The sequence below is a fragment of the Catharus ustulatus genome, chromosome 1, assembly GCF_009819885.2.
Source record: "Catharus ustulatus isolate bCatUst1 chromosome 1, bCatUst1.pri.v2, whole genome shotgun sequence".
Classification (NCBI taxonomy): domain Eukaryota; kingdom Metazoa; phylum Chordata; class Aves; order Passeriformes; family Turdidae; genus Catharus; species Catharus ustulatus.
In genome coordinates this window covers 156,613,646-156,757,824 of record NC_046221.1, presented here as the reverse complement: position 1 = coordinate 156,757,824, position 144,179 = coordinate 156,613,646, and the positions used below count along the sequence as shown (strand labels likewise).

At 39.1% G+C, this 144,179-nt stretch overlaps 1 protein-coding gene across 2 annotated transcripts; it reads right to left on the bottom strand.

The window, feature by feature from the left end:
* Window positions 1–46,021: 46,021 nt before the first annotated feature.
* LOC117001603 (KH domain-containing, RNA-binding, signal transduction-associated protein 3-like) lies at window positions 46,022–142,025 on the bottom strand. Of its 2 annotated transcripts, none has more exons than XM_033070044.2 (11): window positions 141,554–142,025; window positions 115,617–115,735; window positions 105,258–105,374; window positions 103,084–103,230; window positions 96,772–96,911; window positions 87,021–87,213; window positions 75,091–75,173; window positions 53,696–53,754; window positions 49,266–50,379; window positions 48,792–48,848; window positions 46,022–46,788 (listed from the first exon to the last, which is right to left on the bottom strand). In XM_033070044.2, exons 1-9 carry the CDS (start codon window positions 141,639–141,641, stop codon window positions 50,288–50,290), a joined length of 1,038 nt encoding a protein of 345 aa, XP_032925935.1. In that variant the 5' UTR covers window positions 141,642–142,025; the 3' UTR covers window positions 46,022–46,788; window positions 48,792–48,848; window positions 49,266–50,287. The 2 variants fall into 2 exon arrangements, with proteins under 2 accessions (XP_032925935.1, XP_042635587.1); XM_042779653.1 differs by having other exon boundaries at window positions 50,230–50,379.
* Between the last annotated feature and the right edge of the window lie 2,154 nt (window positions 142,026–144,179).

Sequence of the window (144,179 nt, the reverse complement as noted above, 5' to 3'; positions counted from 1 at the left end):
TCAGTAATTTTTAAAAGTGATTTATAAAAAAGGCAGTCTAGGCAATTGAGATGATAGAGAAGCATGTGTATGGATAATGCATGCGTGTGCATACATAAGCAAAAAATAAACCTCAAGAAGTAGCACAGGAGATAAAAAATTGAACACTTCAAGAACAAAGCCTAAAACTATTGTGATGCTCAGATTTCCTTTTCCTATACCATATATATATTTCATATAACCTATATAAAAAAAATAAAACAAACTGAAAGCACAACAGATATAAAGAATCAAGATTCCAAATCAGAAATATAAGAAATTAAATTCTGACACAGCTTATCTTTAGTTTTAGAGAGTCAGTCACCTACGTGGAAAATGTGACATCCTTCCTAAAAACAATAAAGCAGGTGGAGGTGTGTGAACCAGTGCAGTGGTTGCTGGATACACAAGACTGGAAGATAAAATTTAACAATCAGCTGTCTTCCAGGACTGTCAGATCTTTGAGGATTTTTACAGTTGGATTTTTGTTTATGATTCTCCTAGTCCATAGTTCACCTTCACAGAAAATTATACATTACTTGGGGAAAGGGGGTAAGCAAACCCCAAGATACATGTATTAAAGAGGAACCACACTCCTAACCCCACTGTTGGGACAATTTTGATCTGTCATGATAAATATATAAGTAGGAGGCTCCTCTTTATGCTCAATGCTGCTGACCTAAGCTGAGGCATTCAAGCAACTTGAAATAATAAATGCTTAATGGTTCATTTTCTTTGTGACTCATTATTTTATCTTAATTTATAATTTTGCTGCCTCGCATGTCAGAAAAAAAATCCCAAACCTCACCTTCCAGTGTTAGATGTCAACTGTATTCTGTACTGTAAAAATTTACTTATCACAACAGGACAAAAGGTTAAGAAATAAGGGACAAAGGACATTTGAAACCTGAGAATTAAACTGAATCCCTCCTTTGAAGAGAACTGGAGGATGCTGCTGTTTCTGGATGCATCTTAGAAATACAACTTTATCTGATATTAACAAGATAGCTAAAAAAACCCCAGAGAAATATAGAAAACTGCATGCAAAACAGGCATTCAGGCAGCTCAAATTTGTTACCCAGGATAGTAACAGACTATATGCATGGCCTTAGTAACATGAAAACATCACAAATAATACACCAACACTGAACAGCATCCCAAGGAAACATTAGCCATCAATTTTTCCCTGTGAAGGAAGGGCTGCTTTCCCAAGCTAAAATCCTTCTGGCATAAAATTTAGATACACAAGGAAAGTCATAACACCTCAGGTTTGTGGCTGATCACCTGGAGCCCTGGATATTAATGCCAAACATTTTTTTTTCTAGTAATCTTCTCTATATTTCTGTTCTCTCCTCCAAAATACAGTGAGTGTTTCCTGTCTCCCTGAGAGCCAGAGGTGCCTGTGAGGTGCTTAGATATTGCAGAATGGGGATCATACAAAAATAAAGGGGCTAGATCTGCTCCCAGGCACCCTGAGGCTGGCTTTCAGGATCAGCACTTTCCACTAATTTTCACTCCAAGAGACCTCAGAATCCTTCACAAGTCCCTCATTACATCCAGTAGTGTCGGAAAAGTAATATTTTTTTCCCTGGGCATATTTAGAGATTTACATATTTTCAATCTGTCTTTGCTACATTATCTCTACATCCTAGAGGGTCTCAGCACACAATATACCTGTACTTGAATGGCTGTAAATCCATAAATTCCAGTAAATTCCTCAAATGCAAATCCACATTAAAGCTACTTGCAAATCTCAGACTTGGTTCTCCTTTCACTTCCAGTGGCTTCTCCACCCATTAGACTCACTCCTTTACTACTGTGACATAAGATGAGATTTTCTTTTTCAGACCAGATCCTCTAGGTGAGAAAATGGCTTTTTCCCTGAAGATTCATATTGCCTGCAGCCACGTGAAGCATCAGTGAGACATCCTTTCAGCACAGGAGGGGCAGTTACAGCAATTGATGACCAAGGCAATCAGTGTGGTTTTATCTGCCAAAACTGAGAAGAGAAAATTCCACTGATTTTTTTACCAAAGTCCTACAGACATGCAGAGCCTCTTTGGGCAGTTCATGTCTTGCCATTGAGGGTGGTTATTTCATGGATGCCCTGACAACCATCCAGGATGAAATCAGCAACAGCGTGGAGAGCGTTAGGTAGGAAAATGTGACAGTTTCAGCCCAATTGCTGACATGCAAATTTCATAACAAGAGCAATTCCAATAAACTAGGGGAAAAAAAGAAATGACAATTCTACTCAGATTAGATCTATGTAACTCTAGATGCTTCTCAACTACCTGAAGGTGAGCAGATAATAAACTGTGTATATGCCATGAAAAACACGAAGAGTTGGCCAGCTTTAAAAACTCAAGACTTTTTCATAGCAAGTGAAGCATGAAGTATCTTGTTCACTTGTATATACATACATATATATGAAGCTTGAACAAAATCTTCTGATTTTTTTCTTTACAGCTCCTACAAAACATCAGCTATTGCAGAATGTCACTGGTGAAAATATGAGCATATGTATGGAATTGATTTAATGCCAGCTAAAGGAACATTAATCTAGCTGCAAATTTTCACTGCAGGGACATGATGCAGTAAATTTCTGCTAGTCTAACACTGGAGTTGATATTCCATGATATATGACACTTTCGTTTGGAAAAGAAAAGAAAACTTTTCTTCAAAACCTTAATTGACTCTCATATATTTCTGACTACAAATTGTACTGGATAATAAAGGCAATAAGTATAGCAAGTAAACCCATATTTTTCAAACACTCTGAAAGATATACAATTAAGGTACACAGCTCACTGTATTCTCTTCATTCCCTTTATAATAACTGGGAGTTAACATTTTTAATTCACATTGATTTCCTTCATGGATTTTTTGGTTACTAACATAGAAGCAGAACAAAAAGAAAAAGCCTGTGCTTCCAAGAAATCAAGTGGAATCAATAACTGGGCTGCCTCATGGGATGATCTGTCCAGACTCCAGGTAAGGAAAGTCATGGGAATGCACCATCACTCTCTAGCAAGTGTCCAGTCTTGAGTGGTTTTCTTTTACTATGTTTTGTACAATTTACTATGAAATTGTGTAAAGGGAGTAACCACAGTGACTTCAGATGCTCCAGAGACTATGCAGGGACAAGCATTCTGTATAAAACTGTTCACAAAAAAAAGCATTGATCCCATCCTTATTTCACTACATCAAGGTCAGAGCTTTGGATCAGTGGATGGGGGCACAGTGCTGCTCTTTCAGAGTCAGCAATTCATCAGGCAGGCCTGGAAGGTGGCAACTCATAGTAGAGGTGGTTAAAAGCATCTTTTAAACCCTCTGTTAGATCTGCTTCACTGACTGGTATGTAAATTATTTGGCTGCTCACTTGTACAGGCTAAGACATCAAGGGTAAATACTTTTTCTGCCTGATTCAGACCAAGCATCACTGATCTGAATTTGAACATTATCTTGTGTCATTAGGCAATCTGAATGGCAACATGTCCCTATTTCTTTTGGCAGAGCTATTTTTCTTACTGCAGGAAAGAATTGTTCTTTACTGCATCATTTCCCTTTTCTGCAAAGATAGGAAGCCAGAAGCATCTGCAGCACCAGCCAGTTGTGTTAGAAGTACTTAACATCTTCAGAAACTGCACTGACCTTTTGGTCTGAGCTTGCTTTAGATTCCAGTGACAGTGTAGCTAACACCCCTTACACGCAGCACCTTTCTGATTTCTACCAGTGTTTCAGCTGTTCCATCAAGAATTCTCCTTTTGACTTTCTCTGCAGATGTGTCCACTTGCACACACCACCAGATGCCCAAACAAACAGGTGAGCCATGTTTACAGACAGCTGGGCTTGCAACTGGGCATGCTTTGTTCATAGAATCATAGGATGGTTTGGGTTGGAAGGGACTTTAAAGGTCTTCTACTTCATCATCCAAAGTAACATCAGAAAGCAAAACAGCTCTTGCAGCCTCAGTCCATGATTTGTGCAGCGTTTCATCAGATCTCCAGCTGATGCACCCTCAAGAAGGCGGGTCCTTCCTTTTAATGACTTACTGCGCCCCATGTAGAAAGGTTTTTTCCATCTCTTCTTTTATCAATTTCTGGTTGCAAGTCACTGGCAGGACTTGACTGGTTATAGGGGTGAGCACTTGGTCTGGCTCCAAAGACACTTTGAAGACTCCAAATGCAGGAGAGTTCCATTAAGCATTCCCAGACCCATGACTGTTTCCCAAGTTGGACATGTGCTCTACAGTCCTGAGATACTACTTACCTAGCTGCATGTCTTTTTTGTCCTGTTTCTCTAGATGGAACAGCTGGTATGGGATTTTAGGCATGCAGAGGCAGCCTTAAAGAGCTCCTGATTTCCCTGCACAGGAGGGGGACATGACCATCCTAACCATACCAAAAAGTTGGTGCAGTAGTGTTCTGTAATAAGCATTTTATTGCAACCTGTAAAAGTGATCCCATTTGCATCTTTTAACAAGGCAGGCCCATCTGCAGTCTGTGCTCAGCCATTACACAGTAACAGGTCCCAGGGATTAACTGAGGTCCTGCATATGCCACCTCACGAACAAGTGATGGATGCCACAAATAGCTGGACCCTGAGGGTTTTTTAGGACTCTTCTGGGAGCAGTCCATTCTGAAATCTAAGCTGCCCCAATTGCCATGCAGGGATCAGAAGTATATTTCAGCAAGGACTGAAAGGGAAAAGCTCAGAGGCAGCATAAATACAGTCATATTGTCCTCAACTTAATGGGGGAAGGACAATAAAATGTAAACAAAAAGTGTCCAGCTTTAACCTAAGAGTTATTCTATCAGCCATGGATGCAGATTAAATCAAAATGTTTGGATAAGAATAAATGGTGATGGGAGAAAGAGAAGACGGTCAAAAGGGATGCTGGTTTCTTATCTAATATGTTTTTAATTCAAAAAATATCTAGAATTGCTTTACAGGTGACCTTCTGGAGAGGATAAACCTGAAAAACTTCACTCTAAGGCTGGAGATTCAAAATGTAAAAATGGTTGCAATCAATATTGGAACAAAGAGGCAGCTTTACTGTTTGGCCATAGGGAAGGGCATGGCTCTACTGGGTTAGTGTGGTCTTGCTCTACTGGTTCACAAAGCACAACCCTAAAAATTTTTGGTGCTACTTGCTAAGAGATTCTGACAAACTCTCTGTAGTCACACAATTTGACTAAATGTGAAAAATTTTTTCTTCTATGTCTTAGTATATACAGGTTGTTTCTGCCATTGTATATTTGAAGCAGATGGAAAAATTGAACTGGAACCTTCTCTCTGAAACCTGAAAAACTGAATTCTAAGTAACGAGTTCACATTTTAAGTTGCCAAAAAATACCCAAACCAACAAACAAAAAAAACACCCCAAAAAATCCCAAAATCTACAACAACAGCAACATAAAACCTAGTCTGATGATTTTAGGAAAAATAGGTTTTTTTCCCTTTTGTTGTCCGTAGAGCACTTGTTTGTTAATGGTTTCCATTAACCGATCAGTAGCTTTAACCATTAAATCTTTCCAAGCCCTTTTTTTTTTCCTTTTTTAACTTTGTCCAAAAACATAAAACACATCAGTAGCAAGAATTTTTATTAGAACTCTGGAACAACAATTCCTCATGGTGGACAGAAGTACAGGATAATCGAGGCTGGAAATGAAATCTGAAGGCCACCTGGTTCAGGGTCTTTCTCAAAGAAAGGTCAACTAAAATCAGATTTCCCAGCACCTCATCTGTTTGATTTTAACAGACCAAGGTGAGATTTCACAGCTTCTCTGCACCCGCTCAGCCTTTGCTCACCAGGCAAGTGCTTCAGCCCCAGAGATCTCTGTGGGGCTTCCTGCACTTTGCAAAGTTCTTGGAAAGGGGAGTCCAGTGCTGGACACAGATGTGGGCTCAGAAGAAAAAAGCCAGACCAGCCCTTCTGCAGTCTGATCCTTTTCAACTTGCATCTTCCACAGGTGAAGGGACACAGAAGGCTCCCAGGTTCAGCTTCCACCCTGACTGCTCAGGAGCTGTGCCTGCATTTGCTGTGACAAGTGATCCTCAGATTTCTGGCAGCAGAAGTTGTCAGCTTTCCAGTATTGCAGTTCTTTAGGTATTAGGACTATCAGGCTGTGAATGCCATGGGCTGCTGACCTAACAGGATTGTCAGCAGATGTCCCCACTGAATCCCTCCACATCACTGTGACTTCCTAACACATTTTTCTTTGGCTTCAGGATGCTTAAAGGAGCTGCAGAACACTCCCCCAAGTAACAAGGGTAACAATGACAGCAACAATAGAAGCAGAAGGAAAGAAGACTCATGCAATCAGTCAGGGAGGAAATTAGGACACTGAGGCTGGGAACTAGGGGTTAGGGGGAATGCTGCAACTGACAGGAAAGTAGATTGAGTTTGAAAAGGTTTTTTTGGTCTGTATACAACAGGATTCACGAATATCCCACCTGAGGCTATCTGCGAGCTCACCTCCTGAGATGGCTTCATTGTCAGCACAAGAGACAATGCTTTTTGAAAACCAAGACAGCACATACACAGGAAATCCATAGTTACACAGCCAGGTGGAATCAGGCTTAGAGAAAAAGAAATGTGTATTTCTTAGACTATCCAAAAGGGTTCCTTCAACTTAGATGTAAGCCAGCCCAATGTAGGTAAAAAAAAAAAAAAAAAAAAGGTAAAACTGTAAAACTAACCTAGAATTGATTGGTTAACTATAAGCCAAATTTCAGTTTCTCCAGGAGACATATCTGTAATCTCCATGTGCCTCAGGTGGAAGTATGGGGATTTCTGAAAACATTATTTGGGGATTATTTCAAGCTTTTTTCTTTCCAGGTTGTAGTAGCTTAGCCCCTATCTGGACAAGAAAAGAAAAATGGTGTTTCCAGAGGCTTTTTTTTTTTACACTGAGATTTGATCTGCCTCTAACAGCATGCTACTGCATGCTATGAATAAAGTCAGCTAGCAACATGATCATCTAGAAACAGGAGATCACAATTATTTTTCCTACTCTGCAAGTGACTTGGGATTAGACCTTGAATAAATTATGGTATTCCTCTGAGCATGTTTCCAAGAGAGACTGTGAACTTCCCATTCCTGGAGAATTCCAAGGCCAGGCTGAAGGGGGCTCTGAGCAGCCTGGTCTAATGGAAGTTGTCCTTGCTCATGGAAGGGGATTGGAACAGGATGATCTGTAAGGTCCTTTCCAGCTCCAACCATTCTGTGATTGCACAATTACATTATTCTGTCTGCTTTAGTTTTCTGTTTTCTGCATGAGTAACAGAGTTGTGGTAGCTCCAAGGATTTGCAGCAGGTCTGGCTTTGATCTGAGATCCAGATTACAACACAGCTGGACCAGAGCATCTATCTGTGTTTGCTCCAGGTCTTGCATCTCCCTGTTCTGTTCTGCAGTGCTCTCATGATGGAAGGGTTTCAGACCACCCACAAGCACTGCACTTTTCTTTTTTACCCAATATATCCTTATCTTCTAAGAGAGTCTTTTCCTGGCAGTGAAGGTAAAAATTCTCCACGAGCTGAAAATGGATTTTAGTTTTTCATGGCTGATTAATGCACAAGGTGCCCAGTCAGTGCTCAGTAGGCTTCTTGATATTTTATTAGATGAAATTCAAATCATCTGATCCCCGTCTGTGCTTTTAATTCCCAATCTGTCCCTTTGGCTACATCCTGATTAATGAAATAAACAGGACCAGAACAGCACAGGACTGGGGCCCCAGAATTGTTTGAAACACAAACTTCTATTTTCCTGCATTCTTCACTTTCACAGAACATGGTCAGGCTGGTCCAGGGAACATTATGAGTCAAGAAGCAGTTTGGATGCAGACATGTGTTTTGGAGAAAGGAATTTGGCCCCACATGCACAATCTGCAGTGTGCAAGTTCTCTCCACAGCCAGTTTGTTAGCAGAGACATAGGCTTCTATATTTCACCTGGCTTGAATTTTGAATTGCGCCCTTAAAACATTCTAGGAATTCTGCTGACTAATTTTGACACCCATAAAAGATTTCCCCATGAGGGAGAGGCTTCTTGGAACTCACATTTGGGAGAAAAAAAATTTTCCAAAAATGATCTGCAATTCCTAATAGCACAAGAAATGAATGACCGGTGCACTTTCCATAGAAATTTTGCTCTCAGATCCTCTAAGCATATCTAAAAAAACCCCTTGGTGTTCTTATGAGACCTGTCATGAAATAAAGGCTGATACAGAAAGAACTTTAAGGCAAGCATGATGCAAATGCAAAATATAATTATTTCTGAACAGCTTTTAGATTTTGCGGAAAATATTTGCACTGGCTTTATACCTGTGCATCTCCACTGAGTTTTGCTGATCTACTTACAGAAGCAAGAAAGAGGATTCTGGCCTACAGAATCAAACATCAACAACAAAACTAGGGGGAAAATTTGCATTTTGTTTTTCACTTTCCCAACATTTTTCTTAATAAAGCTTCAGATTATAAAAGCACAATAAATACAGATAGAACATTAAAAATGCTTCTCCATATCAGGAAATTATGTTCTTAAAGCAATTTTGGATTCCCACCTGTCTTTACAATGGAGTGCTGAATAGCTTGTTTATGCTGAATCTATTGTGCAAAATATTAAAAAGTAATAAATCCAAATTACATATTAAAATATGAATTGAATTTAGGAACTAAAACCAGATTAAGAGGAAAAAAATTCTCTTTTTTTTCTGAAACTATCTTAAAGCCTTTACTGACATTCATTTTATTTTCTCTACTGATTTTATTGACAGACAATTTTGATAGATTCTCTTTTTTTCCAGGTTTCAATATTACATTACAGTTGGCAATCCAGTGTTGACATAGTGATAGGATTTGATATGACCCCCAATACTTAAAAGCCAACTTTATTTTAGAAGCAATAGTTTCAAACACTTTAAATAGACATGCAGTCCTGATATATTACACCTTTCTTGTGTGGGAGCAAAATATGATGTGAGGTGAGCCACCAAAATCTTTGCCTTGTTTTCCCTTGAATAAAAGTCCCCAAGGGAGTAGCTCTCTTTTTGTCTCTTTCCTTTGTGTTTATTTATGCATTTTATCTGTGCCACCATAGGAATACAGGCAGCAGGTGTTACAGCACAGAGGGTAAGGGTATCAGTGAGGTCACACAGGAAATTTTGGGGTGCTGCACCATAGCAGGGCCACTGACCAGACAAGGGAAGAACTTTATGTGAAGTGCAGTCTTCCAGTCCTCATGGTCTGCTGTCCTCATGGAACACAAAGAAAGTCTGTGACTGAACAGGGAACCAAAACAAAGATGTTCAAGACAATCCTTCACTGTTCCAAAAGCAAGAGGAAACAGCCTCAAAACGTTCTTATTGGTATTAGGAAATGTTCTGCACTGAAAAGGTTGTCAAGCATTGGAAGAGGCTGCCCAGAGCAGTGGTGGAGTCACCATTCCTGGGTATATCTAAAAGATCTGAAGATGTGTCACTGAGAGGCATGGTATAGTGCTGGGCTTGGCAGTGCTCTGCTGATGGTTGGATTTTAGGGGGCTTTTCCAACCAAATGATTCTATGATTCCATGACATGGGATCTTAAGGACTGACCCAATTCTAAGTCTTCCCCTTCACAGACTCTGTAGCAGAGAGGAATCCTATGAGGTAAGGAGACTTCTGAGGAAGTAACAAAGGCATTCCTGAATATCCCCGGATTATGCTATGTCAGTGGAGAAGTCCCCAAGTACAGTAATTTCACGATTATAAGCCGCACTGAGTATAAGCTGCATTTCCAGGTGTCAGTAACTTTTCGATCTTTGTCCATACATAAGCCGCACCTGATTATAAGCCGCACATCACAATACAGAGTGTGATAAAAGGTATCTATTCTATCACCATCTTTTGAGGGTGGGGGCAGTGATCCTTATCTCAATGGCAGATATTCTGCTAATGGGCTATCCATTGAAACCAGGCGGGGCATTGTTCTTTATCTTTTCACAACCCATCCTTCCTCCAGCCAGTCATTTTCTGCTCATGGCCATTGAGTCCCACTGTGGGACTGATAAAATTACTGCATCACACTGGAAGTTGCTCCAGCCAGGGGGAAGAGCCCAACATTTCTTACCAAGATAAAACAGAGGTTTTGGGACACTAAGGGAGCCCCTTTCTCCACTGGACTCCAGAGGGAAACTGGATTTCTCCACATCACCACTGGACCTCCAGAGGCAAACTGCACCTTGTACAGGAGCACTGCTTCAACTGAACCACATCTGTCACTGCAGGAGGATGCAGCCACCATGGAATGGGACTGCTGCCAACACCCTGCCTGACAGGGTGTCAGGTTGTACTCTGATTTTGTCAGGGCTTGGGGTTTGTTTCTTTGTAGCATTGTATTTCTATTTTAATTTCCCTAGTAAAGAACTGTTATTCCTAATTCCCATATCTTTGCCTGAAAGCCCCTTGATTTCAAAATTATAATAATTTGGAAGGAGGGGGTTTACATTCTCCATTTCAAAGAGAAGTTCCTGCCTTTCTCAGCAGACACCTGTCCTCCTAAAAAAGCAACTTTTTGTTCTTTGTCCATATATAAGCCACACCTGATTATAAGCCGCACTTTGGGTTTGGACCAAAATTTTAGTCAAAATGGTGCGGCTTATAATCGTGAATATTCCTAGGGGCAGCTGTTAGGACCGTTTTATGGTCTGACATACTCCAGCAGTTCTGTGCCATTCATTTCAATGATGTCAGCAGATAAACTGCTTCTCTAAATTTAACTTTAAATCTCTATAAGCACAACAATTAAAACCAACATCCTGATATCTAATTGTTCCCTTACGCTCACATGTGTGACATAAAGACCAAGTTTTTCCACATTCTTCCACTAGCCAGATCTGCATGAGGGTGTCTATTCCAAGAGCTGCTAACAAGTAGCTTATGCTACCTTTACAGAGGCCTTGGCATGCTCCTATCTTATTTTTAAGGTGCTTTAGCACATCAGCTCTGCCAAAACAAGATTTGCAACTTGGAAAACAAGGATATTTGGAGAAAACATTTAGGTCTTTTGTCTTTTAAGAAAGCAAAAAGCTTTTTCCAGAAAGCCATTATTTCCTTGTTCCTACTGAATGCAACATTAGGGAGCTGTCTGAATATCAGTTATAGTGTTATTCATAATAACTGGATTCCATTTAAGACCCTAACACAGCTGACCTGACAAAAACAGCTATTACTGCACATCAGCCCCATGTCTATGGCAATGCCTTCTATTTAGGTGTCAGAGCTTCTCCTCAGGTCACTTTTATAAAGCAGGGAAAATGCAGTTATGCCCATTTTGTGCAAAGGAGGTGAGCACAAAACCACTGCAATGACTTACATGCAAAGCCTGTGCCCCAGACATGAATCACACTCCAGAATCTAAATTGCAACACTACTGTAATTTCCTTCCCTATTCCATTAACCCTTCCATTAAAATTTACCTAAACTAATGTAGCAGCAGATGCTCTGTGCACAGGAGTAGTGCTGCATCAAAGGTTTTCCCTCTGCTAGTCACAGACTATGGAAGGGGAAGGAGTCACCTGAGCTGACTTGAGTGGCCTATACTATAGATATGCACTATGTCTGATCATGACAGGGCAGTTGAGATCTCCTAGAGTCCCACAATCTGACTTTCATCATCTGGTCTTGAAGACTGTCAGTCTGTGAAGTACTGTCTCACTTCAGACTTGTGCAGTTGTTCAGACACCTCAACCATCTCACATGTCACTAAAAACCTGTTTGTAGGCAAACAAATCAAGATCCAGATTGTATCCAGCCAGCCCCAGTGCCTTTAGTTGGTGCAGAGTCACACAAGGAAACAATGCCTCTCTTTCACACCTGGCTAGTCTTGTCCCTTTTAAAGCCATGTTCACTGCCCACTCTGCATGGTCAGCAATTTCCTACTCCAGCAATCTTCTAATGTTCCTCCTTGAATTGCTGCAAAGGTAATCCCCAACGAGTGAAAAACCTCATTTTTACGATTTTATGAGATGCCATTTGAAGGAGGTCAGGAGAAGGAGTTCTCATGTTTATTATTAGTAACTGGCAATTTAATTTTTCTGCTGCTTTATCTCCTCTAGCATCTCTTGCTTTAAGTTTAAGGCAGCTGCTCTGGGAGGTGCTCAGCTGTATGAATCATAACCTGACTTTGAGCAGGAGGTTTAAGTACACAAAGTGAGTCACTTGATTGATGGCTCGTTTGATCAGCTGTGCAGTCAGGGTCCTTGCTCTGCTGCAAACCTGAGTGCACAGTCAATACTGCAGCATCCCTGGCTGGCAGGAGGATTCAGGGTCAGTAGCTGTACTATAACAAAGCTCACAGCTGCATCACTGTGAGCTGGTGTCTTGTATCTCGCCTATCTTCTCTCCTCAGCTTCACTTCTTTGTTCATGTTCAAGTCCAGGTCTGGGGGCTTCCTTCTTGTCCTCCATTCTTCTGCTCAAGCGAGTCTGTCCCTTATGAGCAGCAAAAATTCCTGTGGCCTCCTGTCTCCAACTGGTTGACCAAGAACAAGGTCTTTGTTGCACTGCTACATTTTCACAGGACTGAATTTAACCTCAGAGAATGTCCTTGAGCTTGAGCATAATGGACAGTGAAAATATCACCAGTGAGAGATGGTCTGCTTCTATTGATTTGTTTGGTTTTTTATGATAGAAAACTGAAAAAGTTATGTCTTTTCTGTTTTTCAGATGATAAAATCTACTATTCAAAAAAAGTAACATGTGAATCACAGGACAGCTCAGCTATTGAGGGAACCATGGTGCCTCAAGGGAAAGAGAATACAGGTGAGGACACCAGCCTGAGGAAGAGTGAAAAGCTCTGGACTGTCTTTTTGGGATTCACCACAGCAGCTTAGATGGACAAATTCAATGGCAAACCTGAAAGGAGGTGATGCAGGTGTTGGTCTCTTTTCCCAGGTAACAAGTGACAGGGTGAGGGGAAATGGCCTCAAGTTTTCCCAGGGCAGATTTAGCTTAGATATCAGGAAAAAAATTTCTTCACGAAAAAGGTTGTTAAGGACTGTAATAAACTGTCCTGGGAAGGGATGGAGTTGCCAATCCTGGATGTGTTCAAATAACTTTTGGGTTTGGCACTTGAGGATGTGGTTTAGTGGTGAACATGGTGGTGGTGCTGGGTTGATGATTGAATTCAATGATCTTAGAGGTTTTTCCCAACCTTAAAGATTCTGTGATTCTATGAAATATCTTTGAACTGCAATAGTTTGAGGTTCGTCAGAATGAAATATTTGGATGTGAGATGGATGGACTTGAAAAGCCAAGTTTGATTTCTACTCTGCCAAATTCTCTCAAAAGCTCTGTTCTCTGGCCTCCAAGACCCCTGAACCCCCCAGCAGATTTTGTGGGAAGGCAGCAATGGCCTCTTCATAGGAAGATGTGGGTAGGAAGCACTTAACCCCACTGAACATGTTCAAATCCATGGGATCACAAGACATACAAATTAGGGTGTTGAGAGCTGGCTGATGCCATTGCCAAGACCCTTGTCACTGTTTTTGAAAGGCCCAGAGGAGTGGTGGAAAAACTGTTTATCTGGTACTTGGGGACAAGGTTTGGTGATGGATTTGGCAGTGCTGGGTTAATGGCTGGACTCAATGATCTTGAATGATTTGGAGTGATGGTGTTTGTCTTCCCAAGTAACTGATATGAGTGATGGAGAGCTCCTTCCCTGAGCCCCTGCGTGAACTTGGGAAGTGGGGAATTAATTCCTTGTTCTGCTTTGCTTGTGTACATGGCTTTTGCTTTACTTATTAATGTGTCCTCATCTCAACCCACGACTTTTCTCACTTTTACTCTTCTGTTTCTCTTTCCCATCCCACAGGGAGCAGGGGAGGACTGCAGCGAGTGGTTATGTGCTACCTAGTTGCCAACTGGGGTTACACCACAACAGTGTTATATAAAACACATAATTACATTGTATTAATATGGTTATTTTTGTACAATTGACATGTGTACCTCACATGTACTGTGTTCTATACATGTTACATGCAGTGCACAGCACTTCATATGCAGACACTACAGAAAAGGCTTTTTATAGATATCTACAAATGCGTTTATGGAGTTGCCTATTACATAAAACCATCAGCAACAGCTTCTTGGGAAACCCAGTTCTGTCACTGCATGTTAGGGGATATCTAAAAACTGCACAGAGCTCCTCAGGAGACACCAGCCTTGTGTTGCCTCCTTCCTGCTCCCTGATTGCATTTAGACAAGAGGTAGGGGCTCAGAGAGGGCTCTGCTGAGGATGAGGAAATTTGGAGAGGCTGGAGAGTTAAAATGTTAAAATGCCACCAGTCTTGAAAGACACCTAAAAACAAGTCATGGAAATGAGATTTCAGAGCCAGACACCTCAGTCTCACTTATTCCTTGTGCTAGCTGTCTGCACCCATGCCCAGACCAAGCCCCCAGGCTGGGAAGATGACAGATAGGTTCATTACTAAACCTTCCATGCCTATACTCTTCCCAGGACCAGCCCCATGATTTCCTTTCAGGCTGCACTTTTCCAGCCACTCAAACACTATTTACAGCCATGTTTTGAGTCAATTCCCAGTTAGCAGCTTCTTGTGGAGCTTGGTGATGTCATTGGATGAAGTATCTTCTCCACAAATAAAGTACTATCCATTTGTACCAAACCTCTTCATAATCACTGGAATCTGTCCCACTTGCTAATGCAGAACAGAGAGGTCTGAGTAACAGGAAAATATTCTTAATATCACACATTATTTCTCCATGGGGCAATTTGTCAGAAACTGTTGTGAATGTTGTGATCCACATTCACTTCTATAAAATCACAGCAAGGGAGGAGGGTACAAGAGAGTAATTTCTGGAAAAAGGAGCAGGTAAAGGGTGAAAAGAGCAGGATAAGCAATTCTCAGAAGCTCTTTGGAAAAATATAAACAATCTGGTAAGGGGGAGGAGGTGTGGGAGTTGAGCAGAAGAAAATTAAAAGGATAATTAGAAAAGGAAAAAAATTGCATTGCTGAGAACATTTTAGCTGGTGAAGCCAGGGATTTCAGATGAATTCACAGTATACAGATGGTAAAAAGGGGGAAAAAAACCACCAAGCAACAGCACACCCTATAATCAGTTTCTTAGCATGAATATTAGGGGGATTCAGTTAGGGATAGGGAATAAGGAGCTGGCATCCTTAACACACAATTATTTTGTTTTGTAACTTTGCAACAGAGGAATATGGATCAGAGCAACTAGAAACAAAAGCCAGAGCCCTAGTTTGTTGCGGGGTGTGAGTTGGAACAGTCAAATAATCCTCACCATCTACCTAGACTGATATTTTAGCTGCAGTTTTCATGTTTCCATGTGATTGTAGTTGGGATTCTCTTTTTTTCTTGGACACAAATATCTCTGGGCACCTGGAAAATTAATTGATGAACAAATGGGTAAATAGACAAGTCTTTTTGCCATATCAATAATCAATGTATCCTAAAGAAAAAGAGAAGTTGAATTCAAGAAAAATTATAACCAACTCAAACGTCAATTCTCTGATAACATCAAATAACAGAAGTTATAAGCAAAACAGGAAAGAAGGAAAATAATCTCCCCAGTGACTAAAAAAGCACAGATCTTCCCAAACAAATGGGTGAAGGACAGAGATTTGAAAGCTGCTCTGACAGCAATGCACCCCCATGGCATAGGGCAGAGACCAAGAAAGCAAAATTGCTTTGTCTCAACACCAAAAAGCTGTTGTCTTGCTCTGGATGCAGAAATGACCCATACAAACCAACTTGGAGGTCCCTTCACAGCATTCTCCAGAGCCCTGGATCTATGTCCCAGCCCTTTGGGGGCAGGTGGGGTGTCCCCATAGCATAATCTTTGGCAGAGATGTTTCCCTTTGGGCTGTTTAATTTTTTTTTCAGTAGCTAAACTGGCACACTCTGCACAGTACGAGCTTCCTTGAGGGATATGATTACAGAGGTGACTTGTTACTCCTGTCTAGTCTAAAGCTGGGCTCAACCTTTCCCAAGATAAAAAGAACTCTCCTACAGACTTGGAGAGGCCCTAAAAATATGAAACATTTCATTAGAAAAACCATTTCCCACCATAATTACCAGCAGAACTCCCATTGATTCAATTAAGGGAAGAACCACAGTGTTTGTGGCCCCCAAACCTGCTTATACACGAGGACATTTGAGTCATGAGGATAGTGACCTGAGGCAAGCTACTCACACACTTTATTTTTCATGGAACCACAATTCTGGACAGCACAGATGAGACCAAATTGATTTTAAATAGAGAAGCATTTTTATGTAAGGTCAAAGTATTCAGATAATTTTGCCGATTTCAATGATATTTCAAATTTATATTGTCACGTTAATTTGGGATGTTTTTAACAATGGTACTACTGAAAATAAAAGGAAATTACATGGGAATGAAAGAAAAAAATACCACAACCTTTGTGATTCTTCTAGTGGAGTCTCTTTCATGAAGATCATTTGATTTTGAAGCACTGCAATTTGCACATTATTGGTTCGTGCGTGGCTGGAAACAAGTTCTATTTGGTGTGGCTTGGTTTGGTTTCTTTTGTTACTGCTGAGGTACTAAAAATTGTATTAAAAAAGAGAAAAAGCATTTTCACAAGCACATGTGTCACAGAGAGTGGGAGATCAGGAGGGAGTTATCCATCCCATGTCCCGTATTTCCCCTCACTCCACGTGGTGCTGCCCATCAGCTGTGAATCTTTGGGCACAATCCTGGCTGCAAAGACACCAAGCCCACCAAGGACAGAGCTGCAGCCCCCAGCCCTGGCCAGGGGGGCAAGCAGAGACCTGGCAGGCTCTCCCAACAGCATCTTTCCAGAAAAAATCCCTGTTGTCCATAGGGTTCCCGAATCCATCAGAAGCTGCTTCCCAGCCTTCCCACTCCCCCAGGACTGCAGTTCCACCCATCCAATGGACTGCATTCAACATCAGCTGCTGTGGGAAGTTTTCTATAACATCTTTTGACCTAGATCATGTTCCCTCCCACCCTCTTCCTCTCCCAGCTCTTGGATGCTCCAAGACCCTTTTTGCATGGCCCAAAATTATGAATAAAATTACTTTGATGACCTGAAACTGAAGGAAATGTCAGATTATGGGGGCTAACACTGTTTAGTACTGAAGTACAACCCTCCTTTCAGAAGAATTTCTAAAGAATAAAAATCTGCATTTCACCCTGGCACCAGGCCTGGCTTTGCAGCAGCCATTTCCATATTTCAGTTGTTTCTTCTCAGAAGCTGTGATTCCTTGATAGATCAGAACTTGCATCACTTCATCTCCCACTTAACTGATTTGATGAGGAAAATGGAGCTGCTGTGGTGGCAATTTAAGCATATTAAAGGAAAAAGTTAATCCAAAATTTTGATTCACCAAATTTAAAGTCCATTTCCATTACATTTAATAACTTCAGCCTCTCTTAGTTCATCTGTACTTATCTTTAAGTCTGCATGGCTGGGTGGCATTAGAAATAAGGCGATTATTCATAGTAGGGTGCTCTGCCTATGAACTTTTTCTTAGCTCTCAGTAGAGATAAAGAATATTTTCTCAACTGTATATCATTTCATGATCACATGAGTGGTCGGCTCTTCTGTTCTTATAAAATCATATCTCACACCATCAGCCACAGACCTTTCAAAAAGTACCAAAAAGGCTATAATTAATTCAAACAGAGTAATCATTAAAGTATGAGGATAGAAAGAGACATGCTTTTTCATTTCCCTCCGAGCACACATGAATTATGAGATCCAAGCCACAGCTCTTGTAAGGCACTAGTTCATGCATTTGTGGAGAGAGAGGAGGGAACTTGCTGCATGAATTCTCACCTTTTCTCTGTAAATCTGTGCACAAAGCACTTGTGTCTGAAGGCCTGGATCGTGACGTGCTTCGCCACAGCAGGGAAAAGAAGGCGAGGAAGGGAGCCCGAGGGAAAACTCTGTAAGGACTGACACTGGCATGGCTGGGAGGAGCAGGCTGGGCAGCTCCTCTGGGGCTGGCAGCAGGTGCTTCAGCTCTGGAGGATTTAAGGAGTGGCTGGGGAGGGGGGAAAGTGAGAGGAAAACTTCCACAGCACCCTGCAGCATCTGGTGCTTCCCGGGCTGTGGAGCCAAGGAGAGGGAGCGGAGCCCTTGGAGCCGGCGTGGGAGCAGGTGGGGGAAGGTGCTGCTGTTATTTGCAGCAGACGTTCCTTAGCAACAACCTGGAGCAGATGGAAGGCTGGGTACCACTGCTCAGAGCCTCCACCAGCAGCCCCTCTGCCTCCTCAGCTCTCCCTGCACTCCGGGAGCTGAGGCAACGCAGCAAATTCTACCCGAGAGCTTTTCTCCAGACAAAAGGAGGGTAAGGAGATCACTTTGACTCATGCCAGTTTGAAGCTGAAGAGATGAGAGCAAATTTCATTAAACAAGTTTGATAAACACCAACAATGTTGTTGTAATTATATAGCAGTTGTTACACATGCAAACATATTCCATTACTATAACTCAGTAACTTGGATTTCTAGGAACACAGAGAAATCTCAGCATTAAATTTAAAGAACATAAATGTGATTAAAAATATCTTTAGGTAACACTGAATCAGACTTATTAAAAAAAATATATCAGGTCTTAATCTATATCTGAAGTAAAAGGAAGATATCGGGTCCTAATCTGCCTGAAGTAAAATACAAAGTGATTGATAATCCACAGTTAGAAAGGTTGTTTGAAAATGGACAGTTCACAGATGCAGAGGATTTCAGAGAAAGTCTGCATTGACAGATGGATGTACTACCAAATTAAAGAAAACAGGAACCCTCTGTGGGATTACTAATTAATCTTGTACATGGAGAATGTGGAGAATCATCAAAGTTGAACATAGCTAACAGCAGAGGTGGGGCCTCCTGCAGAGAGTGTCCATAAAACAATAAAAAATACCACCAACTTCTGCATGCATCCCTCTTTTCTTCAAAATCAGGTGTGAAGAATTGAGCACTCTGATACCCTCTATTATGATATTGCATATGTAAATATTGTCCTATCATTAAAGGAAGAGGAATTCTGTTTGTATTTGATCTGCCTACACACCCTTGAGGTTTGGCTGCAATCTGCATGCAAAAGCAAGGGGGAACAAGAGTAAAAAAGCCATAAAATTTCATGGTCAATAAAGTGCCATAATTGTCTCTAGGGGGAAGGACAAAACTTCTCTTTTCAGAGTTTGTACATAACAATAAATATTGGTATTTCTTGCCTCTTCTCAGGGGTAGAATGTTTGAAACACAACTCGTGCCTTCAATTCCTCTTTTCTGTTAATATCACCATTGACAAAAATCTGATAGATTAATTGATTTATCTTCCTTGATTACCTTGATTAATTAGGACCTAGGTGAACCTTTTAAAGACTTAGGAATAGCTCCATAGCCAGCAAAAGCAGATAAACACATGATTATGTATTCTGGTGAGTCAAGCTCACCCATATGGGATCTCATCTCCATTTCCCTTCTGCTAATCTACCTCTTAGCAACATTTTAGCAATTCCTGTGGGTGATACATCAGTGCACAGAAATTGGAAAACAGCAGATGAGTCCGAACTTGCTTCCATTAAAGACAATGGATGCTTTATTCCATTAACACCAAGGACACCAGTCTGAGCAATAATGGTATTTAATATTATTTCTTTGGCAATGGCTGGATAAAAGGAGAAGAATTCCATTTTTTTTTCACTTACTGTAAAAGTACAGATTAAAAAGAATGTAACCAAAGCAAGGCTGAAGTTTTCTGTTGTACCAGAATTTAGGAATTATCCCAAATTGTGCAATTTTGAAGAGCTTTTTAATTTCCCAGGTTTCTCCTAGGTACCCTACAGGTTTGCTTAATTCTAACCTTTCAGATCACTTCCTTGTCCACCATGCTACCAAATTTTCTGATAATTCCCGTTTTCCTGACAGCTCACCTGACAGACAGGACAAGATCTGAGCATGGAGCTGTGCCATGGATCCTCAAGAGCCAAAAGTCCCTTTCTGATAATTACCAGACCACCGTGCTCTCAGGCTTACCAGGGTTTCCACAGCTCCAGTCAGGGCTCAATACCATGTCACACATACAATTCTTATTTTTTCCCCTTGACAAGCAGTAAAACAAAATTTCAGATCTTAGGTGACCAACTTCCCTACTCAGACTGCTCAGAATTCCGAACCTGGAACCAGCTTTGGCACACAGGCATCACTTTGTTTTGTCGTTTCATGGTCTCATATGTGGTCATTTCCTAATTTCCAATTGCTGCCCTATCAGGTTCATTTCTATACAGTATAAAGCAGGTTGGAGTAGACCAGGGGTGTTGTGTCTGTGTGTGTGAAATTTATCTGCTTATTTATTCTGCCCTGTACCAGCTACAGAGATTTCCCAGACTGAATTACAGAACTCAGGTAAAATCTGTGTCCCACACCACTGAGGTGGGAGACCCTGCACAGATCTGGCAGCACCCATCACCTGATTGTGCTGAGTCTGTGCAACCTCCCATCGAGGTCTCTGTGCACTGCAAAACAGCAGCTTCAGCTTCAGCATCTCACTAGATACTATTCCTAGCTGCCTTAATGTGAAATAAGTCTGATTTAAACTGATGTAGGATTGTCCAGGTAGGGATTAGCAGTACTTTTTGTTATGTTGATGGATATCTCTCCTTTACTTAAACATTATTACTGTTGCTGTAATTTTAGCATATTTTTCAGTTGCAACCTTTCTCCAATCAGTAGCAGCAATTACAAGACACCATCTTTCAGCAATCTGCTCTAGTGGAAGGTCCTTACCCATGGCAAGGGGCTTGGAACTTGATGATATTTAAGGTCCCTTCCAACCTAAATCATCCTGTGATTCTATGAACTTCTTAGCCATTATAAGGCAATAGTTCTCAAAATGCAGTATGGGCAGGAACTGAGATTAGTAGGCAATCCCATACAGGACATCCTTGCTCACAGCTGATGCCAGCATGTCCATTTTCTTTATGTTTAATTAAGTAATTTAAAATAGTTTCTCCCACTCCTTTGCAAACACACAAAGCAAAAGACATTATTGATATTTCCAGCGTTGTATCCTTTATTACTTTATCCTCCATTCAGGGCTGATTCTTTTACCTGCTAGGAGAGACAACCTTTTTTTATGCAAAGCATTAGCAAGAATGACATTTCAGCACTCATCCTGAGAAAAGGACATTGCAGTGTCTTCATGGTGAGATAAATCCAGTGTAGCATGAATAAAAAAATTTCCAGTGCATTCACATTCTGATTGCATACCTAGTTGGAAATCTAGATAGCTTGTTTAAATCATCAGTCTGCTGGGTTCAATGCCATGGAAATTGGAAAGAAGTTATGCTTTTCAGGACCTCCTGTACTGTATCCTGTAGAACAAATTTGAATGTGCCTATGACCATAGCAGAGAAATTTGATTGTGACACTTGTTTTCGTGGATTGTGTCACTTTTTATACTACCCTGACTTTTCAACAGGTTATGTCACTTGACTGCAGAATAATTAATTTGAAATGCATTGGGTATTTTTCATTACTTCTGTTTGTGTTTGGGTTGTTTGGGGTTTTGGTGATTTTTGGGGTTATTTTTTTTGAAAAAGGTCCATATGAGCCTTTTTACAAAGGAGCCACATCTTGTATAATTTACCAGACTCACTGTTAATCTTATAAATAATACTGTTATTAATATTTTTATTATTGCTACTTCTATTTTCCACTCATGAAAGTAATAGCTTGGGAAATAATTCCTTACTTTGTCTTGTGAAGATTCATCCTATTATAGTAATTCCATTATTCTGGCTAATCTCTAAATACAAAGAGGAAATTTCCCTGGCAATAATGAAGATATTAAATAGCAAGTAGTGCATTTCTGGTGCAATCCTTGAAATTGTCACCAAGCACAATGATGGTGACCTGGGACATGAAATCCTTGATGCAAATTTCTCTAACCCACCCTTTAGTTTACTTTGATTTCAGTATTACACAATGACCCAGTCATTATAGGATACACAGATATAGTGCTGAGACTTAAAGGAACAATTGCAGAACTAACTTTTATATGTAACTGATTTAGAGGGAGGAAAGAATATAATCTCAAAAATGCTATTTAGAGAAGGCTTTCAAAGACAATAAAATCTAAGATGGAAAGGGTAATTCCTGATATTGCATAGTTATTTCATTTTATTTTGGTTCTGGCGCTGAAACATGCCATCATATAAAACTCACTGTCTTTCATACTCCTAAGGATATTTAAAAATAACTGTAATTTTGTGTATCTTCATGGCATTTCTTTCAATATACATTTTCTCTTATTTTTAATTTTAAAAGTTGTCTAGTATTAAATGTATTAGCTGTTCTGTCTCACTCTTATTTAAATTCTCCTGGCACTTCTGAAGAGCTCTTTCCTGCAGGAGTGAGAGGCAGCTTTCATGCCAGATTGCCTTACAATTCCCCAGTGACAGCTCCCCCTCTCCTTGTTTACCTTCCTGTAATTAATGTAATGCCACCTTCATGGTACGGGGGCAGATAGAAGCCTTCTCCTAAATTCTTGTGTATCAGCATCATCCCTTGTGCAAGGTAGAGAACAGGACCTTGGTGAAGGCAGCACACAGAGGCTGGGGTACAAATCACCTCAAACTCTCCAGTCAAATTGTGGTGTAGTCTGAAAGAACATTGCCCCTAAACAGAGGTTTCTCATCATTGGCTTGTCTGGATACCAGCACAGCTGTAGGTCCATTCTGAGCTCTGTTCTGGACAATTTACACATGTAAGTTGAGTCAATTCCCCATCTCTGTACCCTCACTCCCTTTCCTTAAAGCAAAACTCCAAGCCCTTGTCCAAGATTCCCACCACCAAGAACACAAAGCTGCCCTCATGAACATCATGCAGCCATCTCTCCTAACCCAATGCTTTCTCCATCTGCACTTGCATCACCAATTTGTGCCTTACCAACGTTGATGACCAAGCAGGTCCTTAGACAGAAGCACACATACCCTCAGCTCAGACACATCTCTAAATAAACCACCACGTGCAGCTGCCTTTCTTTCCCTTTTTGCATTTGCTTGAGCACTGTCACTGGCACGCTCAGCATGCTTGATAAACTCTGGAATAAACTATTCCAGTCTCCTCAACTGCCTGTCTGTCTGTCTCTTCAGCAGCAATAAGGTCATTCTTAAAAACAAAGAAATACAAATTCTTTTCACTAGAAGGAAATGACCTTTATTTTTTGCATGTCTGAGTAAGCTGCATTAAAACAGGATGAAAACTGTGACAGGAGATAACCAAAGATGGTAAATTTAGGCTGACACTTTGTGCTTAACTTGAACTAGAAAGTGTACAGTAAAAACAAAGATTTGGCCTTAAATCAGATTATTTTGGGATATGTCATTGTGCTATATGTTTCATATATTTTCAGGTACATCTTGAGCAGCCTTCTACAGGAGACAGAATCACTGGGAAGTCAGGAGTGCTGTAAGACCATCACTGGGGATCTGAGTCCCTTAGGACTGGATGCTATAAAGTTAAATCACAGCAACAGAGTCCCTGCCCAGACAACTCTGAAGTTAAATGCCAGAAGGGATACAACAGATGAGTCATTCAGGAAGACTAGGGAGGGATAAGAAGAAAGACACCGGCTGAATGGATCTGATAACAGGAAGAATGAAGGTCAAAAGAAAAAGGCTTGTGAATCTTGACAGGGCGGTTTCTCACAGAAGTGGGAGCTATGTGAAAGCACCAGTGAGCTTGAGGAAGAGTCTAAGAGAAACATGAATGTAGGGATGCTTCTGTTACACATCTAGAACAGTCTTTTGGGTGCCTGGGAAGTTTTATAGTCTATCCAGTTTGAAGCTAAGTGTTCTGAGATTAAAATCGTACAGCAAAACATTGTAAAACATAAAATGCAAAACTACATCAAGTTAGACTTGGGACACTTGGGGAAAAAATTCTCCCTCAGAGAAGTCAAGACTGCTTTCCAACCAGGCAACCAATGAAGGCTCAACCCCAAAAATTTCCAGTGAAGCTGAAACTGAACACCAGGGTAGAAGTGGAAAAGCCAAGAAAACAAAGACAAAAATCCAGGTTGCAGAGGGGTTGGCTGCATAATGTTAAATTCTTTGTAGGGCTCATGATGAGGATGGACTTTGAGGGTATTTAAGGAAGATGAGGCCATGAATTTTGCCATTTGTTATGGGAAACAAATGGCATTGAGGGAGAGGGCAACTCGTGGGAGCTGGCAGATCGTGGGTGGAGCCGAGGCAGGAGCTGACACTGTGATCCTGATTGAAAGAGGCTGGGGAGATAGTTCAGTTCAGTTCATTTGGTTCAGTTCAGGCAAATAGGTGCTTTGTTTTGGTGCACTTGTAATAAGAAAAGAGAATCCTGAGGGAAGCTCAGAAAGACGTCATGGTGGGATGATGTGCTCTCAGCAGCCTGGGAGATCACTCCTGACAGCAGTGATTACACAGAGAAGGGGAAGGTCAGCTTGTACATGACGGGCTGACAGGAAAGCTTCCTGCTTATGAAAACAAGAGCTGATCAAAATCTGGGCAGGAATGTCACAATGGCTACAAAAGCCTTTAGTTTGGGAAAGAGTGAAACCTAAATTTGCACACTGCTGAGGAACTGAAAGTTCCACAGAACTGTGGGATTATCTGTAGCAAAAAATTTCAGATTAAGATTTTAGGCAGCAACATTAATAGGAGTAGGAGATGGATAAGGAGCAGAAATTGAGAAGGAAAATAACTTTTTTTTTCTTTACCTTTTTTTCCTTTGAAGATATGTGAGATAAACGAGCAGATAGGTCAAAGGGTAAATACTGGGATGGGAGAGTCACTGGGGCAAAAAATGACAGAGTAGGGAAGTGGATTAATTTTTTCCACCTTCAGATCACTGGAAGGAACTTACATTTGAATTACCAAATTTCTTCATGCAGTTATGAAATACATACAGGAAGACCCAAGTTAGTGTAATCCCCAAGGAGCCTCAACTTCAGCTATAATTTAGGCACCAAATAATCCATATGGAAGGGGCATAGCATGGATTCTCCATCCATAGAAACACACTTAATAAGAGTAATTGTGTTGACATGAGAGCCAGAGCAGATGTTTCACCACATACATTTCATTGCTCACAGCAGCATTTACTAAACAAGTACTCAACAACTTAAAATATTCCTCAGTAAAATACTGAAATATTAAATATTTCATTGTTGTATTGGTGCCTTTGTGATGTATATTTTATTCCTTTTAAAGCAGAAAAGAGAGTTAACTGAAGCACACAAACTTCGCCCTGGAGCTGATGTTTTAAATCACAGTTTTCTGGGAAGATTGACCAGTAATCCTGGGTTATTCTGGGTTTTCATTATTCTTCATGACTTCAACACAGTGTCACTGTTGTCTTACTAACTTAATTGTGCTTGTTTGCTTATGCAGAATGCATCCTGACTGAAGAGTCAAATGCTCCTGGTAGAAATTCACAAAACACATCAGAATTTCCTCCCAGCATCAATAAGAAAAATAATACTGATTTGTCTTTAACAGTGACTGAGGGTCTTTCCAGTCCTATTTCAAACATGGTAGAAATGTTGCTATTCTGAGCAGATGGTTTGTTAAAGTTGGTAGGTAGCTTCTTACATTTACAGTTTAAAATTGTAACTGCAAACTACACTGCATTGTAGATAAATTCCATTACAAGAATTAACACATAAAGTCTTATTCAATACCTTATTTTCATTTATTTTGCCATTTTAACAAGAAAGTTTTCCCAATGGGGACTTTTTTCCATCCATATAGACCCAGTTCCAATTTCAAGGCAAGATGTTGGGAAATATTGCATCACTGTGTAAAAAATATCAACACAAAGCAGTAGTTCAGAATGACAGGACAACTTATTGCCCAGCTGGGATGCCAAGAGAAAAATCAGAGCAAGCACTGGTGTCTGTAGAGTCCTGCACAACATGACAAATGTACATAGTGATCTCAGGAGAAAGGAAGATTAGCTCAGGGAGGGTGTAATGAGCAGTGCTCTGTCTTTGGGAGTCAGCAGCACCAGGAGAAACTGTGGTTCCAGTAAAGCTCTGCTACCTAAAACATTTTATATTGAGCTGCAGCTAATCAATAGCAAGGAGAGCTCCTGTTGCTGTTTATTCCACAGGAAAGACACCACAAAAGCCTCCTGTGACAGGGTCATGGCTGACAGGGGCCTTGGACACCCCTCTGAGAGCAAGGAAGGGCAGGACTGCCAGGCTGGGACCATCCTGCCTCCCTCTCCTGCAGTCTCCCAGTGAACCACCCCATGTCCAGTGGAGGGATGAGGAGGTGGCTGGTGGGGGCATGGTCCCATCTAGGGTGACTCCTAAGGGATTGCTGAGGGTCTTGGTGCATGGGTGGGATGTGATTTCAGTTAAAAAGGGCAGCCAGAAGGAATGAAGAGGAGAGAGGGACAGGGATCAGTGCAGGTTGGTGTGGTTCACCTGTGCCCTTCTCCTGGGCTGTGCTGGTGCCTGAGGTGCCTGTCACAGCCTCACACTGCAAACAAGAGACAAGAACCATCATTATTCCCTGTAAAAGGTGTGCCTGATGCACTCACAGGAGAACATGTACCAAGTTTCTCAGCTGATCATCAAAAGGGAGGGGTACAGTGCTGACTGACCCTGGAAAAGGGCAGGGGAAGTGTGAAAAGAGGGTGTACCTGGTAGAGAGCTGAGTTTTTCATCCCAGCTATGTAGCAGGATGACATTAGCTCTTGTGATTGAATGGAGGTCTATACATACACATCAATAAATAAATCAAAACCACAAACATGAAAGCTGAGAGTGTTTAATTCAGGCTTGACTGTTACTTTCTTCTCTGCCCCAGGATTGGACCACTGTGAGATATAAAGAAGCATTGACTCTATTAGGTTTGAGCTATTTACCATATTAATCATAATCCAGCTCACCTTTCAAAAAGTAAATAACATATTTAAGATTATCAGACTCAGTTTTGAGCAACATTTTTCTTATTAAACAAGCACACAGGACTGGCAAAAATCAATAGGAGAGTTAGAGTGGCCTCCCCGTAGAGGGTGTTTGTTATCTCCCGTAAGTCACAGTAAAAGATGACAAAGCTGCCACATCATGAGGAAAAGTAATTTTACAGGATTCAGGTGGGTTCAAGTTTCCATCTTCTCTGTAATCCAGTGAATCATGTGTTTCCAGCAGCTAAATGAGCCTGCAAGCCTGTCAGACACAGGTGGCCACAGAGCTCAGTGTGCTGATTTCCATTTCCTAGGCCATCTTTCCTTAACTTCCCTCTTTAGCAATAAAAAATGGAGTTCTAATTCTTCATGGGCAGTGCAGACTAGTGTGGTTGGGTGGGTGTAACAGCCTCTAGCTGACCACATCCATATGGGGAGAGGAGGGGATTCTCATTTCAGCTGGCAAGAGGAAACCTGAATGATGTCCAACACAGTCATCACCCAGATGACACAGTTCCCTTCCCTCGCTGTCCCTGTCACCTCAAAGAGCTGGAAATGACCATGTAAAGTGAGTGAAATTGCTATACTTCAGATTAAAATTATCATGTATAAAAAAGTTCCCAGATAGTGTGATTTTTCTGTGCAGTTTCATAAGCGTGAAACTTTAAAAATTAAGAACTGACACTAAGATTTTTAGGGAAGGGATATTTTTTGTTGTTTATTTATTTGTTGTTTATTAAGGGAGTGGTTGTTTTCTACCAAAGTGGAAGTTAATCTTAAATTCTTAGTTGGTATGTAAAGGCTATTATTTATTTGTAAATCCTAAGATATTAAATTTTGCAGCTGCAATTGGAAGATCAGTTGGAATAAGATGAGGTAAGTAGCCATTACAGATAAATGTTTCTAATGCAAAGGAAAGGTGGTAAAAGCAGAGAAGGATTAATCAAATGTCCTGTGGTTTTAGAGCATTTTTGTTTTAGAGAAAGAACCCTTATATTTGCCCTCCAGATAGTAAAGTGCTTTTAGTGGAAGTTACTGTCCACTGCTGAAAACAAACCTATACATGTAGAGATGTTAAGGACACTGGGAACAATAACAACAGCATTAAAAAGTAAATATGTGGATTTGCAGTTGTACCTGTTGCAGTACCAATCTCAGAAGAAAGATACCACTTTTCCTTCTTCTCTTTAGTTACTACCTGAGTAGAATAAAACTTTTCCACCAGTGACTTTCGAACTTCGCAGTTTGCTTCTGTTATCCAGATTAATGGGCTATTATTTTCTGTGTTTGTCTTACTACCTTTGCTATTTCTGACTTGAAGTGTAGCTCCTGATGATCAATAGGGCTTCTAATATGCACATACTTGCACTATTAGCAGTATTAAGTCATGCCCAGGACTCACAGCTCAGAGTTCACTTTGTTAGCTCTGTTCTCCAGGCAGTTTCGTAACCTTTACCTGTCCTCTGCATATATTTTGATAACTGGTATTGAGTGACTCTCCAAAGTGAATACTGTACCCTGTATAATGAAATTAATCAATAATACCTGCTATCCTTGATATTACATTCTGGGGACATTGAACTGTACATCTCTGGAGTACAGGGTTGCTTTCACAATGTTTTAATATTAATAGTGGGTTGAAATGAAGAACTATTTTTGTTCCATTTTTAATGTTAGAAGAATTTCTCCTCATTTGATGTAAAAGAGAACTGCACATTCTATGAAAAGCAAATTATTTGCAGGATCTTTCTAATTCTGATGTGAAATTCTAGGCTTTGCTGCAAATTTCCTGTCAGGCCATTGAAACTGGGGTAGTTTGCAATCAGGTTAAGATCATTCCAAGCCAACACCAACTTTTGGTGTCAATGCCACAACATCTGTATAAATGTGTGGCTGATGCACACCACAGGAAGGCTTTCACTGCAAGAAATGCCCGTTCAAGGGGGAATGTGTTAATCTGAAAAAGCAATATGTGGTGCTGTAACCAAGGGAAGGGAGCTGCCTCAAAGTCTTCTGAGAGAAGGTAAGGTCCTGGCATGAAAACATCTGCCACATCATTATTCAGAAAAGCCCACAGGAGCAACTTGAACACCCCAAAAAATCAATCTAAATACAGCTATACATGATTGTTTCCCAAATTTGTCTACAACCAGCAGGTACAGACAATGATCACTTTTCTGAGGTGTCTTAAATAAAAGTTTCCTCCTTGGGCTAAACTACCTCAGTCTCTCATGGAGCATCCCTTGGGAGCTCTGCACTGGGTGGAGGGATGGTATCTAGTTCTTCAGTTCAGTATTCATGATAAGCAAGAAATCCTCACTCCCATGCCCATATTCTCCTTATCCATCATATAAAACCTAATTGCTGCAACAAGCCACGTTCCTGAGCAGTGGAGCCCTCTCAGTGCTTATTCCTGATTCATCCAAGGAGCAGGTCCCATTCACCCATGCAAGGTGTGCAGGTATTTGTACAATCAATGGCTGGAAGGTAAGAGATGTTTATGAACAGAACCAATTCAGCTGCCACAGAAAATTACAGTGATTGCTATACATATTTTAAAAACACATACATAGATTTTTTTTTTTTAAGTCAGTAATCGTGATTCTGTCCAGATAAAGAGGGAAAGGGAGAATCCAAACATGCTTTTGGGTTACAATATGGCTCGATAATTATGCTACATGTGTCTGGGATCATTCTTTGGCACAGATTTGCTTATATCTGTACTGTAAAACTCTCCCAGTCTCAGAAACAGGATGGGCATCCAAACTGGTCTCTGGGAATGGTCCTGGGTCTGTGCTGACTCCCCAACTGTGTCCAGGATGCATTTGGGAGAGTGCCAGCTGAATGGGGCCAAAATCATAGCAGGAACCATTTAACAGGGCAGTCTATCAAGTTCCCATTGCTGGGAACATTCCCTGGTGCCATTCAATTAAACAGGATAGATGTAGTCCAAAAGTCTAAACTAATTATCATGAAAAGAGACAGTAATTCAGTCATGGTGTTTCATGGCCATATGCTGGTATCTTTGGAGCCTGGGGAGGAAATGAAAACATCTTAAGGAGACCTTTGCCAAATGAACGCTCCAAATGACAATAGCAATAGGGGAAAAAAAAACATTGGGCATTGCATTGACAAATTGTGAGCAGAGTGAAAATCAACAAGAGAAGAAAAGATAAGCCCATAGGAATGGGACATGATAAAACTACCATTCTCTTGCTTCCAGAGTATTTCAATAGAAAGCAAACATGGTGAAGAACCAAAGAAGCAAAATATTTAATTATTTACAAAGTTGTGCTGTTTCACTTAAAAAAATACAATTTAAATGCTCTGTATGCTTTACTGGAGTGAAGAGTTAACCACAGCCTGTTCCACAGGGAGAGCCCAAATCAGCTTTCATTTAAACCAGATTTCAAACTCTGGTATCCTGGACTCAGTGATGTGAGGAACATTTACAAGAAACAGAAACACTTTGTCGAGAAGTCTTATCAGGATGAGCATGCTGGGGCCTTGTTAAATTCAAACAACGAAAATGCAATTGTAAATGACAAATTCCTCCTCGGGTTGAACTGAAGAGCTTGAGAAATTATATGTGTTTTAGAAATATCAACTAGTCTTCCCCAGGCATGGATTTAAAAATGGGGTAAATGAGATGAAGTAATCTAGTTGCACATGAGAGGAGACTGTGATACTTCATTTTACTACTGACCTCAGAATATTTTTTTCAGACCTCCAGGGCTAGCAAATATCTGGGTCATGGGAAGCTACTACATCAGCAAGGAGATAAACAACTTCTGCAAAGGCCATTTCTTGCACTGTGGCTCTGCATGGTATCAGCCACTGGACTTTGAATAAAGCCTCCAAAGGTGAATAAAGGTAAATTCCCTCCTTGTTTACTGGCCCACCAGCTGGGTATGATAAATTTCTCTTCCTACTCCTGCTAAATAGAAAATATTTATCTACTCAACACCTCCAACTAAGCATGACAGTGAAAAGAGGAAAGGAAAATGTACACACAAGGCACAAAAGTAGTCTGGTTGCATCTCAACAAGTTCTTCTTTATCTGGAAGAATACAAAATTTGCTTGGTATCACTGCATACAAGAACTACCTCACTCCCACTTGTAAGAAGACAGTGTCATTACATGATGTATCTACCCTGTTAGCTTTTACCAACTTCCATTCACTAAATAGTGGGAGATGGATAAAGGTCAATTGGTAGCTGAGATAATTGAGTTTAATCATGAGCCACCTAAGCGAGGGAAGACATTACCACCTGGCATTATATAGTAAGTGCATTAAACTGACTCTTCTCTGGCCTATAAAGGTCATTGTACATTGTATAGCAAAGGTTGTGCTGTGAAAATGCTAATTGATTTTTAATACTGGCTGCTGACTTTCCTGTAGAGGGTGTCAAGTGCCTCTTGGGAGTACTTACTGACACTCATTCCAAATTCAATCACCATTGTCATCCCATGCCGGCAAAAACAAATGGATTTTTGAGGTCCAGTTCAGCAAAGCTGGGAAAGGACTAAGTGAAAGACTAGACCACCTCTGTCCAACTTGGGTAATATGTTTGAATCTCTCATCCTGAAAGAAAGATATCCCTGTCCTCTTGCTATGGGATTCAGAGATGGAAAGGGCAGGTTATTACATTCACAGAACAGGCCTGAGCACTTGGGGTTTAAGTGATTAATTTGTATTTCAGCTGACTTAACTAAGAGTTAAATAGGTCAATACAGAAAATGCATCACCAGCCCAGAACAAGTTCTGTGGAGGACTCTGAGGTGATCAGGGCTGCCCCAGAGGAGAGGCTGAGGGATGGGCAGTGCTCAGCATGGAGGGGAGGTGGCACCTTGCAGCAGCACCCATGGAAAGGTCCTCAGGAAGATGGAGCCAGGCTTTTCCCAGTGGTGTGTGGTGGGGGGATAGCAGAGTCTCACACTGAATAAAAGAGCTTTATTCCCCTATGAGGAGGGCCAGGCAGTGGAGCAGATTGCCCAGCTGCATTGTGCCTTCTCCTCCTTAGAGCTTTTCAAGACCCCAATGGATCAAACTGAGCAGTTATAGGATCCCATAGCTGACCTTATTTAGAGAAGGAAATTTCAGTAGAGATCTCCTGGGGTTCCAATCAACCTGAAATGGGCACCTTGGTGCTGGACACTCCATTTGTACATTGAGCCATCTGGGACAATGGACAGGTGGGAATATCCATCATTCCCCACATTCAGCACACACAGCAACCAGCGAGAGCCAGATGTGCTTCCAGCACAAAGCTCAAACACCTCTGGAGGTATTCCCTGTATATACAGGTATATCCCCTCTGAGGAGGGATACTACATGGTGGTATTTTGCCTTCTGAAAAGAAGACAATTGATGATTTTGTCTGCATCTGTATAAATGTCCAGCAGCCTGCTCCTGATTCTCATCCTCAGTGGCAAGAAATGCATTTGAATTGTGCACACAGTTAAGAAATGAATGCAAAGTTCAAATCTTCCTGGTTAGAGTCAGATGCAATTCTAGGAAATCCTGAAAGGAAGACTAGTTTAAGATTTGGAAAAATGTGGTTGGGAGGGCTGTGGTGTGACAGGTTGCCTGGCTCACAGTGGTGGGTTGCAATGACAAAGAGAATCCCTGGCAAGGCATTGGCAAATTTCTGTGTCCATAATTCCCTCAATTCTAAAATGAATTCTGGAAGGCTGATCAACATTTATATTAGATCACTACTATGTAGGAGCAACAAAAATCTGTGACAGCAGGGAGACAGAAGTTAATGATGAAAGCACTTTAACAAAAAACCAAAACACAGAAACCAACAAACAAAATCCAACCAACCAACCAAACCCCCAAAAAACACCTCACTACAAAAAGCAAAACTTCCCTATTTCAGAACACTATATTTCTAGGAAAAAAAAAAAAAACAGCTCCAGAACCTCTTTCAATGGCACTTTCAGTAGTTTAGACAACATTATCATTTATGTAGAACTTGTCACAGCTTTGCACAGGTAAAAAAAACAACCTCAAAAAAACCCTCAAAAAAAACCAAACAAAAATTCCCCCCAAAAACCCCAAACAACAAAAGCAGATGAAAATGCACTACCAGGGCTTAAAAGGAACAGGTGAAAACAAAATGTATTCCCAGTGCAATCCAAGCTCCTTTTGTCAGATATAAAGAATTTCATCCAATTTCCCAATTAATCAGCTGATGAAGCAGACCCACATTCTGACATGAAGCATAAGATAATGTCAACATTATTTGCAAACTGCTACACTACGGTGACATCCTAATGTTTATAACTATCAAATTACTGTCATTTTATTAAAAGGACCAAAAGCTCTGGCTTTGCTAAGCAGAGCTCCCAGTCCCACCAGAGCAGTGGAGCTGCTCCCTCTTTCCCCATGCTGTTCTATGTGATGGAGCACAGCATTTGCATCCATCTGCCTGAGAATGGGCTGGCTAATGAACAGGGCAGGGAATTTTACACTCCAAGACATCTTTTATCTGAATATCACCCTTTGGCTTTTGATAGTTTTTTGTTGGGAGGTTTTGACTGGTTTGTTGTTTGTTTTTTTCCCCCCTGAAGCCTTCCTTTGTATTATCCCAACAGTTTATTCTCCTAATAGCTATTCTCCCTGTGGTGTTTGTGTTGTTGGGGACAGATTCTGCTTGACTTATTCAGACTTTCTCTGCTGTGTCAGTTCTGGCACTTGTGAAGTGACATGCTATGAAATTTTAGAAAAGATGTCACTGTGCCACCTTCTAGACTTGCATTTCCTAGCCAAACAGAATGTAATATTCTCGTCACCTATGCTTTTCTAGTGTAAAATAAAAATACTTGTTAGCAGGTCTGGGCTAATTCACTCCACAGGATTGCATGCAAACACCCTAATATTTATTTTGGTATTGTTAACAAGGGCTGGAAGTGAGAGCCTACAAAATTCAACCTTAAAATTAGTGGTGATATCCCAGAAATAACATTGTTAAGAGCTTGAACAAGCACAATACTCACACAAGGAAAGGAAGCGCAGGCATTGCCTGCCCTTATGTGGTCATTTAAACAAGGCTTGAGATCCTTTTATCCAGTTTTGGAAAGAATTATTGAATTTGTGTTTTTTGAGGGGGAGAAGATATTTGAACCAATTCTGCTGAATTAATACAAGCACCAGCAGCAGCACTGAGATTCCTTGTGCTGCACTCAGTGCAATCACAGCACAGGAATTTAATGAAGGCTTAATAATTTCTTGCAGTACAAGTTAATGTCATCAGATTAACACTTATAATTTCCAGAAGAATTTCATTATATTCATAAAATACAAAGAAAAAGGGCATCAGATTTAGGTTCTCTGTGCTCCACTTGGTGTGGCCCTTCCCTCCAGTTTGCTTCTTACAGCTGTTAATGAGTACAAATGTTACTGTTGGAGTTAGAACAACCTTTCAACTTTTGTTACAGAGGAAATAAATGAAGGATATGTCTCTCTGTAAATAGGTGAACACATTGCAGAAATACACATTCCATAGCATGTCCCATAGCAACATACTTAATGTGAGAGGTGGGAAATAGGATGGGAGTGCTGAGGGACAAAAGCAATTGGCTTTGGTTGTCACTGTTAAATCTTCCTAGCTAAAATACCTCAAGTCAAGCTCAGTGTCCAAACCAGGCACCACCCCACTGAGCTTTAGCAGCTGATTTCCAGATATTAAACTGAGGTTTGTAGAATCCACCACTGTGAACCAGAACCAAAATAAACCTTGTTTGATGCGTCCATGGGAAACTCCTGCCTCCTTCCACTGCTTCTCATAGCCTGTTCAGCCTTTTGCCCAGAGAAGGTGTGGATTCCCCATCCCTGGAAGTGTCCAAGGTCAGGGTGGATGAGGCTGAAAGCAACCTGATCCAGTGAAAGGTGTCCCTGCCCATGGTAGGGCTGTTGGAATGAGATGGTTTTTAAGGTACCTTCCACTCCAAACCATTTTTTCATTCTGTGAATCAGAGAATCTCATACAAAACTGAATGACTTTTAATTAACCTATTTAAATTTATGTCTTTGCTTCATTTGGATTCATTATCTGACATCCATCATTTAGGGAAGCACTCCAACTCATCATCCCACCCAGCTGTGACCATGACTTGTCCCGTTCATGAGACACAACCCTTCCATCATGTCAAACACTTATTCTACATTTTGGAAATTCTTTCAGCCCTCTACTTAAAAAAAAAAGTAAAGTTGCTGAAATGAAGGCAGCTATGGAGCTCGCACAGCAGGAAAGTGAATTTCGTGTATGCACAGAGAATCTTTGTGTGAAGATTTTTGATTGAGCTGTACACAAAGAGCAATCCTGAGGGTCTGGAAAAAATAGCATCCCTGAGTTTTGCAGGAGCCACTTCTAAGCTTGGCTTGGCAAATCCTGAAAACCAGGAACAGCCCATGACAAGAAGGAGCTTCCACACCACGCACGTCTAATCTGAACGAGCTGCAACAGGGTCACTTCATGGTCCTCATTCTGTGCTATGTCAAATTGCCAGCATGATACATCTTCCTTCTTGAAAGAAAAATAGATAGTTGGTGCATGGATGTGTTTTGGGTTTTTTGTGGGTTTTTTGTTTGTTTTGGGTTTTTTTTTGGTTTTTGGTTTTTTTTATTAACATCTTGTTTGCTTAATAGATTATTTACTTATTATCTAATTTTACCAAAACACTTATGTCAGATCTTCTAATATAAATGGAGGAAGTCAGCTGAAAAAACTACAGTAGGAATAAACACCAACTCAAACTAAATATAATTCATCCCAAAATCAGGCAGAAGGAGCACATCTGGTAGGATTTTAAGGTTATTTTTTCAGTTTCAAATACAAATGACCTCTAGTACACTGATATTTAATTACAACTATTTAGTCTGATTCAGTAAGCCTGAAAGTCTGCTCTGTTTCATCTAGAAGAGATCAGTAAAATATTTTTTCTCTGTGGGGGGAGGTGAAAATAAGTAGTCATCTGCAAGGATATAATAATTTAAGGATGCATCCCTACCAATATCCCAACACCAGATTTTAAACTTGCAGATGTTTGAAAAAGATTTTAAAGTCAAATAAGGCAGAAGATTAGGAGCTTTTTACTCCCAGGGAATTTCACATGCTTGAAGAACAGCAATTGCTTTGTCTTCTGCTGAAATGCTGCTCTCTCTGGGGTAAAGAGAAGCAGCTGTGTAATAACACATAGTGATGCCACACAGGAACTTGACAGGAAAGGAAAAATTGCACGTGAAAGCACAGCAGCACCAGGAACTTCTCTAGACAAACTGTGCAGTCATTACCCTTTCAGATTTTCGGGACAGGAATGGAAATTAGGCTTCCTGTAGCACAGGGCCTTTAAACACTCCTCTGTGGCAAAGTCTGGAGTCTGATATCTTATTTGAAGCCTGGCAACCACCAGCTCACAGGGCCCTTTGCTGCTGCTGCAAGTGCTGTTCTGATGTCACAACAGCACATACAAGTTCATTCACCAGCAATCTCTGGTTACAGACAGAGTTTGCTGGTGCAAATAACTTTGGCTGATTCAAAAAAGGGGATAGGGGAAAAAAAGAAAAGGAAAAAAAAACCAGGGAAAAAATCCTAGTGAAAAAAAGGAAAGGCAGCAATCCAAATCAAAAGCTGTACTACCTACTGAGTCAACAGGAAACTGAAATGAGATAATAAATACCTGGCTCTGGGTGAGTATTAGAAGCTCATCAATATGGTTTGCTCGCTTCTTAAAGGGGAAAATGCAGATTTAAAATTAACATTGGTGCTAGAAATCTAAGAGACAAATAAGCTTCACTAGGAGCTTAGGAGGTGGGGATGGATTTTCCATAAAGGAATTTTGCTACATCTAATTAAAGCATGGGTAAATCTAAAAGCACCCAGAGAAGGAACACTGAGGCAGTTCTTGTGGGGCTGACAAATCTCTGCTCTGACCAGGAGGAGAGGAGGTGACTGAGGTCACCAGAGCTGTTTGTTTTGCACAAATAGCTTTGCCTGAGCAGTCTGGGTGGATGAGTGTGGCACACTGTAACTCACCTACAGTCCTGGGCAGCAGAGTTAGAGTCATTGAACCATAAATGTTGGGAAATTGAGACTCAACATTAATCCAGCACTGCCAGGGCCAGAACTAAACCATGCTCCCCCAAGCACCACACCTACACATTTTCTGAACACTTCCAAGGACAGTGATTCCATCATTGCCCTGGGCAGACTGCTCCAATGTTTGATCACCAGCAAAGAAAATTTTCCTAATATCCAGTTAAGGTTTAGGTGAAGGATGGAGACAGAGCTGAACAGATGCTGCCAAGTCCCACTGAGGACTTGATCTATACCCAAAAACCCCCAACCATTTCCAGCAATTTGTGGGTGAGTTCTGCTCTTCCCATTCACTGTATATGGACACAGGGTCCAACAGCCCAAACAAATGAGGTATTCAAGCCATTGATGCAGAAATTTTCATGGTAAGCAATGCTTATCAACCCCAATTAACACTGTGATGGCAATTGCTGTGTGATTACTCCCTATCCACATCTCCACACACAAATGAGCCTTTCATGTTTTCTCCCCTGACCAGTTAGGAAGAAGACTAAGAGTAGCTTAGTGGGTAGGAAAGGAAATGAAATCTTGTGATTTCAAGGAAGATCAATTGGGCAAGGTTTGGGCCACTTCTGTGCATTTTGTGTCATCTCATTCACTTTTCTTGTTTTCTTTGTTTTTTTCAGAATTTTCTCTCGTCATTTGGTAGCATTTCATTTCTTCAATTTCTTTGCCTGTCTTTTTGTTTACCATTCTTGCCTGATTTTGGGAATTCGATGGGAATAACTTTGGCATGTTTCAGTCCTTTTAACTGCTCCTCATTTCAGCTCAGCCTATTTGGTTGTAGTCACTCCATTTACAGAGTTTTGGGCTTTTTTCTGATTGTATTTTATTTGATCATATCTGCTTTCCAGAGTGTTTGTTCTACTTTGTTCTCTGCTTTCAAGATTTAATTTCCTTTCCTGAAAAGAAGAATTTCCTTTCAGGAAAGGAAATGAAATCTTGTGATTTCAGTGAAGATCCATTAGATAAGGTTTGGGCCATTTCCATGCATTTTGTGTAATCTCATTCATTTTCCTTGTTTTCACTTGTTTTCAGAATTTTCTTTTGTCATTTTGGACCATTTCATTTCTTCAGTTACTACTCCTGTCTTTTTGTTTACCTTTCTTGCCTGATTTCAGGGTGTCAGTGGGAATGATTTTGGCAAGGCTCAATCCTTTTCACTGCTTCTCATTTTGTCTCAGTCCATTTGGTTGTAGTCACTCCATTTGTATATTTTTTTTTCAGTTGCTTTCATTTGATCATATCTCCTTTCCAGAGTATTTTTTCTACCTTTTTCTCTTTTTTCAAGATTCCTATTCCTTTCAGCCTTGATTTGCAAATGTCCCTAATTTCAAAATTTTGAAATTTGCCCATAGGTCAGTGACTTGTGCTTGGATGACTGGCTGTCTAAATCAAAGCTGTAAATCTTTGCAGCCTGTCTCCATTATAACTAAATATACTATGGCCAGGGAATTAAAATTCTGATTGTTCTTTTGAAAGATATTGATACATCACGAAGCATGTCCTAAACTACAGTTTTCTAATTTTGGGCTTTTAAAATTTTAATGCCTCTTACATGGAGCTAATGGCAAAAAGACATTCAGAGATACATGTACTAATGCAGAACTGTGTTTTGCTCACTAGAGCTGAAATCAGTAGGTGCTGAGAAGAAAATGAATAATATATTGCAGTCTGCTAGATTTTCTGATGCTTTAATACTGAGAAGCTCCTTGAAAAATAATTGCCTGCATATATTATGAGAATTCTGCCTTGTTTTCTAGAAATACCTGTGGTAGAACAAAAGATCTGCAGGGATAATTAATCTGTAGCACTGTTCCTCCAGCACCATCTGATTAAGAGTATTTCCACTCACACAGTCCTTCACTGGAATGAGCAGAACAAGGTTTCAGAAGTGAAGGACAATAACAGGACTGGTGGTGGAGCATCATCAGGAAATACTCTTTCCTGCTGGCATATGCTGTGAACTTATTTCTAATCAGATCACTTAAAGTCTGTGTTTGCACAGCACAGAAGACAGAGGATGGAATACCAGCTTCATATGAAGTGTATTCACTCATTATTAAATTAATTTTTAACTCTCTTAACAACTGCAATTATTTCAAAAGCCATTTCTGTGAGTCAGTAAGGAGGTGTGAGACAACCTGAGGCAACCAAAGGAGGCTCTTGGTCTAGGAGCAGTTCCTGATGTTTCCCAGGGTAACCAAATCTCACCTGGCACACTGCTCCCCACTCTCTTCAATGGTTTTTGACCACAACTGTCTATAAAGGAGCCAGAACAGCCACAGGCCAGATTTAGGTCACATTATCTGTGTCCAACACACCTGAAACACAGAAACCTCAACAGACACTGACGTTGTGCAGACACTTCCAAACTATTGAATAAAAGTTGTAATGGTCCTAAGGCCTGCTGGCTGAAGGAGAAATAAAGATATATAAACATCTTTCTTTTACTTTGATAGATTTGAGAAGAAAAAGTAACAGCAAGAGAGCATGCAGAGTATTTTTAACTTCCTTCTCATGCTTTTTTTACAGAAGCAGAAGGAAGGAGCTGTATTGGCTCTAGTTCCTTTCAAGTACCTTCATTTGGGTGTTGGCTAAATGCTGTCTAGTACACTATCCTGAAAAAAAGTCATCCCCTAAAAAGATACATTTTTTGAAAAGAAATTTTGAAATAAGTTACTTTAACTCTGTTCCAAATCCTTTTTTTTTTTTTTTTTCCTGCAAATCCATGTTTTTCTGGGAAAATTTCAGCTTCTGAGGAATATTTCACCAGTGCTAAGCTTCAGGCTTGCTTTAGCTCTTTTTCTGTATAGTGCAAAAATTATCTACCTGCATCACCACTCCCTTAACAGAACAGTGTTTGAAAGTTAGTGAATTCCTTAAGTGTTATGGGCCACAGAGGTATAAAGTCTTAGATTTTCATTAGCAGAAGTGCTGCATATTTTCTCTTTCCCAGTTAAAAGATGCCCTGCACATATTCCAAAGGATAGATAATGTTATTTAAACAGCTCTGGATAACTGGATAAGTACACTGGAGGTTTTTATTTTCCTTCTGTGTAACATCTAATGCTTATTAGTGGGGACTGGATACTAATATTTCAAACACTAGACTGAAAGAGGAAAACTCTTACTTCACATTGTTCTAAGCATTTATGCACAGAAATTCATCTGCTTTTTCTGGTCTCCAGGCTTTCATTCAGAATTTAAAGCTTTCTCTTAAACAGTGACTAACATTTACAGCATAACCATAAATTCCTAGAGTTACTGAATATCCAGAGCTGGAAGGGACTCACAAGGATCACCAAAGTCCAGCTCCTGTCCCTGCACAGGATAGCCCCAAGAATACAGATTCAGAGAATATCCTGAATTGGAAGGGAAATTTCCTCTTGCACAAGTCCTCTCAGCCAATGTTCTACCTAATCCTGAGATTTAAGATGCTCACAACCAAAAGCACGTGGCTTTGTTTAACAGAAGGCTCAGAAAACAAATACTCAGCATGAAAACCACCTGATCAATGCATATACTAAGAAGACTGATAGAGAAATATTTGGAGCAGAAACCATAAAAAAGTCTGCCTTTCTTTGTTCCCTGCTGTTGTTTTTAAGATACCAACAAAGGCGGTTTTGGAATGGAAACATGAGTGAGATTCATCATGTTTTACTTCTGACACCTAAGGTTTAAACATCCAAATAAGTTTAATCACGCACATGAGTCAAGGGGGAAGAGCCAGATGCTTTCAGAGTGTGAGCCAGTCCCCTGAGCTCAGTGCATTTCTCTCTCAAAAAGTTGATTTATCCTTTGAGATTGTTTCTCTTGGTCGATGATAAGGGGAGCCTGGGCAAATAGTCAAGAGTGTTTCATCTGAGTTGTAAGTCAGAACTAAAAAAATACAGCCTATTTCTTTAAAAAAATTAAGAGCCTTCTGTTAATTCAAAAAGTAGATGGTGTCTTTTAAGTGTAATTTGTGAGGTTACCACAGCAATACCCAGAATTTCTAGGTGCAGCCTGCATGGGGAAAAGGAGTTGTGCTTCTGTATCAGCACCAGTAAATACCCCTCCAGTTTGCAAAGACAGTAGGATGTGCAGAACACAGATAACACAGACAGAAATGGAGAATTCACCCCTGCAAATGAAAGGAATTGTGGTCATCTTAACTCTCACATATTACTAGTCTGAAAATCAGTTAAAGAAAGTAGCAGTGAGAATTATTATACAATGATCATTGATCCATGACTCTCAAGCTCAGACACAGTTATTAGATCATCCAATCTAGCTGCTGTGTAGGAAAACCAAGAGAAACCCATTCTTTTCATGTAGCTTGCTGCTGTGGTTAATCACTCTCATTTGAGCCTAATTTCTCATTTAAGACTGCAGGGTTTTTACTCAGCATTAGTTCTTATTTTTTTTCACTACCAGATTAGAGTAATTTAGTACTTATTATTTTCTCCCTGTGCGAGCAATTATAAAGCATAATCAAGCTTTTAAAGTCTCTCACAGTAAGATATCACCTTCTGTCCTTTGAATTATTCTTCTGAAGGGCCCTTACCAAAACCATTAAATTATGTACACATGCCTATAAATATTATTCAGTACACAAAGTGACCTTTCAAAGGAATATTGATTGTGGCATTTACAAAAGTTATCTTATCTTATGCTTATATCTTTGAAGTGTATCACCAAAAATTAGTGCTGCTGGTCCTACTATGTGAGGAATTTCAATGCCAGACCAGTTACATATAGGCAGAAAAAAACCAAAGTAAATTATCACAGACCATAACTGTGACCTGTGTTTATCTTGTGTTTATCGAGTTTTATCTTGCCCCTCTGGACCAGCATATATCACTTCACCTTCCTGACATCAAATATGTTTAAAGTGAGAGTGAACTTCAGGAGAAAAAAAAAAAAAATAAAAAAAATTAGCAGCTATTGCATGGCTCCCCAAGCTAGCTTGGGGAAGATATGTTCAGGAACATGGTGGCTTTCCTCTTCTATTCCAGATTTTGAAATGCAAATTGTCTTTTAGTATTTAGCCTTCTTTTGAACAACCACTTCTCAGTTTCCTGTTGTGTAATAGGCTTATATTAATTTTTACATTTTCATTTCCTCAAGCCCATAATTAGTCTAATAAGGTAAATGCACTTCATGGTCACCACCATCAAACACACCACAAAACTTTGCACAATCACTTATGCATTCATCCTGTAGCTCATTCAGAACTGCCTGAGGATCAGCTCTGCTTTCTTGTTTTATTAATTCTGTCCGTCTTAGAGTGATCCTACTTCTGATGTAAAAAAAAAAGAAACATAGTCTAAAAGTGAATAGCAAAAAAAATCCACACACACTTTTCTTATTAGTAAGCTGTATGAGAAAATCATCACTGGAGTATTTTAAATATCTAAGGGAATTTTCTATTCAAACTTCTATTTGAAGTTAGAGCCTCAACTGCAGTAAAATAATGAAACTGTGCATGGTATATGCTCTAATTTTAAATTTTGAAAGCAGGCTTGAGCAGTCTTATTAGTTGCTTATAATTGATATTGGCTCAGTTGGTCAGAGCATGGTGCTAGTAACACCAAGGTTGTGGGGTCAGTCCCTGGGTCAGGCCATTTATTTAACAGCAGGGCTAGATCCTTGTGGGTCCCTTCCAACTCTGTGAATCTGTAAACTTCTAATAAAAATATTAAGGTCAACTTTCACATGTGGATAATTCTGATAATCAACATTAGTCAGATGATTTCCAGTATGCATGTAGGCAGAAGTCTATACAGTCTTGCTTGATTTCAAACTGTAATTGACTATCTTGAAAGGTCTATTGAATTTTCTAAATAGTAAATATTTATATTGTAATATAAATGTGGCAAAATGATTTAGCAAAACCCCAAGAGTCCATGAATGCAGGTCTAGCAGTGTAAACTTGCAGCAGTCTCCCTATGTGAAGCAAAAGCATCTTCATCCACGGATTTCTGAACTGGTAATTACACTATCAGAAGAATTAAGGACGAACGTATTTTCCTTCTTATTATTATTTTTTTTTCCCCCTAAAATATCCTAGTTTTGAGATAGAATCTACATATCTTCTGTCAGTAAGAAAGACTAAAAAACAGCTACCTCCACACTAAGAAACTTCTACTCTTAACAGAGGAATGAAAACAACAAGGCAGGTATTCAGAAGAATAAAAAGTGTTTCATCCTCCTGAGATGTTTAGGACATCAGGATCTTTGTGCTGATCTTCATAACCAGATCAGCAGCAAGAGCACAAGTTACTACTGCCAGCAAAAAACTTGAGTTCCTGGGTTACTGCTTGAGTAAGCATTTGGAGGAGTTTACTGTGCTTTGTCTAAGGGAGAAAAGAAATCACTCTGTGGAGGTCAGTAAGAAACCTCACAGCTTCCCACTGTCTTCACAAAGGGGCCAGAATTTCACTGTAAGAATATAAAATTGTTTTTGCTGTTTCATGCCAAATAGTTCCAAGCATAAGGATGGGTTCAATATTTAGCTTTGCAAAAGCAGAAACTGTACTCCAAGGACTGATTTATGTTTGATTTTTCTCTGTGTAATAAGATCAGAATCTTGTTTAGTCAGGACTTCTGGCCCAGTGGCTATTGTGAAAAAGCATGAGGTTTTTGATTATTCAATATATAAATTAATGAAATTTTTTTTCCATAAGCCTTTACTAAATATAAATTATTTTTATTTCATATTTTTCAAGTACATCTTTGACCAAAACCTGAAAGTGTCCATTAAGTCTATTTCCTAATGTCCTGTCTTTAGGAGTGTTGACATCTCTCACTTTTTTAATACCTTCCCACTGAAAGGGAAAAAACAGCTAAAAAAGAACCATGCAGCAAAGCAGCTTTATTTCGGCCCTTGGCTACAGCTTAAATATCTTTAAAATCCAAGTTTGCCAGAGATGTTCTCTTGACTTGCAATCATGTGTAAAGCCTGCCTGAAGACAAGGGTAAATGCACAATGAAGTATCTGAGGCTGCACAAACATTTATCTTCACAATATCTGCTTTAAAATTAAATACCGTCAATAATTTCCATTACCAAAGGGGTTTTTCTCCCCATTAAACAAATGCAGCTGTCTCAGACAAAAATGCTGAGCTTGTGAAAGTAATTCTCAGTCGCTTCATCCAATTAGTCTTTTTCAAAAAGTTATAAAGTCAAAGATATTTGGACTCTTGGTGTGTATGTACTTCAGCTGCCTGCAATGCTGGTGTTCTTGGACATTGGCAACCTAGAAATTCTTCGACAAATTCAGCCTTTTAGCACATATTTGTTAACTTACTACAGGAATTCAATTATAACAGCTAAAATAGTTTTAAAATATTGCAAAATTCTATGTGTGGAAATTGGACCAGAACCACTCAAGAACAGATTTTATATTATTCATTCCAAATTATTATATATGTATTTTAAGTCGAGCTTTGCATTCGGATCCTTAAATTTTCGGTTCCTTCTTTACTAGAAGGATGAAGTTCCAACATGAAATGTACGTTCTTCAACATCACTTAGAAAGATGTCTGACCTCAAAGTTTGTTCTTATTCATAGTTATGGAACAAACATCATTTCATAGATTTATTATGTACCTCATTGTGGGGTCATCCCCCAAAGAGCAGACACAATGGGAAAGGCTGTGATGCAGACTGGACAACTCACTTGAAGCAGCAAGTTCATCTCAATGCTCAAAACCTTTGAAGCAAATTGATGTCACCTAGAACAGGCACCTGGGAACAGAGCATCAGGACTGTCCCACAGTGTAACACCACTGAGGCAGCACAAGGCTGCTCTTGGAGTGACAAATGAGACCCAGATTCCACTCAAAACACAATCACAAGAACTCGAATTTTTACCTAGTGACGATAATAAAACCAGCAGAAATGGAGCCACAGAATCAGAGAATGGTTTGTGCTGGAAAAAAAGTGAAAAAAAGCAAAGCACAAAGTAATCCCAACAGCTGGATGGCCACAGTCAGCCCACTTTGACCAGACCCCAGTGGTTCCTGTTGGGCCACTCAGCAATCAGACAAGGCCCCAGGAAAACCACAATTGCTCGGTAGCCTTGAGAGTCACACAAGTCACACCAGTGAAATGTTTTAGCACTGCCACTAAGCAGCTCTGTTGTTCATGACTCCAGACTGGAAGGTGATGCTTCACTCCTTGAGTAGCTCTTAGCACTCCTCAAATGAGCTTGTGCTCGTAGTCCTGGTGTCCAAATTACAGAAAGTGAAATTGCATTCTGCTTATCTAAATTCCCCACACAGTATCTATATACAGTTTTTATACTTGGCCTGCATTTAAAATGTCAGGCGCTGTTCCACACCAGAGGCTCCTGCCTGTCAGTCTGAAGGAATCATTATTATACATCTCTTGTGGTTATTTAAAGAAGGTTTTTCTTGATTATGCTTTTGCTTATTTAAATAATTACTGTTGCTGGCTGTAGAAAACCGTTTAGAAATGCAGTTTTAGCACAGAGAGAGATGAAGGCAGGGAAAACCTTTCCAGATGGTGAGATTAACTGACAATCACCTTAAATATTCAGAGGTTAAAAATACAGACTTTTTAATGGTCAGTTTTCTAAGTCTATTACAAACTGCCTTACTCAAGATAATTTCATTGGTGCCACTGTTAATAGGAAATCTTATTTTTATCCACATCCCCACAACTTCAAAGCTATTTTTCAGTAGTCAATATATGGAATTAGAAGTTATGAAACCTGTTGAAGAGGAAGCAGTTTGGTGCAAAACTGACAACTGGTATTGTTTATGTTCAAAGCAGCAACAACACAGAACCAAATTATGCTTTTGTTGGCAATAAATTGAGGTTCAGTGAAGAAAAATGCATCTGTGATGGAACCATAATTGATGGATGGGGCACACATGCTCTGCAAGCAGTATTTGTGAAAAAGAACACAAGAAAATAAATTATCAGAACTTTATTTCTGTTACAAATTATCACAATCACAATTAATATAAAACAGAAAGCACTGAGGAAACATGACTGTTGGATACAAGATTTATCAAGGTGTAAAAGCCTCATCCAAGACTCTACTACTAGAAAACCTGTGACTGTGTATTAGAGAAAAGATTCCTATGCATCAAACACCAAGTGAAAGAGAATAAGCAGCAGGGATTGCTCCTTATTGATATAATAATTGACAGGGATTAAACACCTTCCTGTTATACAAGTTTTTGAAGGAAATGGAAGTCGGAGCATTATTTCTACCCAAGAGTCTTTTCTGGAGCAGACTTGTTTACAATTAGCTATTAAGAAAAGCTTCAGCAGACAACACCAATCTTCATTTTAACTTATCCATGTTGTTCATACATTAGACAAGCTACTTCCAAAAGCATTTAAGTTCTAGTCATGAGACTTCACACACTCTCTTACACTTGCTGCATAAGGCTAAAAAGAGTCACTAAAGAATGGGAGGTTGCATTATTGCTTTGTAACAGGAACTTAGACGGAAATTCTTTATTGAGCTCCAAATAAAACATTGTTGCATCACTATACAGTTAAGAGTTTCAATATACAATTATTTTAAAAAGTGTATGTATGCTGTTATACACTTTAAGGCTTTCATACAAGAAACGCTGAGCAGGATTTTCATACTCGGTCTCGTCAGTGTCTGAGCACACAGGTAAGTACAGTGCTCTAAGCAGTCCATAATTAACATGGCAGAAGTTCCTGAAAAAGAGCAAAATACACTTTATTTGTATATATCTTGAGACTAGAGACCATGAGTTTTCTGAAGCCTGTCAGATTGTAAATAGAGGAATTACACAATTACACATATAATAAATATATGTAGATCTAGACAATCATTGCAGAAACTGCTATCATTGAAATTCAGTGGAAATTTTATAAAGATTAAATAAAGCAAATTGATGATATGAATAATTGTGCCAATTAACATTACTTTTTTGAACAGTAACATACAGTAACAGTCCAGTGTTAGAGTGCAGAACCCTACTAGAATGACACTTAAAAATTTGTCACAATGAAGAAAGGCTGCCTTCTACATTGGCTTTCTTTCATGTAGAGGCCTTTTTAGATTATTTTTCCCTCTGCTCAAAAGCAAATGGATTTAACTTAAGAGATTACTCCACAGAAAAAAAAAACACCCACAAGAGAAATACAATGCTATTGCATGTAATTTGAGGAAATGCCAAGAAAAGTTTTGCACAAAAATAAAGTTTTGAAGAATACCCAATACCATTTGTTTAAACTGATGTACTTTATTGTGCACACATAGGACATGAGAATTGATATAACAGTCTTCTTTTAAGTGGCATGAAAACACTTTTTCTTAGGAGAAATAAGATGTACCAATTTAGAGCATTGGAAAAAGGAAGACCTAATTCATGTGGAAATCATTAAATGGTGCACTGAGACCGTCTACTATCAGGGAGCCACGCTTTTCCACCCCAAAGGGAACCTAAAACAATTTAAGGTTCTCTAGGACTTCAGGGTAGAGTAGTAGAGAATCACACCTGCTGATCCTCACACATTCATCCTCCACACTGGAGGCAGTAAGAAAATATGGCATTAAATAAAAGAGTTGGATAAACAATTCAGAGCACTGAATCAACTTCTGATTCACTTATTTATCTACTAGCCACCCTTGCCACTAGGTATTTTAGTTTCAACCCCTGAAGCTTCATTCTGTCTATTTAATATAACACATGATGTTAGCAGATGAACACTTCCTATGTAGTTCATCATATTATGTGATTTAGGATGTGATCAGAAGGAGAGATTGTGCCAAATGTTATAAATATTTTTAAAAGATATTTATATATTCAGTTTTGCCATAGCAGTTCTAGTAGCTGGTATTAAATCTTTGCCCTCTGAGCCCCAAAGGGGAGAAATCTTCTTCAAGCTCTCCTACTCTTGGAGTCCTTTGATTTAAGCCTTTAAAACGGTCAAAACAGTTCTAAAGCCATTTTGTATGTACAAAAGGTTCCTTTAGCTTGTGACAACAGCCTCTTAAATTTACTGCAGTACACAGAGGCAGTGCAACTTATGCAGTATTTCACAGTCTAGAGCTCTATTTATCTGAGCCTTGTCAACTAAAAGCACTGAGATCATGAGGTTAGCAGGAAGAATTACCATTTCAAGTAGATAAAAAAATCTGTTTTATTTAAAATGTACGCCATCTGAGTATAAATACAGTTAAATTATTTCTTACTTTATATATTGAATTGACCAGAAACAGTAGAGCCAGCAGCTATTCTTTAGCTAATGTTTCTTAATGGATTTGCTCTCCTTCAATTAATGCCATAAATCAGTCTGCTACTTGTACAGAAATGCTTTACTTTGAAAATCAGTTTACAAAATGTATTTTTTATATTTTAGACAAGTTTGCTGACCAGATTAGAGCTTTAAATTCCTATTTGAAAACTACAAGCATCAAATTACATTTGGTTTCTTCAGCTTCCTCTGTCCAATCAAACCCTTAATTATTTGAGATGCTCTCAAAGCCATGCACACCCTTCAATAAACTGCCAGGGGAGTGTTCACACAGTGACAGGTGAATGTCCTGATTAATGAAAATTTAAAACTATTACTTTTCCAACCAAAATTGAACAAAGACAGTGACACCTAACAAAGTTTTGTGCAGAATTAAGGACCTGATCAAAAGTACCATTATCTATTTAATAATTTCACAGATGAGTAAATATACCTACCAAAGCATCAGAAGATTAGGGTTTTTGTTCTTTTGGCTGTCCAAGGAGGTGAGTTTCCTGACAAGAGAGAAAAAGAAAAAAGATTTTACTAAATTTCAAAGAATTTCAAATAAAAACTAAAGAAAACAACATAAATCAAACTATAAGTAATAGAAACAATGCTTAAAAAAAAGCTTTAGATAACATTTGCAACGTTTAAGTTACTAGAATTTATGGAAAAATAATATATTACAAACTACTGGTTATGAGGTTTTACAGTTGTTTAATAGGGAATAGTTTGTCCAAATTTAACTAGCTAATCTAAGGCTTTTTAGATGACTAACACAAATTAAACGTTTTAAAATGAGAATTTAGGTGTCCTCACAAGTCTCTCCTACATTCTAAAATGAAACTTTCTAAGTTGTAGCCTCCCTGTTTTTATTGGTTATATTAAGATAACTTAAGTGAGATTAAAATCTTATTTGATTTATTTACCTTTGCAAATGAAGACCGTTTTAAGGGTTACACATCCTCTGCCTCTGACGAAAGCGACCTCAATTAGTCAAGTCAGAAAGTCTTTAAAAGCTTTGTGTTTATTGCTTCCAGCACGGAGCGAGGTGGTCATTAACGTACCAAAATTCTCTTAAAAATTCCAAAGTTGCACTAGTGAAAAAACGCTCAACAAGGTGAAAACTAGTCACATCTTTTTCCAGAAAATTCATTTGCTATTTTAAACCATTTTTTTTTAACAAAAGGCTTTTGATTTAATGTGGCACTCAAGCAGATCCATACCATTTGGATATTTTAAACAGCATTTATATCTACTGTGAGTATATAGAGAGATACATTTAGGTTTAAACCATTTTGTTTTAAAAGAAGTTGCACAATATTTAATATGAGCCTTTTATGCTGATCACTGTTAAACATTTCTCCCTGTTTACTACTATTTATGAAGTTTTATTATAAGATAAAGCATAAAATTAATCTCACACACACTGATTTTCTTTCAAAAGTTTATTTAGTATCAAGCAAGGGTAAAACTTTGCTTAACACTACAGAACATTTCAAGACTTGAGTTACAAAATACCACATTATTCGCATTTGTAGTTTGCTTCCCTTTTTACGCATGTTTGCAAAGAGAAAATCTAGCAAATGGCTGAAAATAAAAGCTAAAAACTAAATTGTTGAAAACCTTTAAAATAAAAGGTTACGCTTATGTTAAAAAGAATGGACTAATGTATTTAGTAAACCTATTTTTTGTTTAACACTAGTTAATCAAAGGTTATTTTTTTGATCACCTATTCTTTCAAACACAGTTTGGAAATAACAAAGTTCCTTGTTTTACATATCTTTCTGTCCAGGTTGTTCTTTCAACAAAATGTTTTAAGTTCAGTCCATCCATTCAGATTTTTTATGCACTTTGAGTTAATAAAAAGGGATTGTTCATAGAAAAAATTACTTTGAACAGTATACAGGACTGGTGGAGATTGGATATTTCACAACATCAGACAGTACAATCAGTATCTGGCATATGGCTGGTCTCTGTAGACTCCTTTTGTTGTCCTTGCAGAAGGTGTCTTGTGTCGTGAGTTGGTCCATTCTTCTTGCCCTGCAAGAGAAGAAAATATGGTCAGAGCCCTTCCAATATTCTCAGACACTGAACGTAATTTTTCTTATCTGTGAATCAAACAGTCACATTCTGTTTACAGAAACCAAGCTGTACAAGTCTAACACTTGAAACAAGAAATCAGGGTACAGCACATCTATCTGAGTTATCCCACAGGGATTTCTCAGCACACAGGAACAGGGAACGTGGCAAGCTAATAGCAAAAATATTTACGACTGTCGAAATTTAACTGGAACCGGCTTGTTGCAAATGCACAGAAATGTCAGCTCCCACAGCAGACACACCAATAATTGCAATGGGATGAAATGAATGGGAGGTATGAATTATGTATAAGGAAATAAGCTGCCCTCAGAAATAAGTTTCTCTGCATCAGTGCCAATTTAGGCCTAATTCAAACACGCAAAGTAAGCCTCAAGTATCACTGTGGCTTTTAACATCCTAAGGCCAGGATTCTATTTCTCTGGAGGCAAACATACACCTCCTCTGAAATTCGAGAAATAGGAGAGAAGATTATTAAAAATATATTAAAAAGACAAGGAACATTGGTTGTTTGAATTTTGGTTATAAAATAAGTTTGTGAAAAAGCTTGTGCCATCTTTAATGGTTCATCATCGTACCACATTTAATGGCAATAAATATTTTTAAAAAGTAGCAAAAATTATCTTAAATGAGAGTCAGACCTACTATGCCAGGCAGTTGCAAAAGGGAAAACATAGGATTAAACACAGAATATAAGGAAACTGAGTACTTAGGTACACTTTAATGATGGAAATAAATCAGAGTACTATGTCACATCTAAGAGAACAAAAATTAAAAAAAGCAGCAAAAAAAAAAAAAAAAAAAAAAAAAACCCAAAGTAAACACACCTTAAAACAGTGGATGTGTTTCCATACTTATTTTTGGAGAACTGTCCTGCCCTAAACAGAAGACAGGTGCTCCAGTGAACCCAATGCAATCCAGAAACTAAAATTGAACTAAAATGTATGGTAGAATAGAACACAGACATTACTTTGTCTTTCTAGGCCATTAAAAAAAACCCCCAAAAAACCTCAAAAAGAACCTCTGCACTTTGAATGCTGAGGTAACTTGCTCTGACATGAGATATCTGAAATTAGATTACAAGGATTCATATGTCAAGGGTTCAGTTTCACAATCCCTTTGCAGAAGCCTCATCCTAACTATTTTTTAATAATATAGGTAATAGGTGGCTGCCTGCAGGGTGTAGGCTATAAATCATACCCAGGTGGTCAGGACATTTGCCTAGGAGGTAAGAGGAACAAGTTCAAATTTGGTGTAAGGCTGAAAGAATTAAACTTTCACCTCAGGCAATTTTCAGGGGTATCTGAGAACAACCTCTTGTGCTTCTTCACCACACAGAAAGCAAGACTTAAATTAAAAAAAGAAAAAGACCCTGAGCCTAATAGTATGGGCAGCTGAAGAGTAGGAATTAAAGTATCCTAGCTTTTAAACACTGCTGCAAGAACTGTTTAAATGAAAAGAGAAGTCTGAGTTACAGTTTAAGGGGAATACTTGCTCTTTTTCAAGCAGTTGATAAATTAGCAGGGTAAAGAGTTATCTTACTGTTTCTTAGTTTTCATTTTGGTGATGTCCAGGGCTCCAAATCCTAAAAACACTGATATTCTTCCTACATCCTCTCAATTGTCACCTGAGTTTCTCAGAGGAAACGTTTAAATACCTCCTGAGGATCTGAATCTCCTCCCAGCCAGCACTAGACAGCTACCTGCTCATGAGGCAGTGTTACTTATTTTGAGACATCTAATGTTCTTTACCTATAGTGAAGATGATTATTATCTCTAACTGTGCTTTTAAGGGATATACTTGATTTCTTAAGTGTCTAACTATTTATATGTGCAAAAACTACAGTGGCTGCAACCCATAATCATTCTTCAAGGTATTTATAGTCTTTCTCTCAACTTGAATAAATACATCACTTAATATTCTGAGTGGCTGTGCTTTGATAAATAGAAAACCAATTTTAAATGCAAAAGCAGTGAAAAATCCATATTTTCAACCTTAAATACTGCAATCAATATCTCTCCCTGTCAGTCTATCTACATTAAGCAGTTTCATATATTTTTTCCCCCATCAATTTTGCATTAATGAAATAGTCTTAGAAATATCACATTTATAATGGCAAACAGTTTATTTTAATGCTGAAATAAAGATTTAAGCTATATATCTATCAACACCAACTGAAAGTGCTGGGGGACAGAGGAATTACAAGTGACCTCTTCTTTTGATGAGCTGTCTTTTCTCCTTAAGCAAAATAGTGAGTTTAAGCAGATACACTGGGCAAACTACTGCATTAGGTGCATTTACCACAACTTAAGGTCATTTTAGTTTCAAGTAGAAAGCACTTCCACATGGAGTTAGAAATAGACCTCAGAAAAATTCAGTTAGAGCTCTAGTTATTGAAGCATTCAGTACTCAGAATCACAACTTTTACACAGGTTACTAAAAACCCTCACATGTTTGAGATTTGAGACACCTAGATTGTACTGCTCTGATCTCTATCCAGAGACTTAACATTTACCCCTTAAGAAAAGGTGCCTTTTAAAATGCTTTATGCTTCTAACCCGTAACAGATTTCTTTAATTAAATCTGTCACTACCAGACTGCTATAGCAAAAAAAAAAAAGAAAAGAAAAAAAGTTATCTTTACAACTGGCATATGTTTTTTGCTTCATTATGCAATGTTTTGTCTCTCTACAGAGTAACCTGCTGCCCTCATGTCTGTTAGCTACCTAAAGTACTTCCCTAACCTTTACATAATGACTCCCTGCTTGATTTCCCAAGACTGATGCATGAAAATGAACTAAAACAAAAGAACCATACAAAGCTAAAAAACACTCAATTAGGCCCTAATTCAACTGGGAGTTTCAGCAGATTCCTACCTTGTACCAAGTCTCAATACAAGCTGTGCCACACCAGAAGCATTTGCTTTTGGCAGCCAAAAGTTCCTGGAGAAAGGTCTTCCACCCACATTTTTTTTCTTAAATCTCATTGAATGTGACATGAAAAGGCTGAGTGCATCATGATTTAAGTTTTATTTTCTCTACTTCTTTGGTGTTAGTTTCCCATGACTGCGTTAGCTAACGGACCACAGAGGGCATTTTTCTCAATAAGCACACGAGGAGCTCTGTGACACCTCAGGAATCCCTGAGCAGCCATTACCTGCTGCAGGACTAAGCTTTGTTTCACAGAAATTATCCTTTCATTATGTTTTTTTTTTTTTTCCCAGAGTCTGCTGTGCAGGATTGAGCTCACAAACCACTCACCGTAGGAGTCGTAGGTGTCTTCACTCAGTCCGTGGCCATAGTCGTAGTAATCTGTTCCACTGCAGGGCAGGAGGGCCATGGAGAGAAGAAAGAAAACATGACAAGAAATACTTATTACACATTCTCAAGCTGAAAAGAAAGCTTGAAGGATATAATACATGCCCTAAGAAAGGTAAGTATCCATGTGACAGTGACAACTGAGGTCCTGCTTGTTTATTAATTGGAAACTGTATTTAATTTCGTTTAGGATTTTTTTTTAAACACTTGTGTTGTGGGTTGGCGAGGTTTAGAAATTTTTCCCATTATTATGTTAAGCTAGCCGGGATGGCTCTCCTATTAGCCGTTAAGAGCTGGAGATAAAGGACTGCTGAAGCAATGATGGCCCATTAGGGAAAGGTGGAGTCCTGCTTTTGTGTTCCGCAAGTAAGAGGACACTGGGGGTAGGAGCACACACAGCTCGCCGGCTGAACTGGAGGAGAGAGGTTCCGTTTCTCCTGTTGGGATCAGGCTTCTTGGATTTGGACTGCTAAAGCTTTCTGCTAGCTCTGAACAACTGGGAACTGGGACGCCCACGGTGAGCAGAGTTTCCTTCCTCTCACCCTTTTCTTCCACCTGGGGCGGGTGAGGTCACCTGGCCCCCTCCCCTGCCCCTGCAGCAGCCGCGACTGAGACGCCGCCCGCCCTGCTCCATCGGAGAGCCATCGGTGACTGACAAAGGGACTGGGACTGAATTCCATTCTGTTCTGTCACTGGTTTTCTTTTTTTTTCTTTCGTATAGCTGATGCTGTTTTTGTTTGTCTTGTAAATATTTCAGTAAAGAACTGTTATTCCCAACCTATACCTTTTTTTGTGCCTGCGAGTTCCTGAATTCCCTTTTCCTGGCAATACTGTCCCTTTAAACCGGGACAGATCTTGGCGCCCAACGTGGGGCAGAGGTTAAGGAATAACAGTTCTTCAGTTGCCTGAAATTGTTTTTTTTTTTTGTGTGTGCTAGCAACATGTGGTCCAGTTTAATCTGGTTTGGGCTGCACGTGTTCATACATGTATATCTCCCATTTGCAAACCCTTACATAAGCATGGGCCCTGTAACTAAGGCTACTGTGACTGTTATCGAACTTGCTTTATGGGTTGATAAGGTGAGGAATTCATGGATTTTTAACTTCCTTTGGACGGCGGGTACATGGATTCAGGGATACCACACACTAAATGCATGTTTTTGGGATTACTTTAATAATGGCACCTACTGTGAGGGAATAACACCAGGGGAAATTTTCTCCCAACCCCTCACCCAAATTTTTGGGTCTACCCCACCAGTTTTTGAGGGGTTCAGATTTCCTCTGAATGCTAATGATATCGTACAGTGGCTGGTGTTACTGATAGGCTTGTCCTATTTAACATTAAGAGATAACGGGGGATTGAGCTGGATAACAACTCTGATACCTACTCCAGGAAATAGGGATGGTGCTGCAGACATTGACCCTGCCCCAGAGACTAGGGATGCGGCCACAGAAACTGACCCTGCCCCAGAGACTAGAGATACTGCCACAGAGCCTGACCCTGCCCCAGAGACTAGGGATGCTGCCACAGAGCCTGACCCTGCTCCAGAGACTAGGGATGCTGCCCCAGAGCCTGACCCTGCCCCACAGCCCATCTCAGAAAGAAACCAGCCGGAGTGGGTGGGGCTTCTAGTGAAGGAGATACGTGAGATGGGCCAGATGATGAAGGAGTACCTCTCCCCAGCTGGTGACAAGCCCTGCCATAAAGGGGGAGAATCCAGTGATGCTGTAGTGGAACCCATAGGTGTTACATCTGCCCAGGGTCCAGCTGAATTGCAAGGGCTCTCACAGCCAGCAGCAGTCGCCCCTGTAGAAACTAGGAAGTCTAAAATGAAAACAAGGCACCTAGACAAAGAGGACCAGAGAGGAGGGCCCTCACAACCAGCAGGGGAGCCAGAGGTTGAAATCATCACTGAGTCCCTGTCTTATGAAAATCTCCGCAATCTGCGGAAAGATATTGCACGACGGGGCCGGGAGGCTTTGACAACTTGGTTACTTCGGGTCTGGGACCTTATGGGTACAGGTGTGCACTTGGATGGTACAGAGGCAAGGAATTTGGGATCCTTGTCCCAGGACTCAGGTGTGGACCAAATATTCGTAAGGGAGCCAGGCCCACTTCCCCTCTGGGAGCGGCTTTTAATGAGTGTAAGAGAGAGGTTTGTCAACAAAGAAAGAATGCAGGAGTACCATAATAGAACGCATTGGAAAACCGTTGAGGAAGGGATTCAACAGCTGAGAGAGGTGGCGGTACTGGAGGTACTCTTTGGGAGGGATGGACAGCATGACAATGACCCTGACAAGGTCAGGTGCACAGGTCACATGCTGTGGAACCTGGCAAACCGAGGGCCATCTCAATACACCACCTTCATTGCAATGATTAATGCTGATGAGCACCGGGAAACAGTGAGCTCTGTTGCTAACAAGCTTAGGGATTTTCACAGTATGATGAATGGCGTAGTGCAGGCCCAGGTTTCTTCCGTGGTCCAGGAGATGAGGGGGATGAGGGAGGAGATCAGGGAGGTGAGGGGGATGAGAGGTGACATAAGTGAGATGAGGGAGGAGATCAGGAAGATCAAAGCAGCACCAGTGCGAGCCTCATACCCCAAGGTTACAGCCCCACGCCCCTCAGCTAGTGGAAGAGGGTACACCCCACGAGCTGACCTATGGTTTTTTCCTGCGTGACCATGGGGAAGACATGGGAAAATGGGATGGGAAACCCACTTCTGTCTTGGCAGCACGGGTGCGTCAACTCAGGGAGGGAAATGCTAACCGAGGGAGCTACACTAAAGTGAAGGTAGCCTCAACCTCCCATGACCAAGGTGCTGGGCATTACAGAAGGGAGGATGATCTGTCAGACCCACTTGAAGGAACCTCCACTATGTATGTTCAGGAAAGGAGTAATAGCCAGGGCTAGAGGGGCCCTGCCTCTAGCCAGGGAGAGGCACGGGATAACAGAGTCTATTGGATGGTGTGGGTCCGATGGCCTGGCACATCAGAACCACAAGAATACAGGGTATTAGTTGATACTGGTTCACAATGCACTCTAATACCATCAGAACATGTGGGGGAAGAGCGTGTTTCCATTGTTGGGGTGACGGGGGGATCACAGGAATTGTCTTTGCTGGAAGCTGAGGTGAGCCTGACAGGAGAGGGGTGGCAGAAACATCCGATTGTAACTGGCCCAGAGGCACCGCCCATTCTAGGCATAGATTTTCTTAGGAGTGGCTACTACAAAGACCCAAAGGGATACAGATGGGCTTTTGGAATAGCTGCTGTAGCGGTAGAGGGCATTAAGCAGTTGAACACCTTGCCTGGACTGTCAGAAAACCCATCTGCAGTGGGACTCCTGAAGGTGGAAGAGCAGCGAGTGCCAATTGCCACCTCAACAGTGCACCGCCGGCAGTACCGGACGAATCGAGATGCTGTGATCCCCATCCACAAGATGATCCGTGAGCTGGAGAGCCAAGGGGTGGTCAGCAAAACCCACTCACCCTTCAACAGCCCCATCTGGCCCGTGCGCAAGTCTGATGGAGAATGGAGATTGACTGTGGACTATCGTGCGTTGAACGAAGTGACTCCACCACTGAGCGCTGCCGTGCCGGACATGCTGGAACTCCAGTACGAGCTGGAGTCCAAGGCAGCAAGGTGGTATGCCACCATTGACATTGCCAACGCATTTTTCTCCATTCCCCTGGCAGCAGAGTGCAGGCCTCAGTTTGCCTTTACATGGAGGGGCGTGCAGTACACCTGGAATCGTCTGCCCCAGGGGTGGAAACACAGTCCTACCATCTGTCATGGACTGATCCAGGCTGCACTGGAAAAGGGTGAGGCTCCAGAACACCTGCAATACATAGATGACATAATTGTGTGGGGGAACACGGCAGTGGAGGTATTTGAGAAAGGAGAAAAGATCATCCAGATTCTGCTGAGAGCCGGCTTTGCCATTAAAAAGAGCAAAGTCAAAGGACCTGCCCGAGAGATCCAGTTCCTGGGAGTAAAATGGCAAGATGGACGGCGCCAGATCCCCACTGAGGTCATCAATAAGATCACCGCAATGTCTCCACCAACCAGCAAGAAGGAAACACAAGCTTTCCTAGGTGCCATAGGCTTTTGGAGAATGCACATTCCTGAGTACAGCCAGATTGTGAGCCCTCTCTACCTGGTCACCCGTAAGAAGAACGATTTCCACTGGGGTGCTGAGCAGCAGCAAGCCTTTGCCCAGATCAAGCAGGAGATCGCTCATGCAGTGGCCCTTGGCCCAGTCAGGACGGGACCAGAGGTAAAGAATGTGCTTTATTCTGCAGCCGGGAACCATGGCTTGTCCTGGAGCCTTTGGCAGAAGGTGGCTGGGGAGACTCGAGGCCGACCTCTGGGATTCTGGAGCCGGAGCTACAGAGGGTCTGAAGCCAACTACACTCCCACAGAGAAGGAGATCTTGGCTGCCTATGAAGGAGTCCAAGCTGCCTCAGAGGTGATTGGGACGGAAGCACAACTCCTCCTGGCACCCCGACTACCAGTGCTGGGGTGGATGTTCAAAGGAAAGGTTCCCTCTACCCACCACGCCACCGACGCCACATGGAGCAAGTGGATTGCCCTCATCACGCAACGCGCCCGCATCGGAAACCCAAATCGCCCTGGGATTTTGGAGATAATTACGAACTGGCCAGAAGGTGAAAATTTTGGTCTCGCCGATGATGAGGAGCAAGAACAAGTGAGCCGCGCTGAGGAAGCCCCACCGTATAACCAACTGCCAGCAGATGAAACATGCTACGCTCTTTTCACCGACGGCTCCTGCCGCGTCGTGGGAATGAACCGGAAGTGGAAAGCAGCCGTATGGAGCCCCACACGACAGGTTGCACAAGCTACTGAAGGAGAAGGTGGATCAAGTCAATTTGCTGAACTCAAAGCTGTTCAGCTGGCCCTGGACATTGCTGAAAGAGAGAAGTGGCCAAAGCTCTACCTTTATACTGACTCGTGGATGGTAGCCAATGCTCTGTGGGGTTGGCTGGAAAGGTGGAAAAAGGCAAACTGGCAACGTAGGGGAAAACCAATCTGGGCTGCCGACGAGTGGAAAGACATTGCCACCCGGGTAGAGAAGCTACCTGTGAAAGTTCGTCACGTGGATGCCCATGTCCCCAAGAGTCGGGCTAATGAGGAACACCAACACAACGAGCAGGTTGATCAGGCCTCAAAGATAGAGGTGTCACAAATAGACCTGGATTGGCAACACAAGGGAGAATTGTTCCTGGCTCGATGGGCCCATGACGCCTCAGGTCATCAGGGCAGAGATGCCACGTATAAGTGGGCACGAGACCGAGGGGTGGATCTAACCATGGACAGTATCTCTCAAGTCATCCATGACTGTGATACGTGCGCTGCCATCAAACAGGCCAAGCGAGTGAAGCCCCTCTGGTATGGTGGGCGTTGGTCCAAATATAAGTATGGGGAGGCCTGGCAGATTGACTACATCACACTGCCTCAGACCCGCCAAGGCAAGCGCTACGTGCTGACCATGGTGGAAGCCACCACCGGATGGTTGGAGACCTACCCTGTGCCTCATGCCACTGCTCGGAACACCATCCTGGGCCTTGAGAAACAGGTCCTTTGGAGACATGGCACCCCTGAGAGAATTGAGTCAGACAACGGGACTCATTTCAAGAACAGCCTCATAAACAGCTGGGCTAGGGAACACGGCATTGAGTGGGTGTACCACATTCCCTACCATGCACCTGCAGCTGGGAAGGTCGAACGGTGCAATGGCCTGCTTAAAACCACCTTGAAGGCACTGGGTGGGGGGACTTTCAAGAACTGGGAAAGTAATCTACCAAAGGCCACATGGTTAGTGAATACCCGAGGTTCCACTAACCGAGCAGGCCCTGCCCAATCTGAGCTCTTGGGAACACCAGATGGGGATAAGGTTCCAGTGGTACACATGAGAGGTATGCTAGGGAAAACTGTTTGGGTGAACTCTGCCTCCAGCAAAGACAATCCTGTCCGTGGGGTGGTTTTTGCTCAAGGACCAGGTTGTACCTGGTGGGTGATGCAAAAGGATGGAGAAACCCGATGCATACCCCAAGGAGACCTTGTTCTGGGGTGAACTACCTATGATACTGTGTCTGTAACTGCATGTATGTATGTAATTTAAAGGTTCTAATTTAATGTAGTATGTTAGCATGGAAAAAATTTGGGGTGGATAATGTTGTGGGTTGGCGAGGTTTAGAAATTTTTCCCATTATTATGTTAAGCTAGCCGGGATGGCTCTCCTATTAGCCGTTAAGAGCTGGAGATAAAGGACTGCTGAAGCAATGATGGCCCATTAGGGAAAGGTGGAGTCCTGCTTTTGTGTTCCGCAAGTAAGAGGACACTGGGGGTAGGAGCACACACAGCTCGCCGGCTGAACTGGAGGAGAGAGGTTCCGTTTCTCCTGTTGGGATCAGGCTTCTTGGATTTGGACTGCTAAAGCTTTCTGCTAGCTCTGAACAACTGGGAACTGGGACGCCCACGGTGAGCAGAGTTTCCTTCCTCTCACCCTTTTCTTCCACCTGGGGCGGGTGAGGTCACCTGGCCCCCTCCCCTGCCCCTGCAGCAGCCGCGACTGAGACGCCGCCCGCCCTGCTCCATCGGAGAGCCATCGGTGACTGACAAAGGGACTGGGACTGAATTCCATTCTGTTCTGTCACTGGTTTTCTTTTTTTTTCTTTCGTATAGCTGATGCTGTTTTTGTTTGTCTTGTAAATATTTCAGTAAAGAACTGTTATTCCCAACCTATACCTTTTTTTGTGCCTGCGAGTTCCTGAATTCCCTTTTCCTGGCAATACTGTCCCTTTAAACCGGGACAACTTGTAAATGTGGATATGAGACTTTTCAATTTAAAATTATAGTTGGGGAGGTTAAAAGATCTTACAAGTGTTAATGAAAAAAATGGAGATATAGGCACTGAACCAATTAATTTGTCTTATAAATTCCTTTTCATTGCCTACTGTTACCTAGTATTTCACTTTTATATCTCCAAATTCACTGATAAGAATGCAATAAAGGGTAAACTATTTGATGATTGGAGTGTTATACAGCTGCTGTGTGTGCACAAGTTCCAGTGCCTTCAAAACCAGACAGAAGAACACAAATATAAAGGCTATCATTTTAACAGGAAGAAATGACAATAGGAGCTATGTTAAAAGATGAAATCTGTAGTTGGTAGGATCCAAAAGTGTGGATGAATACCACAATCATGGCCTAAAACAGTCCTCCATTTCATAATGGTTTTTATATTTGTATTAAGACCCCTGAATGAAAACTGAAAAATTAGACATAATTCCATTATGCTTCCTTATTTCATGCAACTCTAGCTACATGCAGTCTTTTACACAGGATATGAAAAGCAAGTGCCTAAATAGTTCTTTTCCTTTTCTTTCCAACCACAGCAAGACTCAGGGCTGACAATATTTGGAAAATACTCTACGAAATGATGCTACCAGAGCAGTAGACTCTTAAACTTTTTATTTCCCTTAATGGATTTATTCTACAAGGAAAGACCTTTTCATAGAATCACCTCCTGAGTGAGAAGGAAATCACTAATATATGATCACTAGCAAATAATTACTGATATTGACAAAATGTTCCTAACATCAGATTGATTGCTAACAAAATAAACAACAGAGTGAAAATAAACAATTTATAGCCTTAACATGAATTAGCAGGTAAAGCATTTATATAAAACAAACAACACATCTCAATTACTTCTGAACTGACAAAAGACTGTTGTGCTTGAGTTGTTTGTGTTTTGGTTTGGGTTTCCTTTTTTTTCCCTTAAACTAAAAATTTGAAACTACTCAAAATTACCAGGGCAGAAAAAAAAAATACAGTTTTGGTTTGTGCAAATGCATATCTAAAAAGCCTGCATGAGTATTTTTTATTGCTGGTATAATGCTTCCTAAACATAAACTTAACCAACAGCACTTTGAAACCCACAAAGAATTATCTCTTCAAAACCATTTCCCTAAGGTTTCTCTGGTGATGAGGACCCCAGAATAAGGGACAAGTTTGAATAAGAAGTATTTCCTCCCTGCAGCAGCCAGTAATAAAAGTCTTTATTCTGAAAACAAACTGAAAACTGACATTCACTATCCTTCCACATAGTATTTATTTTAAGACTGTGATCAAGTTTAGAAGTCTATAGCAGCTGAGCTCCAATTCTGTATCTGTCAATCCTGTCAGAATGACTTTGCGGGGTCTCATTTCATAGATCTAATATATCTGTTAAACAAAAAAAAAATCAAACTGCAAAACAAATAAACATCAGAAAGGAAGAAACCTTTCACTTATACTGAAAGTATATCCCAACACATCTTTATTAACAGAAAAACCCTTCAAAATTAATACTCTGTCTGAAAAGTGTAAGGTACAATTGGAAGTAAACTTGCCCAGTGAAATTCAGTACTCCCTGCTCTAATTCATTCATGTTCTATTAATAATGTCAACATTCTCCAGTCAATTCTGTGTTTAAAAAAAAACAAAGCTTCAGCTGAGAAAACTTCAAGACTCAAAGAAAAGGGGACATAAGGAGGCCTGGGTGAAAAAACGCTAAACATTTAAAGATGAATTTTTGTTTAATTTGTTAGAGTCTGAATATTCCATGGTGTCCACAACCAAGACCAATGCTAATGGGTTTTTTTAAGTTTCTTTAGAATTACAGAAAACTCTAGTACTGTATATGAACTTTCAGCTTATAGAATTGTATTTTGTTTCAAAGCAACTGCCTGCAAAAATCAAAATTATTCAAAACACCCTACAGCAATACTAGACTTCTAAACCATACATTTTAACTCATTAACTGAGATAACTGAGATAGTTGAGGCCATTTCTGCTACAAAGACTTACATATCTACAATAAATAAGTCTTCCTGTGGACAGAAGCTATGATATATATTTTTGCTTTAAAATCATCCTTTACATTTAGACTCTTTTATATATATCTATTCTCTGACATCTTAGCTGTCTGACTGAAGACTATTAAACTTTATTTCCTTTAATGGATTTACTCTGCAAGGAAAGGCCTTTTCAAAGAATGACAGAAAGGCTTGGGTTGGAAGGGACCATAAGCATCATCTAATTCCATGGGCAGGGGAGCCTTCCACTAACCAGGGAGCTCAGGTTGCTCCTCTTCATTTCACTTTGTCTCAGAGAGGAAAAAAAATCCACAAACTCAGTTCATTTTCTTCTTTATCTTATGTGACTCACTCCTTTCACAAATAAAGGAGAAAACATGACATGGATTCTTCCTGTTTTAACCCAACAAGACTGACATGGACTCTGCTTGGAGCTCTTTTGTTTTCAGATGTGAATTGTCTTCATGAAGCCACTTTCTTTATTTTTCCTCCTTTCCTATGCATCTACTTTTTAAGATAAATAATTGGATTACATGCTGTATCCAGCCGAGTTGTCAACCATCTTCTTAACCATTGAGTAAATGGTACAAGTGCAATTAACACTGGAGTATCAGGTGTGATTCAGATCTTTTGTACACACAGACCTTTTGCTTATATCCCCTCTTTTTAACTTCTTTTATATTCCCATTCCAGCATAATGACTTCGGGTTGACAAGAGAGAACGCAGAGATAGCAAAGAAAAATTGCTTTGATTTTTCATGTCAGCATAAAAACTTGAAACCACTTAATGCTATGGAAGGATAAGAAAACAACAATAAATTTAAATATGTTGTTTCTAATTGCTGAGGGCTGGGCAGTGATCCTACAATGTTCAGAGGAAGTGTGAAATGAGGCTTAAATAGTGTAAGGCCAGAGGAAGAGTCTGTTTTCTGTGTTCAGAGAAAAAGCTTCAGACAGAAAGGAGCAAGCTCAGATTTTAGCACAGCAGCGCTGATGAAGCAGAAATGCTTCTCTACAGCTTTATTTAGTAAACTAGAGCACTGGGAAGCTTCCTGCCATTTCTCTGGAATCACTATGAGAAGTATCTGAAAATACTTTAATTTAGAGGTATTCAACATCAGCTTTCAAAGGCCCTATGAAAAATGACCTCAGTTTTCTACTAAGCAGATTTGTTTCTGAAAATATCTTGATGAACCATAATAGAACAAATGTTTATAAAAACCAAACAGGAGTAACTGCTCTACATGATGGTTGTAAGGAACTTTACCTTTTATACTTTATTAACTATTAGGTTATTATGCTAGAGATACTGGAATGAACAGAAGAGTAGTTTCAACCCAACTCTCACAGGTCCCTCACTACAAGACAGACATTGAGGTGCCAGAGTGTGTCCAGAGAAGAGCAGCAGAGTTGGGAAGGGTCTGGAAAGTCAGTCCTAAGAGGGGCAGCTGAGGGAGGTGGGAGATGGGTGTGTTTGGGTATGAGCCTGGAGAAAAGGAGGCTCAGGGGATGCCTTAGTGCTCCCTGCAGTGCCCTGAAAGGAGATTGTTCCTGGGAGGGATTGGTCTCTTCTCCCAGGCAACTAGAGACAGGATGAGAGGAAACGGCCTCAAGAGGTACCAAGGAGATTTAGGTAGGACATCATTAGAATTTATTCACTGAAAGGGTGTTCAGGCACTGGAATGAACTGCTGAGAGAGGTGGTGGAGCCACCATCCCTGGAAGTGTTTTAGAAATGTCTGGATGTGGCACTGAGTGCTGTGGTTTAATTGACAGGGTCGTGTTTGGTCAAAGACTGGACTCAGGAGGTCTGTTCCAACCTTAATGATCCTGTGATTCCATATCAGTAGAGGTCATTAGGCTATTTTTGGGACAATCTTAAAACAGGCAGATTGACCACAGAGTCCAAATGTACTTCCAGAAATGCACAAAGGTAGTAAAAATATATTGCACTTAATTCATTCAGCTGTGATTGCCATCACTATTTATATTTGATACATCTTTTAGAATGGCTATTATGACATTTCTGTGTTTGAAACAGAAGCAGTGTGGTAGGGAGCCTGCATGCTAAGGGAAGATTAAAAGGTCTCTGACTGAAAGCTTCTAGTTTACTGGAAAATCCCAGATTTAAGCACTGACAAGCCCAGTATAAGCACCAAGTGATCTGAAACTTTCTTTGGCTTCTGATGAAAAACAGCCTTGGCCAACAGTTCAGCTTCCAGTAGTGCTTATTAGGGAAAAACCAACCAAAATTTTGGCTTTTTCTTTTTTCACATGAGTATCACATGTAATTTTGATCCCTTTAGGCAGACCCACATCTTTTCTTGCACCTTGTAGATAAATTCTTAGTTAATATCCAGTTCTGCTGCTACTTAGTAGAGATTTCTTTAGTATATATTTTTACCCCTGCAGCTCAGTTTGTATCTGTCAACCAACAGAGACCCCTATGTGAATGCTTTATAAAATACAGAAAAATGACACAATTTCCCTTGTCACATCCTAAAATGTGACCTGAATGCCCTCTCAAGGATCCCCTTAGCTACCATTATTTAGGAATTACTTTTTATGGTAGAAATGAGAGATTTTACTTCTGAATACTGGAATGCCCTCAGAGGCATCTGCATTCTGGTGCTACCTACCAGGCACAGACCTACCTAAGTATTTCTAGCAGAACTCTACACAGCTGCCTGGAGCAGTTTTACCATCTGAAATGTCCAGTTATTGCTGTCTCAACTCAATTAGTCTTCCCCCACTATATTCTAATGTGCCACCTCTTAAAAGAGGAAAGGAAAATGGCAATTATAAAAGAGGTGATTGAAGCAGTTAGTACAAACAAAGTTTCTCAGGAACAGCAGCAGGAGCTACAGTTTTACTTTGAAACTATGAGCAGAACACAGCAACAACACATCCCTGAACATATGCTAACCATATTAATGTAAAAAAATCACTACATTGAATAAGAAAGTACCAGTAGAAAAACTAAAAACTCAGGTTGCATAAATTCTGCACTTTAGTTTGGCTGGTGAATTAGAACCAGGCTCCAGACACCCCACTCCTTGTCTGTCTGCTTTGCAAAGCAGGTTGTGAACTGCTATCAGAGGAAGCTGAACTTGAAATCCTTAACTGTCCACATGTGTAGTAATCATACTTCAGCTGCTAAATGGAGAAAAAAAACCATGAAACAATATTAACATCAGAAAAGGATGTTTTCTTTCCTCTCTCTCCAAACAGACACATTATTCTGGGCAATGAAAGCAGCAGGAAACAGTGAAGATCTGAGAGGTATCAGTCAAAAAATCCTTAGACTATTCACTGCAATACTGGACAGACCTGGGGTATTATTCCAGCTAATTCTTGGTCATCCCCCAAGTTCTGCATATGTTGTTGTCAGAAATCCAAAATGTTGTCACAGACTGGAGTACAAGACAGCACTGCCTCCAACACACTGTCCTCAAAAAGTGCACAGGTGCTTTGTCACCATTCCATCATCCCAAATACTGCTCCAGAAGATATACATAACACCTTATATTTTTATTTTACTGAAGGAGCACATCTTTCTAAAAATTTGAGGTTTGACCAGTTGAAATTGAAGAGCATTTGAGAGAAAAGGTATCATCCCATCCTGGTTTTATATAATTCAAAAATAATGGAAGTGCCATCGAGGAATACATTTGGTAAAAGAAAGATTAGGTTTAATTATTTTCAGGACTGCATAATCATAAGTTTTACCATGTTCAAAACCTTTCCAGTACTTCCCTTTGCACCAGCAGGGTACAAACCTTGGTTCTCCAACCACAGCAAGGCAGGACTCTTCCTCCTAAGGACAATTCTATCCATTTAAGTGCAAAGATTCATTTCCTGGCCTCGTGAGCTGCACTACCTCTATCCATATGTATGTTACAGGTGCTTCATATACATTACTCATGATAGAATTACTACAAGATAAATGTGGTTATGATGGTTACTAACACACTTCTTTTCACCAGCTACACCTGAACCATATCAAAATTGTGCTTAAAAGCACAATTTACAGCCCTCAGTATTTCTACTGAAATAAAATACAAATACAAACAATTAAGACCATTATAAAGTTTTCCTGCAATCATATCCCATTTTTAAGTTGCCCAATTAAGTAGGTATTTCCTTACCAACAAAAAAAAGTGAGATTTTTCTTCCCTTGAAAAGCAAACTGAATACAACAGGGTCCTCAGAGAGAAAACTGCAACTTTCAATTACTGCTAGTAAGCAGCCAAAGTGTGTTGACTGTCAGCAAAACAGTGTCAAATCTTCATCTACAAAAACATGTTCTGTGACAAAAATATGTTCTGAGTTGATGCAGTCTGATTTCTCATTCAGCTAATAGGCACTGGCTTCCAAGTGTGAGTTTCCAGAGAAGTCCCTTCTTCACCCCACTCCAGGAGAAAAAAAAGTCTTCCCTATATGTATCTATGTGCCATTCTCTAGTCTGCAAATGTAAACATAAGATGTCCTTTCTCTAGTCTGAAGAGAATAGGTAGTCTCTTTTCCTTATGTTCCCATCTCTTAATCAAACTGCTGGGAAGTCAATTACTATGTGAGCAGTTTGAGGAGTCCTTCCTAAATGAATAACTTTAATTTGTAAGATTGATTATCCTTGTTCAGTCTCCAAAGCCCACATATCCAGCACCATTTCTAATGCATCCTGCTGGATATTCTCCCTTTCCCTTTGTTACCTCCATCCTCTAAACTTTAAGAATCTTATTTTTAAAATAAACTGTAATTAATTTGAAGCCTTCAAATAATTAAGATATTTTAAACTATGACTGATTCCACAAGTTACACTAACAGGTACAATACAGTATTTCATATTTAAAAAATATTGCCCTTCAATGATTTTTATTTTTTGGGGTTTTTGGTTTTTTTTGTTTTTTTTTTTTTGTTTGGTGTTTTTTTTTTTTTTTTTTTTTTTTTTTTTTTTTTTTGTATTTTGGACTTGGAAGATCCACTTTGACCTTTCTTTTCCTTGTGTTTTTACTGCATAATCAGTCAAGGAAAAAAATTCAAAATCCTACCAACTACTAATCCTCTTTAATTGTATTGCAGAATTCAACCACTCAGTTTAAGATGCTGTAAAATCACCTAAGTAAAATTAAACCAACCATGCAAAATTAATAGAATTTTATGAAATAATGAGTTTTCTTGATTCTTCAATATTTTTAATTTGATGTTACTATTTTTGTACTACTATAGCACCTGCATATTAGTTTTCTCTAACAGTTTTCTACATTTATTTTCAAATGCATTTTTACTTGTTTCATAAATATGGAGGCACACAGTTAAATTTAATAGCAAAATCATGAAGAAGACCAAATTAATTTTATTGATTATAATTAGTACAGATGAAGAGTAATCCTAACATTTATTAAATAGTGAAGCCATCTACCAGTACCACAAGGATTCAAAAAACCTTTTCCAGTTTAATGAGTGCACCATGAGATATGATTGTGTTTTTTCTATCACTACAGCTGAATAACCTTAGTCTTATTCCTTTTTACTGAAATTTCAGACCCAATTTCTACAAACCAATTCAAAGAATTAAAATTTCACAATTAAAAATATGCTAATGAGGCACTTCTGGATAGTTTACCTCCTCACATCTCAACATGTAATCAAAAGGAAAACATCTATTTAAACCTGAAAAATTAGATCTGAAAAACTGCAGTAAATAATCTCTTTCAATAATATAAGCACAAAAATTAAGCAGGAAATCACATGCCAGGATTTTCATTTAAAAGCTACATTTGCTTATTTATGCTAATGCTTTAAGGCTTTATTTTGCAGAATTATAACCTTCAGTACACTCTGGTACATACCAGGTGTTCATAAACAGCAACACAAAATGCCAACCCTCTGCACAATCCTCAGAAATCAAACTCCTGCAGACTGATTTGATTTATAAGTCAAAGCATGAAATGCAAACAGCTACAAGCATTAAAATGGAGAGAATTACATCTTGGAAAACTACAGTAACAGACACTCGTTTGCATATAATGCATATTTATACATCCTGGAAATGCATGATTGCTGACAAACTCAACAATGCAAATTTAAAACACTGAGCATCACCAACAAACTGTTAGCAATTAACTTTCAAATACCAACAGCAACATCTCCATAAGCCAATTTCAAATCCATATGCTCAGCTCTTCATGAAAATCCTCCTATTAAACAGGAATGTCATAATCTTGTGTGACTACTAAGCATAGTTTCAAAAAACACCTGAAAATTTGAGCTCCTAGTGGGAAATGAGGAGGGTATTTCCAAGAGCTGCATACTAGGAATCAGCTTCTCTTATAACTAAAGTGCCTCTGGAGTAACATAAAAAGCAGTACTTAGAGATTTGAAGGATTTTAGCAAACCAATTTAGATGTATTCTTCAGGCATGAGTTGAACAATGGCCACTGCTGGATTTCAAGATGTTTTTCCAAGTCCTTTTCAACCCAACATCCAGTTCTCCATTGTGAGGTAACTACCACAAGCTACCAAACAAAATTCCTGAAACCTTTCACACCACAGGGTTTTTGTGCATAATCTTTCCTATTACAAAACTTTTCTGTCTTGAATCAGTCACTTTTGAAATAAATGGTAAATAAGGTCATGGATGATAAAGGAGGTTCAGGGGGAACCTTATCACTCTCTACCTGAAAGGAAGTTGTGGAAAGGTCTGTCTGCCTTGTGAGGAATATTGGATATTGGGAAAAATTCCTGCACTGAAAGATGGTCAGGCACTGAAACAGGCTGCCCAAGAAACAGTGAAAAATCTTTAAAGGAGTCTGGATGTGGCACCTGGGGACATGGTTTGGTGGTGAACATGGTGGTGCTGGGTAAGTGATAATTTTATTTGGTGTTATTTGGTCTTTTCCAACCTGAGCAATTATATAATTCACAACACCACACTTTTACTTGCCTAGGACTTTCCATAGGGAGAGTTATGCTTTTATACATTTAAGTAAACGACCTAACAAAGTTGCAGCATTCAATTCTTACTTCCCAACACATCAACAATAACCACAGAATGATTTAGTGGCACTGAATAAACTTAGGTCTACTAAAGAGAATTTGCCAGCTCCCTCAACCCAGATTAGGTTAACTGTGTGGCTCCATGGCTCACAAGAAATTAGCAGAAATTTGAATTTATCACATTTTGGGATGATTGGAAGTGATAGCAATTATTGTTAGATATGCACAAAGAGCAGTTGAGAAACGCTATTTAAGCCAATGGCAAAATAGTTGTTGCCAAGAGAAATCTATAGCACTAACTAGGTAAATGTGGAAACCACAGAACAATGCAGAAAACTTTAAACAAATCCAGCAATTTCTATTTCTCCAAGTCCTAATTTTTATGTGTGTTTGTATCAAATTCTGCAACAGAGTGAAGGTGAGACCGCCTCAACTGAAGATCTAAAATACTTTTTAAATTATGCATTATAATTAAACACAAAATAACATTTCTACATAAATGACTCAATCTTGTCCCTGACCAGACACTGGCACATGGTAACAGAAAGTGTTCTCATAGTTTAGGCTTATGATCTCTGCTGTAGGCTGAAAAATAAATCTAGAAAAAGCTTTTTTACCTTTTTTTTTTTTTTCTTCTAGGAAGAGTATCCCACTTTAAATTCCAGCAAACAAGCCTGAAGAAGTTCTTTGAAACTTCTGAGTGCGTGAAGCAGACAGATGGGGTTTGTCCGCATTCTTTTTTTGCTCTACAGTAACTGTGTTAGCCATTCTCTCTCAGTAGTAAACCCAAAAGCACACAGTAAACCCCCTAATGCTACTGGAGAGGTAACAAACCCAGCCCCCTTTCTCAGCAACCTTGCCACATAATCTGGATTTCAGCTCCAAAGCTCGTTCCCTGGCATGTTAACTCTCTGCAGCATCTGTCACTGCTATGAATGGTTGATCACAAGTACCTCTGTAGTCATCTCAATGCCATTAAGCAGATGGCAGCGCTAAATCCGAATGATGTACTACATCTCCCTGGTGGACTTTGTTTCCATACACCACCATTATTCTACAATTCCTCAGTGATAAATCTTATGTATTCTAGAGAACATTAAACAGTGAGCTGACAGCGACAATTGATTTATTAGCATCCATTTCCCTTTGCCATATTATTGTCCTCGCAAACACTTGTGCAGATCATCTATGGAGCCACTAAGGGACCAAAAGCACTCTGGCTCAATTTGAATCCTATTTCAGAGATTTAAAATAACTAGATTTTTTTTCATGCTGAAAATTTTTAAACTACAGTTTTAAATGAAGATTGAACTAAATCCTCCTGATTCCTCCACAACACTATTAGGTGAATTTTCATAATAAAATTGGTCTAGCATCAACACCAGGCTATTAAAGCACTTTCTGCAATAAATCCAAGTAAGTAATTATAATACTAGACAGGCTTGGGAAGTCCTTTGAGAGTGAGGTAAGTTGTAGAAGGATGCATACATGCTGGTGACAAATTTACAGGTGTCTGACATAGCAAATAGCACCAGGAGTCATGAGTTTGGCTTTCACAATAACAATTAATATTTTACCATAAAATCCTGAAAAGGTTTTTTGGTACAAAACTGCACACAGGACATTAATACATATGTATATAGGAGAAATTTTATGAAGGAATGTCTGACTACAGAACATCATGCAACCCTAAAGCCTGATTGCATACTGGGGCACAAAGTGGTAGGAGAAGGTATGGCTTTAAACTAAAAGAGGAGAGATTTAGATTAGCTATTGGGCAGAAATTCTTTACTGTGAGGGTGGTGAGGCACTGGCAGAGGCAGCCCAGAGAATTTGTGAATGATCCATCCCTGGAAGCGTTCAAGACCAGGCTGGATGGAGCTTGGAGCAACCTGGTCTACTGGAAGTTGTTCCAACCCCCTGTCATGGGCAAGAACTGAATTATGTTTGAGGTCCTTTCCAACCCAAACTATTCTGTGATTCTATGAAGCCTTTGCTACCCTCTGATTTCCAGAAATTTCAAACTATTTTTTAAAATTTAGATTGTTTTGGTTTTTTCATAACAAGACTAAACAAGACTAAACAATCCAGTTGATTAAACATCCCAGTTTATACTGATAAAATTATCTAACAATCCCTCTGCAAAAAACTGTACATGTAATTTAATCTTCTAAAAATCAATTAGGTATCTAGTAAAGCACACTACAGCTTCAAGGGATATTTTAAGTCTTTTCTACCATAAAAAATAATTCTGTTAAAGGATATCCTGAAGCACTATTTGGGGTTTTGTTGCATGAACAAGCAACAGTGGATAATAAAATGTTCTAAAGGAAAACAACATTTTTTTATAGGATTACAGGGCATTAAGACAGATGAGAACTCGGAAAACTCTCATGTTTCTCTCTCTATTAGTGCTGTGGCAGGTTTTAACTCATCAGATTGCCAGACACAAGAAGGATACAGTCTCACACAATGTCAAATAAAATACCATTCAACTTCAAACCACTCATGATTTGGTATCAGCAAGTAGTTAGTACATAAAATGGAATAATTTATTTGAAGAATAAACAAAGTCTCAATCCGTTTAATGTACACAGAAATACAGTTTTCTATTCTTCATATCTAAACATGTCACTCATCCTAATCCAACTCAGATTTGGCCATTTCTGGGAAATACACTTGAAATGTCCAGATTAAAATTCAATAAAGGAGAGTCACACTGTGTTGTGCTGAAGATTGAATTTGGAGAATGCACTCCTTTGCACCTACAGTAAAAGAACCTCTGTCATGCAACCTCATAGAGATCTCCAAATTCCTAAAAATGTTTTAGATTCTATTGCAAGTTTCTATCTTTAGCAGAGGAATCACTAAAGAAGTAAAATTTTTACAACAAAAATGAAAATTTTAACTGTTTCCACCATATCACACCTTGTACACTCGTGAGCATTAAGCCCTGTTCCTGCACTCAAAATTACTCATATACTAAAAACTACTGTAAGTAATTTGATAAGCCAACTGATTTTCAGGTTACTAGCTATTTCTTAGATTTCCTCTTTAATATACAGTATCACTAATATCACAGTACTTCTAGAGATATCAGTATCAGAAGACATGCTAGAAATACTATTACTTCAAGATCACTATTTTCAATTTAGAAAAGGAAAGAGTAAGTTATTTCCACAAGCTGGTCACCAAATGATGCATTTTAAACACATCACTGCTCTCCATGTGCAAATGCAGTTTCTTTCCATGTTTTATGAGGGCAAAAAGTCAAGAATAAATAAGGCTAAACTATGGAAACAATGCAGTGTGCTCTAATTCCCTTCAGAGTAAGGGCATTGTAATACACCTAAATATGATAAGTATCTCATTGTGCTTACAGGATGATATTTTGCAATATGGGCTACTACTTGATATTCAGATTAAAGACAGGAATGCTGGTCTAGGTAGCTCAGATGGCTGTTTATAGTTATTACCTTTTGCCTGCCAATACAATCCTAAAAATCTTTCTGCTAAGCCAGAAAATATGCCAGAAAATGAGTGCTGATATCCTCTGAGAAACATGCAAATGAATAATTTCTTGTCTTCTTTTACCACAGAGTGTTTAATAAAATTAGGGGGGAAAAGTCAAGTAATCATTAGCGGGTAATAAATTTGTTAAAATCTAACAATATATGTATTGTGATGCTACAGGTAAAATACAAAGTAAAGCAATTATTTTATGAAATATCTCCTTTAGACAGCTAAGCCTGTGCACATATATCTAAGAATATTATACATATTCTTACGTATAAATCCTTTACAAGAGCAATTCCTTTACATTGAGTAATTTCAAGAGATTTGCTTTTTTCCTAATTTTAGTTCAAAGGAAGAAAATCGTAGTGAAAATCTTCTTAATGTGGAAAAAAAATCAAATCCAAGTAATGTTTAATTTTGGCTCAGGCAAATGACTTTGTAATGAAGTCCAAATGTTTGTGTGCAATAAACCCATTTACCAACAGTACAAGCAAGAAGGCAGAACAGAATTGCCAACATAAAAGTTGAGGACTACTTTGGCAACTGTCTTTGGGGAAAAAAAATCCATTACCAGCAACTGTTCTCAAAATGTAACATTCTATAGAGTCTCAAATTTTGAAGGTTATACACTTCAGATTTCTTAAGTCATATTTTTATCAAGCTTAGAGTCTGTTGGAGCCAAGTATCAGACACAAAGGTAATTTCATTATTTTAGTTCTCAGCAATAATGACACTTGAACTTTCCACTATGCTTTCTCACATTGACTAAGTTGTTGAGCACAGAAAAATATTCATTTACACAACAAAACTGAAGATGGGTGTGAAAACACCAGAGCAGAACAGATGCCAGGTATAAACAGCTTTGTTGTCAACTTTGCTGTGAACAGTTCTGTACTGTTTTAGACAAAGCTGCATTGTAAATCTTTCATATTTAGCAAAAGGTAGAACAAATCTGCCTCAAATACATGGTTCAGTTTAATTCACCACTAAGGATTTATTAACAGGAACCTCAGTAACCCTACCTCAGAGTCAGGTCATAACTTTGCCATAAAATTTTGGGACATTGTCAAAGACATTAAAACATCTACTATTGAGCAAATTATGAATGCTTGGTTTGAAAGATAAAGAATGAAAATAAATTACAACTCAGTAAAAGGTGGACAGAAGTTCTGTTTCCAGACAGGCACACTGGAAACACCCAGAAGTGGAAATGATCATCCAAGTTGCTAAATTTGTAATGGGATTTTTGCCATAAAGTTCAAACTACATAAAGGAAGCACTTCGTACTTCACAGCATGTTTCCCATCATTGGGTCACATTGTTATTCATGGAGCCAAACAGTGACTCCTTCGAAGAAAGCAAAATTAAATTAAAAAAAAAAAAATAAAAGATCAAAGGAGCTTAGAAATACTGTTGAAAATAAAGGAAAGGGAAGGAAAACAAATGGCAAGAGATTCAAATTGTCACAAGACGTTCTAAAGAGTAAAAAAACCTGACAGGTGTACTTTTCTTACAGTGAAATACAGGTAAAATCTGGAATATAACTTTACAAAAGTAGTAAGAAAATTTAATCAGTTGTGTTTCAGGAAATTTAGTACTTTCTATAAGGTTGTCTTTTTCTTCCCTCTCCCCTCCTTACCCACTCCTCCCTCCCATAATGAATCTGAATTAAATTTCTATGAATTTCCTTTTGAAAACTTTGATTTAGGATTTGGTATCACAAGAATTGCAACAAGTTTTCAGTTCTGTTTCTTTTCAGCCATTCAGGAATTTAACTTTTATACTTATGTGATAGTAAAGGCAAGTAACATGGGGTTATTTCCAAAATCTTCTGATAAAATTGTTTGCTGTTTAAGATGAAATTGAAAAACTCTAAGTAAAATTAACTGGCCAATTACAGAATTTTTCAAATCTAGTTATAGTTTGATTTGGAGGCTTACCTTTGTGCTTGAGTGCTATAGCTGTTATCATAGGAATCATAGCTTTGTTCATCATAAGCAGCTCCATAGCCATCATCATACTCCTGAAATGAAACAAAAGATGAAACATGAACTTCAAGCACACTCCAGAAACAGAGCAGTGACTTAGTTCTATGTGTGAAAGACAACACTCCTGAAATTTGGGTATAACATGTGTACACCATGAAGTGGCAAAATCTTGAGACTACTTCTCTCCATAAACATTAGACTATAATTTTTTAAAAGGCATTTGAAGCTATTGGCAATGTGCTTCAAAAATATGTTTTTTTAGTTAACACTGGCTTGTGCAGATTACAGCACAAACATTTAACGTCTCCATGTTCTTGAGTTTGAGTGAACTACTGATCTTCAAGAAAGCTCTGGGGAGCATCCCAGGAATCAAAACATCTGAATAAATATTGTACAATTGACTTAGGTAGCTGACTTATTTCTGGACAATAAATTCAATATTCTATGTAAATTTGGATAGGAAAGAACTTCCCTCTGAATACTCTGCAACTTGTGGGAGTTTAGCACGCACAAGAAAGTAGAAGTAAGGATTTCTTCCTTCTCTCCACATTATTCACACTATTTAAGTATATACTGTAATACTTTTCCCAAATCAGTGCTGAATTTGAACACAAATTTGAACAAACTACTAACCCCATATAGAAGTTTAGGATAAAAAGAAGTGACAGTGATTGCATGTTTTCACAGAGAAGGATGAGCTACAGAAATCTGAAGAACTGTCATCAATTTACTATTTTGTCCAATAATACACCTAACTGAGCTAAACCCAGGAAAAGCAGAAATAGTTCATCCACTGCATTGGTTACTGGGATTTAAAGATTGTGATTTCCTGTCTAAATATGCCAAAGACCTCAATGGATTTTTAGGATTATGTTGCCAGATGAGAATGACCTAATGAGAAGACACTGTGAAGACTGGAGGATCATTCTTCATATCCATATGTGCATGTGTGTGTATATATAAATAAAAATGGTGTTTTCTGAATAAGTGTGTATCCAGTCCTGGAAATTAAAGGATAAAACCTCATGAAAGACCCACCATTTCCACTAAAAGGGATGTTTAAGAATCTTTCAGCAATGACAGAAAACAAAACCAACAATTAATATCAACCCAGATAGGAATGACAAATATGGATTGTCTAACTCTAGTAGAAAACATCTCCAATGATGGGAATCTGACAGTTTTCTATAGCAGAAGACAGTGACATCCTCAAAACAACTGAAAGGAAACCTAATTTTCTATGAGTTTTTAGCAAGTTTTCCAGTTATTTGAAATTGCTTTTCTGGAAAACAGGCAACCTGCCTATCAACAGAGCTTCTCCACTGCCAGACCAGTGCACATGAATGTTTCCAGCAGTGACTGGGAGAAGGGTGTCTGTGAGCATTTGCCAGCACAGTTGAGTGAGTTTATTCATTGGTTTGGAAGAAGAAACTAGGGTTCTTTCAACTGTCAGCTGCACGGAGATCCATTAATAAATAGGCACTCTTAAAACAAAATGCATTTTCTCTTTCAGTAATTCACTGCCCTGAAACTAAAAATTAAAACAGACTCTTAGGATTTTCTTGCCCATCAGATATGGCTTTTTCCTTGATAAGCCACAGACTAAACCCCAACCCCACTGCCTCCTGCAGTTATTCCAAACAGTCATTTTATTACTTATTGATGCAATACACAGACATCTGCTAACAATACAGACCCTGACCAACAGCAGAAGCTGCCTGAGTCCATTTCTTTGCTCTGTTCCAGAACATTTATATGACATTTGGTCTCCTCTCACAGACTCTTCAAGCTGTGAACCAGCCATCCCTAAGAGAGGTTTCCAAACTTCAAACTGGGCACATCCAGCAGTGGCAACAAATGAAAGCAGAGGACTGAAATTAACCTTTTAATGTGTTAGGAAGCTTTGCCCCTAAGGAATTATTAGAGACCTCTTGAGCAATCAGTGCTCTCATTCACATTTATGTTAACTATTTCACTGAGAAAATAGATCATGAAAGAAAGATGGTAAGAGACAACTTTAAAGTCACAGTATTTCTATGACTTCTTGAAAACAGAGGAACAAATTAAATTTGAAATGAGAAGATCCTTCGTAAGATGTTCAGCAGAAAAAAAGGAAAATTCAGGGAAGGTCCATTCTGTATCAGACTGAACTATTTTTTTAATCAAAAAAGAGAATTAAAATTTTTCTTCCAGAGATTTTTTGGCCAGGATTCATCACTGTTCACCTCTTCATGTGTTAATAATCTGACAACTGCTGAAATTAAGTCCTGCATTAGGATACTGTTCATGGTGGCTCATAGAAGCCTTGTATGGAAAGATTTATGGTTTGTGGTTTATATGTGGGACTCCTGTCAGAATTAAAATCAATCATCAACCTGAGCTTTTGAGATGACTATAATCTGTATAAATAGATCAATTATCTTTTATTGGTGTGTTTCATAGAATCACAGAATGGTTTGGGGTGGAAGGAACCATAATGATCATCTTGTTCCATCCCCTGTCATGGACAGGGACACATTCCACGTGTCCAAACTAGAGTAGGTTGCTCAGAGTCCCATCCAACCTGACCTTGAACACCTACAGAGATGGGGCAGCCACAACTTCTCTGGGCAGTCTGTGCCAGAGCTTCACCACCCTCACAGGAAATAAATTTTCCCTAATATTTACAGTTACAAATCTCAAAAGTTTACACTTAAAACCAAGATAAATATGTGAAACATGCTCCAAAAATAAAATGGGGTTGCTCTCAATAGCTTGTTCTGTTAAGAAATAAGAGATTCAAATTCCAAAATATGTCTTTGTATGATTCCTTTGAAGTAGCAATTAGGCAGGAGCAGTTAAAGTATGTTTCAGAGCTTTCCCTGAACTAGGTCTGACAGTATTTGCTCTTAGTCATGCAGTATTTGAAAACTTTCTCTTTCAGGAGGTTACAAATAATGTCAACCAAGACAGTTTTTTTTACATTTTAAATTAAATCCATGCTACTTGAGTGTGTTCATTTTGAAGCAGACCTCTAGTGGCTTCAGTTTTCTTTGACTTTATTTAGTATTTAGGTGAAATATACTTGGTCATCTGGCATGTTACAATGCTATAAAATATATGCTAACTTAAATGAAAATAGCTATCTTTTTACACATATATAATGAAAATGGACAGAACTGAACTTAAATGCACAGAAAGCCTGTACTAAAGTACATCTTGGTACTAAGTACATTCTACTAAGCTCAAGCATTACTATACAGATTTCTTTCTATGTAATAACAAAAGAATTATACCTTCATAAGAACCTTCTCATTACAGTTTTCCTGCTGATTTTTGGGCATTTTTAAAGTACTTATGAAAGCATTCACTTTTATATTTAAAGCCATTATTCTTCTTCACATGGACGACAGTGTCTGTATTCCTTCCACCTATGAAACGCAACACAATGGACTTCTCTCTCTATTCATACTACATGTCTATCTCCCATAGTTCATCTCCCACTTCAAAACCCAAAAGCTCACACCACATCATGTCTTCATTCCACGAACAGAAGCCTTTTCATTGTTATTATTCCACTTTTCAGGATAACCTAGAAAACCTAACTCTTCTCAGATTAGTCTGATCAAAAGACAGCAAGTACGCTGAACAGTCTGGGCTTACAGCAGAAGTGGAGTGGGGGAAGGACCTGAAAAAGCTGAAGTCGTTTTAAACTACAAGTATTTATCACCCAACATTTGAAGTATCCACCAGGAAGGTATCAAGAGCAAATGTCTTCACTTCTGGCTTAAGAATCTTCCCCCAAAGTAACAGAAAAGCTGGTGTTACAACACAGATCATACAAAAATAATATGAAATTACTCTGTAAATTCTCAAAGCTTATTAATAAAGTCCTTTATTAAGCCAACCTATAAGTGTTTCTACTTAAACAGAGCTTCTGCCTGCAGTGGTCTCAGTGATGGGGCCCACAGGTGAAATAAATCCAAAGAGCAGTACTGGTAGCTGTAATTGCTCTGTGTAAAGTACAGACATTTTTCATTAATAGAATCAAAGGCAATGTGTAAATATGCACTCTTCAAATATATTAAGGTACTATCATGGGTCAAAAAATGATAAAAGCAATCTTTGCCAAAATCTCTGCATTTCCCAAAACATCATAAATCATGCTAAGCCTTGCTCATCAGTGCTTTTTAATTACAGCAGTACTCTGAACAAACCCTTGCAAGTGGAGAACAGGAAATGGTGGTTTTAAATTGTAATCTGCTGGTAGTGACAATGACAGACTACTGTTTGGACCCTCTTTAAGGAAAAAAAACAACCTTTCAAAGAGCAACACAGAGAAACAGGAAGAAGGAAGAGGGTACAAGTGGCCTTTAACAAAAAGGCCATTTGCAGAACTGGGAAAAAAAGATAATGAAATCAATAAGAAATCAATTTTCCACCTGTTCCCATCTAAGGAAATCCATCCAAGGAAAAAAATAAGGCCGTTACCACTACAGCTAAAATGTTTTCTTTTTTTCTTTTTACAGTTTCTTTTCCTCATAATTCTCTGAAATACTTACACAACTACTTTACCCCAGAACACTGGAGGAACATATTCCTTTGTGATAAAAACTATCAAATTAAAAAAAAAAAAAAAAGTTTGTGGAGAGATTAACTTGAAGGAGAAAACACAAAACAACATCAGTGCAGTGCAATGAACTTCTTTTGGCAAATTAGAAATATAAAGGGAAGGAACAGCCATTTTGGTACATGGGAATAACATCCCCCCTCATTTAATCAACAGGGAATATGGGGCAATCAACACAAATATGGGTAGCTACAACCATCTGAAGTCTGAGTGCCACCATCAAGGACATTAGCAGCAAACAGGCACAGACTGTAAGATCTTATTTTGGAGATTTTCATCTGTTTTCATCCAGAAGGAGCCTGGTGCATATCCAACCAGAACAAATAAGGTTTTCCTAGAATGAGAGATGTAGGAGTGGATTGTTTTTTCATGCACACCTGAAAAAAACCCTGAGGAGTTGCTAATGAATATAGACAGCAACATTTAAAGCAAATTACCAGCAGACCAAAACAAGTTTGGTTTTCTATACACAACAGCAGGGAGCAGTGTCAGAATCAGGAGGACTCATTCAGTAACTCCAAGTTTCAGATAAGCAGCTTAAACTAAAATGCTTGGAAAATAATTTTATAGGAGCTTTATAGGTGAAAACTGATTTAGGCAAGGGGAAAAGCTGTTCAGCTTTTCTCCAAAACACACTTCAGTTTTTCCACAGTAAATGTCACCCAGTTCCTGGGCAAATAGAAACATTCTGCATTCTCTCTCCATCTCATCCTGAAAAACCCAGAGAAGATAAAAGATTTGAAATTAAACAAATCAGTGAATTGAAGGGCTTAAAACATGAAACATTTCTTTTTCCCCACATTTATTTCTTCTTGTTTCTCCTATTTACTAAGAAAAAGAACATTGTATTGGGAAGAAAAAAACTAGAAATAATGTTTTCATGTTATGAACTTGCTTTCCAATGTTCTTACACAAATTCCTCTGAATTTAAGAACAGTGATAGCACTTCTAAAAAGCCAGAAGTCAGTGAGTAAACTGCTTTAAAAATGGCACAATACCTAAATGGAAACCACAATATTATCCACAAAGGGGAAAACAGGGACAGCATGGACAAAAGATAATTTCTCTATTTCTTAGAGACTGAAGCTAATTCAAGCAAGCCTTTTTCCTGGAACCCAAACAAAAAGCTTCACATTCAAAACAACTAAGCAAATAAACTTACTGATTTAAAATGCTGCATGTCATTAGGAAGCTATCAACATTCACAAGACTAAGGTAAATCAAAACATGGTGTAAATCTTGCAAAGTGACACAAATTATACTTGAACTCCATTCAAGAATTTAAATTCTTTTCAAAGTCTTCTGTCTGGACTAGCCCTTACTTTCACTAATATTTTGCTATCTCAACTTCATAAAGCCTTTATTTGTAAATTAAAAAAAAAAAATGGGTATTTTTATATAGTATACAGAGATTTTTCTCTCTTTTTCCCTACAGTTCTTACCTTCTTCAACCCCAAACAGCAAGTGAATGTTAATGAGAAAACTCTACTTTAAAAACAGTTCACCACGCAAAATCAGCAGTGTATTAATAGCTCCAAGAAATTGCTTCCACATTAATCCTAATTTTCAGTTTTTCAAAATCTAAATTAATTATGATCTCAATAGGGAGACAGGGAATTCAAGCTTAAGGCCGGAGATTAAATCAGAATTCGCACTGGCTTTCTAAGGAAGTGAACTAAATAACAGGCTATAGGTTTTTCAATGGAATAGGATTTTTCCCCTGTAAATACTAAGACTGCAATTATTTTTTCCTCTAATGGATACCTACACCCATATTTTGTAATAATCACTGGATCATGAAATTAATTTCTTAGCCATCCAGACAAATATTTGTGAATCAACTTTCCCTAAGGCTGACCAAATTTGTAGGATTTCCTGCAAAACCGAAAGCACAGAAAGAACTGTGTATACTAGGACAGTATCCTGGTGGTCAGCACATCCTCTCCAGAGAGAACCAGGGGAACATGAACACTTCTAACAGGAATTTGAACCACAAGCCTTCCACTACCAGAAAAATACTGAGATTTCACTCAGTAAGAGAGCAACACACCATCTGCTCATTATTTGGGGCAAGATCTTGTTAGAGAGCAGGTTATGGTCATGTTTTCTCATGGCAAACAGGACAAGAATAGTCTCATAGTATTGTAATACCTGTAATACCCATGTACCTCACAGCACACATATAGTGCTAATTACAGTCTCACAATACAGGCTTAGTGTGAGAACTGCAATCTTGAATCTGAAGTCTGCTTTGTTCATCAGTTATAGTAATGGATTTTTGGAAATATCCACAAATGAATGCTTCAGGAACTATAAAGCTTAAAAACATCCCTAACCTTTATGGCTTTGCAGAAAGAAGGAATAACTAAACAAAGATTTTAAAGGGAAGGTTTTTTAAGTTTGTTATGAGTAACTTTTTTTGCATCCAACTGTTCTGTACATACTTCTGAGTGGTCTGTATCTGTATCCAAGTTAAATTAATCTTGAAAACCAAGTGGAAGCATTTCACAATAACCTCTTTCAAATTACAATTTACTAAACATTAGAAAGGCTCCCTTGCTCTCTATTGGTAGACATTCCATTTAAGTCCCATTTCATGATACACAAAGCAATGTCATTGAAGCAGTAGCTGCTAGAAATGATACATGTGGTCAGTGCATCAGAAAACTCTGCCCCTGAGTTAACCCTTGTTTGAACACCAGAAAACATCAATAAATTGGCCAAAATAAATAAAGCTCTGACACAAATTTTCCCCAGAACAGGGAGAAATATTTAGATCTGTCTTCTAAAGTAGTGCTGAAGCAAGTCTTGGACACAACATGTTAGACTGATGAGTTATTTTTTTAGTGTAGACATTCCACACTGCCAGAGCAACAGGTTTTAAATCCATGTTTAAAGTTCTTGATGCCTAAAAATCTGATTATGAACTCAGATAAAACTCACTTTACATTTAACACAACTAAGCAGCCAAAGAAGGACTTGACATAGGATCATCACAAATATATTCATGCAAAGAGCAGAAGTGAAAGACTGGCAGAATATTTGCAAAATATTTGCCTTTGTCAAATGAAAACAGTATCAAAAAATCTACTCTTAAAAAGCTTCAGTCGCACTGCTGTGTTGCTAATTTGGAGAAAAGCCTCAGAGGTTGGAAGCTGCTAAGAAGACAACAGCAGGACGAGGCCAAGAGCAGCAAATGTTATGAGACAGTAACTGAGACTGAGCAATTCTGGTCTAACCTATGTTTGACTCAACATATGCTAAGGAATTGACCTTACACTGTTACTAATTTCCTGCTTATTGGAAAATTGTGGAAAAGCTTAGAATTTTCAGCTGGTAGTTAAATACAGTTTCTATTTCTTATCTTAGTGGAGTGAGTTGTCAGCTTAAAAATCCATTAAAATATTTTTATCTATTACACAGTATGGTTCAATCAGTAGAGAAAAATACACATTTAATTAAGAGAAAAATGTTCCTGAAACCATCTGTAAGTGCTTCAAGAAATGTAGCAACCCCCTAGTACAGTTTCCCTCATCCAACTATTACAAAAATAAAGTAATGGCCATGCTTCACATGTCACAACATGTTTTCTCCTGACCTGAGCAGTTGAGGAAAGAAAAATGAGAGTCCTGTTACTCTTCAGAGCAAGTTTACCACAGCAAGCAGAGCACTGAGGTCAGGACAGCAATTATAAATCTGGTTGGCTCTAGAGGTTGTAATTTTTCCTATCTGAGCTGATGCTGCAGCTATAAAAGAGTCAGTCTTTAGAGAAAATGATAAGGAACTGTCATTCAGTGGCTTCATAATGGTACTAACAGTGTGGTGGGGTCTCAGGAGGAATGAATCCTGCAGTTGAGACTCATATGTGAGTGAGACTGGCAACAGTGGAGTGGGAAAACTACTTATACTGAACTGGAAAGGTGCACCAGCATTGCTGCTAGTCCAGTGTGACTCCTGCAGAAGAGGGCAAAACATTCAAAGGCCACCAATTCAAAGACCCCAGAAAACTGACAGAAGACAGAGCCAGCTCACTCTGAGTAGAGTGTTCTGTAATGGGCAAGGTTCTGGAACGCTTCTCTGTGGGCTCTAAACACAGGACAGCAATGTTCACACGGTTTTCTTGATCTTGAGCCCACATTAAAATGCATCTCAAATTAACGACTTTGCCTGTGATATTTTTCCCATGTGAAATACTGCCTCTGGAAGTAACCCTTCCAAATTTTTCAGAATGAAATAGGCATTCCCCTTCCTATTTTGATGATAACTTAAAAAAAACAAAAAACAAAAAAACAGTGACTTAATCAAGAAGAGGAAGGAGAGATATCAGGATAAGCAGGAGGCAGAATTGAGTTAGTCATAGATATTAAAAATTCATTGGTTCCAGGGACTACATAGAGTTGGCAAAGGGAGTGAAGGAAAAGGGAAGCTGTTTGTAATTCATTGTCTGTAACAAGGTAGATTTAATAGCACTCAACAGAAGGAATGGGCAAGAACTTGACATACTGAAAGCCCTAAATCACTTTTGAGATATTCACAGTTACAGGAGTGAGCGGTTCAAAGCTTCCATCCACACACAGTTTGCTTCCTCCTGGACTTGCAGAGTTTCACATCAGTTTAATGAGTACAAAGCAAAGGCCTAAGGGAATGAAAAGCTTCATGAACCCTCAGGACTTTCCAATCCTCAATGGAAAGTCATCTTGTGGTGGGTTGACCCTGACTGGACATAAGGTGCCCACCACAGCCACTCTGTCACTCTCCCCCTCAAGTGGACAGGGGAGAGGAACCATAACAAAAGTCTCATGGCTCAAAATACGAGCAGAGAGAAAGATCACTCACCAGTTACTGTCACAGGCAAAACAGACCTAGCTGCGGGATATTAGCTCATTACCAATGAAATCAGAGCACGATGATGAGAAATAAAAACTCAATTTAGCAACACCTTCCCCTGCATTCTTCCCTTCTTTCCCAGTCTCAGCTTCACTCCAAAATTCTCTACTTGTTCTCTCACAGCAATGCAGAGGGATGGGATTGGGGGCTGTGGTGAGATCATCACACCTTGTCTCAGCTCATTCCTCCTCAGGGACAGGAAACATCCCACTCTTCACCTGCTCCAGCATCAGATCCCTCCCACAGGGACAGTCCAACACCAACTTCTTTTTTTTTCCCCCCATTTCTTAAATACATATCCTAGAGGCAGTGCCACCTTTGCTGCAGGGCTCTGGCTTGGCCAGCAGCAGGACCACCTCAGAGCTGGCTGCCACTGGCTCTGCTGGACATGGGGGAAGCTTCCAGAAGCATCTCACAGAAGCCACCCCTGCACCCCTCTGCTACCAAAATCTGGCCACAAAAACCCAATACACTTCTAAAGGTTTCTCTGTAACCTCTCTGGATATCTCAGTCTCCAAAGCTCTGATGGTGCTCAAAATAGCTTATGGTAACCCCCAGTCTTTCTGATGTTCTCATTCTGCAGACACTTCTCTATCAATAAGACCTTATTCTGCTCAGGTTGGCAAACTAATGCTTTAGTATTAGACATAACTAAACAGGAATTAGTAAAGAAGGCACAGAAATATTACTAATGACTCTGACCATGCTCCCTTAACTTGAAAAAGACATAGTTAAGGCACTTAGATAATGTACTGCAAATGGACATATTTAAAAATAACAAGCATCAAATTTAACACTGAACATGCTTATGCTTATTTATCACCAATGCCTTATGTCCCTGCTATATGTTTTTCAAAAGAAAAAAAGACCACCTAGGACTGCTTTATCAACCACAGCTTTAAGTATTATACCTATCTATCTATATCTAACCCAGCTAAAGTATCTTTTTTTGGAAGATAAGTGATCCAGTTCTAAAGGAAATTCTTTTTATAAGTTATTTAGCACAGCACTATTTTTCTGTACAGTGCTATTCTCTAATTATTCTGCCAGAAGTGAAGCATACTTCAGGATACTAATGCAAACAGCTGTTACTTGCACACCACTTCTGTAGACACATGCCATAAATAGCAGATTATATATAAATATGAAGTTACTCAAAGAGGTTTATTATACATCTCTCTGTGTGTTCTAGAATGTATGTCCTGGAAACAGACTGTTCAATGAGGAGTGATTCTTTTGAAAGCATTGTGAGAGAACCACTTATCTGCTGTACCCATTTTGATTAGTCAAGTACAGCCAGGGGAAATTTAGGCATGTTGTTAAAGTATTCTTCCTCAAAATTAATGAGCTACAATAACTCCTTCTGAATTTTTCAGTTATATGTATAAATGTTTACATTAACAACATTGAACTTCTTCCCTATTAAACTACAAGTGTTATATAGAAAACTGGGTTTCCTCCAAAAGGGAAAAAACCTGGTATTTGATTTAGATGGTTTTGGCAGAGATTCTTGGTGGAAGAGAGGTGAAGTTAGGTGGAGGAAAGGTTTAGAGAAAACAAAAAAATATCTAAATAGCAACACCATTTTCAGGAAAGTAGACTCTCCTTTTTTGCTAGTCTAAACAACAAACTCCAAGACACACTTGGCTGTAAAGAGGGCACACTAAAACTTTCAGCATATATAAAGCATTAAAAGCATTGTCCTTGAAGGTATTATTTTTCTATAATACTAAATTCATTTTTATCACTATAGTTTTGATTCAATGATCTTTTTTCTCTATCTTACTGCTCTCTAAGTTAAATTTAAAATTTCCTAACAATTCATAACTACATAATTTTGTCATATACAACATAAAAAAGTATTTTGATATGATTCTAATGTTTAATACAATAAAACCAAGATGAGTATGTATGGTTTATTGAGATACAATGTGCATTGTTAAAATTTTAGGATTAGTTCTGAAGCTTTCATAAAAACATTTTACTTGTCTAATCATTAAACAACTATATGACCACAAAGATAGGCTTGGGACGGAAGATTAGAATATTATTCTGTTTTAGCTGAGAATTAAAAGTCTACAACATTTTGATTTTTCAGATTTTTTTTTTAAAGCAGAAACCTAATATTAAACATTTAAGAGGTATATAACTATTTTGCCAAATGCACTGTAAATATCTTTGTGGTAGTGTATACACATAACCTGATTTTTAAAAAAATTAAACAGTTCAAGTCTGAAATGGAAAAGAGAGATGAGCATATTTGTCAGAGATGTTTGGTGTAAGATTTAATTGGGTGATAATTCAAGAGACAGTGCAGCATTCTGGAGGGATGTGACCTCTCCAGCACGATGCACTCCATGCTCAGCACATCCCCAGCCCCACTTACATACTCCCCGTAGGTGTCCTGGGCCGGGGGCGGCGGCAGGGGCCGGTACCCTGCCGGGGGAGGAACTCCTCGTGCTCTGGGTGCCAGAAGTCCCCGGCTCCGACTCACTGGTCCTCTGCTGGGAGGGACTCCCCTGGGAGCTGGTGCCCCTCTGGGCACTCCTGCTGGTGGTGGAGGCACTCCCCCACGGCCCCTGTGAACACAGATCACTCACCATTAAACACCATACCCACATCCCCCTCTCCCACGTTATGACAGTTTTGTTTTGCTACAGCCAGAAAAAGGCTAAAAGAGATTTAGAGTTTGTCATTTCTCTGCAGGCTTAAATCTAATTATGCATTATGCAAAAAATGCTGGAAGATACAAACTAGACATGGGATTCAATGATGAACCTTGCACTGGATTGAGTCATTCTCACACACGCAGACACACTCAAAACAATCTGCTGGAATCAGTCAACTTCACTGGAATTTGATTTCTAGTAAGTGAAATCACAAGCACAGAGTAACAGCTTCATTTGAGGTGTCAGGCTGTATCATATTCAAACCCTGCACAGTTGCCACTCCCTTCTAATCCCGTGAAAGCTTCGAAACACAACCCAAAAATCACACTTTGTGTAAGATACTGAGTGGATCAAAAAAATACATTTTCTTCTTCTGAAGAAGAGATTTCCATCTGTTTCAGGAAACATCCCAATACAGTAAAACGTGCAGGGTGATTATAGGATATAACCTGATGTCTTACATATATTTAGGTATACTAAATGACAGTATATTTGGTCTATAAATTCTGAAAGGATGATAAGCACTGACTTGCATTCCATCACTTTGGACACTTAACATATGAATGAAAAAGATGAGACTTCAGTTGAACCAGTTTTCAAAAACATTTGATCCATTTAGAAGTGGCTTTTCTTCCTGCCTCTCCATAGTAAAGGGAGAAACTTAGAGGTACAGTCTGTGAGAAATTTGCATCTTTACTCTTTTAAACAGGCTAATAGGCATCTGCTTTTTAAGGAGATAATTTCAATCCACGAACTATAATAGAGTCTGAATGATTGCTGTTGGCAAATAGGATTGTTCCAAAGAAGTCAGACCCTTATCATACACTCTAACAGATACATAGAAGGAAACAAGGCACAAGCTCTACCCTTTCTACCTACCAAGCCATTATCTAGTTAAACTCAAAAACAGTATTGAGTAAAAATGTCCTGATTTCAGCAGAAATTTCCAACTTGAACGTATTATAAACATCCAGATTTGGCCTTATGATTTCTTATCCCCTTTCATACAAGTCATATAATTTCCCAACAATAAGCAATCAGAAAATAAGGTAATCATTCTACCACAAATGAGTAGTATTTCAAAAACTGCATCACTGAATAAGGAATTTAAAAAATATAAAGATACAACCAGGATAGATTTTATTAATTTTAATTACTGATCAAAACACAGTCACAAAGTATTTTAAATGAGCCTAGAGAGTAAGTGATTTAAAACTGTGCTCATTACTTGACTTTGGCTAATCTGCAGAATGCCTCCTCAGGACAGGGTACCAGTTGCTTATTTGACTTCCAGAAGTGGGGGCAGGGGTGAGCAGTGAAGTTCCCAGACACAGCCTGCTAAAGTAATATAAAGAAATAGCAAATGTGATACTTTCCAAGAGAAGCCAGAGAAAGGGAAATGAACCTAGAGGCACAGGCACTTGTCAATACCAAGTCAAAAAAGAGAAAAAGGTCAGTAAAAAGATTCAAGAATCACTAGGCATAATCATGACAGCATCCTTCAGGCAAGGTGCAAGTGAAAGCAGGAAATGAGATATGCTGAAAGACATGGAATAACATTTAAGGGAAGAAAAAAGGTACAGTTTTTCAAGCTAGCATAAATTTATTCTTGAGAAGTAATTAGAAAACCAGATCCATGTGTCTTTCCTGCATTTAAAAAAACAGTTAATAGGACTGGAATGGTGATGAGTGGGAAATATTTCTCTTGTATTATGAGATCATTTATGATCTTAACTTTTCATAACTATTCATTCCTCTTACAGGATCTCTTATTCTGAGATGTATGGTTCTCATGGTTACTGCACCAGGCTGGAGGAAACTGGAAAAGCACCAAGACAGAAAACCCAGTGACAGCAGAGTTCAATCAGCACCACACAGACTTGAGTTGTATTAGGTTATGATGCTAAGAGGAAATTTTTAGATACTGTAAATTATTATTTAACTTGTATAAAAGTTTGTATATTGTAAATTGTATATGTGTTTAATTTAAGAATTGTTATTTCTAAAGAAGTTATAATGGAACTAAAGAAGTTTGATGGACATTTACAATGAACAGACTCAAAATATTGAGATACCACTTGAACAGGAACCTTTGCACACCTTGGCAAAAACAAGAACTGTTCAGGTATTGCTTAATTTGAAAAGGGCAGTTACACAAATTATGTTTAAAAGTTTTTAAAAGAGTAAAATGTACATATGTGATATGGGGAGACAGCAGTTCTGTGGGAAGTCAGAGCACAAAATCATCAAAAAAAAAAAAAAAAAGCTTGAGAAAGGGCAATAGGAGCTCACTAAGGCTAGAACAGGTTTTAAAAGAAGTATCACTTGAAAGGCTGAACCCAACTCTAACCTCAGAGGAAGAATCCTAACAAAACAACATACTCAGAACAGCAGGTCCAAGATAACTGAAGTCCTTCAATTGTCCTAGAATCAAGAAAACTCCTAGAGTGAGCTTCAATCACCAGTGCAGATCAATTCAGAGTTCACAGAATTCACAGAATGACTGGGTTGGAAGAGACCTTCAAGATCAAGTCCAACCTATGTCCTAATACCTCAACCAGACCATGGCACCAAGTGCCACATCCAATTCATATATATCAATGTCTACATGCACATGCACATTAACATTTTGCTACACAACCAACAATAACTGAACAAGTTTTTCAAGCTAGAGCTGTTCTTACAGTAATCCACTGGATAGAGCTGCCAATGTTTTAGAGACAAAATATGGAACAAAAAGAACGAATAAAAGTACATGCACTATTTTCCAATAAACTGTAACAGAGGTTCAGATGCCTACTCTAATCGGTAGCTGAATCCCAACCTGAATGTTTTAGAAAAGAAAATAGCTAAAAAAAAAATCCAACTTACAGGAGGGGACACTTGGGAGTTAACACATAGACACAGATAAATTTATATATCCTACCATTACACAAACTAGTAAGTTCTGCACTATGACTGCCTATAGAACATCTGCAATTAAGATTGGCCCAGAGATCAGGACACTAAAAAGAGAGTTTTAGAAAACATAAAAGTACACACAACTTTGCTACTAAGCTGTGTGTATTCACACACTTGTTTCCTAAATCAGCTTCTTTCCTAATTAAAAAAAAAACAAAAACTAAAAACAAGCATAAAATAACTGGAAGTGCATCAGAAACTATGTCAAAGACGGTGAGCAGTCTAGAAGTGTTCACGTATCAGGAACAATTAAGTAGAGTGAGGCACTTCATACTACAAATGACAACTGAGGCTTATCTAATGGACCTCCCACAGATGTGTCTCCAAACTTTTGGAGTACTTTGACTGTGCAAATACTTAGGAACAGGGTTAAAGTGTCTTGTTTTCAAGAAAGGTGAAATAAAAAGGTCCTTGTCAATAACTCTGCAGGGTACAACACTGCAGTGCACAAGTGCTGGAGCATCACAGGGGACACTAGCATTTGATTTTCTTTTTGCCATGTTTTTGAAAAAAAAACAAAAAAAACCAAACCTTTAAGTACCTATTAACTGCAATTTCTATCACACATACACTAGTACTTAATTATTGGCAGTAAACACTCAGCAAATCCTATCATCTAGCCAGGTTCTGTTAGTCTCTCTTCTAAAAAGGCTTTAGCAACAAAATACTCATTGTGCTCTGCTCTCAAAGAAACATTTTATTGCCAGATTATTACTGCTTAAAGAAAATTTGAAATATTTGTTTCATCTTTATAATTACTTTGGTTTGATTTTCCTGAATTTATTAATCTGGCAGTAGTGAATCTAGCGAATAGGTTAACCCTTCTCCAGTAAATACACAAGTAATTTTGATTGTTATTTTCTGAATAATTTTACTCCTAAAGTTGAGTAATTATCTTGTAGGTTCTGCATTAAAAAAGGCTTTTATATCTGGGTAGCATGGACTAGACTAAGTAAAGCAAATCCCAGTAAATCCCTTAATATATTTTGTTTCACTACAAAATGGGAGGAATAATGTAATTTAGCTCACATACCACATCATCCCTTGCAGATACTGTCACGAAAGCTGTTTTTGTTGGAATCTAACTCTCCTCTCATAACATTAGTTCATTACTTACACTTCCAATTCAATAAATGAAGAAAGAGAAAATACAAAGAGAAGCACAATTTCTATAAAACTATAAACAAACTAGAGAAGGGGAGAAACAGCCTCTAATCTAAGTGTCAAAATGTGATATGTGATTTGTAAACACTGTGGACTAATGATAGAAGATGGTTTATGTCTAAAAACATGCAAATGTAAAGTGTACCTTACTGTGTCTACTTACAGTATTACTAAAGTATTGAATTTTGTGATTACCATCTCATTGTTTGAATCCTGAATTTATTGTAGGTAAAAACATTTTCAAGAAAATCTAACAGCAAAATCCAATACCACTTAGATCTACGCTACACAATGTTAGACTCAAAACATGTAAGAAGAACACTCAGAAGGAGTTCACAAGTACTAATCTAATCACTGATTCCCACTGAAATAGTATTTTACCAGTTTACACAACTTAGATATTTCCTCTTTGGTCTTTGTTAGCAATAATATTTGATATTTGTAGCTTCCAGTAGTCTCACACTGTTTCTAGGATTTATTTACAGCAAACCAAGTTACTGCCCTTTACACAGTAGCAGGCACAGCATCTCACACACATCTCCAGCTGCCCTCAGCAATAGTCACTTAGAAAATTTCATTTAACACTTTCTCTGCTCTACAATCACACCGATTTTTATTTCAAATTCAGCCAGTCACTGGATGGCTGAGTTAGTAAAATTACTCTGATCATGTAACCTCAACTAGAGTAATTTCACAGCTTTCCTTTACTTTCAGTGAAAAAAAAAAAGAATAGTTTATGATATGAAGACCCTTTTCACTATCTCCTCCCCAGAAACATTAAATGGAAGAATAGCTTTAAAATAAAAATACTTGCAAAATTTAGGACTGGTTATCAAACACTATCTTATTCAATAAGGAAACACTTGAAATTCTTTAATTCCAGCATTCATAGTTGTATATATCTGCAGGGATGTACACTGTTCAATAAACAATCTAATAAATTTGGTTACCAGATGTTGATACATTATCTTCATTTGAGCACAGCCAGCTACATTCAGTATTCCTCAAATAGTAAATATTTTTGGTTTTTATTATATATCTGAAAAACAACAGACCTGATGTTTTGGTGCTGGCATTTTAAAATACTAAAACACTGATATCCAGATACAACTCAGAACTCGAATTCCTGACGTTTCATTCTTTTAGGAAAAAAAAAGACCCACCATTGAGTTAACACTCTTACACAAGTTTTACTTCATATATTTCTATTTTAAAACAATAATACATATGTTCATGTTTCAATTTTGTGGAAAATGGGAGATCACAAAACTAAAACAAAATACACTGGACATTAATAATATCTGCCTTTGTCCCAGATCCTGAACTGGCTTTGTCCAATATTTTGTGCTACAGAATCTTCTGCACTTCACTACCTACATGTTCTCAAGAAAGTTATTCTTCAAAAAAAGAAACCAGTTCATTCCAGACATGGCAGGAAAGCAGCTGGAAGTTGTGAACACACTGCAGCAGTGATCCACATCAGCTCATCTTACTTCTAACATAAAAGACAGCAAGTTCTAACTCCTAACTTCTGTAGCAGTTTTATTTTTCCCCAGACAGTCACAGACATTCAACCATTAGGATCCCAGCCATGCGAAGACTGAATTATGAATAATAAATGGAAAAGTAAAAAAACAAAAACTCCACACCATCTTCCATTTCTTTAATGAGACTACTGTTTTCAAATACAATCACTCAATCTGGGGTGTGAACTCAGCCAGCTCTACCTTACTGTGGCCTTTCAATAACTAAGTGGAGCTGCTTATAAGAAAAAGAGAGTAATTTTATCAGGGTCTGTACTGATAGCACGAGGGACAACAGTTTTAAATTGAAGAGGTCAGGCTGAGATTGGACATAAGGAAAAAAATTATGATGAGATTATGTGAGACAACACTGGAACAGGTTGCCCAGAGAAGTTGTAGATGCCCCATCCCTGGATGTGTTCAAGGCCAGGGTGGGATGCTGAGCAGCCTGGTCTAGGGGAAGGTGTCCTGCCCATGGCAGGGGGTGAAATGAGCTGGTCTTTAAGGGTCCCTTCCAACCCAAACCATTCTGTGATTCTAGCACTGATTTCTAGCCATAAATGACATGAAATGCTTCCCCCCATGCCACCCCAAGGTATCAAGGACCTTTTAGCCAAATTCATAGATGTGTTATTCAGTTGGAGTCACAATTGAGTGATCCTTAACTCTTACTTTAATTCTTAAAATAGTGTGAAGTTTTAGAGAGAAATTAGTTGTGAAACCTCCTTAGAGGTATACATTAACATGTATAGAGTCACAGAAAGGTTTGGGTTTGAAGGGACCTTAAAGATCAAATTCCTACTCTGCTGCTGTGAGCAGGGACACCTTCCACTAGAATATTAACATGTGTATTTTAAGTCTTTAGTTAATCAGAAATCAAAATTCACCTTTTGGTTGCTATCATTTATAATGCACTGATTCAGGATGAGAATACAAACACACTTAATGAAACACTGATTCCTAGAGAGTCACATTTTCTAGTTTCACACCATAACAGCATCACATTAAACACCATGGATCCTTCTAAGCTTGCTATCACAATAAATTAAAAAGCAACTGGTATGATTATTTTATACAGTTGCCTCCAGAAAAGAATTTAAGATCATAATAAAAACAAAGAAATAAAAAACAGACTTTCACCACTCTCCTTTCTTGTTGTACAGAAGAGGGGTCATGTCAAAATAGTTTAGGTGCTCAGCATGAACACTACAGCAAATAGAAGTGCTATGATTACATCTGAAGGTAATCTTTAATGGCATTAGGGACAAAAATTTGGGGCAAGGTGGGGAAAAGGAAACAGCTATATGAAGCAGCTGTATCCTCCGAGATCAGCGGAGGATCAGAAAACAACGTTCCTGAGTGTAAAGCTTGAGACACACACACAGCTCTTCCAGAACGAATTCCAGCCAGTCACCCACAAAACCTTACTTGGCTCTAGAGTAATAAAAATTTAGTCAAGAAAATAAGGAACAATCCAGAAAAAAAGAATACAGAGTTGCCAAACTACAACCATTAGGAAATTACTTACCAGACACAGGAATGTCTGCACATAAGCTAGAGTTTTTTGTATGTAATTATAAATGTGGTGTTTTCTACAAAATGAAAACTAGATTTGATAAGATGTATTATATCCAGTTCCCACATGTCTGATAAGAAACAAAAAAGGCATTTATTAGTAGTTTTTTTTTTTAACTGAAACTATTCAGGAGTAATAAAGCTTTCAAAAGTGGGAACTTAAACACACTCAAAAGGATGTTTCATGTACCAAGGCTGGTATCATAAAACCATTCTGCAGATTACAAAGAAAGGTTAAGATCAAGGTTTTAAACTTCGTTTTGCAAGTCTTCTGAGGCTTTGCTTCAACTTCTGGATATCTCAGGGATGCTGCCTATTGAAACTGTTTTATCCAACACTGAGATAAAGCCTTAAAAGCTTTGCTTCAACAAAAGTATTATTCATTGACACCCATTTCTGCTAAAAAAGAATCAGAGTTTGAGATCTTCAGCTCAATGGCTGTACAATCTCGGTAGCAACAGAATTGAACTTCACTTAAGGAATATGGTAACAGAGCACTTCAATTTGAGAGAAAAGTGTCTTGGAGTTTAAGAGAAGCCTTGAAGTAAGGACAAGTCAGATACCCTTTCACTTTGCTTTAGAATATATGTGAAAAATGCTGATGAAAAAACCACAACCTTTTACTGCCATCTCCAAATCCAACACTAATGACATTTAAATTTACCCTAAAGACCCTTCAGTAGCTGTAGACCAGCTATGCAGGATTCTGTAAGCTGTGTAAGTGTCTCTCTTGCATAAAATGCAGATTTGAAAAAAATACTTTACTAAAATCCAGAGGAAAGAACTAATTATGCTAGAAATGTAATACTCAAAAAAACTATTTACACATGCACATGCTAGGTACTAACAATGTAAATTAATTATCAAGCTTTGATGACAGGATCTGACCAAACAACAACTTCTGTATCCCAGAAATATTGGTGAAGGACATGGAAAATGAAATAAACTTGAAATAATACTGCAAATGTATCTGTACTGAGCGTCTGGAGCAGAATCATTACAGACATCTGTGGCAAAGTTACAAACAACTATTAAAAAAAAAAGAAAAAAACAAACCTCCAAAATCAAATTATGGTCTTCAATTTGAAAGAACTCTTGTATGGCTGATTACAGTGCCAAGGAGTGAACCTTGGGATATAATTAACACTACTCAGAACATTAAAATCAAGAAAAGCAGAATATACACATATATATTTACACAGTATTACAAAACACAAGAACAACAATTTGATGATTGAGAGAATTTTTTTCCTCCCAGGGCACAACCCACAGTAAGAATAATTTCTTTAAATTAAGATGCACTCTGCATTTCATTTGAATCATTGTCAGGATACATTAAAATAAGCAGACGTATATAAATGGAATATTTCCTTAGTGCTGCTTCTTCTAACATGCTTTATCATCTGAGGCAAAATGCTTCAGGGTATTATTCAGAAATTAGTTTACAAAAAATGCATTGAAACAAGAAATTAGTTTACAACTTGTATTAAGAAATGCAAGTTTCAAGTTGCATTAACAAGAACTGTACACAAACCAGATTACCAAAGTTAAGTCACACTTAGGTGCTGCAGCCACAATCTCTGCACTCTGTAACATAAACAGTTATGAACTTTATTTAGGTTTTGCTTTCACACTTCAGAACTTGAAGCTGAAACTGTCACCTCAGTACTGCAATGAAGATGGGGGATGCTAGAGTAAAAATAAAACATCTGTGACAAAGAAAAAACAGCAAAAGCAGCAGAGTTTGCCTACTCCAAATCATACAAAAGCCACTTTTCACAAAGTGCCACTCAGACAAGAAAACCCAAATTCTACCTCCAGAGCATTTCTGTATCATTTCATCACAACCATGAAAACTTAGTAGTACCATGAATAAAGAAAACCATACTAGTAAGTTGGAAATGCTGCCTGGAATTCACATTGAGGAAAGACAGATTTACTGCTGTGAACTCCATAGCGCCCAGGCACAGACTGCACCTAAGGAGCAACTCAAGGCTGGAAATCAAGGTGCTCACAGTAGGATTGAACATCTCCTATGCTGTGCACTGCTTCTTTACAAAGGTAGCATTCAAATTCCACAGCCCAAATGAACTAAACTTTCATCAATAAATGAAGGTCGTTTCCCTGACTTTTTGCTCTTCTTTTGGGAATCTTTCATATATTTTTCATATATTGTACTTGGGGGAGGAACTGTGTTTGAAGGGAGAAGCCTGAAGTACATAAATACAAATGAAATTCCACATACCTGGACATGGCAGGAACAGGCACTCCTCTTGCTCGCATTGATGCTTTCCCACGGACAACTGGAACTTCTGCAGATTCTGAGCCACCATTTAAATATGTTAATTCTTGAAGCTGTGCCTGTCTGATTTCATCATTGTAGTCCTAAAACAAGGGGGATGAAGAGTGAGAAGAAAATTTAATTGTTTACCCACCACTCTCAGCAGACACTGCTCCTGAAAGTCTTCTCTTAAAAAGTTAAACATTCCACTGAAAAAGTTTAATATGCATAATAAGATAGGAATAATATTCAGTCCAAACATTATTAGAGAATTCTACATAATAACTGGCATTTTTGCTTGGGCATGTTTTTCTTTCCCTTTGCATATATTTTTATGTAGTTTTACCAATTAAAATGGCAATATTAAAATGCTGCAGAGATAGGGGGGAACCAGAAAAAAAAAACAATATCCCATATTCTAAACTGATATCCAGTGTGTAGTTCCAGCTGTAGAATGACTGTGTGTTAAAAGCAGGAAAAAGAGAGAGTTGAAAAAAGAGTAGAGAATAAATATACTGTTGAGAACAGCACATGAAAATGAAAGACTAGATTAGGAAACCACACTTTTAAAGTCAGGAGTTATAGAATAAACACAGGAATTCATTCAATACACACATACACTGTTATCTAATAAGAGCTCAAAAAATTAAATTCTATTATAGACAATGGTGAAAATGCCAAGGACACATGGCTTATTTCTGTCTGCACAAATCCTCTACTCTCAAGGTCTAGCAATAAGAAAGCTCAGGTTGTTACACGTGAAATTAATATGGTACTCCTCAAGCGCATTTTTCAGACTGAAGAAGAAGAGCACACAGGAATAAAAACAGACCCAGCACTGAACTCTTGAGATATAAGTATTTTTCCATCATTTCTCCTCCACTTAAAGTGAGCCAAGCAGAATGCAGCCATAAAGGTGAATTAAAGATAACTATTTTACCCAAGGTGCATCCGTACTGAGTATCAAAATATTAATAGGTGCTCCCACAGGAACAAAGGGATACTTCTCATACAACAGCTCTTCTGCAAATCCTCCCATTTCAAGAAGGAAGGTTTGTTCTAACATCACCCATTTTACAATTCAATGACAAAACAAAGAATCTGCATCTCACTGAAAATCTGAGTTTATTACATTTATTCACTAGACAGGGACCAAAAGACTGTCAGGCAGTCTTAGAGACTTTGAAACATAACCCTGCATTGAAAGGAGATTAAAACTTCCATGAATTCAAATCTCTCAATTATCCTTGAAATATTCTGCTTCTCCTAGACTTCTATAAATGGAAATAAAAAAGTTGTCCTTTATATGCCATTGCTGAAGAAAGTTACTGGTGTTAAAAGAAGAAGCACCATAACAGCATTTTGTCCAAACTGCCTTAAATAGGTTCTGCAATTTCACTCCCAGTTGCCCACCTGAGATCACCCTCTATTTTGCAGCAGAAACCAAACAGCAAATATGAAAAAGGTCTAGAAGACTGGAATAACTCTTTCAAATGGCATAATTGAAGCTTTTGAGAAACAGATTCCATTATGAAATGGCCAGGACCCAATATGTAACCAATCCATCACAGGGAGTAGACTACAAACAGGAAACTTAACACAATTCTGACCAGCTGCTCTACAGAAACCTGCTTTGCATTTTTTTTTTACATTTGTTGCTGGATCAGAACTGGTTACAAATGCAAAATTCTAAATCCTGTATAGAACAAAACTTCAATCTTAACAACAAAATGCCAAGAAGGTGTACCAACAACATACAATATCAAAGTTCTGACAGCCTGTATCAGATGCCCTTTACAATTACTTCACAAAACATCTTTTTTCAGAAATCAGCCCCTGACAAAATACCTTTGATCATTTTATATTCAATTTAATTCCTTAGCAAAGATGGGTTGCCACTGTGTGTGTTGGGTCCCTTTTCTCCCTGATGCTTTCTCACTTTCCTGCAGCACATTACCAGACACAGCAGCAGCCTTAGGCCACGGAGAAGGGCTCCACTGTGCACAGCCCAGAACAGAAAGCATGGCCCTTATCACATACACCAGAGGCAGCAGGAGAAGGCAGAGTGAAGGGGCAGAACAAGGCAGCCACGATAAGCTGCAGTGTTAATCCATTAGACTCTGAAATGGATTCCTCAATTAAAAGTAGCAGATGGTCAATTCATGAATACTCACTGCTGGAAACAGCACACTTCAAGTCAAATTAAGCAGACAATTATCTTTTTCTCACCTAGAAGATGGACAGGGAAATGCTTTAGACTGCATCCTTTCTCTGAACAGCTTAGGCAGTGGAAACACTTGAATTTCAGTCAAATGTTGCTGCTGAATTTCAAGTGAATAGGTGTACTCTCATTTTATGAATAAATTGCCTACTCTAACTACAGTCTTATCCACCCATGGAGGGTGCATTTACATCAAGATCCATGCAAGAGATTTTCAACCCACAAGTCCCAATACTTACATGATCTAACTAAATTTTCTTTAAAATTTTACCTATGATTTTCACCCAGCCAGATCAACACATTGGCAGCAGCTCTTCTTGGGATCACTTTAGCTTAAGACCTTATTTCACTTCATCACTCAAACTCTTAGCAAAGCTATTTATTTATATCATGTTGGGACAGATCTCCACAAAACCCCTTGCCGTTATGCAAAGCTCTCAAGTAGATCTTTAACCTGACAAGTAAGCAACCAATAATTACCAGGTTTCCAGTCACCTTTCTAAACCTTAGTTATTTGCCAGCTTACTTACAGAAAAGTCTGTGAGAGCTTCCAAATGCCACCAAGCTCATCAAAATGCCATTAAAAGCTATTTCATCACATCTTACAAACCAAATATGCAGACAGTAGGACAGACTACAGGAAAAGGTGGTGAATTCTGATCACATTGTCATATAACTGGTATAGATTGTTCTCTCAAAGACATTTCTACACTTTGCTTTAAGGACAAGGAAAACAAGAAACTGGTAACCAACAGTAAAGCATAATTAGTGTTATATCTGTCAGAAGACAAATGACTGCCACTACTCAAAAATTATACAAAATAGACTTAAGTTCTAATGGCCAGAACTGCCATAACCGTAGAATCACAGAACAGTTTGGGGTGGAAAGGGCCTTAAAGACCATCTTGTTCTGACTCTCCAGCCATGGGCAGGGACACTTTCCCCTAAACCAGGTTGCTCAGGGCCCCATCCAGCCTGGCCTTGAAACCCTGGTATAATACAGCAAGCAGGGGCAGGTGAGGTTGCAAGTACCTGGCTTTGTGACCTGACAGAAGTAATTCTGACATAACCAGTATCAACACAATACTCACCAATCTAATAATCAAACTAGAGTGTTGAACAAAGAGTCTGGCCAGAATACAGGGACTGATTAATTTAAAGGAAGATGAAAGAATATACTTAAAGGCAGAAGCTGCAATTCTAACTGTAGAAGAAAGGTAAGACTCAAGGCAACATAAGCACAGTCAAAAATACCCTCAAAACCAGTTTTTATGTTTTGGGTTGAGTTATGCCAATAGTCTAAATGAAACTACACTACTGCATCTGATTGAGGTTAAACTTCAATGCAAGGATGCTTGCCTGTAGATCTGAAGATACAATAAGAGGCTGAGGTGTTTTTGCTATAGTCAGCTATCACAAGGATATTCTGTATTCTGCATTGTAGCACCAAATGTGATGCTATATTCAGCACTGATCTGAAAGATGAACAATAAACATATTCATAAATCTGGTCTAGCATCTAAAACTGTAGGAAGTCATAGTGACTCTACATTGTAAGGAGAATGCCAATTATGATCATATTCATATATACTCGTAGCAGGGCACCTTTCCTGAAATAAAACAGGTAATTTCTTAAGAAAGCAACAACAGAACCTGGAGGGGAAAAAAAAAACCAAAAAATCCCCCAAAAAACCCTAAAAAAACAAAGTTGCATTTGGCAGCAGTGAACCAAAAAGTAGTTCTAGAGAAGAAAAAGCTGCTTCTTATTCCTTCAGTGGCTGCTGCAAGGGGAGGCAGGCAAAAGAGATTAAGGCATTTAGAGCAATTCTGATGAGCTTACATTTGAAAAGCCAAAGGGAAATTAAGACAGTGTTGGCTTGATCCTACAGTTCAGGAAAGATTATACAGCATCAGTTCAGCTTAGTATAATAAAGATGCAATGATCAAAAATAAAGATGGAAAAGTGTATAAACACCAGTCAATGGAATTGCTCATTATCAGTCTGTATTTCTACTGGCTTAACACACTAATGACCAGGTTTTGATAAGCTTACTTCATTTATGGCAACATTAGGGAAATCAAGCTCAATGAAGAAAAATAAGACCTCTGATGGAAGGGGCATGGGGATCAGACATATCCTTCCTTCCACCACGTGCAAGAAGTATTTATCAAATTGAACATATTTCTATCTAAAAAAGGCAGCTGTTTGCTGTCTAGAATAGCCAAGAACTTAATTCTCCCTTATCCTTCCACACCATTAAATCATGAATCGTGTAAATAGAAGAGCCTTCAACATTATGACAGCTCAGCATTCCTACAAATATTCTGTTGAGTATCCCCTGTCTGAACAGTTTGGATGTCTGAATGTGTATGCACATTCACCTCTTTTTATACGCATCAAGAAAAAGCAATTTGTAACCTGCAGACAAATGTACAATGCAATGCTTGATTTTTTTATAAGATGACAACATAATAGCCAGGACATCTTTGCTTTTTAACTATCCTAAAGTGCATCTACATTAGGGTTATTTCACATCAGGATATATTTCTGCTGAACCTCCTGACAGCTGCTATTTATCATGCTTTGGTTCATACCATGGTGTAGTATTGGGGCACATGAACTCACTTCATCCAGACAAAAACAGGTTCAGAAGGAACACCTCAGAAGGAGCACACAGCTCCTGGAGACTTAGCTCCATAAAATATGTTGAGTTGGAAGGGACCAACAGGGACCATTTAAGTCGAAATCCTGGCCCTGCCCAGGACACCCCTAGAATCCCACCATGTGCCTGACAGTGATGTCCATTTCTTGGATTCTGTCAGGCTTGGTGCTGTGAGCATTTCCCTGGGAGCCTGTTCCAGTGCCCAACCACCCTCTGGGTGGTTTCACAGGTGTGGACTAGGTTTGGTACAAGATATAATTACCAAAATACATACAGGAGCACTGTTAAGTCATCAGCACCAACTGCTGTACAAAAGCCATCCCCAACTGGTTCCCAGTACAGCCTCACTGGCTCCACTCAGACATTTACAAGCTGCTGTCACTCAGATACACACTCAGGAAACTTTCCTTAGCCAGGTCCCCACACTTCCCAGATGACACAAAATGAACACAAACACTCAGGTAACATTTTCAGCAATAAAAATAAACAGAAGTCAATGCACCCTGAAAATGCTTTGCTTTCTATATTATTCCTTTGGTCACCAATAAAGACAGAAGAAATGTTCACTCCGGAGACAAAACAGTTGAGAGCGCCACACACAACCATCACCTCAAGTGCTCCAGAGCTTCCTAAGAGAGGTTGGATTTTTCCAAGTAGTTTAATATTGCAGAGAAGTAAAGTTGGTTCTTACATGAGGAGCAGATGAATAGAAGACATTAGAAACCCATTACTGAGATATATTCCAAACTTGGAGTACAAAATTGTACTAGAAACCAGATGCCATTTTATACATCCATACATTGGAAGCTGAAGTATACACCAGAAAACAAGTATAGCTCATGTATCACTTATATTGTGATAAAACTAAAGATACAAGATAAACCTGTATTGACTCTTAGCACTCAACACTAAACCAGGATTATAGGTGAGAGAAATACTACAGCTTTAAATGTATTAATTCTTAAACAGAATTGATGCTTCATGTGTACCAAGAAAACAGAAAACAGGGGCACATTTTACAGATTTTTGCAATTATTTGTAGTCTGTGATACTTTGCATATGATTAGTTAAGCAAGAATAAGTTTCTTTTTTACTGAGGTCAGGTGATCAGATTTTTGTGGACAGTTGCAGATTCACCCAGTAACAACTGCCTGTATCAAAATGCAAAGTATTTGACAATGATAATTTCTTTCAAAAAGGAAATTAAGCGACATGACCTGACCAATGTTGTGTACTGTTCAGAACAGTTTGGGCTGGAAGGGATCTTAAACATCTAGTTCCAACCCCCTGCAATGGGGGTTCACTAGATCAGCTTAGTCAGTTTTAGAGACAACATTTTTCACTCTACCAGACTACCAGAATTCTCATTAAAAAAAAAAATAAAATACTAACAGGGATGAGGAACTTCTTGATTTCTTCTAATGCATGTCCCATTCTGGCATATGCTTCTGCAGGTGGAGCAAATACTTCAATTAAAACATGTAGGTCATCATTTAGGTGGAAATACTTCGCCTCTCCACTTTTTCTCAACTCTTCCTCCTAGGAAATAAGAAAAATATTGGTTTTACACATTCTTGTTTGAAACATTGTAATGCAAGCGTTGAAGGAGTTGGAAGATACTGTTCACTCATGTTCAGATGTCTGCAACTAAAAGGTAACACAAAGAGCCAACAGCTTCTGCTCACATACAAACTGTAGCACAAGGAGGAATGCCCCCAAGAGTTTTCCCAGGTGCACCATTTCTATGAAGAAGACACTTTTCTTCAAAGTCTAGAGAAACAGGTTTGATCTAATATTCCACAAGAGCAAGCTTCTTTTTACCAATATTATTTCAATCTCAGTTTTACTATGCTGCTCTCACTGAGGTTTTTACCCAATGAGTGCATCCTTCACAGAACTGTGCTATTTGGACATAAAGCTAACAGCATATGACATGAGAGAACATTAGCAAAAAGAGTTCACTAGCTATTTCAGAAGCAAGCTTATTTCTTTCATCTTCCTTCACCTAACCCACTTCAATGACTGCAAAGTTGAGTTCAATGGAGTGAAGCAGAGCTCAGTTCTCAAATACTGACATTCGCATGCAAAATATTCACAGACCAAAAGGGCAGCACTTGCTTTTCTCAGGCTGCCCCTCGCCTGTGTGTACTTGACAGGTCCAAGGGATGAAACCAGCACTAGAAATTATTTCACTGCTTTACCAGATAATGTCATATCAAATAATTAGCAGTTCTGCTGTCTAAAAAACTGACCCTCCCTTGCAGCTTCCTATATTTGGCAAGCACCAGGTAAGCACTGCACCCTTTAGATTACTAAAATTATAAGTTGCAATGATAGCTGAAATCTCCTCCCCTGCACACCCCTAATTGCAACTTGAAGTTTATATGGGACAATCCATTTCTGCTTCTCATGAATAACATTCTTATCTACATGATTTGTGTTTAACTATGAAGATGTTTAAAAAAGTTAAAAAAATACCAAAAATCAGCCTAGATCACTGTCAGAGCACGACTAGTATGAGGTCACTCAGCAGGATTAGACTCTGTCAGCAAAATCATTATTTTGTCAATACAAATAAGAGAGCTTAACAACAGAAAGTAACCTAATATAAATATCACAGCACAAACATTTAGTTATAATAGGAACTGCTCTCAGTTAAACACTTCAGGCGCAGTTACTCAAAGCACATGAGTCACTAGCACTGGAAGCTGAGTTCCCCATACATTGTTTTTTAGTATATACTTGCACCAGGCATTCCCTGTCCTTTTCTCCTAAAGAAAAAAAAAATCACTGTGCAGTTGATTTGTGCAGAAAACAGAGTGCTAAGAAACTTCCTTTCTGTGTTTATCAATCAAGTTGGTTGATAACAGCAATAAGCAACAGAGAAGTCAATTTTCTGTGTAGGAGCTGGTAAAAAAGCATTTCAATCAGCACCTTTAACAAAACATACAGAATTTCAGTGCAGGTTTTTTTTTTTTTTTAAGATCATTCCCATAATCAAACTTTTAAGGTCAATCTGTGGTTTTTTGCTAAGTTTACTTTTATTATTTTATTTTACTTCTGTAACATGACTTGGCAATGCTTCCATTACTTTCTCCACTACTTGCAAGGCCAGAATTGGACTTTGATGATCCATGCAGGTACCTTCTAACTCAGGATATGCTGTGATTCTAAGAAACCACTACACACTAAAACTCTTATGACAGCACACAAAGTAAAATGAGCTCACTCACTGGATACATTTTACAACCTTGGGAACACATTTCAGGGTTTTTTTCATTTACTGTGTAGACCAACACAATAGCCTCAACTTGTTCCCATTCCAGTATCCCTCTTAGACAGGAATTTAGCTCCCATAAAATTCTCTGCCTTCCACTATTTTCATCTTTTGGCTTGCTTTGCCCACTGCATGTGGAATCTTGGCTTGACTGGCCAAAGAGACATTTACTAATAATCAATATTAGGATCTCCTATGCTTTTTACTTGTTCCAATTTTCAAAGGTTTGTTCCCCTCCTCAGAAATTTAAGATAATGAACAAAACTCTACTGACATACTCAGGCCTTACCTTTGTCTTGTCCCTCATCGAACCTTTTCCCAAAATAGACATTTTTGTCAGTGTCTCTTCCTGTAAACGCTTTAGAGAATTACCACGTGGACCCAAAAGTTTTCCCACGAAGTTGAACTGCAAGAAAACAAAACAAAAAAACAAAACAAAAAAACCAACATTAACCTCATTGGATTTTTAACTGTAAATTGAGCAATGAATAGTGAGTAAATTAAAAGGGGTATTTTGCTGAAAAAACTTTTTTTCATAGGTGCAAATGATTAGATTATAAGTTTAAAACCATTAAGTACAATCATATAGTACAATTAATAGAATGTCAGTGGTTCCAGCAATACAGAAATATCTGAACTCAAGGATAACTTGTTGTCCACTACAGGTTGCCAGATCCAGAGGAGCCTGTTGATAAAGCCCTCTTACTCCAGCTGACAGGAGGCATCATGTCCAAAGCTTTTGTCCTTCTGAGACTCCAACCACTCCAACATCTGCTAGAGAAGTGGCAAGGTGAGCTGCAGGCAACCCTGGAGACTCCTGGAATGCACAGGGGATAACTTCCTGACCCAGGTAATACAGACCTATGAAAGGGGAGGTGATACTGGACCTGTTTGTCACCATATGAGCTCACTGGGGACAGCAGCAATCGTGCTCTGGATATGGATCAAGTAAGGAGTAAAGCTGGACTCCTGAACTTTAGGAAAGCAAAATTCCAGCTCTTACGGGAGCTAGTCAGTGGCATCCTCAGAGAGATTGCCCTCAGGGATGAGGGAGTGGAAGAGAGCTGGCAGATCTTTAAGGAAGTCTTCTACTGAACACAAGAGCTAGTGATTCCCAGCAGCAAGAATGCAGGCAAGGGATCAGCATGGCTGAGCAGGGACAGGCTGGTCAGACTAAAAGGCAAGAAACAAATGCACAGACAGTGGAAGTTGAGACAGGTGATCTGGGAAGAGCATAGAGATAAAGTGTGGTTGTGTAGAGCTGGGGTGAGGAAGGCCCAAGCACAGCTGAAACTGAACCTGGCAAAGGACAAAGAGTAACAGAGAGGCTTCTCCAGGTGTCCCAACCAGAAAAGGAAGGTTAAAGGAGTTACCTCCCATTCCCACCAATAAACCATGATGGAAAACTGGTTGCTACAGATAAGAAGGTTGAGGTACTCAACTGAACACAAGTGACAGAATCATATGTAAAAGATAGTTTTAGGCAGAAATAAAATATAGTGATGCTGAACAGCAAACAGGTTTAAGCTTTGTGGCCTCAAATTAACAGAACAGTTCATAAGTTCTTTGCTTGTCTTTATGTTATTGTGTCACTGAAGAATCAAGATGGGCTTCACTGATCTCCCTGTTTATCTGGAGTTATTTGAAAGGACTGAACAATGGGAAATAGCAGTCCCAAATCTCCTGTAGCTACACTTGAAGTGTTGATAAGCAAAGGCCCAGCTGGACTCATCCTAAAATGGAGAAAGTCTACAGCTCCAGTTAATTTCTTTCAGCTTTAGAACAAAAAGGAAAGTAAGTATTAAAAGTCAACTAAACAGGAAAATATAAATTTATTCCCCTTATTAGTTGCAAATTCAATTCCCAGTGTAGACCTGACATAATATTTTTGAGAAAATGGCTTATGGATTACTATAGTCCACAGAACCTATTAAATTTAAGGCCTTGCATGAACCAGTCTTTCCTAAAATTCTCAGGGAATTTCTTTTTTTTTATTAGAGTTGTCAATTTTTTTCATATAGTACCTAAGATATAGTCAAGAAAATTATTAATTAGAAAGATTGAACAGATACAGGTAGAAATTTCCCATGCAGACAATAGTCAGGACTCAGGGCCACTGATGGGGTCCTGTGCAATTTAATTTACAATGATTATTGCAACAGAAGGTTGAACATCTGAAGGCACAGATGTTCTCTAGAGATTCCTTTTAACTTGGACTTCTGATTTTATTGCTTCTGAAGGTATAACTAAGGAAAGCAAACAACTTGAAACCATTTGTAACAAATTTGTATTTTGAGACATCACTTACTCCTTATCAAGAGTTTCCTTAAAGGAAGGTGATAGCTCAGCTCAAAGCAAAGCTTTCATGTAGTGGAACACCCCCTCATTTTTCAAGCATTACTTAAGATTACTTATGGCTACTTACAATAGCCTTTTAAGCTACTAGGAACAAAACCAAACACTCTTACTGTAGTTATATTCTTTTAGTTAAAACCAAGTAGTTTAATGCTGTGTAAATCTAAAACTTGACCTACCAAACTTTAATACCTCCAAATGTTCTCATCTTTTAAAAACCGTGAAATCTCTAGGGCCAAAATCAGACATTACAGAAGCTATAACAGGACTGCACAGATGACATGTTCTAGACACATTTAATGAACATGAAAAAGCATTCTGTATCCTGAGATCCACTGAACTATTCTTTTCTGTGCACTGAGGCTCCAAATATTTGATTTGACAAGTCTGAAGCATAAGAAACTTGTGTTGCAAGTCTGAAATTCTGCTGATTTGAAAGCACAGTACCTCTAATTGTAGCATAAAAGCACAAACAAAGGTTAGTAAAATATGACTTACAAAGCATCATAAAGCATTTTTGCTCCCACATAACAAAACTAAAAGGCTTTGGAACATTTCAGTTGATAATTCCATCTATAAAACCCATTTATGATATTGAAGGATCCTTTCAGTAGAAAACAGATTATTTACTTTCAACAGGTACTGCATTTTGTTAAAACTATTGGTCTATCTGCCTTTTACATTGAATTGGAAACATCTGATCAAAGGTTTATTTTGAAATATTGCATAGATACAGAAACACTCAGAGTATCAGTCACTAAGTTATTATTATTACTTATACACTACTTTCAATCAAATAGTAGAAGCACTCAAACCTAAAGGTACAAATCCAGCACACAGTAAGACAAATTTTACTTACAAAACTAGCAAAATCTGTGTATCTGCTGGTATTACAGAAGCAAGTAAGCCTGGCAGATCCAGGTAAGCTCTGACACAAGACTGCTCACATACAAGTTACATGAGTGCGTCCCATGTTCCACATCTAGGGTTTATTTGCCCCAAGAGCACAAGAACAAATAACAAATTCAAGTTTATTCTTGATCTCAAGCCTGTAAACTATCTCTGAATTAGATACCCTGACATCTGAGACATCTGAGCAGTTCTGCCTGAGTCAGACCAGTCACATTCACTAGTGCTGGATCAGAATCTCCCCTCTTTACCTGCCCCACTCAACACAGCACAATCACCTCCAAACTGCTGCAAATACCAAAAACAGTCCTCACCTTCACCAGCTTCAGCTTAATGCTGTGTTAAAGCAGTCACACTGTGCTCCAGTGCAAGCTGGTGAAGTTTTCAGTTCTACAGGACAGATGAACTCTTAAGAGTCAACCATAAATGTCCCTACACTGGATCACCTTGGTCAAACCAGGAACTGTCTGCACTAAGACAGTTTCTAATGTATTAGGTAAGTACCAGGAAATTATGGACAATGGCATATAAAAGAGGAGATAAAATCCCCAGCTCAAATTTGCTTCTAGACCAGCTCTGAAGGATTTGGCTAATATGGAATCTCAAGCAAAATTACAGGCACCTTTGCAAAAACAACATCAAGACTCAGATCAACAGACCTGGGAAGGAAACAATTAGATAAAATAGGAAAAATTAGCACCTCAGCTACACTTCTAACCAATTAACACCCTGCTATTGATAAATGGTACCCTCTGAACAAAATATCATCCCATAATACATTAGTTTGAGCAAAAGTATGCAAGATTTGAGAGGTGTTCTTATTCCTAAAATCTGTGATCACTGAAAGCTCATCCTCCTGTATTTCTGCTTTACTTTGTGGGTAAAGAAACATCATGCAGTGCAACAGTCCTTCCTCAATATCCTGGGATACAGCATTTTCTCCTGAATATAGTAACCAGTATTTGCCAGCTAATGGACAACTGTACTGAAAGAGTGTATCTGTTTCCTTTTACAGATTATCCTAAAGTCTGTGACAAATTTCCAATTTAAAATACATCTTACATAGAAAACATCTTTCACAGCAGAAATAATAAAATAATTTATTATAAGGTTTTTACTTCAATATTGTTTCCTTTCCTAGATGTTCATAAATTCTCATTTTAAGAAATATTTTTTTCAGTTATCATACAATGGAAATTATGGGCATCACTGCATAGCACCCATTTTTTCAGAATCACCAAAACAAAACATGACTTGAACAGTTGTCTAGACATTTGTTTCCTTACCACATCACTGCTTGAAACTATTCCCTGAAAACATTTCTGGAGAAACACAGTTACAAAGAACATTTAAAGAGCATGAAATTCTCTTCAGAATCATTTGGTCTACTATATGAGCTAAATAACCAAAAAAAAAAAAAAAAGGAATTAATGTCACTGCTACAGCATTTTTTTAAATGTATGTATTACAGAAAAGGGGATATAATAGAAAAAGTAATCCTTGTTTATCCCCAACCAAGGCAAGTCTGCTAAGAATGGTTCATCCAGCTTAAAACACTTAGTGAAAGTATAAATGCTTGACCAAATGCTTTCCTGCAAAGCTTTAAGCACTCCATTGTTATTAAAGCCATAGAAAGCTTTCTTGAAATATTAGTTTTCTGTAATGGTTTTCTGTGACAGGGTCACTAGGAAAAAGAAAAAAAAAAGTTAATTTAAGATGCAGAGCACTTTCCCTTAGAATGACCTGAAACAAGGCAAACTTCAAGGTTTTTCCTATTCATCTCAGGAAGATAAAGTTTCTATAGAAAAGTAAGTGCTTCAAGCATCAATATTCTACCACAAACTACTCTCCTTCATGTAACATGGTAATAGTCTTTAAACATTTAATCATAGCAGAAAGCTTGGTCAATTTTACTATAAAGTTGCTCAAAAGTTATCCCTGCTATTACAATTGATGCTTGTTCCTCCACATCACTTCTGGTTATGCAACCACATTTTCTCATTTCTGCTTTAAGAAATCCTTAGAGCTGACCTATTATGAAAAATTGCTTTCTAACTGGTCATGTGATTAAAATATTAATCTCTCTGTGACTTTACATAACAATGGCAGATATATTGTACATGACAACATTTTAAAACAGGTATTTTCATTTTTAAAGTTGAACTAAAAGGCTTAAATGGATACAGTTCCACAAGTCAGTAACGTTTGAGAAAATATATTTAAAGTATTGCTTTGGAGAAAAACAGACCATTTCTTCCTAACTTCTGAGATTTACCCAGTATTTAAGTGTAGTTCTATGAGCAATTTTTAAAATGGTAGCCTGTCAAAATGAAAATAATTATTCCCCACAGTTTTGATCCATCTCATGGAAAACCATCATGATTCCATTTAGCATCCATGGAAGCTATTTTTTTCATCTAATTCAGAACACCCAAGTTCAGCAAACTGTCAAAGCAAAATCAGGGTTCTGAGACTAAACTACTTCACAATGCATATTCATCATTAAATGTATGGGAGGGGGAATAAAACCTTCCTGCCTCACAGGTACTCAACAAAGCTCTGAAACACCTTTCACATGTGATGGCTCCTCATAGCAGAGTTGGGACAGATCCACAGTCCCTCCATCAACACGACCACATCAAGACCTTCATTAAGTGATCAGCTCGCCTTTATGCCTCAAAGTCTGTGCAAGTTTGAAGATTATTTTCAAGCATGAAACAAGAGAAACACAGGTTTAAGGGTCACACACAGGACCCAGAGTCAGATGAGATATTCAGCAGATCAAACAGCAAGTCACTCTCAGCTCAATGTCCTAAGCTGACAAGATCTCATTGCACTACCTGCAGTTTAGACATCCAGCATCCACATGGACTCCTATCTATAGGCAGCTTGATTTAGAAATCAGTTCTACCCCAAAAAGTTGCCCCTTTTCCTATAAGATTGCATAAAAGCCAACCTCTCTAATCCTTACTTGTAGCAGATGTCCCAGTTAAAACAGGATTGCAGACAGCATTACCAAAGCTTGCTCAAGCTTCACCTAAATACCTCAGATTAATTTCTGCATCACAGCACTTCAGGCCTCTTGGAGGCATCTGCAGGGCTGGACCAAAGCAAAAAACTAAGACTCTGCTCTATCTTATTTTGAAAAGATGTGACTGGGCCTGCAATCTATAAAGGAGTTTCCACAAGGTTTTGTCTTATCAGGTAAGACTATCTGTCATCACATCAAGACATATTAAATCAGGGACTTTTTTCACAGGAGTCTGTAAATAACACAAGGAAATTTACTCAAATACACAACCAGCCTCAAGGAGACACTGAACATAACTCCTGGGACTAACCATCTTGAGATATTTCATAGCACAGACAAAATTCAGGTTGTCTTGGTTTTTCTATCAGCTTCTATCACAGTCCAGATATAGAAGAAAAAAAAAACCATTTAGACCAACTGTCTGTAGCACGAGAGTAAGCATGTTAACTAACACTGCCAAGGCTGAACAAGACAAAAGTTCTCAGTTAAAGGATATAACTCTAGAGTATCACAGAACCAAGAGCTCTTAGGTTAAGGCCAGTTAAGCACATCACCAGGAGCACTCAGCTATTTGTGCACTAAGCAAAAGACCAGAAATTAATGTTTTTTCAATATATGCAAAGGTGCTCAAAAAAGAACAGTACACGCTTTTGAAGATGAGGTCTACCAGATTCTTTTCACACAGAAACCCAGCTGCTCTGTACTTTAGTTGAAGAGTTTCTGCTGCACTTAACCTGTCACCTTCCAGGGCTGTCAGAGGTAATTGCACAGGAGCCAGCCATGGGATCATGAGAATTTATCTGGCAGGACAGGAAATGTGAGCAAGCATTACCATGCCAGGTTGATCTGATCAGAGCCTGGACTGCCTGACCTGTGCTGAGGCTATTATGATTTATTCAAGGAGTCAGAGTTACAGAAAAGTTCTAAAGGAAAAGGCATGTACTATACATTTCAGATCTAGCGAGCTGTCATGCTTGGGGTAGGGCACTGATGGGTTGTTTTGGCTCACAGACTTCTTGTATAACAAAAAATTAGGATGGGATTAATGAAATATCAAAATATGTAAACAGTAGAGGTCATTTTTCTTTTCCAGAATCATCTGTGAAAAATATAAACAAAGGAATAGTGTCTGTTGGCAAAAATCAATTAAATTTGCGGTTAGTTTCATTTTCATCCATTTAACCCTGCTAAGAATTTAACAATTTTAATAAATTGGGGGGTGGGGGTTGATCTGGTTTATAAACGGACCCTTTATTTTGGGGACTATTCTGTTAATGAAGTTGAGGCAAACTTGTTTTTTCTCAGTAACTCCTGTTTACCAAAGTTAGATTAAACCCAAAATAGTAACCCAAAGTTTGTTTGAGAGATTTATCAATTATTATAACAATTCTGTCAGTTTCAAACAGCAGATTCTCAGGTCACTAACCCCATAAAGACTTCATCTCCTGAAAAAATGGAGATGTCTGTTCAGGATCTTGTGAAGTAGGTAACAGCATTAGTGTGGACTGCAGGCAAACATGCCAGAATGATAGCAGAACTCTGAATTCAATACAGAACTCAATACTGAATTCAATACTGAATACATGCAGAAGATTTATTTGCAGATTTCATCCATATTTAAGTCTGGAATTTCATTCTTCTGAAGTACTTGGCACCAACACTGATCAGTAGGAAGAAAACTCAAAAATGAGAAATCATTTAACCATTTTTCTTAGGAACTCTCCCTTCATATTTTCTAACAACACATTGCAGCAATACCAACATCTACCACAGGTGAAATGGTCTAGGAAACTGCACACACACAGAGAACAGCAATGCAGAGACACAGAGCTTTTATGTGAAACACTACTTCAGATTTTTATGAGGACCACAACAATTTTTGTTAAGTTCTGCAGAAGAAAATCACAGAAAAGTATCGGATGGAAGAGACCTTAAAGATCACCCAGTTCCAACCTCCATGCCATGGGCAGGAACACCTTATACTCAGTCAGGTTGCTCAAAGCCCCATCTAGCCTGGCCTTGAACATTTCCAGGGATGCAGCATCCACAACTTCTCTGGGCAACTGTAACAGATGCCTCACTGCTCTTTCAGTGAAGAATTTCTTCCTACTATTAAATCTAAATCTCTCCTCTTTCAATTTAAAGCCATCCCCACCAGTCCAATCACTCCATGTCCTTGTAAGAAGTCTTTTCCCAGCTCTCTTGTAAGCCCATTTCAGGTACTGGAAGATGCTGTAGGTCTCCCTGGGGCCTTCCCCAGCTCTCTCATCCCATCTTCCTAGCAGAGGTGCTCCAGCCCCCATCATCTTGACCTTTCTAGACTCATTCCAGCAAGTCCACATCCTAAGCTCTGGGGACCCCAGAGCTGGATGCAGCTCTGCAAGTGGGGTCTCACCAGAGCAGGGCAGAGGGGCAGAATCCCCTCCCTCCCCTGCTGCCCACAAGGCTTTGGATGCAGTTCAGGACACCTTTGGGTTCAGGACTGGGAGAGCACATTGTGGGATCATGTTGAGCTTCTCTTCCACCAACACCCCAAGTCATCCCAAGGTTCTTTGTTTGCTATGTCATTTCATACAATGTGTCATTGTTTATTAGATCCCAAAAATAAAACCACAAACCTTGCTCTAATACCAAGTGATAGCAAATTTCAGTGACTGGTTGTGGTTTAGGGCAGGTGCTTCTCAGAGATATCAGGAGTACCTATCATAATTCTGAACTGATACTCACCTCCCAGACTACTCCTATACTGTGAGAAATTTTAGTTCATTTTGACTCAACAGAATCTTTAATGAGCAATCTTTATCAAATATCCATCTACATGTAATAAAATGGAAATTTCTAAGAGAAGCTGAGTCCCCAAATATTGTGGTAATTAAGTATCTAGGATTTTATTCACTCTGGCAGAAGAGAAATTTATGTGCATAGAGATACCAATATTTTGCTTTCTATGGAGCAGTCCTAGTGGAGCTGCAGGAACTCACATGACATATCTGTTCTTCACAGCTGTTTTACTTTGCACCTCTGGATCTGCCTGGACATAAATTCAGGTTTCTTTCCATAGCATACACCGAGCTTTATTCCAGTTCAATGTCTCTATGGGTCAGAATCAAACAGCAGAGCATCCCTAGCCATTGAAAATACAGCAAGAGCTTTCCTACAAGCTACCCTAAATAATTTCAGTGTTTAGTCCTATAAAAGTTGACACTAGATAAAGAAGCAGAAGTACCTTTCAGAAGGCAGTTTCCCTTTTTAATAACCAGTTTGCCTTTCTTGCCCCTGAGCTCAAGTATCTACATCTCAACATTTAGAAGAAAAACATCCTGTTTGCAAACACTGACTACAGAGTAAGAGGTTCCTGTATTTTACATCCAAATCTTTATGTTTCTGTTTGCTTGTATACAGTTCTACTTAGTCATAAAGATGACTTAAGTCAGAGTTCCAAAGAGGTGCCCACATGATGTGCAGCCTTGCACTCACTCAAGGAATATTTCATGAAACTTTGAACAGCAGTAAAGAAATCCTTGCAAGTTACCCTGCATAGGCCTATGAGAAAAACACTGATACTGTGGAGGGAAAAAAAAAAACAATTATAAAATGTTTTCTTAAACAGAAGGAGGAATGAATGGTGACTTTTTTCCTCCATGAACTGAAAGTCTTGAAATTTCTAGCAGGAAGAAAAAGCCATTTGAAACAAATTAAAAAAATGATAATCTGATTGTCATAACATTAACCTTAAAATTTTAAGCAGCACCAACATAATAAAGTTCCACAGCCTACTGAATGTTGCATAAATGCTTCCAGGCAGAAATATTTTAGTGCAGGATAATACTTGGCAGTAAAGAAGAGTTAAGAATTCATGGTGGGCAAAGATACTAATGAAACAGTCTCTACCCCTCCAGAAAAGACTGCATAATTTAGCAGTCAAGTTATAATTCATTCAAGAATAATAATGGCTGAAATTTAGGAGGATAAGAAAATTTACACAATTAATTCCTTAACGGTGTATTTTAGGTTGCACTTCCAGCTACAATAATAAAATCTCAAAGCCTGGCATCAGATTCAACTTCAAAATGTGCTCTTCCTTTTGATATCCCGAAGAGGAGGACCCTGATATCCCAAAGATATGGTTTAATTATTTGCTCACAAACACTATTTTGTGTGACCAGCAACACTTTCCTGCACATTTATTCCAATGAGAATCACTTCTGCCTCAGAGCTCCTACAGAACAGGATGCACAATAGTAAGTAGTGACTGGTAGTAGTTTTAAATGCTACATTAAAAAAATAGTTAAGATACTACTGACATATCTTTTATAAGAACTCAAATTTATCAAATATGGAAATTAGACTTACCTTAGGGAATTGTTTTACTGGAATCAGAACTTTTTGTCCCAACTTCATATTCTTATTGATGACTACATCAATATACTTTTCCTCTTCCTTTCCTTCCCCTTTTTGGAATTTTTCAATTTCTGTTAAAGAAAAGTTATTTTTTCAGTTTAATGCAACAATCTAAAAGCTTAGAATTTTCAAATTACATATAAATAAATTTCAAAGCTAATACTGTATGGCATATACATATTGTATAATTAATACATGCAATTGGTTATACAAGGGCAATAGGTAAAGTATGTTTTCCTTTTTTTATATTCATGGTTATATCAGCACCTTGAATTAATATTGCAAACACTGTACTCACTTAACATTTAGGATACATTTTTTATATGGTTCAAGTAGTGAAAACTATTCCTAGATACCTTTGATCACGTTTAAATTAAAAAAAACCCAAAAAACACATAACATAGTTTAATATTCAACAATTTGACTATCTTCTGTAAATAAAGTATGCAGTTTTAATGGTGGCTTTCTACAGTGCACTTAGGAACAAATGTCAAGTTAATCTTTCAGAATTTCAGGAATGTAATTGAGGCACATAGATCACACTCAAAAATCTGAGATTAGTGTTATACCAACAATGGCATAATTAGGAATGGGATTTACGAGTTCAAAGCCTGGCTTGCGTGACTATTCACTCCAGAGATACACACAAAACTGACTCTTGATTACACTTTTCTCCAAGTAGTGACTCTCCAGTGTGCTAATGCAAAACTGCAGATGTCATTTCATTAGAGAGGGAGACAAAGTGAAGCATTTCTTGAGGTGTTTGCTGGATTGGGTCCATCAGGCTGGGGGCTGCAGCATTAAACACGTTAGCATGCACCAAAATCCAACCCATTCCAGAAGTGCCACAGAAGTTGTTCTTTGGGAATCTAGCACTTGTCCTCCACAAGCACCTCCATATATCTTGTTAATTTGTCACCACAAGAAACACTCTTCTGCTCTACTCGACCCCTAGAAATTAAGGACATTCATCAAGACCTGGCAATTTCTTTGGTGGGAATGTGATCTTAGGCCAAGAGGAGCCTATAATAAAAACTTGAATGAAAAGAAAAACAATCAAAAATATAGGGGAAAGCAGCCTTTAGTACACCTTGAAAGACAATCTGGTTTGAAATTAGATCCAATGAAAAGCAGAATAAACCAACAAATTTCTAACTATGGAAAAAAATCCATGCATGATTAGTAGATTTGTTTGACAAATACCAGTCCATTTCCATTTACCACTACAGAAATTAAGATGCCAACATCGTTTTTAATAACTAAAGCTTATCTTCCATGCAAGTTTTAACCTCACCAACACAAAACAGGAAATAAACAATTTATCCAAGTCACTGTTCAGTGTCTGAAAACTAAGAAAGTCAGACCAGCCTCAGACTGTCTGAAGGCTTCTTCAAGGGAAAGAATTCCCCAGTTGTATTTTCAAAACTTCTTGTCAAGTCTCTATGAAGTTTTTGATTCCTATGGATTGTAGCAATGTAAAAATTCTGGAGGAGCCCTATCAAAGCAACCTTGCTTCATCATGCTCAGTAAAAAAGAAGCCTCCATCATCATTATCACACCAGCTAACAACTGAAGAACATTTCAAAAGTCAAAATCCAGGTTAAAATGGAAATTTGGAAATGCCACATCACAGACTAGGGAATTACGAGCAATTAAACAGATGTAAAGTTACATCAGTTTAATTTGGAACTCATTTCCAGGTAAAATTAAGACTAAAATTTTATAGGATGTGATGTTCCCACTCAGCAGTCAGGTAACTGGTATCTTTTAGAAGTCGAAGTTTGCAAACATCACATTCAGGTGCAAAAGCATAATGCTATCACAGCATTCAAACACAGAGATACATCTAACATCCCTCTTTCCTCATGTAACAACAGCAGTAGTGACCAAGCTCTTTGATTTCCCTTGAAAAACAAGATTAGGTACTTAGAGATAGAGTAAAAACACAACACTAATTTTTAAGGCTGCTGATGGTATTACACTATTAATGTTAACACTCAAAGCTTAAAACTGACCAGAAATCTGCTGTTCTTAGCAATATTTTACACCACAAAATGCCAGTTATTAAAATTGCAATAAAAATACATCCATTTGTAATGACTGAAGCAAATGCAGTTGCAAAAAATTTGATGTGACTTGATTTAGTATTGATTTTAAATGTTAGGACTAAAATTTGTTCAAAGTCATAAAAGCACAGTTAAGCTTCATTCAGTATTAAATTCAATTAATGCATTTTGCTGTATTTTTTTTGTGACAGAGCAGTGCACCAAGACACCCAGGTAGTTCAATTGATCTCAGCCTGGTGCAAGACCTTTACAAGTTCTCTTTCACTGCAATTACTGTTACAGTAAAGGACTTTTTCCTGAAGAATCTAAACTTACAAAATAAGAGCACATTCAACATCAAAGTGCACCAAATTTTTATGAACTGGTAAAGCTAAAAATTTGTTTTCTCAAGATGAGTCATATGCTGCTATCCCCAAATCCACAGCACAGCATACACTGCAATCCCCCTGCCCACCTGAAAGTGAGAACCACAAGTTTTCAATCAACAGTGGTTTAAGGAACTTCCTAGAAATTGCCACGAAATATTACACCTGGAAATGAGTTCTTCCAGACACCTCAGATGCACTTAAAATGCTCTTAAAGAGTTAAGTACAGAGATCTACCTCAGTAACATTCTTGGGTTGAGCCAGCTGCACAAATTCCTCAACAGATCAATACACTGCTAATTGTCTTTCCTAAATACTTTAGCTTCGAAAGTTATTTGAATTAGGTATTTGAAGGACTTGGTTGCAACAATGTGATTAATGCTGAATATGCTCATAATATGGGACTACTTTGAGCTAATAAAAAACGTAAGACCATTCTCTTCTTGCTCTAGTAGATACTGAACTTCAAGTCACTGAAGTCATTATTAAAAGAAACACATTACTTACTCCAAAAATCAGTTTTCCTATCCCAAGTATCTACACACTTTATTGAACAGTTTAAGCAAAAACCCTTTATCTTTTACTTGCACTGTTTAAATAACTTTCGTTTCACTTGAAGATGCTACTGAAACCCCTGAAGAGGCTACAAATCAACTCCCAGCAAAATGAAACACAATTTTCCCCATTTGTTTTAAAGACAAATGACTTTACTAACAAACAGCCACAGCCCATTGCCAAAGCAGTACAAAGTAAGATTCAGTATTTTTTTTTCCTGTTATGCTCTAATGTTAATCAAACTGATTTAAGACCTTCTGCCTCTTCATTGTTATTGTAAAAGACTTAGGTTTTGTATGAACAAAGTCCAGTCCACTGATCACATTTTACATCAGATTGCACTTTTTTATTTCTTTGTACTTGAAATCTAAGATGAATGGGAAAATCCAGCTAAGCATTAGAATTTTATTCATAGTTGTACAGTTCTTGCAATATCATTCGCATACACCAAGCTTTAGATAATTAGGGAAAAATCTTGCCAGATCGCACAGGAAATCCAATCAGATTTTCAAGGTCAAATGGATAGGAAGATTTGCCTTTTCTTAATCCTTAGATTACATTCTGCACCGCTTAGCTATATGAAGCAATGCCATTTCCTAGATCACAAACAGTAAATAAACATGTGATTAAAGGTTCCCATAATGCTAGAGATTAAAATCTCATGTTCTCAGACCAAGGATGCAGCTAATGCAACAGGAATTTAACTGCATGCAGTAATAACTGCATGGATTTTTTTCTTTACATTTAATCATAGCAGAGATCTAAGCAATGATTAGTCCTCAGTTAATTCACGAAATAACAGTGGTAGATACATCAGATAATGACAAAGTAGAATTGTTTCATATTATTCTTCAGTTAGAATTAATCTTCCTGGGGCAGAACTACAATCCAGGATTCCAGCTCCCTTGGCTAAGCCAATATAAACACTTGTGTTTGATGCTGAGCACAGTGATGCCCTATTTGCCTGTAGTAAATCAATATAATAAATCTAAGATTGAATGTCAACCTCAAAGTAAACAGAAATGTTTACTGCATTTGTCCTTAAGGTAATATTTCCTTTACACAAGATCAGGGGAAACAGAAGTCAGGTCAATTTGACTGCAAATCCTTAAGGAACTTTCTCCTGTATTTCCTCAGATTCAGATGTCTTACCTAATACCCCATTATATCTAAATAATTTTCTATAGACTTTTTCCTACTTTGGATGGAGGAACAAGTGAAAAATGCAAGGTTCACTCAAGGATATCCACATGATCACGGCTTAAGAGAACAGGGCATTGATGGAACTGCACTGCAATTGCATAGAGGTAGTTTCCACATTCATTTTGAAAGTGAAAATATTCTAAGAATTACATTATCCTTTAAAAATACTCCTAAATCAAGTGGGTTTGAAAATTACTAACATTATACAATAGAAGCAATAGATTTTGCTTTATTTAGGCAATTTCATTGCCTTGTATCTAAGAAAAGGAAGCATCAAAATTTAGGCTGATTCAATCAAGCATGTTATACAACTACTGAAGCATAGCCCAATAGCAATAATATTTCTCAGTGAATTCTCAAAACTTCACAGTTGACTTAGAAAAATCACACCCTCCTCAATTCAGAAAGCTTTTAAGTCAAAGTAAAGGCTAAATATCTTTATACACATCGCCTGTCCTCTTTAGTTCTTGAAAACTCACTGCTTATGACCATTGCTGGAGACAGAACACTGAGCTGGATGGCCACCTCCTCTGGCAGCAAGGTTCCTTTTGCTTTCACATCAGAAAAAAAAAAAAAAAAACAAACAAAAAACCCCCAAATCTAAGTCATGGTACTGCAAAAAACAGACCTTGATTTGTTAGATTGCATTTTATGAAGACCCCCTTTAAGGGACACATTCAAGCTTTGGTAAGAGACAAGCTCCCAGAGGAAAAGGGAGACTCCAAGTCAGTTGTAGGAGAATTTCAGGGAAAAAAAAGGTTTTCCTTAATAGAGAAAAACTGACAATATCAGCATTCCAAACTGTTTATTTGGAAATCTTCACTATTGCAAAATCCATAATTTATCTCAGAAGGAACATTTTAAGAATACCTATTCTTAACAAAAATATTACAACTTCCCCAACAAATCCAAGTCATAGGAAGTCTGCTGTGTTGGATGCTGACTAATTGCCCACAGTCCTTCCAGGAGTTCTGTAAATCCAGAGTACAGTAACACAAGATGGTGAATCCAATTACAATTCTAAGTTTGATTAAATTGATGAGAGCTTAATCTCATTATTGTTGTAGTAAAATGGTCCTGATTGTGTTTCAGATTATACATCTTTTACCCAGGACTCCTTTATTCCCTGTCCTACTAGGGGATGATTAAAATTTCTTTGAATCAGCACCTCTCCAACCAATATTTCTCATCTTTTGAGCTGAAAACAGTACTGCACAGCATGAACTTGAACTAGAATCACCACACAAAGGCTCTATTACATTTCAAAAGGTTTGCTGAAATAAACCCCACAGATTTCCTTACAACAGCCTCTGAGAGACCTACTACTCACTCCCTGTCCTCTTGATCAGCATGAAGCTGGACAACCTTCCCAATTTTTGCTATAAACTAGAAGAAGTTGGCCTCCTACTTCTGAGTATCTTGAAACACACCTAGCACAGTCTAGTCTGCTTCAAAGCAGTTTCTCTGTGTAGATATTCACCAAAAAAATGCAGAATTTCCCAATTTCAATTGTATATATCATCCCAATCCCCCAGAAAAACACAATTAAGTTCAGCAACTAAACATCATCTGATATGAGCAAATGCTTAGACAAATACCCCTTTTTCCAGCCTCCAAGATATTTCCCAAGTAAATACTAATTAGTGTATCTTCATTAAAAAAGGGGGAAAATTAGAGAATTAAAGTAATCAAGCAAACAAAAACAGCCTCAAAATACTTAAAATAAGGAAACGAAATATATGTGTAATAGCAACATTTAGACTCATCCAGAATGGGTTCTAAAACACAAATAAAAAATGTAATAGAATTTTCAATTTTTAATGCTGTTGATCTATAACTGCACCCACTCCCACTCCTTTAACACCCTCAGAAAACTTTACCTATTCGCCTCATTCAACATTTTAATCTTTTAAAAATCGCAAGTTTAGCATCCATAATAGGCCCTAATTCTGAACTGGCATAGAAAGTAATGCATTAAGATTATGAACTGTGCATAAAAAACCCACACTAATTTGTTTCATCTAATGCACATTATTACAAAAGTTGAATTCCGAATAACTGTCTTTCATATGCCACCTTAATTTTGTAAAAGCAACTGACAATGAATCTAATTTCAATTTACAATAAAATAAGCAGTTCATGCTAGAACGATGTCTACAGTATTCAGAATCTTCAAATTAATAATAATATCCCTGTTGAAGGACTCAAACCAATCTTTATTTAAATTGCATTCACATGCATTATAAGTTCTATTTTACAGTTTAAGTACTACTATCTGCACTGATCTCAAAATACATTTCAGTCACCAATATGACAAATATTTTGAATGGGCTTTTTTATTCAAGCAATTCAAAACTAATTGAACACCCATTACCTTCACATCAAAAATGACTTCACTAAAATCTGTTTAGACTGATTAACATTAGCAGTAACGTAGGAAATACCACAGTAGGAACTGTCAAAATCATGTATAAGGTATTAATAGCTGTTTAATCAGTCTTGCTCAGGAAGAACAAGATGTAGACATAGACTTCAGTCCATATCCTCAACCTACTCCACTGAAAATTATTTATCTCATTGTGAAGATGACTTATAACAAAATGCTAAAATTAACTGTATTATTTATCTACTGTACCTACTGTACATTTAACTACTGCAGCTCTTTCTTTAAGCATGATTTTTTTTTTTTTTAAATTAGCAAGGTCAGGTATCCACTAGCTACAAAAAGTCAACTCATTTGTTCTGTAACTTAAAAATAAAATCCAAAACACAGAGAATCTTACACTACTTGGTGCACAGGACTCAGGCAAAATGAAGTTAATATTCCTTATCAAGAGTCCTCACAGGTAGCTGTTCCACCTTTTTCATTTACGCATGTGAACACAGCCAGGTAGCTCTTACACAAGATTTCACTTGACATTTTGGTGAGACATCAAGAAGGGCCTATAATCTTTCTTCCTTATCATGTACTTAGCACTGCAGAGTACTACAAACTTTCTGTGACTCCTCTGACAACTTTCACAAGAAAATGTGTAAGTCACATCTCAACTGAAAAATGGATACAACCTGCAGCTCTCAATATGCAAATATCACATTTTAAACTATCGCCAAGGTGAAGCAGTAGCCACAGCACATCCAGCTGTTGAGCCTTACAACAGACAGGCTTGAGCACTATTAAAACCACATGTTAAGGCAAAAAATGCAATCTAAAAATCTGCAAGCAGATTCAAGTAAACCATATTTAATATTAGAGGATAGCTATGATAACAAAACACATCCCTGTGTTTCATGTAATGATAGTTAAACAAGTAAGTGTACAGCTGTTTCCTTAGCATTATGCAAAATGCATGTAGTTATCAGCAAGACAAAGTAGTGTTAACTTCTACTTCTCTAAAAATCACTTTTAGATAACTAGAGCTTTGCCAGGAGCCTCCATCCCAATGACAGAGGCCAGGACAGAGCCTCACACTCTGGCAAGCCTTACTTCAGTAATGTATCATTGCCCACTGATTAATACCAGTAAAACACAACTCACTCCTTCTGTAAGTCACAACTTACTTGAAATCACCACTAAAGCAGAAGTTTCATGAAACATCCACAAATACTGAGGGAGCTGGCTGATGTCATCAACAGGGCACTGTTTTTGTAAGGTCATGGTCCTATCTTCAAGAGCAGGGAGCAGGATCTGGGGCACCATAGCATGGTAAAAATCACCTTGATCTCTTGGAAGGTGATGCAATAAACAGCTCTTGAAAACCATTTGCAAGCATAGAAGGACAAGATGAGAGCAGTTTGCACAAATTTATGGCAGGGAAGTCACAAGTATTAAACAGCTATGAATAGTATGAGATGAGATGAGATAAGATAAGAGCTGGTTTGTCCACCCCATCTGTAGTAGGGCTTTTGAAAAGCCTCCCACACCCCTCACATGGACTGACAAGGCACAGGATAGAGACATGGACCTTGAGCTGGACTGAAAACTGATCTGCCTGGCTCAAAGGACTCTGTCAGGGGCATCACAACCAGGCCAGACATCAGTGGTGAGCTCTGAGGGTCAATGATATTTAACATCTTCATCAAAGCCCTGGCTGATGGCACAGAGTGCAGTTTCAGCAGCTTTACACATTACAGAAAACTGGGAGCAATTCAAACACCAGAGGGTTGTGATGACACTCAGAGGTGCCTCAAAGAGGTGGAGGAAAAGACTGACAGCAGTCCCATGCAGTTCAAAGGGAAGTGTAGAGCCCTGTGCCTGTGGAAGAATAACCCCATGCACAAGAATGGCCTGGAAACCAAACATCCAGAAATCAGCTTTGCAGAACAGGACCTGCAGCTCAAACAAGCTGAGCACCAGCCAGGAAGGTGCACTTGCAAGGGCCACCAGCACCTGGGCTGCACCAGAACAGCACTGCCAGCACTTTGGAAGTGGTGATCCTTCCTCTCATGCAAGTTTTACCAAGTGTCTTGATTTCTGCTGTTTTGAATTTTTTTGAAGAAAAGATTTGTTCCATCTTTGGTACTTTTTAAAAAATACTAGTTCTAATAAATTCTTCCCCCAGCCCAAGATTTATTTCTCATGAAATATTGGAACATAGAAAGCCATGATTTGTTACCTGAAAGCACAGCAGAAATTAATGCTATTCATTCATCATAGGAATGCTAAAACAGTCCAGAGAAACTGATAAGGACAGAGCCAGGGTACAGCAGTCCTTTGTTTTCCCTCTCCATTGTGCATGGCTGAAAATGCACACAGCATGCAGCTCTTCCCCAGAACGCCACATTGTCCAAAATGCATTTTCTGTCCAATAAAAACTTGTCACTGTCCATATTTCACACAGAGTTAGGGAAAGGAACAGAGATAAAGCTATTGCAAGTATCTATAGTGTTTTTAAATTCTTATATTTAATTCAGTGAAACTCAGAGTTAGCACCAGACACTGCTATGACTTAAACTCACACCCACTGATTCTACATAAGCTCTACCAACAATAATAACCTCAATCTTACTGCAGAATTGATAAAAAAACATCTATATATTCTGTGGCAATGCACTGATCAAGTGAACTCAAAGTGAATGCAAACACTGCTTAGAGCCTCTAAAAGATGAACCACTGAAAACAGTGTACACTGGAGTAACCTTCATGTATAGCCTCTTGTTCCAACCTACTGTTCGAAATTTTCTCATCTTGCTGATTTTTAACACAAGCTTCCTGCTCCTTTGATGTAAATTTCTCAGAATCCTGAAACTTCCATGGCTGAAACTTTGTTTACTAAAGCACAAACCATTGATGTGTAAGTAAGCTGTTAAAAAGTAATCTTGTAAAGAAAGAACACAAAACCATAAAAACAGGTGGATGTCATGGGTCATAAAATAAATTAGTAGTATATTACTCTTTAAAACAATAAAAAAAATCACAAATTTTAAAAATGCTTTCATGATGTTTATGAAAAGGTAACAACCTAAAGCATCCTAAAGCATTTGTACATTCTGATCCACAGACGTAGGAAACAAACCTATGGACATTAGTTGGCACATGTAAAAGAAAAGAGACTAATTCCAACACCCCATCCTGGATTAGGTTAACACAACCCTAATCCTCTAACCTCCAAGCCAGGTTGGATGGGATTTTGAGCAAGCTGGTCCTCTGGAAGGTGTCCCTGCCCATGGCAGGGGGGGATTGGAGCTAGATGACCTTTAAGGTCCTTCCAACCCAAACCACTTCATGATTCCCTCAGAAGGAATTCCTTCCATCACTTCCACTGCAGCAGACAAGAGGCAAAGTACCACTTTTGACAAAATTATTGTAGGCAGTACTTTTATTTTTGCCACCCATTACAGTCCTGGGCTGCAGTAATGTAACTTGCCAGGAAAAACATATAAAGGCAGGTTGCACATCTACTGCTCTATGGGAAAGTGCAGCTTAAAGAAATTTGTGTGGTGATTTTATGTATGAGTTTCAACATAAATTGGATGTTATAAACTTCCAGCAGCCAAGTTAAAAATTAACTAGTAGAGGGATAACATTAATTACTATCCCTTCCACATGCTCAATAGCAGGCAACTCAAAATTATTTTCTGTGTAGGAAGACACATATTACACAGAATTAATGCATATTGCTACCAAATTCAATTTTTTCCCCCAAATATTATGCTATTAAACTTATTTTCATTAAATTAGTTGAACCACTTCACAGAATTGTAGAACGAGATAAGACTCCTCTACAAGTGTTGTAAAGCTTGGGAGTCCATCTTATGGACTCAATCCAGCTGCAAATCATAAGGAAAGGACCAAACATCTTTTAACAGGCCAGTTTCTGCACGAAAGCAGCCACACCTACAGCTGCAATAAATCTTCTCTGTAGGACCACATACCTGTCCATGCAGCACCTTCCCTGAGGAAGGTAATCTTCCAACTCCCATGGCATCTAAGAATAGTTTTTGGTTTTTTTCCTTAAACTAGTATTTTTAGCCTTCACCTAATCGAACATTATTCATCTTTCCAAATCTAAGAAAAAATGCAACCGACCATGTTTTATGCCTGCAAAAATATCTGAAGTAACTACCAACTTATACAATAAGCTTTTCTGGAAACACACCTTACAAAGCTAAAATATACTGCAGTTTTAGTAGCATTTATGGTATGGGTTTACTTGCCATAAGAAACAGCTCTGACTCAAAGCCTTTCTCTAAAGAAAGTGTCTTCATGTTTACCTTAAACAGAACTAAGCAGTTCCTTCTGAATTAAGTTGTATTTTGGGTTAGAAAAATTGTTTACAAAAAGTATCTTTCTTTGGTAAAAAGTATTCTTAATGCTGCAAGTTTCTTTCCAACAGACATGGTTATGATATAGCTGCATGAATCAGGAAAAGTGCATCTCTATGCAACTATTCAGAAGTCAAGACATTGCAAATTATTTTGTCTAATTTGCTTTGAAGATAGTTTAAAATCAAATGCTTATGCAGAAATCCAAAATATGATGCCTGACTTCTACTGCAGCCAAATTATGTCACACAGTTATTTCATAAATTAACTTTTCTTGTTACTGCTTTAGTTTTAATCCAGTTAATTTCAAAATGTCTTCTTTCACTGAACACAATTTTTTCCCAGCGATGAGAAGGTGTGCTCTTAGGGGAGTAATTGCTGTAGTCAATAGTTTAAACAGCAGATTTCAGTGTGTTTCTACAGGTTCTACACTGAAAAGCAGCTACTACAAAGTGTCACAGGCACAAGGCAGCTGACACCTCTAAGTGCAGTGGAACAATTCACAGCCTGGGAAGTTCACCTACATTCAAGGTGAGACAGCAAAAATAAAACTGGTCATATTTTTAACAGCAGTGCTGGGAGCCTGCAGGAGCTGCTTCTAACCAGACACCTGGCCTGCATGTCCCCCACCTGCCTTCACAGCCCCATATATTCAAGTTTCTGCTCCTTCATCACTTCTGCCTGCCAAGAAACAATAAGAAAAGTGCCAACGCAAACTACCTGAGGTGCCATTACTTCTTGATTCAGTGATGCTTAAATTGCTTTTATATGGGAAAGAAAATGTTGATGCTCCATTTTCCAAAAGTACAGAATGAAGTTATCTTCTAGATGTGGCAGAGGACAAAGGGAATGCATTTGAAAAAAATACAGCTGCTTAAAAAATTTAGAGTCTGGGTACTTAAAAGATGAAAGACAGCTGAGACAGCAGTAACCAATCAATAGGGTAGATTTTTCTATTGCTCCTTGCTACTAGACAGAAACAAAATAAAAAATTGCATTTGGGAAGAAACTCAAACAGTTGCAATGGATACTTGTGCACCAAGTCTTCCTAGAGAAAGGGTCATGTGCTACTAAGTTTCAAATCTCACTTCCCCATCTGAGTTCATTGACCTTAGAGCAAGTGCAGGAATGGCATGGCCAGTCACATACAGAATAACCACCTAAACAGGCTGGAATGTGTTATTTTGCATACATCCAAGAAATAAAGGTGTTCCACTGAACTGAAAAATCTGACTGTCCACTAACACATCTGAGAAGAACATTTAACCACGGGGAATATCAGCTCTTTCTCGTGCAGACAGGAGAGACACATTCACAAATCCCTCTACCAAACCTGTCATGTGGGTTTAAAGACTCAATCATCAGTGTGTCACAGAGCCAGAAAATACCAGAAATGCTACAATGAATTTTCGTTGATCATAAATGGAACTACACTCCCAGAGCTGCTCTTTTTGCAGTAACCCTTTCTAAAGTAAGGCACAACTAATTTAATAAGTTACTACTCATACTTTAGTAACTTTTAAAATACAAATATAGCACTAAATTATCAGAAAGAGTTGGGAATGAAGAAAAGCTTTTTTTTTTTCACTGAATTCATACAGCTTTTACTATACCTTAGCATAATAACTATTGGCAGTACCCCTTGACAAGAAGCATTAGATTAACTATGTAGCTGGCCAGGAGTATCTATTCTGTTTAATCTATTTTTCTGAAGGGACCATCTGCTCTTATTTCTTCATTTTGTGGCTTAGCTTGAAATTGCATTCACTATTCTGTTAGGATTTCAATTAGGTACACGTAAAATTTCTTCCATGTCAGGATGGCTGTCTTGAGGATGAAATACTGTAAGGGGAAAAGGTGTTATTACAAAAAAGTTGATTGACTATAATTGATACAGCTCAAACAGCTAATTAGTCAGCAATAAAATGAGAGAAAAATAATGCTAACATTTGTTTTATTACAGCACAGCTTGACATCCATTACTAGCAGTATGCACAGCCTTGTTTAAGGTACCAAACCTGAATAAAGGAACTATGCTTTCTGTATTTCCTCCACTCAGCTCTTTTCCAATGACTCTGCAGAAAAGCTTCAAATCTCAGCTTTGATAACAGCAATGAAACCTTTCCAAATGAGGAGCCAAAAAAATACCTCATACAGATGCTGACAAGACATACCTGCTTGATTAGCATCATTAGCACAGATTTAGAAACACTGAATAGTTGCTCCTAAAACACTGAAATACAAGCTACAGGGTTGAGCTCTAGCCAGTTACTACTCCAGTGGAATGATATAAAGTTAAGAAAAATATTCTGAAAGAATTGGAAAAAAAAAAAAAAGCCTACAGTTTTGTCTTATACTTCATCCACGTGGGAAAGAAAACTACTTTTGATTCAATTATTTCCTATCTATTTCACTGCTTTCCCCAGAAAAATGACCAGGCAGGCGGCTATCCAGCAAGCTGAGTACTTTAGCTATTGCCTAGAGTAACTAAATAAATAGTCAGCATCAGCCTCATGCAAGGCATCATAGCAAGCAGCCTCATAGGCCAGGCAGTCATTGGAAGCTTTGGTCATTGCTTTGAACACATGAACAGGAATAAGGGATTGGTGCCTTCAGGATCTACAACCTACTCAGTGGCAGAAAATACATTATGTTAGCACAACGCTCAGCACACCACTGAAGTCTAAGGAAACTATGATCCACTAGTTAAGAAAGCAAGTCACATCCATTTTCCACTGTCAGGGCATTAATCTAAAGGATAATTTGCTTAGAGTTCTTCATAGAGCTGATCCCACAGCCAGCTACTTGCCACTTATGTGAATGAAACCCACATCAGCATTTTTAATTAACCTTATCTTGAACTATGTGAACTATTACTTAGGATTTCAAACAAGGCCTATTATTTCAGGTCTGCAAACTATGTAAGTACATCTATAAATAAATAATTTATAAACACCATTATGGTGATTTCCCTGTACTCTCTATTTAATCAGCTGATAATAAGGGAATATTCTAAGAGCATGAAGTTTAAAAGTCTGGGAAAGTTTCTTTTAAAATATCAAATTGGACTGACAGCAGGCTTAACAGTTCAAGTACACATTAAGAAAACACTCCAGACCAAAGATACTTCAGGTAATAGAAGCATTTGGGGTGGAAGTGACCTTGAAAACCATCTAGTTCCACACCCCTGCCATGGGCAGGGACACCTTCCCCTAGCCCAGGTTGCTCAGAGCCCCATCCAGTCTGACCTAGAACACTCCAAGGGATGGGGCTTCCACAGCTTCTCTGGCCAACCTGTGCCAGTGCCTCAGCACACAGAGAAGGATTTCTTCCTCATATATAATCCATACATCTCTTCTTTCAGTTTAAAGGCACCCCCGTGTATGATAATGACACCATCCTCCATATATAGAGCGAGGGGCAGAAGGAAGAGGTGGACATTCAGAGTGGGAGGAATAAGGAAGGGGGGATGTTCAAAGTGGAGGCGTTTGTATCCTCGAGCCACTGTCAGGTGTGATGGAATCCTGCCTTTCTGGAGATGGTTGAGCCCCTGCCTGCTCCTGGGAGGTGGTGAATGGAGTCCTTGTTTTCATCTGACTGTGTGTGCATCTTGTACCTTGCTTGCTAAGGTAGCCTGTCTTAACCCAGAGTTCTGAAGTTTTTACTCTTCCCATTCCCTCCCCCATGGCCCGGCGGGGAGGACGGAGCGGAGCTGCGGGCTGGGGTCACAGGAGGACAGGGACACAGCTGCGCCCTGCGCTGCACACCAGACAGAACACAGCTGGTTGCCGAGCTGCCGGGACAGGGAGACCCGCTGGCACCCAGCGCCCGATCCCACTCTCCGAGGGGCTGGACCCAATCCCGGCCCTCCTGGGGGATCACACCCGATCCCATTCCCCAGAGCCCGCTCACCGAGGGGCTGGCACCCGACCCCGGACCTCCTGGGGGGGGAACACACCCGATCCCCCACCCCCGATCCCGCTCTCCGAGGGGCTGGCACCCGCTCCCAGGATCACTCTCGATCCCAGGAGCCCCGACCCCGACGCTCTCGATGGGCAGACGGCCGATCCCGGGAGCTCCGACCCTGTTCCTCCCGAGGGATCACACCCGATTCGCCTCTCCCGGGAGGAATCACATCTGATCCTCCAAGCCCCGATCCCGGCTCTCCCGGGGAATGGGATCTCATCACGCCCCAATCCCGGCTCTCCCAGGGGCTGGGATCGCATCACGCCCATATCCCGGCTCTCCCGGAGGGATGGGATCGCATCACGCCCATATCCCGGCTCTCCCGGAGGATGGGATCGCATCACGCCCCAATCCCGGTTCTCCCCGCGGATGGGATCGCATCACGCCCCAATCCCGGTTCTCCCCGCGGATGGGATCGGATCACGCCCCATATCCAGACTCTCCCGGGGATGGGATCGCATCACGCCCCATATCCAGACTCTCCCGGGGATCGCATCACGCCCATATCCCGGGAGTCCCTGGGATGGGATGGGATCACGCCCATATCCCGGGAGCCCCGCAGGGCCGCGCCGCTGTCGCCCCCTCCTGGCACCGCTCGGCGCGGGCGGCACCGCCACAAAAATAATTCCCAAAACGCTCTACAGCCCTCCCGAAACAGCTCCCCCAAAATGAAACACACACAGTACCTTATCTAATAACTAGTGCCCTGATCATAACAGAGTTGCCTGGCAAAGATGCGTTCAAAAGCCTTCCTGCATAAGCTACATCATCAGGAGCTCTCTGCATCACTACATGTAAATGCTGTATTAGAATCTTGTAGAAAAACCCACTGTAGAGCTTCTCTCTTCCTAAATTGTGCCCATATTAATAGTCTGTAATCGCCCAAGAACCTCAAATTCACAGATGACACAGGGCTGGCAAAAGTCTTCAGTGGTCATTAGTTCTCTGTCATGGTTCAGCCCCACCGAGCAGCTGAGCCCCACACAGGTGTTCCCTTCCCCCCAGAAGGATGGGGGAGAAAATCACAAGGGTAAAATTAATCAATCAACTTCATGGGTCGAGATAAAGACATTTTAATAGTACATAAAGCAAAATCCATGCACATAAGCAAAGCAGAAGAATTCATTCACCACTTGCCACAGCAAGGCAGGTGCTCAGGCATTCCCAGGAAAGCAGAGCTCCATCACACATAATGGTGATTTGGGAAAATGAACACTATCACTCCAAACTTTCTCTCTTTCTTCTTCCCCCCAGCTTTATATGCTGGGCACAATGCCACACGGTCTGGAACATCTCTTGGGTCAGCTGTCCCAGCTGTGCTTTACCCCACTCCTTGTTCCCCTCCAGTCTCTTCACCAGTTGGGTGAGGAGCAGAAAGGGCCTTGAAGGAGCAGAGAAGGTCTCTGTGTGAGCTCTGCTAAGCAGTAATGAAAACATCTGTGTTATCAACTCTGTTTTCATCACAAAAAACAAAATACAACCCCACATTGGCTACCAGGAACAAAAAAATTAACCCCAGCCAAAACCACCACAACCCTCACAAGCACTTTATGACTACACTTACATCATTCCCAGCATTTGTTTCACATGGAATTAACAGGCTTCTGTGAAGGCTCAGGTGCCTGCAGAAACAAAAAGGTCTCACAAACAGATAGAGTAAGCCCTTAAAATGTGACAAATCTTTTGTTACATTCTTTTATACAGTAGGCCAATAAAAACCCAATCATTTTTCCAGACCATGGATGCACAGTGTAATAAAAAGGTCAAGGGTATATGATAGACGAAAAGAATCTTTAAGCCCAATCTGTGCAACACAAGACAAATTGGACCACAAGAGTCTTTTCCAGCCCTTAAGATCTGGTATGAAAGGTGCTGCATTTCACCTTGCAGACTATCCCACCTAGGATATTACTGGCATAACTCTACATAGGGAGCAAGTGTTAACTTGGACTAAAGGTATCATCTGCTGTGAAGCAGTGGAGCTCCTCCAGAAACCAGTCTTTAAATGGAGAAACTGAATCAATCATCAAGAACAAACTCTTTTGCTTTGAGAAACATCTCTACTTACCACAAAGATTTTGGGGAACCCTTTTAAGAAAGGCAGAAAATTGATCTGTGATCAAGTTTCTCCAAAATTAGGACTTCTTGAGCCTAAAATAATAGGCTGGAAATTGTGAAGAAGCAGTTGAATATTTTAAAAAGTGAAAAAATGCTTCCAGAACTTTCATGACTCAACAAATGGATCAAGAAAATCATACCCAAAGTGTGATTCTACAGCTGAGAAAAATCTGCTTTTCTTCAAGCTCAGGAGGGGAGACGGGATACAGTTAAACGCAATAAGACAAATAACCAAACAGACATCATGAACCATGGTGCCTTTCACTTTCACAGAAGTGAGATTCATTTAGCATTAATCTGGAGGTGGGTAGAAAAGGAAAGGGTCATTTTTTTACTTCACTGCTTTACCCCATGGAGCTGTATCACTGAAGTGGGCACAGAGGGCACCACAGCATTTCTGCTTAATAGCAGAAGAAAGGCAATAAAAGCTTCCTTAACCCTTCAAATACTGCAGATGTGATTGCAGGGAGCAGAAACTGGGCTTCTGACCAGGGACACATCAGGATTGGTACTTGACCTCCTCTACTTAATTAGGACATGGAGCAAAGTGAACCAGTAACAAAAATCACTTTCCACTATCAGAAAACAGAAAAGGACACACAAGAGGAAGAAAGATCACATTAAAAGCAGTCCTTCCATTTCTACATCTGAAAATCACAATTTTCATCCCTGGCTGAAAACATCTAAAACCTTTTACTTTCAAACACATCTGCTTCCCAGAGTACTGTTACTGAATGGCCTGAGGCAGTAAAAGGCTACAGACACATTTACTCTCCAAGCATTCAACAAATGAAGCAGCAGTAAGAGGAGAAGTAATTTTGATTCACAGAATCCTAGAATATCCTGAGTTGGAAGGGACCCACAAGGACTGAAGTCCAGCTCCTGGCTCTGCACTAGACCAGCCCAAGAATCCCATCATGTGGCTGAAAGCACTGTCCTGATGTTTCTTGAGCTGTGTCAGGCTTGGTGCTGTGACCCCTTCCCTGGGGAGCCTGTTCCAGTGCCCAAACACCCTGTTGGTGTAGAACCTTCTCTCAATATCCAACCTAAACCTCTGGCACAGCTTCAGGCCTTTCCCTCAGGTCCTGTCATGGTCAGCAAAAAGAAGAGATCAGTGCCAGCTGCTCCTCTTCCCTGCACAAGGATGTTGCAGACTGCACTGAGGTCTCCCCTCAGACTCCTTCTCCAGGCTGAATAGATCAAGTGACCTCAGCCACATCTCAAGTGGCTTCTCCTCCAGACCCTTCATCTTCATAGTCCTCCTCTGAACACCCTCTAATAGTTTTATATCTTTCCTGTATAGTGGTGTCTGAAACTGCACATAGTATTTAAGACAGTCTCCTTGTCCACATAAAGGCATCTTCCTCAGACTATTCCTTTTAAACAATCCTGATGGATTATTAAAGCCAAAGAAAATCAGTAAATCCTCAAAGGATTTGCAACTTCAGGTTTTCACTGTCACTGCATTATACCAAGATCAGCACAGCAGCAGTTGTTATAACAAATCTTCTGTTGTATCAAGTACAACGGGTTTACTGAAATGACTTCTAATCTTTTAGGTTTCCAATTACTTTGTCAACAAATTCTTCCCAGAAAATAAAGATCTATAAAAGAACACCTCTACAAGCCAAAAAAGTGAAAGATTTACCATCTACAAGAATTAAACTGACATTTTTTTGCTGCCTTGCAACTTTGTTGAAGTTGAGTTGCTACCTGCAGCCAAAAGTCTGATAAACACATCAAAATAAGAAATGAAAGGCATCCAGCAAATAGCAACTAGAGATGGAAAATAGAAAGAAAATCCATTTAACTGCCTAGTTTCTTAATAAGTTTATCTTGACAATAAGGTAAAATGCAGAAAAACAACAACATAAGAGAACCATAAGTTATAAATATGAAAAAGGAAAATTTAAGCAAAGGAAAATTTTAAGATAGGATAAACAGACAAAGAATAAAACATTCACTGCTCAGCTGTTGAGGTACAAAAATGCATCAGCCAGTCTAACAATGCTTCTTCATGCTACCTCTCCAATTACTGCTCTTTAATTTGCTCCATGGCATAAACAACTGACCTACAGTTACTGTGCAGCCCAAATCATTGAGAGTTCAAAGAGCTCAACAATTTAGCAGGGATCAGATGTCCATAAACACAACTTACTTTGAAGCAAAGATATCAAGACACACAAAAGCTACTGGTCCTTATATGTGGTTTAAGAGTTAGGCACCCATTGCTAAAGTATTGTGCATTTTTTCATTTGTACTTCTTGGCCAGACATTTCACCATCAGTTTAAAGGGTCTCTTTGCATCTTTATTCACTCCTGAAGGCTGTCAGGCTCTCAAAGCACAAGCCAAAGATCTTTCACACACCAATCAGACTAGCAAGAGGCCTACAGACCTTCTCAAGCTTGCAAAGCATTGTATTTTTTTCCATTATTTCCTCAAAGATTAAGACATATGGACTTCTGTAACTAGAATGTCACAAGAAAATTAAATTCCTGAGTCCATATGCCCTTATGGTTTTAGCTTAAGGCCATAAAGATATTAATTTTCTAGCTACCATTACACCTGGGAAAAAAATAAAATCACACCTGGCTAGAAATAGAAGGCTCTAAAATAATTCCCAGAACTATCACCATTCCCTACCAAACCGCTCCCATGGCATGGGGGAGACTTGCCTTGCCAGGATTCAAGGGTAGAAAACCCCACTTTACCAAGACATTCTACTTTGCAGTATAGAAGCCCAGTCCTTCATTATCTTTTATTTGAAAAACAGTATTAATAATGTAAACATTAAGCTTGCAAGATTCCTGCAGAGCTCAGCTAAGAACAGTCAGTTAATTCACCATAAAATATTAGATATGTCAGTTACCAGTTAATCTATTTAAACATGCTTTTTACTGAACCCTGCTAAATAGTAATTAAAAAGTCATGTAGTACCACACTGAATACTTTACAGATGCTTCTCAACTCTGATCTCTGATACCCGATTCTTTCAAACAAAAGTGCATCCTAAGTTTTTGTTTCTTAATTATACTTGAGAGGAACAAAGTCAGAGGGCAGAAAGGTCACAAACACAAATTTTAAGTACATGCAAGGAAAGCCAAACAAGCCACAGGCCAGAAGAGCAGCACTGTGACCTTCTGATTTCCCCAGTAAATAAGCACTCAGAAGGTTACAGTTTTAATTTGCATGGCTGGTGTCAAAAAGGATTGGAAGTGACAAACCATGTCAGCCTGCATTTGAAACCTTTAAATTCAATCTCTCTCATTGACTGCCAAAGTGGGTGTGCAAGTGAATTAGGAGTCAGCTTTACACTAACTGTGATCACAGTGAATGGCTCCAGGCTCAGTCAGGTTTCAGAACAGAGGAGCCCAGGGGTGAAGAAAGTATGATTATCTTCGGCTGTTGCAGAAGCCCTGTTAACATGACTGGAATATCTGATAAACCACTTCCCAAGCCTTTCAAGAGAGTAAGATTGAAATCTAACTTTTAGGAAGCCCTCTGACTGTTCCAATACGGTTTCACTGCAATAAAAGTAAAGAGCAACCATAACAAGAATGTGAACTTCTGAAGTTTTACCAAATACAGACAGCTGAGATGACAGACTCAAACATCCTTTCTGCCCTAAAAGGGTTACTACTTTTCATGCTGCTTTAAGAAACAGAACCCAAGCCAGCATTCCCTAGTTTGATGGTGCAACCATTACATCATATTTATTCCCACTACTGTCATTTAAATTTCTCATCACACTTAGCCTGGAAAACATCCAATTCCACCAAAATGTTTTGCTTAGACTGCTGTCTTCTAGTAATCAGACTAAAACCCAAAGAGTTTATGTCTGGTTAGCCTCTAAGAATGACAACTAAAAGTGACCAGCTGTCTCAAATAAATCTGAGGAGCACAAAACTTACTGTATTTTATACAATACTCCAAATAATTTTCAAACACTATCAGCTTTCTACAGTCTCATCTCATTTTCAAAATACCTATGACCTTCATGAAGTGCTTTGAAATCCTCAAAGAGTAGGACACTTGGAACAAGGATTGTTTCTGTGATTGCTACTATAATGACAAAAGAGGAGAGTTTGAGGTTACACCAGTACATTCAATACCATTAGAGGCTGGGAATGAGCAGCACCATGTGTCTGTGCTGTGCCATGAAACCTGTCCACAGAGGAAAGTGGATGTTTCAGTGGCAAACTGTTTGCTTGCATTACAACATATAGATGCCACTACACAACCACATTCATTTTTGATAAATTAAAGAAAAACAAAACCCCTTGCATACTTAGATTTATTGAAGGTTGTCCTGGTTTTGGCTGGGACAGAGTTAATTTTCTTCCTAGTGCCCATTACAGTGCTGTACTTCAGATTCAGTAGGAGAGTTGACAAGACAGTGATGTTTTGGTTGCTAAGTAGTGCTTACTCCAAATCAAGGACTTTGCAGTGTCTCACACTCTGCTGGGGAGCAGGTGCACAAGAAGCCCAGAGGGAGCACGGCCAGGGGAGGTGACCTGGACAAAGGAATATTCCACACCACAGGATGGATGCCCAGTATATAAACTGGGGGGAGTTGACTCAGAGCCACTGATTGCTGCTCGAGGGACAGTCTGGGCACCAGTCAGCAGATGGGGAACAACTATTATACATCACTTGTTTCTCTTGGGTTTTAATCCTCTTTTTCATTTCCAGTATAATTATTATCTCTTACTTTATTTCATTCATTAAACCCATAAGCTGTATCATTTTTCAATTCTCCCCAGATTCCACCAGGAGAAAAGGAACAAGTGGCTGCACAGTACCTACCAACCAAGCTCAGCTTAAACCACAACAAAAATCAGTAATATACATGGAACCTTAATTTATTGTTAAGCTCCTACTTCAACCATTTCTACAAAGCCATCTCTGCTGAGGAAAAAAAAAATAAATTAGACCACTAACATCATCCTCAAAGCAGCAAGTGAGCACATTCCCACACACTCCCTTCTCCCTGATATTTAGAGAGGTACAGCTCTGATTATTGAACTCCCAACACAAGACACAGCAATCCCCTGCTGATCACAACTAGACATGTGGCTCAGGAAAGCCATTCAACACACAGTTAGCACATACAGCCATCTACTGATGGGAAGGCTTGGTATTCCTGTACATCATCTCATTAACATTTTAAAGGAAGCCTTGCCAACTTCAGATATTACCTCAAATCTCAAAGCAGCTAAAATGAGCTTGTAAGGAAGAATTACAGAGGTCCAGTCTGCACAGAGAGTTGTCTTTCAGCAGTGGCAGCAGCCCTAACTTTCATTATTGACACATTTAATTATCTACACAAACCGAACAACTGCCAAGCACCCATTTTCATGTCTCCTGTTAGAAATGTGTCTGGTATGCCCATGTTTTATTTACAGTTAGCTTCTTCCATCTGCAGTTTCACATACTTCATTCAACATCCACAAACTGCTCATCTTAAATCACTACTATAAATAAATGTGAAAGAAGGTAAAATAACTTCTCACGGATCTTTCAGTATTTTTAGAGCATCACTTGTGAACCAAGTCATGACAATCAACACTACACTTGCACATTTACCAACATTTACATACCACCACAACTGCAAAGTCAGCCTTCAAAATAAGGCTTGATTTCAGAACTACCAATACTCCCACAGACAAATATTTTTCAGATAAAGATGAGCACATGACAGTTAAAAATAGGAAAAATACAAATGTACTAATCTCTTTCTTCCTCACAGAATCTCATTGTTCCCAAGGTTCTTCATTTACAGAACTTACTGTCAGCTAATAACTGGACAATATGTTCCAGTCCCCATTGTCTGGTACCAGCTGCAAATTAATCCTACTAGTATGGCCATCTTACTACCCATGCAAATAAGCCTACTTCCAATCTATAACAAGTCTAATGGTTCTCAGGCAAAAAAAAGTCCCCTTTTAGAATGGCTCGATGTTCAAGTACACAAATATATCACCATAATTAGAACAGGGAATAAAGTCTAGTCTCCTGGAAAAGATTCCCACTGCTCCAAAATTTAAGCAGCAACTGAATGCTTCCATGACTGTTTAAAACAAAAATTAAGCAATAGATATTGTATTTGTGTCCCAAAGAGATAGGGCGTCAAATCCTTGAACAGAGTTCTCAACAAGAAAAATCATGACTCAGTATGCAGGAACATTGAAGGATACTGATATTTGATTTTGGTGCTTTCAAAGCAAGGTTTTGAGGCAGAGAAATTTCTGTCATATCTTAATTCAGAAAGACAGATTAATAATACTGCCCACAAAAATATTCTTACAGAATCTTAGTTATTTCCACATCATTCTTTTTCAACTGAAATGCTACCAAGGAACTTGAAGCAGGTCAAGCTCCACTTTTTAAATTTAAAATTATGTAATTTGTGTGTACACAAATCATAATGTATAATTATAAGCATAACATGCAAATTTATCCATTTCCATTTGACAACTATAATTACCAGATTTCAGAAGTCTAGACCCAGGATTTTCCCTAGAAAACAAATTTCAACATGACTGGAAATTTGTTTGCAATTTGGCTCTACTGTCTAAGAATAAACACACCTGAACTACTTCAGCATCTCAGAAGGATTCTACTTGATCCATACAACTCATACAAATTAGTCTTGAGTTTCTGAAGAAAGCCAGCTGATGTACAGTATTTCAATGTAAGTAAATACAGATAGCAAATTTAATACCACTAAGACACCAAAATGCTATTACATAATTAAGCTGGTTATTTAAAGCACTTAAAACCCTTGCTAAGACATTCTCACAGATACCCAAAAGAAACCAAATTTGGAAACCTGTTTCATTCTAAACTTAAAAGATAAACAAATCCAGTCAAAAAATTAGACAAGCTATTTCATTTGCCTCCACATGAACTAACAGAGAAAATACTCTGTGGACCTGGCACACAAAATCCAATCGAGAATCATTACATATACACTTCCACTAATAACTGTTGTTCATTTAAGTGCATAAAATTATTTGCAATTGAGGGGAAAAAACCAGTCTCTGGTAAAGTTAGTCATGGCAGGATGGGTTTGTATAATGTGCCCTCCTGAAGTCTTATTTCCCACCCGTATTGTACAGTCACTTCATTTTGTCTGGTTCTTTGGTGATTCAACAATTAAACTATCTATTTTACACAGATAGTATACAAATTTCCATTTTAAACTACAGTTAACCAGTTGATTAGTCACCCTCAATCTTTTGTTTCCCCACCTCTAACATGTGAAACACTTCAGATATAATCCAAGACTTCAAAGTAAACAAAAAATCAAGACACCTACTAGATTACAGAGGTTGGATGCACATTCATCTATGTTTTTTCACTAATAATATAATTGTTTTTAGCTGAATATACACATGCTGATACCATGATGAAAGGCAAAAGCTCCAGCCCTCCAATTTATCATTTCAATGAGAACCTCAAAAAATATCAAACTCAGTCAAAAGGAGAGATTTACTTCCTTTCACATGGTTTACAAAATAGTAAATTGCATACTTCTATAACTCTCTGGATAAAGATTGGATAAAGATTCTTCACTACTTGAACAGGAACTTCAATAATTTGCAGTCATCAAGTTCAATTTTTAACAGCTTTTTTCATTTACAAACACAACAAATAACTTTTTTTAACATAATTCTCCTCTTCCCTGCAATCAACAGGGACATTTTTACAGATTCAAAGTTTGGAAAAATACGCAAAATACCAACCACCCATGGACACAGACCTTCAATTCACTCATCATATGCATTCCATAGCTGAAACTGTGACAGCTACCCCCAACTCTGAGTATTTCAGACAACAGTAATTCAATTCCCCTTCTGATTCTCAGACAGCCATTCACATCTATTACACATCAAAACCTACAATGCATTAGAAGAACCCACATCAACTTAAACTTGTTCCTGTTATAGGATGTAAAGTACACCAAGCACTGCTTTGTAATCATTGCAATTGAAGCCAAAATCATTTTGGCTGTCACTGTGTTTGGTGTATTAGAGGATCAGTTCATCACTTATTTCACTGAGCATCCTAAGCACAAGAGCGAGCATTTGTCTCTCCAGGGCTGTACTTGAAAGTCACCTGCCAATTATACAGTATCTCCGAACTCACATTAAATCCTACTTTAATTCACACAGAATGACTTTTATAGTCAGTATTGCATCACTGAAGCAAAAAGCTAGCACTCTGAAGCACATCTGATATGACAGACGCAGAAGGGGCAGGAGCAATTTATTATTTGGAGTTACATAATTGCAAAGCAAAATATGCTTTGTGTTTTTTAAAGGTTTACTAAAATGTATCGTTGGCTCCTTAGCATCTTAACATCAGAGCCCAAAGTTTCTAGGAAAGGCCATCGGCAGCAGGCTCGCTCTTAAGAAGGCTCACACGCGTGTAAACAATCGGCTGTTCATTGTTCAGAAACGGGGTAAAACAGGAAAACCTTCTGGGGCTTTAATCGACGGGCAGCCCGAGCCGAGCACAGCAGACCCAGCCGTGTCACACAGCCATTCATTTCGGAATGATGTACAAGCGGAGCAGTGAGCGATGGCAGGGAAAGAAAGCGCCCATGGCAGAGGGGCAGGGGAAGGCGCCGGCAGCCAGAAAACACCGACAGCCCGAGCACAACAAACCCCGCCAGGCGGAGCAGGCAAGGGCGAGCCCCTCACCGAGCACCTCGCCAGGAGCCGAGCACAGCAAACCCCGGTGCGATAGGAAAAGAAAGGATAGGAAGCTCCGGCTCAGCACCCGCCGCTCCCTCCGGCCCGTCCCCACCGCGGGACAAGGCGCCCGCTCCGCCCCGCCGCCCCTCACCTTGGTTGACCAGCCGCAAGGCGTGGGTGAAGGACGGGTCCAGCGAGTCCTTCTCCGCCATCAGCTCGGGCAGGTACTTCTCGTCCATGGCAGCGGCCCGGAGCGGCAGCGGAGCCGGGGCGCCGGGTGCGCCCGCGGGGAAGGAGCGGGTCCGAGTCCCAGGCGGCGATAAATCCTCGGAGGCAGCGCTTCCCCCCGGCCGCCTCCCGCCCGGGGCTGCGGGGACGCATCCAGAAGGAAGCGCCGCAAGCCCCCGGCCAGGAGGGGGGAAAAAAGGGGCGCGGGCTGGGGGGACGCCCCCCCTCAGCGGGCAAGCGGCGCGGACAAATCACTCTGCGGAAGCGCACAAAGAGGAAAGACGGGAAAGAGACGCGCCCCGGGAGCCGCTGACCCAGGCGAGATGGGGGCCGCGCACACAATAAAAGAGGGATTGCTAGGCGGCGGCGGGCGCTGCGTACAGACGCGCAACACAAACACCACCGCCGGCGACACTGCGCCCACTGAGCGGGGAAAACGCGCCGCACCAGGTTTATATACCGCCCCAGACCACGCCCCCACGCGGCCCTTAGCCCCGCCCAGGAGCGCTGCCCCGCCCCAGCTCCCTCCAATGGGCGGGGACAGCTGAGCCCCCCCCAGTGTCAGCGCCTTGCTCCAATGAAGGCTCCTATTGGATGGCGTGGCCTGTCAATCAGGGCCGAGTCGCAGCTTCTCATTGGTCGCTGCTGCTGGCCCCGCCTCCCGGCGTCGGTGAGGGGCCGGTGCTGAGGGAGCGCTCCCAGAGCGGCTCCGCGCCCGGAGCGGAGCGAGGGCTGCGCTGTGCCTGGACCGGGGAGAATCATAGAGCCCCTGAGACCCACAGCGACCCTTCCGACACACGAGTTCCCTTCGAGGCCCTAGCCAGGGCCGTAGGATCTGTGAGAGGGGTCGGGAATTCGTGGACGGCGTCCTTTTCGTCCTTGTCAGATGTTATGGAGAAAGGCAGATCTTGTGGTGAAAGGAGTGCAAACGCGATTTGATTTTATTTTATTTTTCCCCTCCCTCAAACAGCGCTGTCCTCTATCCAGCGTTCTGTACGTGCCCCTCTAGTAATACAAACAATTTCATAAATACCAGCCAGAAACCTGTATTTCTGATGAGTTGCCCAGATATGAGGATTTGGGATTCACCTTGCTCTAAAACAGGAAAGAGAAACAAAGTTTAGAAGACCTTGCTCAAACCTGTTTTCCTACTTTTTCCGAGGATGCATTTGTTATACTGGGTCATGATTCACTCTGTTCTTTAGCTTTGAGGCTTTACATCTCTTCTTTATTAGTCCTTAGGTGTCTCATCAATGAATCTTGGGTGACAGAAGCCCGGAGGAACCAGAGCAGCTCTTCTCTGTCACACAGCACAAGGGCAAAGCAGAGGGAAATTACTAAATCACTGCAGCCAAACCCATAAAGTAGCATTTTAAATCAACGTTTATTGGAAAAGGCAATAAGAAACTTTGATGATCTACACTTAAAAGATCACTGAAAATAGTCTTATATAAATTTGTGAATTGAATAAACATATGTTTACTTTTGTATTTCATGGGGGAAAAATCTGCAATGTATCTTATTCATATCCTTGCAATACAGGAAGGAAAAAAAACTCTGAAAAGGTAAACCAGCATGAGAAATGTTCACTCAAAGCTTGGAAGCACAGGTTAAGGCTCCCTTCTCAGAACTGCAAGTGCTCTTTCACCCTGAAAACCAAAAGAATATATTTTAAGGTATTTTATTCCTTGTTGTATTTCACAGATTTCAATACCTCGTGAAGCAATGTCTGATATGTTACAACATGAAACATACTCAATTTATCCTCTCTGTACAACCATTCCAAATAAATCTTGATCCAGAACACACAGAAAAAAATTTGCAAAGTTCTATTTAAAAATTTATTTTGCATGACATCAAGCTCAATTGACACAAGTAAAGCATACAAGCAGCTGGAAGAAGTTGAATTAAAACAAATGTTTTTTCCAACCTTCCATATACATCTTCTATATAAAAGCACTGAAATGCAGCCATCTGTTGTGAAACAGGCAGGCACATACAACTCTGACACAGAACAATATGTAGGAGTGTAATCTTTCTTGAGTGACCTTGGGCAAAAAAATCTCTATTTTGCCAGTTAAGCCTGAGTGTACTTAAAGTCGTACTAAGACATGCAGGACAGAAAGGTAGCTATGTTACTGCAAATTGTGTAAAACACAACGCACCTTTCTTGGAAAGAGTCGTATTCTCCCTGGTAACTGATTAAATAAACATTTGGTGTTTCAAGAAACCACAGTATTTCTTCCCAAGTTATGCCAATTCCCTCGGGCTTTCAACAGGGAAAGACTTACTGGAAGTGTGAAGACTTGGTTCCCTCCAAGTCTGTAATAATATAGGAATTATAAAATTATCCACTTTGTACCCTGTTGTTCAAACTCAAACCTGCACATAACAAGTGCAGGATATTGTTTTCTCCAATGAAATTCACTGGGATGCAATAAAATAAGACGAGGGCAGAAAGGATGGGAAATGATGAACCTTGGGCCCTAGAAAGCAGCCCAGGATGTGGTTAGCTGGGAAAAGCCTTCTGAGAATCACTTTTACTGTCG

What these genes read in the sequence shown, in the direction of transcription:
- LOC117001603 (XM_033070044.2), bottom strand. Translation starts at nt 141,641, where the DNA reads ATGGACGAGAAGTACCTGCCCGAGCTGATGGCGGAGAAGGACTCGCTG. An exon ending in CTTGCGGCTGGTCAACCAAG is followed by an intron (nt 115,736 to 141,553) that starts GTGAGGGGCGGC and finishes TTTCTTTAACAG; the next exon opens with AAATTGAAAAATTCCAAAAA. An exon ending in AGACACCTACGACTCCTACG is followed by an intron (nt 50,380 to 53,695) that starts GTGAGTGGTTTG and finishes CTTCTCTTGCAG; the next exon opens with GGCAAGAAGAATGGACCAAC.